Source organism: Myripristis murdjan, chromosome 6, assembly GCF_902150065.1.
Source record: "Myripristis murdjan chromosome 6, fMyrMur1.1, whole genome shotgun sequence".
Lineage (NCBI taxonomy): Eukaryota > Metazoa > Chordata > Actinopteri > Holocentriformes > Holocentridae > Myripristis > Myripristis murdjan.
Genome location: NC_043985.1, coordinates 25,338,401 through 25,466,877, shown reverse-complemented (window position 1 = coordinate 25,466,877; position 128,477 = coordinate 25,338,401). Strand labels below are relative to the sequence as shown.

Here is a 128,477-nt window from a genome sequence, read left to right as displayed (position 1 = left end):
TGATCATCAGCTTCCAGAGACGTAGCAAAGGGGGGGAATTGTGTTCTCGACCAGCCCAGGACATTGCTGTTTACCTTTGGAGACAGTTCAGGTCACTGTGCTTGTGTATTTGTATGTGTGTGTGTGTGTGTATTTCTGTCCATGTGTGAGTGTATGTCTGTGTGAGTCTGTTCGCATTTTGTTTGCACCGTCGTAACATGTACCTCTGGGCGTGGTGAGACTTTAGTCCTAGTGACAGTGCTGCTGTTTACATGCACAGACCCATGACACACACATACACACACACACAGATGCTAGAGCTCCGGGTTATTCTGGAGTCCTTGAACCACATTGTGCTGCCATACTCCCATGGTACCTTGTCGGCTGCTCTGACATAACACATCACAATTACCGTCACTCCTCAAACCGGACCTCCTGAGTATCTGTACCTGTGCATGGAGGTGCACCTGGATAAAGAGGCTCTGTGTGATGTTTGTTCATAATAATCAATACGAATGAGACATAAACTGTTCATGAGCGAGTGAAAAATGAGATGCAGCTTTAGCGGCATGATTCAACACTTTTCGGTTTGTGCTTTTTGTAACGTTAGAGCCTCTCCTGGTTTCAGCGACGCACAGTCCTTTCATCTTAAATCCCCCTGTTCCTCCATGAATAGCAGTCAAGCAAAATTGGGCGCAGTGACAGAGCGCCGAGTCAATATTTGGACTCAGGTAGAGAGGGGTTTGGCTTTCCACCCTCTGTGCTTTTGTTGCCGGCGGTAACAGTTTTTGGCCCGGCCTTCGTAGTGAGAGAACAGGACAGGCGGCTCTTGTCATCTGACTCCCAGGATTAACGGAAGCAAAGAGTGTAATCCTGGCACTTTGAAGTGTTTCAGATCTCAGTGTCTCGCGTCACACACACAACACCAAAAGGGCCTATCGTCGTTATTGATCTAAAGAAACGATCAGCCTGCTTTCAGCTTTGAGCATCACATGACTTTTTTTTTTTTTACTGCTGCTTTTTTCAGTCACTGAGTGGAATGTCATTGATATTTTTGGAGAACTGGTAAGAAAGAAAGGAGGGAGAGAAAGAAAGAGTGAACCACTCTCACTCTAATCATTTCATTTATCCTCCCTATAATGAGCATAAACAGCATAAACAGAAACAGATATTAAAGCTCTTTGGATGATTTGTGTGTGTGTGTGTGTGTGTGTGTGTGTGTGTGTGTGTGTGTGTGTGTTGGGGATTCAGTTCGTCTCTGTGGCATGTGGCAGCAGGTCTGCTGTGCTCGCTATTAATCACAGCTCGTTAGATAACAGCCGTATTCTCTCTCTTTTCTCTTTATGTCCTGGCTGGTACAAGGCACAGGTATAGAGGATCCACTGGTAAACATAGACACACACACACACACACACACACACACGTGCAGAATCAGGACATCAACACGTACACACACACACACACACACACACACACACACACACACACTCACACACATGCATACACAGCCACTTATAGCTGCTTAAGCATTAACCTTGTAATGAATAAATGCACCAGCGCTCACATAATTCTCTGTATCGGTTACACACACACATACACACACACACACACACACACATGCACACCTGCGTTTAGCATGTCTGTGGATTTTAGTTGGAGGGGAAAAATTCCAACATGAGCCCATTTATCAGGGGGGGAGAAGGTGAGCGATTAGATATTGGTGATAAAGATTTTAAGTCAACAAGCCGGCAGGTGTCGAGCGTTTTTTACTGCGCACGAGTGTCTCCACTCCTGGGTCTTTATGGGCCATAAAGACCCCTTCCTGACCCCCCTCCCATTTCCTCCCCACTGAGCAGAGTCCAGGCTCGGGCTGCGCCAGGCGACCATGGAGGCAGCGCACACCAACCTCTGGTCATCTGTGGCTCTCTCAGCCTCTAAACTAGTCACACTCACTTTGTGCTTCCCACAGAACTGACTGAAAATTATGTTGGCACAAGCTATCACTTAGATGGGTAAAATGAGCTTGTCGGTGCCAATTAATTAAAGCAAATCAATGAAACTGTGTATTCAAACAGTAATTCTTCTCGCTGCTACCTTTCCATCTCTATTAAATATCAGAGATCCAATTTGACCTGATTATTCAGCAGAATTGGAAGAAACTAATTACGTTTATACACACTGCTGTAATTGAGTAGCTTTTTGTGTACTTGTACTTTTTAATTTATTCTTTTAAGTCAGTAATTTGACTTTTAGTTAAGTACATTTTTGCACTTCACTACATTTTAAATTATATCCATTGCAGAGAACAAATGAAGCTGCTTCACTGAAAATTGCAGATGGTCGATGGAAGCGAGGCCCATTTAGATTCAACGCGCAAACATGTGGAGTAAGTGTGTGGAAAAAAGGAGAACAATATCAGTGAGTTGGCCTGATGATGAGAGCCATTTAGATTCAACCAGCATATTATGTGCGTATTACACATTTGTCAGTTGAGTCTACACGGTCCTCACTTCAGTCACCCCTTGGGAATTTTATGCAATGCACCTTTAAAAGAATGTAGTTTGAACTCTCATCGCTATATAGCTGCATGGAAAAGCTCACAACTAACACAGTTACTGGTTTGAAAAAGCAACTTGTAACACTTTACAATAAGAGTACAACAATTAACGTTAGTTAACGGTAGTTAATGCCGTAATGGTTAATTACCTGTTAGTTAATGATTATTATGGCATTTACTAATGTTAATAATATCTACAATAACCCTTAAATAACATATAAATTAATACCTTAGCATGAACAACATTAGTACATGATTCTTAGACACATTAGTTAACGGTTAGTTAACTGTTACTTAATGTTTATTACCTGTTACTTAATGTTTATTACAGCATTAACTAACGTTAATAGTTGTACTGTTACTGTAAAGTGTTACCAAGCAACTAAGTCACTTTACCCCAAGTACGTTTTAAATGAGATACTTTTTACTTTTGCTCTGGTAGATTTTTACAGCAGCACTGCTACTTTTACTTAAGTAAAAGATCAGCAAAGTAACAGTACATCTATTTGAGTAACAATTTGTAGCACACTCCCCACCACTGTTATTTAGGGCTGCTAGTCTTTCTCAATTTCTTCTTTTCTGCTCCTCAGCCTGGTTAGCTTGTAAAACTTGTGGAGGCATCGAGTGAGGGGAGAATTTTGACGCCTCTAATAGCCCAGAAGCGTAGAGCGCTCTCTTGCTGCAACCAGCCCTTGTTCACAGATCATAGATCACTCTGCTCTGTTGGCATGACATGTTGCAGGGTTTCAAGCGGTTTCATTACACTGAATGTTGAAATGGGCATGTCTCTGTACTGGGTAGAGTTCTTCTGTGTTGTGAAAGTCTGCATCTTTAAGACAAGCAAATCCAAGTATAGTGTGTCAGTTCAATTAAAGGAGGAGTCCACCCTGAAACACATTAATACTGTTTAAGAACAGAGACCTGTGCCTTACACAAAGTTTATTTTAGGGCATAATTCTGCTCTTTATTGATAAATCAACAGATGCAACGCACACAGAGAACAGCTGCAGCTACAGTGGAGCTTAATGGGAGAAAGCCTTATGCTCTCCCTCCTTTGTGCTGGATTTCTCCATGTATGTTTGTTTAGTGTTGCTCCAAATATGTGAGCCTAAGGAGCGCTTTATTTCTCTTTTATTTTTAGGGGTTGAAACTGAAATCTAACTGCCAGTGTTTCTGTTTCAGATTTGGTGAAATGTTATTTCCTGTTGAATACCACGGTAGGTGTCCTGAAAATATCTCCAAGTGATGTAACTGGATTAACTTTTGCCTAGTTAGTTGCTGAATAACAATAACAATAAGTAACAATCTGCAATCCAATGACTTAAATTAAGTTAATGTGCTTTGGGCTGGAATTTCCCTTTAATGAGAGGGACATCCTACTCCATGGGTTAATACAGATGTGAGTCTATGTGTGTGTATGCAGATTCATGTGGGTGTGCATACATGCATGACCCCGAGGCATCAAGTGTCACTGGAGTGATAAGTAATCTCATTGCAGGAGCAGGAATGTGTGATATGCTTTCACCTCTACTGGGGGGTCCACATTCACTCACCTCAGAGACAGCAGCACAGACCTACAGCAGCAGTAGCGCGTACTGCATGAACCCCCGGTCATTATGACAATCGCCACTGCCACTGAAACAAGCCTCTCCGTCATGGAAACCAGCTGAGTTAGTGATTCAGATGTTAGTGTGTGCAGAAAAAAAGGCAGCAGGGAGAATCTGGACCATTTGTTCCCTGATCCATCACAGTCCAGTCCTAGCCTTCCTTTTGGTTTGGGAAGAGAAAATTAAGTTGACTGTTTCCCTATTGATCTGTTCCTGTGATTGTTACATTACAATAACCAACAAAGAAATGCTAGTAGGTTTTCCTGCAGGGAATCTTTTCAGTACTGGACAAATACAGATGGATGGATGGCATAGGCCAGGAGCTATTGTTATGTGTAGAGGAGGATCTCCTGCATCTGCTCCCCACAGGGACCAGTTGCCCCACTAATAGTACAAAACAGTAACCATTCACTCAGTGGTTATTGATATAATGTAGCAATTTGATGTGTAAATTAATTAATTCATTTCCTATTATGAAATAAACAAGCTGTGAAAGTATTATGGGTGGGATTTACATCTTCCATGTTCCATCACATAACATAATTTTTTAATGTATCAAATCTGCCATTTTAAATTCTTTACCAATTTCAAAAGCAAATTCTTACTATAGTTCTCTCTTTTTTTTGTTAATTACCATGTCTTTCATGTCTTTGCATTGCTTCATTAATATTCTTGCTGTTGATATTTAAGACCAGTTCAGCATACTTTTTCCGCTTTCCAGTGTGTCTGAAGATGCTTCAAACACTTGGGAAATACATCAAAAACAAAAAATATATGGCATCTGATGAAAATGACATGCATTTGACAACATGCCAGATGGATACATGAGGTTAAACATGGGGGATAAAGGGCAGTCCCACTGGATTGACCTTATTTCACTCACCAGGTATTTACCCTGCCTTTCTCCTGCTCTTCCAACTGACCTTGTGTAAGTAAAAGCCCCTCAGCACACATGTCAACGTACTCACACACACACACACACATAAACACTCTCACACGCAAACTGCTCTTGTACATTTGCAAATAAGAAAGATGCATCTTTAATAGCTCCCTGCTAGATAACAGAAGGAAACAAGAGTAAATAGAAATATGATAAAGTAAAGCGGAACCCCTGGCTGGTGGTCTGGTGTGCTGCCACAGTTTGCTCAGCGTTAAACTAATAAGATAGGCCGGGGTGCATGTAGTCTGGACTGTCTCCATTCGCAGATAGAGTTTGAATTGGGCACAAAGCGACGTGTGGTCTTAGCCCCTGTATCAGTGGCTCTGATTTTCAGTTAGATAGTGGGGCCAAGGCGTGTGTGCATTAAGTTGCAGTTGTAAGATAATGTTTACTGCACCCAGTCATCGGCAGGTGTGCTTTAAAGCGGAGAGTGCAGTCCTCTTCTGAACTTTGCTCGACAGAAGGGGTATTTGTACGTACGCTGATATGTGCAGATGAATGTGTGTGGTTATTTGGGGCTTCTAGAGAAAAGTCTGCTTGCATGTCATTTGGGGACAGTTGAGAAACAGTGAAGGGCCATGACTTAGAAATGATGGTGAGAAGGAGGATGAGGAAGAGAGAGATGCACAATTTGAGAACAAGAAAAGTTGAAAGAAAACAAAATTGAGTTTAAAAAAAAAAATGTTGAGAAAGAGAAGGTGGCTACTCTAAAGATTCAAATGCGATTAGCCTGGAGCGGAAGATAAAGTGGAGGGAGATAAGAAGAGAATATTTAAGGGACCAATTCGAAGGGATATTATAATGATTATCATGAAGAATTTAAAATTGACTTCACCTATGCTGCTGGGTGCAAAGTACCCAGATATACAGATAAAAAAAGAGGACATCCAGAGAAAAGTCTTCTTAAATTATTATTTATTTGGGAGGACAGGTGAGAAAAAGTGTCAAGAATATAAATGTTGGTGAGAAGGAGGAAGAGGAAGATGCACAAATGGAAGACAAAGATGATGACAATGAAAAATACAAAGTTTGATAAAATGGTAAGAAAAAGAAGGTGGCCACTTTAAAGATCTAAGCTTAGCCTGGAGCGGGAAGAGAAGCAGAGGAGAATATTTATGGGACCAATTCCACGGGACATTATAATCCATATGGAACTATTTAAAATCGACCTCATCTATGCTGCTAAGTGTAAAACAGGCACACACTGTGCATGTCTGCGTGTGTGTGATGCACACACACACCCTCCTTTTTTTGGGCATGTGAAAAATAGCATAGGGACCAACTAGAAACAATAGCGAGAAAGAGGAGGAAGATAAAATGAGGATATTTAAGGGACAAATTCCAGGGGACATTATAATCCATGCTGAAGAATTTAACATTGACCTCATGCTACTTAGTGCAACATAGACACACACACACACACACACACATATAAAATACTGCACCCAGTCATTGGCAGGTGTGCTTCCCCCCCAAAATGCTTCACTTTTTGGTGGGGGGCAGGTGAAAATAATGCATAGAGCAACAATGATGGTGAGGGGGTGGAAGAGGAAGATTCACAAATGGCAATGACAAAGATGATGAAGATGAAAAGCTAGAAATAAGTTGATTTTGACAAGATGTTGAGAAAGTCTGAGAGGGAGTATGGAGCGGGAGGAGACGCAGAGGACGATGAGATGAGAATATTTAAGGGAGTAATTCCACAGGATATTCTAATCCACATGGGAGAAAAAAATTAAATTGACCTCATCTCTGCTGCTTAGACACACAGATGACACGCGTAAACATAAAGTAACATCCAGTAGGCTATGGAACAGAAATGACGGTGAGGATGAGGAATGAAGGAGGAAGTGGAAGATGCACAAATAGATGACAAAGAGGATGATGACAAAAAGTATAAAGAGACTGAATTTGATAGAGGAGGCTTCTGTAAATATGATGGAGCGGGAGGAGGGGCAGAAGAAGATAAGATGAGAATATTTGAGGGAGAAATTCCACGGGACCTTCTTATCCACATGGAAAATTTTAACACTGACCTCATCTCTGCTGCTCCATGCAGAATAGACACAGACACAAATACAGACATGCAGTTATACATAAAAGAAACATCCATCAGTGTTATGGCTACAGTCTCCCCTGAGGTGGCCCTCCACCGCCCCACCTCCCGACCCTGCTTCCTCACTTCTGCCCACCACCAGCTCCTCCCCTGGGTCCTTGCTCCATTTCTCCTGTGGTCCCTCAACATTAGCTGCACGCTCCAGGGATGCTCCTGTGCGGCTGAGCGAGACGGGACGTGGTAATTTGTGACCCGTGTGGGAGGGATGAGATGATGGTGAGAGTGTGCTGGAGAAAAATGGGGTCACACGCCGGAAGGAGCAGTTAGGGCCGCAGGAGCAGAGAGTTGTTGGGGCACCGGGCCTTCACAAATGTGACACACAGCCTCAGGGTTGGGACTCTGGGGTCCGGAGGCGGTGAACCGAGCCCGGTTTTAACTCAACAACATCCAAGAAGAAGTCTGGTGTGTGAGAATTAACTGATGTCCTTTTCTGCAGAGCGTCAGCTGATCTGTTTGCATCTGATGGCCTTTTGCTGTAGAGAGAAATGCAGTATAAAGTGCAATGCTTGGCACATTTCATATTTGGTTTAGTAATTTTGTTTACATACATAATAAAGAAGAGCACTTGCTCAAACTTTGCATATGTCTGTGTCTGTTTGTCATGCACTGAGCCACCAGTTGAGGTTCATAATAAATGGAATGGTGTGCAACCTACCTCCTCCACAAAGCATTGGTGCAGACACACACACACACACACACACACACACACACGATACACACACTAATTGTTTTCTTCTCAAGCATCTTGGGATTGTGTTTGTGTTATGCTGGCAGGTTAGATTCCCAAATACCAAAACAATTTTCCATTTGGAGGATAGAACACAAGTCTTTGTTTATTCCCCGATTCGTTCAATTACCCCCTCTTTGGTTTGTTTAACATTTCATACTCATGATCTAATTTTTTGTTTGGTTGCTTTTCAGATCTGTAAATTAATGCCTCGGCTGAGGGGAGAAGGTGCTTGTGGTGTAGAATTCATTAAGCCTGCTTGTCCCCTGCGTGTGTGTGTGTACATATCACACAACGACGGCATCCCCAGAAAGCAAGCATATGTGTGTGTGAGAGTGTGTGTGTGTGTGTGCGCGCGCATGTGTGTAGATGTGATGCCACAGTGAAAGGCACCATCTGTTCCATGTGACAGTAATGAAGTGAGGGGCATTGTGGTACAAAGCCTCAGACCCATTCATCACAGCTGTAGGCGGGCCAACCATATTCCCCCTGTCTTATAGGGATACCTCCACACACACACACCCACACCCACACACACACACACACACACACACACATACATGAATCCCTCCTCTCCTTACATACACACACTTAACACTTGCACAATCATTTTGCTGCATTCCAGGTTGCTATTGCTCAAGTGCTGTGAGTAAGTATGCATACATTTGTAGAAGATTTGATCTTGCCATTTTGCAGTCAACAATAATCCATGCAGTACTAGTGGAATTCATATTGTGGTTTTATTTGCATCTTATCTGTCCATATCTGATGCATCATACTGCCTCAACTACCTGACACTGCAGGATCTCTGTTGCCAGTTGTGGTGTGTGCTCCTTTTTTCATTTACAGTTACAACCTCGGGGTCACACTGTACTGAAGACTTGTAAATCCTCACGTTGCAACAACTGTTGAACCTTGATATGCAAAGCTCCCCCTACAGAGGACATGGGGACCCCTTTATTCAAAGGAGGAGGCCGGTGTAAATGTTGCCTCATCCATTATGGTTGCTTCTCTTTAGCGTCTGTGACTCAGATTCTTACACTAACTAGAAGAGCCGTTTGCTGTAATGCGTTAATAACTCCTCGTGTTAGAATTATGACATGAAAACTAACAAACACAACTGATTCATTCTTAAAGTGACACATGCCCATATGTCATTATCATAAGGTATTATCATTCTGCTGTGTTCAGATGTAGCAGGTCCCTAAAGGTGGAAGTAGTGAATTATATTTACTTGTCACTGTGATTTAGCTGCTTTTTTGTGTGGTATACTTTTACATTTTTTAGCACTTTTTCTCAAGTCAGTCTGTTTTAAAGTTAGTTGACGTGTGTGATGTACAAATATTGTAGTTTCTCCATAAGCATTGCAATCAGAAACTGGCCTGGTTGTAACTTGCATCAGACGTGCACAAACATTGTGGAGGCAATGCTAAGTTATTTCACTGTAACATATGCCTCACAACTTTGTTAAATGGATGGATAGCCAAAAAAAAAAAAAAAAAAAAAAAAAAAAAAAAAAAATCCATCTATCTGGCTAAAGAAATGCAGCGATATCAAATCAGTGGTACTGGTTTGCATTTGACTTGAATTTAATCTAAGTTTTAGGTAGATCAACATGGTTTATAAAAAATACGCTTAGCAACAGTGCAGTTAAAAGGTAAACAGTAATTAGAAAGTAAAAGTGAGACAGGTGACATTTATGTTTCAGCTGACCTTGGCATGGTGCAGTACTATTCCTAACACATTCTTTCTTATTGTGTTTTTATGCACTTTGTATTTCACTTCATGTTTCAGCAGGATATTGAGTATTCTATTTGAGCAGGATATTTTTGCACATTTTCCACCCTTGAATCGCCCCCCCTCGGGCAGCTATTCTTTCTCTCCCTGCCTATGCAGGTCATGCCTTAAAGCCTCACACCGCTGCCTGATTTATTTGATAAACCAAGGCAGGCCTCATCTCTGTGCAAATGATTAGAATCACTGTTCAAACATTGACATCAGCTGGAAATGCTTTATTCCCTGCTCTGTTTAACCAGACAGGGCTTTCCTAATGCCACCAACACCAATATTGACTCCTACGCCTTTCCCCTAATCTCCCAACGTCTTGCCTTGTCTTGAAACTGTGAATGTTGACATTAAACAGCCCATTTATCATATTTTCAGGGACTCTCGTGAGGCGTCCCCTCTACGTAACCCTCCTCCCTTTTTGTAAAGCCAACTAATTGTTTTGCCCGTACGCAGTTCAATGCTCATCAACGCAGATTTTTTTTTTTTTTTTAAAGTTTGCGCCAAACCATTCACTCTGTCACGCCGGAAAATCTGTCCTGTATTTGTGAATTGGTGATGGTGAATGAAATTTGTCTATAGTCCCCCTGGCATGCCCCTCCACCCACACACACACACTTAGGCACACACACACACTCGGCATCCCTCAAAGAAGATACAATGAGGTCCATTCTCTCTACTTGTTGCCTGGTCCCTGTATGAGCTGTTTGTGTGTCCCCTGTCTTTACTATAAACACATGCTTTGTACATAACTCCCCTGCCTGACCCCAAAGTGAGGCACCCCTCCATACAAGCCACACACACACACACACACACACACACACACGCACACACACACTTACACTCATGCACACTCACACACACTTACAGACAGTAGTACATGCGTGCATATATGAGTTTAACGCGTATTTGCAAAGGTATGTACCGTGTGTGTACATTGCCTTTGTATTTGTGTTTGTGTGTGCTTAAATTGTGACTTTATTTGTGTGTGTGTGTGTGTGTGTGTGTGTGTGTGTGTGTGTTAGGAGTAGTGATAGTTGACAGTGGTTTGGTTTTCCTGTCTGGACTCAATTCTCTACAAACTCACCGTGAAGTGTTGGTCAACTTGTACCACACAGGTTAACCCCTCCCTTCCCTTTGAAGCTCGTCTTCTGTCTTCTCCTCGAGCATCTGTCCCACAATCCTTTTCTTTTTTCTCCTCTGTGCACAGGGGAGATGAGGGCTTCGGGACACAGGGATTTCGGTGGATCAGCTGCAACTTTTTTTGGAGTTAAGGGGTATGTTAATGGAGTTTTCTAATTCCTTCCTATTATGGGATTCTGTCCTTAATTAGAGCAACTCAATGAATGATTGTATTGATGTAATTACAAAAGGTAATGGTAGTCATTATTTTTCGCATCATTACAAATATGAATATTTGTGGGTCAAATGTGAAAAAAAAAAAACATTAAAGAATGACTATGGCATCCAAAAAGTTTTTTTTTTCTTTTCACATGTGCAAAGCATCATTGTCTCTTGCAAGTTTACAAATTGCTCCCATACATCTTTAACTGGTTGTGTGCCTCTTGGTGTGTTCGGCTGTGAGCGAGTTTAATCCTCCTCTTCTCTCCCTTCATCTCTTACTCCCACCCTCTCTCCTCCCCTCCCTCCACCGCCTCCTCCTCCTTATTTACTGGGTCGCTGGTGTGCCTCATGCTCTGTATAGGGCCCCACTTTGCATTTCCCTGCCTATCAGAGAGCTTGTGTGTGTGTGTGTGTGTGCGTGTGTGTGTGTATGTGTGTGTATGTATAGGAACCCCCCTCTCGCCCTGGCTGAAAGCGTAGAGACAGCGTCCCTCTCCTTCAGCCCCGAGGATAAGTCTACTATCATGCTAATGCCCATGTCCTGAGACTAATAGGTCCTTTTACACTGGAGGTTTTCATTCCCCTTGCCTCACTAAAGGGTTTAGTGCCAAGGCCCTTTCTCTCCTTCCTAAACTTCTAAACAGGATAAATATTTCTGTGATTCCTCCACCGGGACGATGGGTTTGGAGACGGTTTCATGTACAATGGGCGAGAATGGCCTTGTTACACTCTCTGTAAATACACCAGGCGAGATGCAGAAATGCACAATTAAAAAGGCTGGTCCAAAAAAAAAAAAAAAAAAAAAAAAAAAAGAAAGAAAGAAAGAAAGAAAAGAAAAAAAAAAAACCACAGGAGCGTGGTGTATGTTTCTGTGTGTGTCCGTGCATATGGGTGTGAGTGTGTGTGTGTGTGTGTTTATGTTGGAATGATTTAGATGAGGCTCTTAGCTTGCCCATTCTAGTAGTGATGTGGTGGTGAATTAAAAGCTGGGTAAACTTTGACCTCTAGTTGGTGAGCATGATAAAGCAAACAACCACCGCTATAAACTAAAATCAATTATATTTCCATTAATTTAGTACTGGTTTATGCTTTCTGGCCTCTTTAAAGACCCTAGATTTATCTCAGGCTATAATGGAGGGTAAACTCTTCCTCTAATCAAAAAATGTATTTGCCCCTCACTGCATCCCATATAATATAACTGATTCTTTTATAGTAGATGGTAAATTTCTCTGCTGAAATTGACTCCTGCCGTCTAAGGGGCTCAAAACATTAAACCCCATTAAAGTTCACCTGTCACTCAGTCAAACACTACCCAAAAGCTTCCTCCAAACACCACCTGGACAATTTGTACTGCAACGTGTCCGCTTTGCGCAGCATTATAAAGGCATTAAATAACATTCTGTGCAATGTTTACAGGAATAAATCTCATCCACCGCTTTGGAGCAGAAGTTGAGCGGCGCCCCTGTGAAAGCGGTGAACGTTTGAGCGTGTTGAACATTTACTGTGTTTTGGTTTTCGCTTATCTCGCTGTACAGTAAACAAGCAGACAAGGCACCGCTCTGAGCCCCTTGGCAAGCAGACAGGCTCGATGTAGGCCAACCGCTCCATCCCTCCGTGTCTGAGGCTTCCAAAGATACACAAAACACTGCAGACGTAGTGAGAGCCCCTGCCAATGTTTTTATTTACATCAAGCGCCGAGTAGTAGTCCGATACTGGCATGTTGGTGTTGTTGTTGTGACATGTCACTGAGAACGAATCCAGCCTGGTGACTAAACGGGATTTCAGCAACGACTTTATGTGGTTGTATTATTCCATAACTCTCTGTCTGGGAGTGGTTGGGGAATTATCCACGCGCACAGACACATACACACACACAGTAGATCCTGTCAGCCTTTTTTTTTTTTTTTTTAACTCCAGTATTTATAATTCAACAGTTTTTTAAGTATTGGGGCGGCTTTTATGAGATCAGTGCGTCTTTTGAATTCCTGGCCAGGCATTTAATCAAAAGTATTCATGGTCATTGCTATGAGTTATGAATTTTATGTCAGTTTTATGGAAAATGATTGAACTTCCAGCAATATATTCTAATACTTGTTGGGCATGATTTATGAGTCTGGCCCTTTGGCAATAGCAGTCAAAGGGACTCAAACACACTTACGCACTACTTACTGTGGATAATAAGAATGAAAGTCATAAGATGCTATTTATGTATACACTAAAAAGCGCATTACGCCAGCTTTCTCACTTACAGTGCTTATGTTGAACACATACACATATGCATACACGCTCAAATTCATGCAAACACAAACACACACATTTAAAAGTCGGTTGGTGGTTAAGGTTTTTTTTCTCACTATAATGTGGTATGGGCTGTGACAGGCAGGTCTACTCATGTCTGAGTGCATGGCAGAGAATGAAAGTAGCCCGGAGCATGGATGAATTTGACTCTGTGTGTGTGTTTGTGTGTGTGTGTGTGTGTGTGCATGTGTGTGTTAGCAGAAAGTTGAGGGGAGAACTTTAAGTGTAAGCAGTCTTTTCACTGTTATTCATCAGGGTTAGGCTTATTCAGATTCACTCACTATGGTTGCATTAATCTATTGCTATATATGAGAAATAAAGGCATAATTATTCATTTGTTGCACCAATGCATTGAATGATTACATTTATCATAAATTCTGGTTATTCAACTACAACCGTGTAGTAAAGTAAGCAATACAGCATTAATCACTCTGGCTTTGGCCTGAATCAATATGAAAAGCTTTGACTTTCACTACTCTTAAAAAAAAAAAATAACATTGCATTGACCCATCTGTTTCTTTTTTGTTAATAACTAATGTTAAAATAATTCTTCTTTCTAAAAAGAAAAATAGTTTGTTAGGTCCTGTGGGGAGTACACATTTTGTTTGTTTGTTTTTACCTAGCTACTATAGTAATAACTTTTTTTTTTTTTTTTTTTTTTTTTTTTTTTTTTTTTTACGAGGTCCAGTATTCCAGTTAAAGAAAGCGGTGAGAAGTCCAATCATAACGGCCCCATACCTGAGCATCACTCACCATTGTGCTGTGTGTCTGTCAGTCATGCAGCCCAGCAGGCAGCCTCCTGCAGCCCCTCCCCTCCTCACTCAGGCTCATTTGGCAGAGACAGTGTCAGCGGCGTCATTGAAAAAGATAATTGAAAATTAAAATGAAAACAGCAAACGCAGAGGAAAAACAAACAAACATGAAAGCAAAAATATCTTGAGACATCTGCAGCCAAACAAAGACAACTGACTTGTTTGCAACCTTTGCTACCACAGCTTTCCTGCATAAGAGGCTGTGGAGGAGGATTAGCCGACACAACACCAAGCCCCTGCACACAGGTCCAGTTGACCCGCCTCAGCCCACCAGCCCTGCCCCCCTCCACAAGCTGCCAAAAGATTAGTGCAGTCAAGTATATGTGAGACATTTCAATGAGAGAAAGTTAGTTTAGCACACAGCTACAGCTAGCCAAAAGCAAGCAGACACTGAGGTAGTTGCCTTTTCACAATAAAGATCATGATTACGGACAGTTTTGTACATTTAAAGCCATTCTAACCATTTTCATATAGCATTACTTAGCCATGTATATAGTATGTTAATGCAGAAAATGCCCTAAATGTCTTTGTCAGAGAGCAAAAAATAGAATATGAGGGAATTTTTTTTTTAAACATTTTTTTTTGGTCCTGTAGACTAGAGGAATTAGCGACAGCACCACAGCGTCTACCTTCAGATAATACAAAGAAAGATTTTTCATTTTTATGTTTTCTACTGTTATTCCATGGATTAAGAGCTCAGTCAGTCAACTAAAGAATGAAAATATATCTCCATTCATTAATATGGTGGTGGTGGTTGGTTTAACAATTCATTTATTTTTAGACTGGTCTGTTCAAATGAAGTATAAAGGCATATGATGATGATGATGACATATTGATCAGGGGGGAAAACTTTATCTGAATTTGCATCTCTACTATTGCTCCATAAGCTCATGCATTAGAGGACATTTGCTGTGATGCAGACAGGTGGTGGTGTTGGGGGCTGGTGTAGTTCGGTTTGTGGGATCCCAGTGCAATGAGCCGGTCTGGGTCAAAGTCCAGAGCCACTTTTTCTCCGAGTCTGTCCCTGGATGGAATACTGGTGTGAGGACAGTTTGAAATCTCTGAAAGTTTTTTTTTTTTTTTTGGGGGGGGCATTTCTGCTTCATTAGTCACAATGGAGAGAGACAGGAAAGACAGGGCAGAGAGAGGGGATGACATGCAGCAAAGGCTCTGGCCGGATTCAAACTTGCTTAGCCTTAGTATTGTGCAGTACACGCTCAACACGGTGCTCAACAAGACTGTAAATCAGTTTCATATTGTGGTGGAATGAGTTGAATCCCATGTCTAGATAAAAAGTTGGAAAAGTGATATTGGAGTTCTGAAATCCTTTAATGTGTGTATGTCAGATTTGGAAGTCCAAAGCCAGCGCTCTGTCCTGGTGTGTGATGTTGAAGTGTTTTAGCGTGACTAACATGAAGGATGGCTCACAGGGCCTCAGACTGTGTCCCACTCCACTGACTCGTACTGTCAGATTCTGTATGCCCCTCTGTGTCTACAAGTCTGCGTTACCATTCTTCCTGCAAATCTGTCTGTCCCTATGGATAAAGACACCTTCCAGGTCTCATCTTCCCATTCTCTGATGGAGGAATGCATGCCCTCCGCTCCTTAAAGAGAGGGGACGAGGCAATGCATTCTGACAGCTCTGTCAAGCACAGGAAATGGCTGCTGGCTGTCCCTGATACTTGTGGGTAACCCCCCGCCCCCCTGCCCTATTCACAGACTCAGAAGTGTATAGACATTCTCGCATGCATTCATGCACACACATACATGCAAGCACACACATGCGCCATATGATTAGGGTTTTTTGATCATTTATCCAGAATTATTTCTCCTCCCCTGGCCCCTCTCTCTGAAGTGCAGAAAGTATGCATCAGATTTAAGAGCAATAAATTCGGAGTGATTATTTCATACTGATACTGGCAGTTCTGAGTGTGATTATATGTGTGTATGTGTGTGTGTGTGTGTGTGTGTGTGTGTGTGTGTGTAGGTGGTGGTGAGGAGTATGTGCCCTCTGTTTTAGGGTTCATGAAGAGATGTAAAGACAGATACGAGGGAAGAAGGTGCTCTCATTCCTTCTCCCTGTCAACCAAACACACACACACTCACACACACCCCTTATTAGAGCATTAGGAAACATAGCCTGCAGGTTCTTCTGCTGTTGCGCGAGTAAGACTAACACAACTGGTCCTCGTTCACCTTTTCTCACCACACCCCCATTTGCAACTGTGTCTTGTGTTTGAATATTGCAGGACAAATGGTTTCTGCTCAGAGCACAGTAAAGTGGTGATAGTGACACTGAAATGACAACAAAACCAATCATTTATTCAAACATAACATTTTCATTCTTCCTCTTTCTGGCTCCTGCAACAATTTGGGAGCTTGGAGACCTGGGCTATCATCAGAGTGATGCTATTGGAGCTATTTATGAGAGCCGCGCGCTCTCACACACACACAAACACAGAAACACAGGCATTGTAGACTGATCTGGTTTCCTATTTGCTCCTATTTTATACAGTCTCTGATACTAATACATTAAATATATTAAATATGCCATGTTGCATGTAGTGTGTACAGTCTGAGGAGTGTCTCATTATGCATTGAGCACTGGAGTTTCCTAAAGATTCAAATTAGCCTGCAGCATTAATGAACATAGTCAAACTCAACTACTGGCTAAGCCTTTATGAAAATAAGTTGATTTTCCTGGAGCTGGAGCCCTATTGATTTTCACTTTAGCCATCCTATCAGGGGCAGTTTTATGCTTGAGATACCAGGTGAGTGCAATTAACTGCAGTTAATTACCGAGCAGGAGACAGAAGCTGCAAAACTCTGAGCCCAGTAGACCAAAGTTGAGAACCACTGACTATAACAAAGCACCAAACTGCAGCAAACTGCACTGTTTGGGCTGTGTGTATGCTGTGTTCATGCCATGACACTCATTAAAAACAAGCTCTGACCTTTCTAGCTGGAAATCTGATTTTTTTTTAAGAGCTCCAGTGTTTCAGAACTCAATTCAAGCAACATCATGGTAAGCAAAATGGCAGAAAACATTGCATTTGTTCGCTGATAAGAACTAGATCAGTATAAAAATGTTTATTTACCACACATAAAATAAATACTGTTGCACATATTCTTAGTATTCCCTCTGAAAGAGCAGATGGTTTCTTTTTCTCGTGGGCTCCAGGTCTTCACACAGTGAATGCAGTACGTTTGCATGTTGGAAATTTGTTGGAAATTCTGAGCTCGGGCTTGAATTGAACACAACATGAATTCCCAGCGCAGTCACTTATGCTAAAGACACATGTAATCATGGTGCTGCCAGGTGCTTTGGTTCCAAGCCTCTGCCAAATTGCATGTAATATGTTGAGGACTCTTCATGTCTTTCAAGCATGTGCACAGTTACAGTTGTCAAACGAAGATTCCCCTGAATTTATGACCTTGTGGGAGTTGGCTCAAGATGAAGGGAGGCTATTTAGAGAGAAGCCGACCGAGGAAGGTGAGAGATAGGCTAGGGGAAAAGTGAGAAGGCAGTTAAGAGGAAATTAAGTGACCCTCCGGGCAGTTGTTCCCCTGTTTTCCCACCAAACCACACTCAAGGTGAGGTATGCATCCGCGTGGAAATATGACAGATAACAGTGTCGTCTTCCTTACATCTCTGACCTTTTAACTTTTTCTTGTTGGTTAGCTTGGGGCTGTGTATGAACTCTAACTGAAAAATGCAAAAATAGTCCTGAAACTACCACAGTCTGAGTGACCAGTAGATCTTCCATTTGCAATGAAGAGTAACACTTTGATGGTAAAGATAGTGATAGATACTGCAAAAAATGTCCAGCTTGCCATGTCAATTAAATTCCATTTCAGCCTTAAAATTCTGTTCTTAAAGAATATTTTTCTGTTTTATTTGAGAGTGACAGTCGAGAAAGACAGGAAACGCAGGGGAGATGGAGGCGATGACATGCGGTAAGCGGCCCAGGCTGGATTCGAACCCCGGCTGCTGTGGTAAGGATTTATCCTTGATAAACCATGCGGGCTACTGACCTTAAAATTTTATTCTAAAGAAAATAAAAATGGCAGTGAGATTAACTATTTCCATTTGATTCTCACTTGTATTAAGACATTTGTAGCAACACGTTCTACGTTCTACTACTCCTGAAACAAGGCTGATTATTGTCACCGCCACAACGGAGATGACTTAAGAAACTGATAAAAGAAATCGATTTCCTCTGGACTCAATACACAATAATATTTTCTCACTCTTTGTTTTCCGGCTTAATAAGACTGTTGGATCAAATCCTAGATCACACCTGGGCTAGATTCACAGACATAAATGTTTAACTGATATTCTTGACTTGTCGAATTGTTTAGATCGCTACTCTTTATGGTTAATGGGATTAAAGTGAATGGGGTTATTAGTGCTGTGTGAACACTAATCCCTAGTTTGTGCAGCAACGTTCGGGGCGGCCGCTGTGAGCCGTAACATGCCGTGACTGACAGGTAACCTGCGGGGGAGAGGACAAGGTATGCACCCAGCTTTGCCCTCCATCTCCGCATGTGTGAACACCTGATCGCTAGTGACAGGCAAGCACAGCCCCCACTCTGTTCGGTGTGTGTATGTGTTTGTGTTTGCATGTAATGTGAAAATCCCTCAGCAGCCAACAATCAGACTATTTAATTAGTCACATCTCCCCTGTATGAAGGAACAAACTTGGACACACGGTGTCAAGTGTCTTCAGCGTGTTGCCTGCTTGAGCTAATGATTTCTCATCGTGGTGAGAATAGCTGTGGGCCTGGTAATCATGACACCCAGTTACAAGCCATTACCTCTGATATGTCAGTCTCCAAAATGGCGTGAAAAGGTTCACACGTACACATTCGAACATGTCTTATCGCGGGCGCATAAATTGTGTGTGTGGTTGTGTGTGTAATTTACTGATTCCTTCCTTGCCAGTGTCTACGGGGTGTTTGTGCTGACAGATGGATGTCTCCAACTCTGTTTGTATTAAATACACATGCACACATACACACATACACACACACTGCAGCAGCCGTTAACAGCTTCAAGTCTGCGGTTACAGACGCTGGAAGAATGAGACACACACTTGGAGCAGAGGGGAAAGCAACGTAAGGAAGAGACAAGAGGACAGGAATAAAAAAAAAAGTTCAAGCCTTCCTCTTTGTGCAAAAGCGAGTGTCTATGTGAGTGTGTGTGTGTGTGTGTGCATGTATGTGAGATAGACATGAACTTGAATGCAAATGTAAGAGGCAACAGAAGATCCTGCTAGATCCTGCATGATCCTGGTCTTAGAAAAACACGTGACCTGCATCTTATACAGCTGAAAATCAGAATAACAGTTTCTGTCCAGCCTCAGTTTTAAAAACTTAAGATAAAACAAAATTTGTTTTTATTGCTATCAACATGATGCGGCCTCTTACCTGTGATCACATGACATACTTATCTATGAACTGTCTCAGGTATTTAGCCAAGGGCGCTGACTCACAGATTTGTCTGATGAACAGCATGTTGCCTGAAATGTCTCGTTATCAGCACAAAAAAAAAAAAAAAAAAAAGAGAGTCGAAACAGTGTGCTGGTCCTATTGTTGTTTCATGGTACCTTGTTTTTGGTCTAGAATAGGTGTGTGTTTCATCTTATGTAACTGGATTAATCTCTAAAATGTAAAGTAAAGGTATCGTCTTTCTCCTTTATGAATTTCACCCATCCACCGTCACTGTATCATATATATGAAGCAAAAACAGGTGTGTATGTGTGTCTCAGTGCATCTTGCTTTGTGAGGTTAAGTGTCTACATAAAAGTTAAATTCTGGCATAAACGGTTGACATCATCTCTTGTGACCTGAGTGACAGACGGTAGTAGTGAGTCGTTTTCAAAAGGGATCACAGAAATATGAGAATGAGCCCGGGCTGAGCAAAGTTGGGAAGAGTGTCCTTTCTGAACTCCTCCCTGAGGGGGGACTCTGCCACTGAGCTCTATTTTAGTGAGAATGTTAAACCCAGGAGAAAGGGAGGTTTTAATAGTTTTCTGCCTGCCTTGCACTCTGCAAGGTTGGTTACTCCACAAACATTTAGAGCAAAATATGCATTGAAAACAAAGAACTTCCTGAACTTTTTCACTTTGAATCTTTCCTCAGTGTCCTCCACCAATAAACAGCATTATAACTGCTGACTATAACACAATGAACCCAACCGCTGTCATTATGTAACACTGTGATTGCAGAAACTCATCTCTGCTTTGCAACACATTCCTTTTTTCCCCCAGTTTTATAACTCTTGGCTCTTTTCTCTCGTTCTTCAACACATTCACGCTCTCCTATGGCCTTCATGCGTCATTTAGGACCCTGTCATATATTGTGCATTGATGTTATCTCATTTTATCTTGTCACTGTGAGTTACATGAAGTTCCCGTTGTTCTTTTGAATGCATGCCTGTGCCCTCAGGTGTGTCCTACCTACTCACGCTGCTCATTTTTTACAGAAGGGTTCCTCGCCAGACCAGGTTTTTCTGTTCTATATGTTTTGTGCCTGCAACTAATTTGTCCACTATGTGAAAATATAAATCCTATATGTGTGCATTATGCTAATTAAATTGTTTAAGGTGTGTCTGTAAATGCAAACTACAATGCAAACGGCTAAACACAGTTTTGATGGTGTTTCCCCGCAGTTATAAATCCTGTGTATGCATTCAGTGCCTCAGCCGTCCCGTCGGGACATAAGCAAACACATTATAGTGAAACCTCTTGAACCATAAAGATAGCAGATCATCACTGATTTTTTACAATAGCCCACTTAAAGTTAAAGTTTGACATATGGCAAAGGGCTGGCACTGAGTCAAAAACTGGACATCGCCTAACGTAGGCCTGTTCAACTAGCAGCCCACGGGCCTAACGCGGCCCTTTTGATTTTTTTTTTTTTTTTTTTTTTTTTTACAGCCAGAGAGAGAGACTGCAAGTAAATCAGACTGTTTGATAACCTATGGTAAATAAATTAATGTAGGCTACACTCTGATGGATGGTGTTTTACTATATTCCTCCTTTTTTTTCTATCTTTATGGATCTGGCCCTGTCAGAAAAAAAAGATGGGCCCTATTTTTGTGGCAGTGCAAGGACCATCGCAAGCAGCGCTATGACCGATTGGTAGTTTGGTGACCCGGAAAAATGTTTTGCCAGTTCATATCTTTTTTTTGTGTGTGTGCTTTTGCACCAGGCTTGGCACGCGGGTAAAATTGAATAGCCCTGGCCTAATGTGGCGGGAATGTTCTTTGAATTTAATTGATGAAGGGGAAAAAAACTTAATGCAGAACAAACTTTCCTGCCAACTCTGCTGTATAACATAAATTATGAAACTTGACCAGCAGTACAGTGCATTCAATGCGCTGTATTGTTGGTCTCTGGGTGCTCTATTAACCTTTCTCACTGCTTCTTATCTCTGATTTCCGTTGTGTTGCTGAGGCCACAGCGCTCTGGACTCAGGAAAAGCCTTTTTACAGCAGGGATCTTAACTCAAACACCACAATGGCTAACCTCTGGCCACACAACTGTTTACCTTCCTTGTTAAGTGAAGCGTTGTGGTTCAGCTTGGTTTTCCCCGAGTATAGACTTTGATACTGGGCCAACTTCAGTTGGTTTTATTTGGGAAAAACACAGCCACTCCTTAGAGACATAGATTCCACGCCTGGGTGTAGGCAAATGAGACGAAGAGCATGCACCTTTTCATTTGTGTGGAGATGCCCTTTGACTGTTGGTTAGGGGGAGAGATGACTCTGATCCCATCATTAATTAAGGATGATGTGCAACAAACGGGCTGTGACAGATGATTACGCACGTTAAGAGATGTGTTTGATGCATTTGAACCCAGACGGACTGAGAGGAATACAGTTAGGACAGAGACAGGTTACGTAACAGCCGTAACAGAAATTCATCTTACGTGGACAGCCTGTCACACTCAAAGGAGACTGATCACTTGTGTCTGTGTCCTTCATGCACTGGTATGTTGTTGTTACAGGGCTTGACATCAACACCCGCCCACCCGCCAAATGCAGGCAGAGTTTGACAGTGTCGTTTAGCCTCTTTGGTACGTGGCATTTTCTTACAAAATAAAATAAAATAAAAGTAAAATGATAAAAAAAACATGAATAAATAATTTAATTGTAGTTTACCTTGTACCTTGTAGTTACATGCGGTCGCAGTCTCCAGTTATTGCTTATAGTGATCACGTCTGTCCTGGCCAAATAGATCACTTTAAGTGGCGATAAAGTTTTCTTTTTTGCAGATGACCATCTAATTGACATTTGTATATTTATTGCATGAATATAAAGAAATGAATTGGACAGCTTCTTATTTACTGAATGTTATTGGCTTTCAAAATACAGTACAGCTGTTTCAACTGCTTTTCAAATTATAATTTGAATTGAATACAGTATGAAATGTAAAATATACCTTAAAATTCTCAAAGCCTTTTAATTGAGTTTAGCTTTTACTTATTCTGCCTGTACCTATTTCACTTTATTACACGCCTTAGACCCACACTCTAGAAGTGTGTGAAGGCAGTGTTGTGTGTGATCCCACCTGCCTGCTGTCCACTGCAGCGCAGAGCCTGACCCTTCAGAGTAATTACATAATCAGAGCCTGATTGGATTCAGATTGAGAATTATAAACTGTAAAATTACCGGTGCCTTAACGTGTGCTGATTCTGTGCCGGGGCAGTGAGCAGGATGTGACGGGAAACCAAACAGCTGCTGCCCAGAGAAAGGCGAGCTTTTCACTGGCAGGAGACGCTGACCCCTGCTCTGTAGTTTGTCAACAAGTGGTGAGTTAAACAGCCTGACTGCACCACAGACGTTTATAGTTTTGATTTGAACGTTTAATATAACCCGGCTTCTATGGAGACTGGTGTTTATTTGTCCCAACATGTGGCCATACCTGGTCAAAATTAAAATTGGAAATTGGGACTTATTTATATTGGAGTCTTTTCTTTGGAGTCTTAAATTGGAGCTTTTGGTTATTCAAATTATAGGCTCGTTAGGCTACAACATAAAATAGTATTGTGCTGTGCTGTGTACATATACAGTAATGTACTGAGCAACAACCTGCTGATGGTTTAAATGTATTTCTTAAAAAAAAAAAAAAAATCTTTTTTGAAAAGACCCAATATGAACACTGTAGGACTATTTGATTACAGTAAGTGAATCCTATAAGCAGTATACTATCAGCGGTTTCCACTGTATTACTTTTTGATGGGTGGTGGATTTTGGCCGGTGAAAATGAATGCCTTGTGACTTTGGAAAACCACTAGTCACAGTGGCTGGTGAGACAAAAAGCTAATGTCAAGCCCGGGCTGTTAAGATGACATGCAAGGACATCAACAGGGTGTCAACATGTGGCATGTTCGCATATCGTTCCTGTCCAATTCCCCTTCCCCTCTCTCTCTCTCTCTCTCTCTCTCTCTCTCTCTCTCTCTGTGGTTGATGGAGGTGATGTGAAAGTAGACAGATGGGGTTGGCAGCCAGACAACAGACTGTCGTCCTCAGCGTCTGTTACTCGGCTCTCCTCCCTGTCTCCCTTGTGCCCCTTCTCTTCCATCTCCTCCCTTTGCCCTCTTCATCCTATCTCCATTTCCCTTCTCTCACACCTCCATGTCCTTCTCTCACACCTCCATGTCCTTCTCTAACACCTCCATCTCTCCTTTATCTCCCATCTCCATTTTCAACATGTGTCCCCATATCTCTCCCTTTCCCCTATTTCACCCCTTCCCCCTCTCTCCCTTCTTTTACCCAGTGCCATTGCGGCCCCATGCTAAGGGAGGCCTTCATTAAATGTCAATTATACGCAAGAGACCACACAGGGCAAGAAGAGGACACAATGATTTCTGACCCCAAAAGGTCAGCGTGCTTATGGGCATTCAGGTCTTGTTGGAAAACAGACTGTCTACTCATAAGTCTTAGCAGACTTTATCAGCGATCTGGTGCTGGAGTTTGAGTTTGTCTGTCAAAGGACGGAAAAAACCCCTACAACACAAGAAAAAATCCATTTTTAACAAGTCTTTCAGTCTAGGTGTCAGTGTCGAAAACCCTATTTTTCGTAAAACAAGTGAAAACGTGCCAGTTTAAGGAAATAATCCCACTTGTTTCCAATGATAATCGGACTAGAATTTTGTTAAATCAAGCATCATTTTCTTGACACTAATAGGCTGATCTGCCTTATTCTGTCTTGTTTTAGTGTATACTGTATATTAGTAAAACTGAACTGGAAACAAGTGGAGGCGTTTTGCACTTTTTTTTTTTTTTTTTTTAAAAACCAAAAACAAAAACAACAAGACTGATCATGACTAAATGACATTGCAGTGCACTAAGTGTTATGCATGCTAGTTGGCTCCATGAACCCATCTATTCAAGATAGAAATGTCACACAAACCCAGAGAAAAGGAGAAGAGATGAATTTCACAGTGCCAGCTTGAAAAAAATTCACAGTGACTCCATATGTGTACGCGTGCATGGGAATATTTTGATCGCACATCTGTGCACTCCCCAGTGTGTTGCTGTGCGCGGGTCTCATGCCACAGAGAAGCCTGGCCAGATGGCGAGTTTTTTTTTTTTTTTTGGAGGGGTGGGGGGTTGGTTGCCACATGTTGCAAGTCTCCATTTAGACAAGCCGGGCTGTGTGGATGTGCCCCCGGCCCTAAATAAACCTGTGGCAGCACCCAGGGTGGAGGCTATAGCATGGAGAGTTCATGAGCTATAGGGTTAGAGGAGAGAGACAAGGAGGAAAAGAGGGACAGCAGAGGGATTTCACGAGTGAACACACCACAGGGGGCTGGTTTTTGTAGTACACTGTGCACCATTATGTATTTGTCCTCCACTCCATGTCTCTGACCGTGTTGTTTCACCTCATTGTGTTTCACTTTGTTATAATACTAGACTGCTATGATGTTAATTCCTGCATCTCCTCCATCTTCTGACCCCTCTTGCTCACAAATTCTCCTTGTCTATTATTCTTCTTAACTGCATAAGACTTTTTTGGAGATCTAAAGTAGTGCTGGAGTGAATGTGTGTGTGTGTGTGTGTGTGTGTGTGTGTGTGTGTGAGAGAGAGAGAGAGAGAGAGAGAGTGATAGATAGTGAGAGACATTGTGTGACTGAGACAGAGTGAGAAAATAAATGCAGGGGAAACAGTGAGGGAACCATAGAAAAATAGAGAGCCATCTGTCAATATTCAGCCCTCCACTCTGAAAAGAGGAAAGGGGGGAAAAGGGGGATTTGGTGCAAAACCCCAAATGAGTGCAGTAAATTTGTGAAGTAGTATAGAACTAGAGTCTGAAATTCACTTAATTTCTGGCTGAACTGGCTGTATATAGATAAGAATACCTCTATCACGGACAAGATGCACCACTGGGAGGGTGTGGAGAAACTTCCTGGGGCACAGTACAAACCCACCGGCACAGCAGTTTTATCTCTTTCCCTTCTTTCCAGGGAAGTACTCCCAGATTACTAATGCATCTCCCTGTCAGCAAGGGCTGAAAATAGGTGAGCGCTGACCCATTTAATCAGGCTTGTACTGACCCCTAACTAAGGTGAGAGCAAACGTTTGGTCAGGAGCTGCAGGAATGGGCTCAGATCTTACGTGAACTACTAATTGGCTTACGTTCTCTCATGTCAAATAAAAGAGGGGGAGGGTAAAAATTACAGGTTTGTTGACTTTTGGATAATCTAATGTTGCAACACAAAGGTCACCATATCCCTTTGCAGCGTCTCCACCCTTCCTGCTCCTTTAAAGGTAGGGCTGCCGTGGTGTTTGTCCAGCTAACTGGTTTAGTGACCACTGGTCTCTAAATGGTGAAAAAAGTGACAGAGGTTTGCAGAGGGAGGTTCTCATGGGAGACTGATGGTTAAGTTCAGCTGGCTCGTTGACCCACGTCCACCCTCTCTGTCCTGTCAGGTCCTCCTCTGGGGCCCTCGGTCAGCCCCTCTGGCCCTGTGGCCCCTGATGTCCACCCCCAGCGTGCCCCTGTCCACCCACTGTGTCCACTCAAAGAGCCCTGGGGTCAAAGCAGCAGCAGTGAAGGTGAAAATGCATCTTTTCTCTGGCCTGTTTGTTCAAGGTTTCCATTCTCCTGTGTGATCAGGCAACCAAGTTCAGCTCCAAGACAAACCGACACCCCGACACCCCCCCCCCCCCCCCCCGCCTCCTCTCTCTCCCTCTCCCTCTCTGTCCCCAGGGAGACGCACCCCCAGGCCGAGTGTCTTCTCGCTTTCATCGCACCCCATCTCTGGCAAAGGACCTGCTCCCTGTTTATCCTTCTTTTCAACACTCCCTCTTTTGTATCCTCCGTGCTTTTGCGCTAACTCTATCACGCCTGCACTCTACTCTTTCTCATAACCCTTAACCACTTTTTTCTTCCATCTCCCATCTTCCCTCAACATCTCCCTCCCTCCCTCCCCTCTGCCGACTTTTATTTCACTATACCCCTTCATCGGCATCTCATCTTTTCGCTCTCTGTTATCTTTAATCTTCTCTCCTCCTTTCTCCTCTCTGATCTTCTTTCCTCCCTTCATCTCTCTTCCAGTGTGGCCTAGACACCCTGTAGTCTGGAAACTGTCCCATCCTGGCCCTGCCCCTGAGGCCCTCCGCACGGCCCCGTGGGTAATGGGCATTGTGTATTCTCACTGATCCCTGACGGGGCCATATTGTGCCTCGGCGGGACGTCAGAAGCACAAAGCCAACCGGCCTGCCACATTGTCTCACACTCCAAATGAAGAAGTTCCTCCTCTGGCTCCCAACACAGCCTTGAAATGTTAGAGGAGAGGGAGGAGTTGTATAGGGTGGTGGGGTTGTGTGGATTGAGGGTTTTTTTTTTTTTTTTTTTTTTTTTTTAGAGAATAGATGTGTTTGGGGGGGTTATTGTTGGAGATGAGGGTTGTGTGTTACTCATTAATGCACCAACACTCCACTCATTTGGATCCAAATCCCAAAGGCAACTTTGAGACACACACACACACACACACACACACACACACACTTGGGTGCTCATTCTCACTCCTAAAAAGTCTTCATACGCAAAAGCACATAGACACACACACACACACAGATACACACACACACACATAATGGGCTTACATTCCCTTAGGATAAATGTGCAAAGAGGGAGAATTTAGTTTCCCATACTGCTTTATTTTTCCTAACTATCAAAATAACATCAGCACTGAATGAATTATAGAGCTATGATTCGGAGCCGTTTAAAACAAAGAATCATTATCATCTCATCCCATATGAGATAAAGCATTTTTTTTTCTGTGAACTTGAACAAGCCATGTCCTAACATGTTGTTACTTATTGACTAAGAACACAAGTTCACTGGCAATCTGTCTGCTCATGCATGTTGACCCTGTGTGCCGTCCGGCGCTTCACACAGGGAGATCCACCGTGATCATCAATGGTATGATTCACATGTGTTTGATGGGCAGCAAAACAAACAAAGATAAGGAACGTGGCTGACAGGTCTTTAACTCTGCGGCCATCACCAGGCAGGAGTGATTGGGAAGAGACGTGCCGTTTGTACGTCTCACTCTGTCTGTCTGATACAAGTCAATATTAACTGTCTGTCTGCAACTCCAACTTTTCATTTCCTGCTTTTTATGTGTCTGCACTGGTTTGATCTTGAATTGACTGATCTCAAATTGCTTCCTGGCTTTACTTCATCAGCATCTATTATTTTATTATTTTATTTTCACGACGAGCCGGCTCCCCCAGACAGCTTTGCTCCATCGCTGGCCACATTTTCAAGAATTAAAATTCTGTTTCAAACCTGGTGTCTCAAGGTCAACACATGTATTTGTCATAACTTGGTCAGCATAGCTCTGCTAAGTGCATACATTGCTTGTGAGAAACCTGATTTAAATGCCTGGCGTACACAAGTATCATGCCCTATTAGATTTTGCAGTGTTTTTTTTTTTTTTAACATTTTACTGCTCCCTTTCAAAGCCTAAAATGGCCTAATACAATCATGCTGGTACATGTATTTCTGATTTACTAACCTGGTATGTGTCCTCTTGGCCATTAAGGTCCATGAATAGAGCCCTGCTGGTGACTGCCATGTCACTTTTTGTGACTATGGTGATCTTTTTTTTTTTTAGCCTCCACATTATGAAACTCTCTGCCTACTGCATTCAGAAAAAACTAAGTCTCTATCTTCTTTTAAATCTCAAAACGTTTTGTGAAAGCTTTTGGAATCGTGTGATATATGTATTTAATTATACCGTTTTTATTCTTATTTATTTGATCATGTTCACTTTATTGTCTGTACTCTGTGCTCTTGTTCTTTGGCCTTGCATATAAACATCTTTCAGTTTTGCTGTCTACCATCTGTACAAACTCAGACATGCATTGTTTTATGAGTAGATTTTTATGTCAACAAAAACAAGAAACAGATTCAGTGCTACTGTTCCTAATGGTATTATTTATTTCTCCTATAATAGATGCAACCCACTTCTCGGTCCAAGTAGTTTGATGGCTGTTGGGACTTTTTCATGTTTTTATGCTGGTGATCTGTTCTAACAGTGGACACGGCACCACAGGTGGGCAGAAATACTGTGCATGCATGCGTACATAACTGTTTTTCTAAATGTCGACCTTCCTGATCACTTCCTCTGCCACACAGAAGGTGATGTGTTTCTTACATCAAGCAGCAATAGTGGTTTGCCTGGAATCAGCAGAGGAACTGGGTGGTTAGCAGGAGCAATCATTGTCGCCATAGCTAAACAAACGAGTGTTTATAGAACCGAAACTTCAGTGACAGATATACCATGGAACAATAAACATGAATCACTCAGAAGCATCATTGACGAGAAAGTGTTTGTCTTTTTCTTTTGAACTGGTAGGTTTCACAGCTGTTTACTGGCAGTATACGCTGAATGTCTTTATTATTATGCTGGATTAAAGGATACACTGCCCTGTTTGCCAGTTAGGGAGAATTAACACAGCCCGTGTTTGAAAGACTGCTGGCAGTCAAACATGAGGCAGTTTTCACAGGTAAATTGAATAACAGCAAACTTGTGCATTTAATTCACTTTTCCAAGTTTAGTGATTGTTTGGCTGGCAGGTTCAAAGCACAAGTGTTGGTTTAATGCCAACTTTTCTGTAATGTCATTGTGTTTTTCTGATATAAAATTATTAGTCGAGTATTTTCTTGTCGCTGTCAACTATGATACACATGAAATGCATGCTGTGATAACATATAACTAATCATTTATCAGTTGCCACATCAGTCTATTTCTATAATATATATAGATTTATATATCAAGCCAAAAAATAATAAAGATATAGTAAATACATTAGAGACAGTGTCTTTAGATATTCTGCTGTAGTCTCTAAAGACATGGTTGCTGTCTTGCATCAGTTGAAATGATATTGTTAGTTGTTTCAAAACACTCAATAGAGCAGTTCATGTTTACAGTATGTGTCTGAAGTGTCTGTGAAATCCAGAAATTCTCACACGTTTTCACTTTAACTTGAGTATGGCCAATAGCCATGCATGTGAACACAGCCACTGTCTCTGTCTCATTGAGTTACATTACAAATATTTTGATCTCAGTGCAACGATAAGAGCATCAAAGCTGATAATGGCACTGTATTGCCTCACTTTAATCAGCTCTTTGTTCTTGCATGGGGTCGACCTGCAGCATCCTCACTTTAAGGAAGCATAGGACCAGTATAATACAGTACCATTATGCAGAATTCTCAAAAAAGATATAGATCTTGTTGAAAATAAGTATTTCCATTTGCCGGCTGAAATCCATGCAGCCAGCCGTCCGGCCTCACACATGTAGCTACGACTGTTGAAATTCCATCTGCTACTTTTGGAGGAAGACAATTAACCTATGAATGGTGCTTCATTTGGTTTACTCGTGTTAAGTACAAAAACAGCGAGGCGGTTACTTAATCGAATTATCCCTGACTGTTGACATTGCACTTTTCCTCTGCGCTGGAATGTTGATCTCACTCAATAGAGACGTGCTATATAAATAAAGCCTCACTTACTTACATACTTTTGCATACTTGTTGCTGTCGCATTCCAGTTACCAGTAATTACTTAACTGTGATAATGTTTGTGTAGCACTTACATTCATCAGTATGTACGTACTTTCTGTGTTGATGTTTAACAATTCCCAACGGCTGAATGACCACAAGTGCATTATTTTATTTGTGTTGCACTTATACAACAAACCGCTACTATTGCAGTGTTTCAAGAAGCTTAATGAAGTGGTGTTTGTGTCTTTATGTGTGAGTGTGTGTGTGTGTGTGTTTGCTCGCTTCCTGGTGCATCCCGGTCAACAGGACGTCTGAGGCTTAACCTGCAGGTTGAGCAAACAGGGGGTCGAACCCCCCTGTGAGGCCTGTGTGTGAGCCGGTGACACTGAACACAGTTAGATTGGCCATGGCTGTAATGCGGACATGGCTGGGGCTCAGTGGGCTCGGCTTTGGGGTGTAACCTCGCTCTGTCCAGCCGTTCAGACGCCCTGGAGAGAGCCTGTCTGCCTGGACATGATGCAGAGCACTAATCCCTGCAGTGGGCTACTCGTCATGCCAGGCCCCGTTCTCCATAACTTCAATGTTCTTTTTCCCTGTTGTAAAATAATGGTCCATTTTCCCATGTTTTATTTAATTTTTTTTTTTTTTTTTGTTCCTTGGTTTGTCCACTTAATCTGTGCAATTCCATCTACCTGTCGTTCCTGTTAAAATGTCTGTCTTTGCATGTATCTGCCTGTAGTCATCCAATTTTTCTACCTCCCTCCTTCACTTTCCACTTTGCTGTTTCCATTCTCTGCTCGCTGACTCACACACCATTGTTATGCACCCTTGGTCTCTCCGTTTAAAACCTCTTTAGTCAAATTCACACGATTCTCGCTTTTTACATTTCAACTGTCTCTCTACTCCCTCTCTCTCTCTCTCTCTCTCTCTCCCTTCCTATCTCTCCCTTCTCCTTTCTCACTTATCTCTCCATTCTGCAGTAATGAGCGTGCTGTAGCTGCAGGCCTGTCCGTGCTCTGTGTTAATCCCTCCTTTCAGCTGGAGGGCCATTTAGAGCACAAGCACCCAGAGTCTGTTCCAGAATTTAATTAAACATTCTTGGTGTCGCTGTGTTACCTTGCACTCTCACTGTCTTCCTTTCTCCCTCTCTTTCTTTTTCAGACATGAACGCACAGGCGCGCGTACACACACACACACACACACACACACACACCTGCACCTCCTTTTGAAACCAGACTATCCCCACCTGACATCCTCTGAGGCCCTACTGAAGACCTCAAATCTCCCATCTCAGCGCATTCTTCACCTCCAACCTCCATTTGGTGGAATTGATGTGCATTATCTTTATCTTCTGACCTGGCAGTGGCCGTGGCTCATACCTGTGTGCACGGCTGATAAATGCAATAACATTTCACACTGAACTGGAGAATGGCTTCATCAAAATCGTTCGCACACTATTTCAGATTCTTAGGCGCACTATTACGTAATACCACTGCCTTAACAGCGATGCAGATCAGCTCAACCGCGTGCATGTCACTCAGTTCCTCATTCACTCAATTAATCAATTGTTGACTTTGCTGCAATCCCAGTGAGTTACAATGAGATCTCGCAGTTTTTTTTGGAAGAGACACTTACTTCTATGACTCAGTGCAGACAAGATGAGGTATTGCAAAATGGCCATTTTATTCCTCTACTTAGTGATTAGAGGAGTGCATTTTACAATTTATTTGACTACGAGGAATTTGCTTTAGGCTTCTCTGCAACTTTGTTCGGCTGTTAAAGTCTAAACTCCATAAATCTCAGGTGTCTCACCACACCTCACCCCAGTGGTCCATTTATTATGCATGACAAAACACACACACTCACACACTCACACAGACGCTTATGTACATACATGTTTGCGAAAACCACAAACAATTTTCTTAATTAATGCAAAATGCTTTCCGACGAATTGTAATTGTCGTTGCCATAGATTCAGCTTCCGAATATTTGTTGTGTTTGTGGCGGCTTGGCTCCGACTCCTCTGTCTTTCTGCACTCTGTGCAAGTCTGGTACATGTCTGGCAGGTTGTCATGGCTTAATGACCAACCTCTCAGCTCTAAACCTAATCAGGAGGTAGCAGAAGGCCTTTCTTCTCTGCCTCCCTCATCATAGACACTGACACACACACACACACACACACACACACACATTCACTCACATACACACTCACCATTAGAGAATTGTTTGACAGGTGTAAAACATACCCCAATCAGTTACGTTCATCAGCCAATCGGGTAGTCAGTGGGTCAAGATAAACCGTTTCTTGCCAATCAGATGTTGAGGAGGGCCAGAATACACTGTGTTGGTTCCCCCTCGCTGAGAGTGAGTGTGTGTTTGAGTGTGTTATCTTCCCTGGACTAACAGAGGCCCTCATTCATACTCAGGTCTTTATAACTGGCCAAAGAAAGACTAATTTGGGTGGAGGTTTTTGGCAGAGGGGGCTGTATGGGGGAGCTGTATTGTTTGCTTAATCCGCAGTGACTGGGAAGTTGTACGCTGTGCAAATAGTGCATATTTGAGCAGCTCTGCTCGAAAGTAAAGCCCCTTCTGGCCCAAACGTTGAGATAAGGATTGGGCTTGGTTTTATTCAGGGAGTCCTGTCTTAAAGGTCATTTTTTTGCCTGCCTCATTATGTTTTGGTTTCCATCAGAGGTCCACAACACATCAGCATACCTTAAATCACCCTGAATATGTTGGCATTTCCAATGATTTGGAGGCTGCTGCAGAAAGAGCTGTGGACAGTTTCTTGCACAGCAGCAATCTTTTGATTTAGCTCATGATGGCTGTATCTACACAGAGATCCAGGGGGACGATTTATGATGGTTTTCTTTTTTTGTATAGCAGATGGGAGAGAGTGACAAGAAAGACGAAAAGATAGGGAAAAAAACAGGCGGCAAAAGGAGGAGAGCTGGTCTATTAAACTCATACAGATTGAATGTATGGTGCAGCATGCATATGAGTGGCAGGCCTTAACCCTCTCAGTCCTTACATCCTGGGGAGAAGCATTTCTGCTGCTGATTCTGATTATATGATTGACTCAGTTTGCCACCCCCCTGTTTTTGCCTCTCCCCCCCTCCTCCTCCTCTCCTGTCCCACTACCTGAGCTTCAGTCGTACTTTCAGTCTGTCGTCTGTGTGTGCATCAGATCTGATGGCTGTCCCACACACCTACCTTAACACCCGGGGCGGGGATCGAGCTTTCGAGGCTGTGGCTCCTGGTTTGTGGAACGCCCTGCCCACACCCCTGCGGTCTGCTGATTCTGTGGGCTCTTTTAAAGGCAGCGAAAGACACACCTGTTTAGACAGGTGTTTGTGTAATCTGTATACACTAGGTTTGCCTTTACCTATTTATTTTGTATTTTTGTGTGTTTCACCCACTGTTTTTCATATTATTCGTGGTACTTTTTAATGTATTGTGTTCTTCATGTGTACTATGTCGTTGGCTTTTGCACTTTTTATACATGCTTCAAGTGATCATTCACTTTTAAAATATTTTCTCTTTTGTATAATGTACTTGTAAAGCAACTGGCGACCTATGTCTGTGAAAAGTGCTACACAAATGAATTTTATTCACTTAAAACCTCAGAAAAACACACCTTTCATTAATCTTTCTGCCCCAAAATGTTCAGTGTGGTTAGATGGGGTGTGCTTTGATTTACTGCTGAAATGCATTCAGCACAAGTTAAATCAGTGGGTCAGTCCATTGGTTGGTTCTCCTGAAATTGCCACTGAAATAGAAGTATTGTTATTTGCTTATATTTTACTTAAGTAGAGGGAGAATTATTGCTGTAAAAATCAACTTAGTTAACAGTAAAAAAGTAGCGTGGTTACATTGTACTCAGGAGTAAAAGTTAATGAGTTTCTTTTAAGGAAAAAATGGTTTGGGTGATGCAATCTTTCCAATGCAATTCTAAAAAGATGAGACTACAAAGCCCACAAATCAGACTGTTTGGATTAGAAATTTGAAAACTTAAAAAAGTGCATGAATTAAATTAAGATTCCTCTTTTCATCTCTACTGACCGACCTGTTCACTGTGGAAGGCTCAGCAATTGGTCCGTTTATGACGATCCAGATCCTGTTGCATATGGAGGACAAACATAATCCATCCTTTGTAGCGGATGCCATTTAAAATGTAGCTAAGTACAACACTTCAGCAAGAATGTCTTCAAGTAAAAGTAAAATGACTGACTTTAAAAAAATACTTAAGGAAGTACAAGTACACAAAAACGGTACACATTTACCGTAACATGAGTAAATGGAATTGGTTACTTCCACCCTTGGAAACAGGCACCTAAACAGTCAGTCAGCCTGTCAGCCAGTCCGTTACTCAGTCAGTTGAACTGGCGGCGGCCCAGATCCACCAGCCTCGCTCAGGGCAGAAAGGGGCTGGGAGAGACATGAGTGTGGTGTGGTAATGATGCTTTTTCCCTCTTTACTCCGGTCGTTTATAATGATATGCCAGGAAAGGCAGTGGTTCAATCTCTGACAGTAAAAAGAGCACATGGGAGAGAGAGAGGGCTCTGTACTGTGTGTGTGTGTGTGTGTGTATGTGGGTGAGTGTGACAGTTGTGTGTTTGTTTGTGTGACAGTTAGTTGGCAAAGTCAGGCCCTAGCAAAATGTTTCACCTTGTTTGACGTGGAGCAGCCAGGCTTGTAACATGGCCCCGGGCTGCATGCGGAGTGTTTTGACGATGCGTCATTGTAAATCTAAATGTTCTGACGCACTGCCTTCCCGAGAACTTAAACTTTCCTACATATGGCCCAAGGCTGACTTTACAATCTTGCCCACTATTTGGCTTTCAGATCAATCAGTCAATCTATAACATTGCCATAGCTTCGGTTTTCAAACATAGCAGCCATTCAGGCTTGGAGCACAAAAGTCAAACAGAGTGCACTAAAGGGTTTGATAAGGAGAATAGCGTGTTATCAGCAGCTAAATCCGCCGCTGATTCTGTGGGGTTTTGAAGCTCAATAAATTCAGACAGCTGCAGCAGTTAGTGCTATTGTGATACCTTTTGAGTTACTGCGATAGATTCTCTGTATCAGAACTTTAAAGGCATGCTTTTTAGGCCTGTGCAGTCCAGGCCCTTCCTAATCTCCCAGTCATCTGCATAGAACTGCATAAAACTGCCGCTCACAATGGCAGTGCAGATCAACACCAACAAAGCTAACTTGTCTAACAAAGTGCTGCTTTATTTCAGCCACCCTTTAAAACACACAAGCTATAATCTATGGGGGGGTGTTTGGATTTGAGGTCTGAATCTCTCAAAAGCGGAGCTCCCCTTTTTTCCCCTTTTTGCTGTATTGAGGAATTCCCTTATCTTGCCCCACCAGTGGCGTAGCACAGAAAAGAGCAGGCCGCTCCATTGTCAGCCCCTTAGAGTCCCAGTCTTGTTTGATAGTGTTTTCTGCGGGTCACTTGACACCCCTCTCCCTCCTCTTCCAACACCACCTCCTATCCCCTCATTGTTTGCCTGTTCTATTATTCCCTAACCAGATTCAGGGTGTTTTGGGGTGTTTGGAAGCGGGGTAGGGGGGGTGGGTATTGGGAGGTGGATGTAGGGAGGATAGGCAAGTTTGTCATCGGTTTGAAACAGTGAAAGGCCTCAGTCATGGAACCATATGGAGCCTCCAGACAATCAAATTACTTTTTTCTTCTCTCGTCTTCCTCCCCCTTTTCTTCTTTCCCCTTTCTGTTTCTTTGAGAAATCACCGCGGACCTTTGCGTCTTGCCACCCCGAGGCAGGGAGGGCACGAGGGGAAGATGTGACCGAATTCCGCCACTTGTAATTAGTTAATGAAATAATGAGATCATCCTTTGTCCATCTATCGTCCCCTGAAGAATTCTGGGGGAAATGCCTCGCTCTAAAAGGTGAGGACCCTTTAGGGGGGGGGAACAAATATCCCAGAATTCCCCAGGAACACTTGCACTTGTGAGACAATGGATGTACAGCACAAAACAATGGGTCTGAACGCCCAAAAATATTACATGAGAAAATTATGAATAGCTATATCAGTAAATTGTAATTTACATCCTTGTATTTCTTGCACTGATCAGTATGTTTTTTTAATTTGCTGGAGCGTTTGGTTGCTCTCACACATCAACTGAAAAATGGACTTTACAGAGTTACTTTTAGCAGAGCAGGCTGCAGACAGATTTATAGCTGATGTGAGGGAAGATTGTTTTTGCACCTGTGGCGAGCTGAATGTTTTCACCATTTCCTCTAGGATTTGCTTCCATTTGCCATGGTAACAAGCATCCCCAGTCATTTAAATGGCAAGGTGAGTGGAGAATAGCCAGGGGGTGTTGCAGGGGGGAGAGAGAGGGATGTGCACGTGTTCTGGGGTAGAACTCACACCAGAGTCAATGCCTGGGTGGCCAATTAGCAAAAAGGGAAAAAAAGACCCTGTGCCATCAACCAATGACGGCTGGGGGAGCTGAGAAGGGGGAAGTTTTTTTTTTTTTTTTTTTTTGTCTGTTTTCCTCTCCCTTTTTCTCCCTCCCTCTGTCCCTCTTTTACTCTCTAACTCTGTCTGTCAACTTGGTGTCCACAGCAAAACTCTGTCGGAATACGCAATGAGGATTACTAGACTGGAAGCAGTGGGATTTCAGGAGTTCTGTGTGTGTGTGTGTGTGTGTGTGTGTCTGTATGCATATGAGTGGCTGAGTGAATTTGTGTATGTATGTGCGGCTGTGTGCATTTGTGTATGTACGTGTGTGTGTGTGTGTGTGTCTGTGTGTGTGTCACTTGTTTGTGGAACAAAAATGTCCTAGTGTGTCCCTAGACAGACATTTGGCTGTGTCCCATTGGCCATAGAGGATTACAAACCCTCTCTTTGCCTCTTCACACTGGCCCACAGTGCTCCACTCCCCCTGGCTAATGACCCAGTGAGACACATTCATTGCTTCAAATAGACCTCACAGATCTGAGCTCATCCCTTATATTTCCTTAACATAAGACATTTGCACACCAAAAGATGATTATCAGGAAATCATGGAAGCAAGAAAATCAGATCCTTGGATTCTTGAACACCCCCTTTGATATCTAAATGACTCATCAGTAGTTTTATGAACTTAGCCAAGTTTTAGGTGCAGAAAAAGATGTTGTTGGCTTGGTTGAGCAACTGAGGACAATCCCCCATTTTTTTCCTGAGCTATCCTGGAATTGCCCAAAGCACTACGAAGATGAGAATATTTAGTTAATGAATCAGTGTTAAGTGGGAAACCGGGTGCAGTGTATCAGATTCCAGTGACAGCAGATTCAGTGCTACAAGCAACTGTGTGGTATAATGTCTACTTCTCTGACCACTGGTGAGAGTAACAAGTTGCTGGTCAATGCTGTGGTAGCTGTGTTCCTCCCAGGCCTGCTCATTAATGATTATGAAATGGATGGAGTATTAAGGAGGGACCTGTGGGAGCCTGTCTTCCCCTCTCCGCTGCTCTAGCCCTCATCTTCACACTCGAACCCTGCAGGTATGCAACTGAGCTGATCCTACCTGACGCCAAGCCAAGCCCTGAACATATAACTCCCCCTCCAGCCATTCAGCCTATTTATACACACAAGGATTATAGTGAGTGGAACGCCTCAAATGATGTGAGAAACTAGACACTGCAAAAATTAGCTTTGGGGTTGTCCTGCTTAACTCAGTGGCCTAAAGGAGGGGTTTTGTATTTTTTCATGTTTTGAACCCCCAAGTTGACTTTCATGAAACTGCGGACCCCCTGAGATGAAGATATTTTGGTTTGTGCTGAAAAGTGTGACATGAACACAGACAAACACATTTTTGGTGGAGAATTAAAACATAGTGTTATTTTTTGAATCATAACACTTGATTGTGGATTAGAATATAGCAAAATTACACTATTCCTAATTTAGTTTAGGACTGCCTGGAAGCCCCTCAAAAACCCTTGGAGATCCTTGGACCGCATTTTGAAAACCACTTTTTTTTCTTCTTCTTCTTCTTCTTCTTTTTTTTTTTTTTCAAAAATATAACTGTTTGAATGAGCAAGTGGATTGATGATCTGGAAAACCCAGAATGTATATCCAGTGAACCATTTGGATACATTTGGATGTCTCATTCAAATAGTTATGTTTTGAAAATTCAGTGGTTAGTGCACAAAAAAAAGTGACTACCACTTCCTAATGTGATACTTGTGTTTGTAAGTTTCAGTTCATATTTTGACTAAAACTATGTTTTCGGGATTTGAGATTTTTGTGAACACAATGCACATGGACAGGGGGTTATAAACCCTGGTGGAGAGGCTGGCCTGTTTGGCAAACATGAGGCAAACACTAGCTTTCTTGCAGTAGTACTGACTAATTGAAGTGTTGAAAAAACCTAAAAATGTAAACCTATGACAGAGAGTTAAAATGCTTGTGTTTGCATGTGTGTACTGTATACATGCGTGCCTATGTGTGTTTATGTGTTTTTGTGTGAGCAGTCAGTTTTAATGACTTGAGGCCTCACTGTTGAAATGGAGAATAACTAATGAGTGTGTGCTGGTGGGTGTGCGTGCGTTTGTGTGCAAGCATGCACATTTGTGTGAGTGTCTGTGCGTATGAGTGTGTGTAGAGGAGCACAGGCCTGGAGTGGGGTGCTGCTACTGCATTTGGGTCTTTGTGGCTCTCTGTGAAGCGGGGTCGACCTTGTGGGGCTCTCCTCTGGGGCCCAGACAAAGCCAGCGCAGGATTATCCACCCTGGGACAAAGTGTGTGATTACCATGAGAAAACAGCCAGCTCCAGCCCCATAGCCGAGGACTGCCAGGCCTGCTGGAGAGGTGGGCCGCCACTCATTAGCTGCAGGGAGATGCTGAATGCAGGCACACACTCACCGCCTTACACACATACACATGGACCCACAATGACATAAACACACACACACATACTCACTCCGCTCATACTGATGCACATGCATGCCTTCACGGATACAGTTTGCAGCTCTTGCATACACACTCACACTCAGCATAGCAGCCATATCAACAAAGAATGCACTATTTTATTTATTTTCCCTACTATGGGGTCTAATAAGGACAGAAATATTGTCTGGGAACTGTACTACAAGCAAAATCATACACATAGAGAGTCTGCTCTGTATTGTACGGCAAGAGAATTGTAAAGCTCTAGGGATTTAAGGTCATCCTTACGCTGAAATACAGATTTATAGGTTGCTGTTAGGAGGTTGCTCTTGTGTTTTATCGTCCTTATTCCTTTCCTTTTCAATGTTCTATTGTGTTTAAGTATAAAGCATGTTGCATTGCATTTAATTGTGCTACAAAAATAAAGTTTAGTTTTGGTTCGGCATGGAAATTCACTCTACTATGTGTGTGAGTGTATATGCATGTGAATACTTGGCACCATGTAGGCTTCGTTGCTTTGTTCAAGTTTGCTTTGCATAATTTGTATTTCATTTTAAAAAATAGGAATGGTGTGAGGTTTCAGCATGGGTGTGTGCTCCACAATGCCCGGACCGAGATTGGTATCTTATCCTGCTGCGATGACCCTATAAAGAGAAGCTGCAGGTCTATTGTAGGGCTTGCGTCTTAAGCCCCTGATCAGTGGATTTGCCACCTCTTCACTGGAGGGTCTCTCTGCCCGGCCAGGCTGGATTAAAGGGATGAGCTGATACTCCTCTATCTCCTCATCCATCCTTCTGTCTCCTTGGAGGAGGATGAGAAGAAGATGTCTTTTGTTGAGGGGGAGGCAGCCCACTCAAGTTTAGCTGGAGTGGGTCTGAGATGGAGGAATGGGTGGATGGGGGGTTGGGGTATAGATCAACAGGACACCTTAAATTTACAATGAGACAGAGCGGCAGATAACTGCAGTCAAAACAAGCCAGTGCAAACCGTCTTTTCTACCTGCACCGTTTTCAGTCAGCTCTGAGCCTGCTTTTTATGTCTTGGCTTTTATGTTGTGCAGTATCTCTTTATTTCACTTTTATTGCATCAAAAGCTGCTGTACTTTACATTTTATTGTCTTTATTTTATTTTATGTATTCTATACTTCTAAATATTCCCGGTAGATATTCTTTGAAATATTCCTGTACATATCTCAAAGGCTAGGCTGTTATTTGCTCTGGATAATAAAGTTACACTTACCTTGACTTAAATGGTGTATACCAGGAGGTAGAGCAACACACACACACACACACCATGATGGGCGAATTGTTTTAATTGGGTGGCAGCTCTCGGTCAACAGGGAGGTCAAGAGTTCGATGCCCTGCCGCTTTGACCCCTCACATTTACAGCATTTTTTTGTGTGAAGCCACTCTTTTATATTTATTTGGCCTTTACAGCTTTGTTCTACTTTATGACCTCTTTGTTTCCTCATTGTAGGGAGGCTGCCGGAGAAGAGTGATTGAGCTGGTGGGCAAATGGATTGCCGCAGACATATGTGTTGGCGAAATCGAATTTTCATCGTCTTTTTCTGCCACTGTCGTATCTGATCCAGTCTCCTCTCCCCATTTCCTCCACTTTCATCTGTCCTTGTGCAGAGCATCTCCTCCACACCTCTCTCCTTCATTCCAGGATCTTCTTTCATCCATATCTTGTCTTTATCTGGTCTTTTTCCCCTCTCCAGGGTGGGAGACAGGTCACAGCTGTAGGGGGACGGCGAGCCTGTCACGTGTTGCTTTGTCTCGGGCCTTCTCCAAAACATACCGCCACAAGTTACCCTGGCAACTGGCTTTCCTTTTAACCGCCGTACTGTAGTTTGGAGGAAATGGCAGCATTCCTCCTCCGGCCAGTGTTCTCTGGTGACTCCACAAAAGGTCACTATGACTTTTAATTTCTCTCCTCCGGGTATGATTCATGATTTGCTCTCTTATATGGGCCGGTTGATGTTTATATTCGACTTCTGGAAGAGCTAAAATAAATCCCGATCTGATTGGACACCCAGCTATTTATCTACCTAGAGACGGCTGCCAAAAGGCTATTCACTGAAGCAGGAGTTAGTGAGTGTCATGAGAGAGAAATGAATCCTGGTGTGTAGCTCTATAAATATTTGACTCTCCTTTCCCTAGCCCTCACCCTGAGAAGAAGCTCTGCCTATTCCTGCTCTCCTTACCGGAGGGAACTGGGTGGCAAGCCGTCTGATTAATTGACTTAAAGAGAACATAGATCATGTTTTTTGGGAGACCTAGAAAAAGTTTGGGCCTATCCTCTATATCCTGCAGAACATCTTACTCAGCAGTGTATTTGAGCTTGTTATCAGTGAAACATTATGCCGCTAAAGCTTGCCTTCTTTTTTTTCCCCACATTCCTTTGCAGTATCTTCTTTGAAGTGAGCCATGTTTGGCTATATGAACCCATTCTCCCTCAGCACCCAAATATGTCTGTCTGTCTTTCCTTTCTACTAGATTAGTTTAACCTAGGAACAAGACATGAATATTAGCGAATAGGCTGTCAGAGGCATTGAAGATTTGTGTGCTTCTGATGACCCCAGAAGAAGTAAGTATTTTACTCTTATTAGCATGTGGGCCTCTGGAGACGTAAGCATCTACTTATGTGTGTGCATATGTGTGTGTGTGTGTGTGTGTGTGCACACTATGAGATCTACTATGAGTATCACAGATGGCCTGGGGTCCTTGGGCTGACATGACTTCTCATTTATAACCCACAGGGGTGGAAGCTGCACCCCTGCCTCTCTACACCACTCACTCTCTTTTTCTCTTTCTCTCTATCTCTCTCGCTCCCTCGGTCTCTCTCTCTCTCTCACACACACACACACACACACATACACATGCATACACACTATGGGCTGGTGCACTCTACCTAGCAACGCTCAGCTCTGAATGGCATCGCACTGGTCCATGGTCCAACTCTCTATAGTCAGCACAATCAATAGCCTGGCTGAAGCTTGAAGATCTGGCTGGTCTCCACAAGGGGGACTGCTTTTGCTTTTCTGTGCTATCATTACAATTACCACAGCATAATATCATCTTCTGTTCATCAAAGCACACAGATTTAGCTGGAAAATAAAATCCACAAAAATAAAAATAAAAAAAATTCTAAAATCCTGGTTGGATTCGAAAATCCTCTTTTTCATTTGCTCTCTTTTTCCATGCATTGAAAGAAAGCAATTTTTTAAACTAGAACAAAAGTAGATTTTCTTTTGGGAACTCATTTTTCTCCTCTCTTTTTTTCATTCAACAGTTACTATTTTTGAATACTTCCACTGAGGGAATTCAACAAGCCCCCTCCTCTATCCATCCACACAGCAACCAGTGCTCATTGAAGAAAAAGGATCAGCTCCTTCTGGTGTGTTCCCTGGGCCCGTTTTAGCATAGGTCCTCACCCTGGGGCCTTTGGGCACGGCTCCATGCCCTGACACCGGAGTCTGGGGGAATGCACACCCTGCTGAATGCTTTCTAATGGCTTAGAATGGCCTTTAATGGGCTTGAAGATGCAAGGCTCCGTATGGTGCTGTTCACCTGGGAAAATCACAATCTGTGCACCCAAGGACCGGACGCAGGCCTACACATATAACACACACACACAGACACACACAGACACACACACACACACACACACACACACACACACACACAGATAAACAGAAACACAAATTCAGTCAGGCTTTTTGCAGTCTCAGTGCCATTGTTCTGTTTGGTGAATAGAGCCTGGAACGTGGTCAGTCACGGTTCCATTAGGGTGTGCTGTGCGTTTGAGGAGTGATGTGTGTGTGTGTGTGTGTGTGTGTGTGTGTGTATGTATAGGCGTGTGTTTGCGTGTGTGTGTGTGCCTGTCTGGGTTTGTACTCTTTCTCTTCTGTCCTGCGGTCATTGTCTATTCCACCCCCTGATCTGACTTGTGCAAAGATAAATATTGCATTTTATCGATCATTATCAATGATAGAATAGATGGAATATATATAAGAAGGGCTGGCCCCCACCCCTCTTCATGCTGGCTAATGGGTGCATGGTTCTGCTTGGTCCTGATTAACAATAGCGGTGCTACATATTCTCCTGTTCGCTTTCTCCAACACTCCACCCCCCTCCCATCCCACCAGTCTCCTATCTGCCTCACAAGTCTCAAGGGTCTCGTAAAATAGCACACTCCGGCTAACCAACTTGTGCTTTGTTTACCCAGACCAGAGTTTTCTCCCCGTTATTTATTGCAGATGGGAAAACTGGAATGTTGTATGTGTATTTTCTTGATCTTCTTTCATCCATTCTTCCTTTCCATTACAACTTACTACATTATTATTGTCTCTGATTCTGTCTCTGACCCATCTCTCTCTCTCTCTCTCTCTCTCTCTCTCTCACTCCCTCATCACCTCCATTTATGCCCATGCAGCTGCTGGAGACTGTAACAAGCATGACCAGCAGTGAGAGGTGCTCTATCAGTGGGAGGGTGTGAACGTGACCAAGCGGGAACTTCCCTCTCTACAAAGGCACGACGGCCTGCGACTGAACATCAGCATCAACAGAAAGGCACCCGCTTTTGTTTGCACTTAATGGATGCTGCCTATTCACTTATTCACTTCCCTTCTTCAGCCTTAGCTCATCTCTTTATTTTTTGTCTCAAATTCTCCCCTTTTGACTCAGTACAAAGCATTTCTATAAAAGGGTTTTCCTTTTCTTTTATTGTATGGTGAAACCTTTCAAATTCAGCAGCATTACAGTTGAGTTCACATATCACCCGTGCACACAAAAGTCAAATGTGCCTTTGATGTTAACCTATGTAAATCTCCTACTTGATCCATCTTTTCCTTATAGCTGTCTGCAGATGTGCTTTCAATTGCTCTGAACTTTCCCACCTCAGCCTCTTTTCTTCTCCCAAAATTTCTCTCTCCTATAGTCCCCTCTCCTCACCTGAGCTGCACTGTTCCACTTTACTGAACATCACTGCTCAGGTCAGTAGAGCACGATGAGCTTTGGCTTGTGGGGACCTGAGCCAGGGGTTGGGGGCCCCTACTGCCCTCCAGAGGGAGTGCCCATGGACGCAAGGGGAGGGCCAGGGCAGCCCCTTTTGACAGCCCAACACATAGGGTTTGCTGGTGACCAGGGGGCCACAGAGGGGGCCAAACTATACTGCTTTAGATAGCACCACACCCCAGTTCCATCCCCCAAGACCCCGGCCTGTTGTTGCCTTGGAGGGGAGGGTGTGTTTGCAGGAGAGACCAGGCGAGAAGAGGCAGGGCCCGGGACAAAAGCTGGTCCTCAGGCCAGCACTGTTCTGCATGGTAGCGGCCGTATTCTTCTTCCCCTTTTTTTTTTGCCTTTTCTTTTCTTTGGGTTGGCTGCCTTTGTGGCGTTGTGATGGAGGCTGGGGGGCTGATATGATGGATGGAACTGGGGGGCTTGGACAGGCCGGGGGGTGGACGGGGACGGAGGGGCCCAGTGTCGTGCTCCCTGTCTGAGAGGAACGTGTGAGGCATGGGGTGGCCTTGGGTGGTGGGCGGATTGGAGCTTGGGGGGGGTGAAGGTTTATGTATGGTGTGTGTGTTTCAGTTTGAAAGACCGTGGATGGAAAAAAGGGGGGAGGGCGCAAGCGTTGGCGTGAAGGAGTGTGTGCGGGACGGTTGGGTTTGACGAAGCGAGTGTATATGTGTATGCATGAGGAAGTATGTGTGAGGAAGGATGTTGCTGAGGGTGGGGAGTTGTTGGAGAGGAGGGCACGTCCACAGGAGAAGAATCGCCTTTGAGCATCGTGGGGGATCCAGCTCTGATGAATCTGCAAGAAAACCGAAAGAATATAGCAAAAATTTTGTTAAATGATATTGACAAAATCTGCCCATACCTATTTTGAAATAGCTTGTATTTCTACACATTAAAAAACAGTGTCAGTGTCAGTGGTGTATTCATGATGTCAGTTAGTATTAGGACACCTTTGCACAAATTCATACATATTTCCAAAATATCAAAAATATAGTGAACTATTATTAATAGGGAGAGAAAAACCTGAACCGATGTGTGTGCACGTGTATATGCATGTGTATGTATGCTTGTATGTGTGTGTGTGTATAAAGCACATGCATGTTTGGGAATACTGGGTGCTACTATATGTGGGGCTCGGTCCTCTGGGGTTGAAAAGACAGATGAGGGTACAGAGTTGGGATGAGGCTACCATTTTTCATCATAGACAGTATAGAACCAGGGCTGGATAAATTGTTTAAAATAATCATCATATTACTTTTCTACTGCCAACTGACATATGATACCACACACACACTTGGTGAATCTGTCATCAATTCTGTGGCTTCACTCTGCCCCCTCTCCTGTTTCTCATGTTGTCTGCAGCTTCCTGTTTATTCCCTCAAGTCAGAAAAAAATGGAAATACTGCTATTCCCAAGAGATCAACCTCCTCCTCTGCCCTCCTTACTGCACCTTGCACTGTGGAATGCCCTCTCAGCAAATCAATGACAAGCTTCTTCTTGACTTCCTCCTCTCTCTCACTACCCACCTTGCAATGTGGAATGTCCTAATCTGCAGGGATACACTAACAAGTGCTCGTCACCCCAGGAGCACCTTTTCACAATTTCACCCATAAAAAAACAAACCCGATGAGCCACCATTCAGTGTCCTCATGCCATTCAAATTCAAAAATTCTCATTAATGAGCGGTCAATTTAAAAAATGCAATATAGTTATCTGTTTCTATCAGCTGAAAAGGGTTTCACCATTGCAGGCATCATTTGTTACTTAGGCTATATTTTAATCTTGGAAATGAGTCATCTGTTTTGAAGGTTTGCTTGAAAGTAGGGCTGAAAAAATAATCGAAACATTACTGAAATCAAAATATGGCCAGTGCAATATCTAGATTGCAGAACCTACAATTTTCTTCATAAAATAAAATGTGTGACAAAATAGCACTACAAATGAAATGTGGTGGTGCTGCAGAGATACACCGGACTACAAATCATACTCTCAGACACAAGTAAAATAACATTGCCATCAGTGAAAATTATGATGCAAAAATGATCATGCCCACTAAAGTTGGGAATCATACCACAATTGCATTATCTGTCAAAATAACTGGAAGATTATTACTTTTTTATTCCTTCACTGTATCGCTCGGCCCTATTTGAAATGCATCACATTGCTGGTGAGGTCACTGGATGGAGGCTATAAGACAAAGAGTGAAAGTAGCAACCTCATCCCACCTTTACTGTAGTCTATCAGACCAGCTGGAAGGCTTTGTTGACCGACACAGACCACCTGCTGCATGACAGAGCCCCCTGACACCACACTTTCACTTTCCCCTCACAGAGACAGATAGCAAGCCTCTTCCTGGTGCATCATGGACGGGACTAAGAAAAAAATAAATAAATAAAGGAAGTCAGGACAAACGCCAATCTTTTGCCCATCAGATACCCATCAGGTCCTGACAACCTGCTGGCATCCCACTGGAAGACTGAGAACAGTATCTGGCAACCCACTGGTTGTCCAGTAGCAGCCAGGCTGGTGGCTGTCACCCAGTGCCCAGAGAGAGACATCCTCTTAGGGCTGGGACAAAGGTGGCTGGTCCTGGGGGATTACCCATTAGCATGCTAGTCTGTGTGTTTAACACTGGCCTGAATGGAAAGGACAAGAGCCAGCACCCTGGTCTATTCTTAAGCAGGGAAGTGTTACTGTTTCAGCTGCTAATGCTGGTCTGACTTATGCATATGTGCGCATACATGCATATATATGAGAGGAATCTTAGTTTCTATCGGTATGCTGGGTTCTACAATGACGTCTATGTTTTGTGAAGCGTTGCATTTGTTATATTTTGACCAGATGTAATGGGGTACAAGTGACACTGCAAAACACTGGTTTATGGCTTTTCAGCTCATGGCTCAAAAGTTCAATCCTTCTTTCACTTCCCAAAAAATTGGCAGCCTGACCTTTTAAAATTAAGGGTTGGTTCTTTAGTGGTTATCAGACTGTGACACACACTGACTGTGATTTTCCAGAGCAAACATGCCCAGTGCTTTTAGTTGGGACACAGACAGAATTCGGATTAGTTTCCTTAGAATGGCCCAGATGTCACAGATAATAAAAAAATGAATAAAAATGAATGTATTGCAGCCTATCCCATATTGGGATTCATGTCAAACTGAACAGGATCAAAACGTGGATGTTAAGACCAGATGGTTTATGTAATAATGGGTTGTTTACCGGTTATCTGAAACTAGGCAATCTCTGTAAATCTCTGAATTGCTGACAGTGATTTAGCTATCTGGGTGTTCTATCTGCCGCGGCGATCTATAGTATTTCTCTCTCTGTGTGTGAGTCTAATGATGGGTGAACGCGCCTGTATGGAAATGTGTATTTGTGAATGTGTGCGATTGTGTGATGTCAGTTGTTCTCAGTGATTGTGCTTTTTGTGTGTATGTGTGCCTGTGATTGTGTGAAATTTTCGGACTGCGTGCTGCTGTGTGTCTGATTGTGTGCTCAGACTTGCTGGCTGGTGGCTGATAATAACACAAGAGGCTGTGTGTTTGTGGATGTCTTAGCCGTGGAGATTCCCACCGTGCTCAGCGTGTCTGGGCTGTGTGTGTTTTTGGGGTTGCACGCGTGACTCCGCCAGCTGTTCTTTTCTCCTGTTGGCCCCCTCGGTCCTACTCACCCCTTGTCCCTCGCAGACCCCTCCTTCTCTCAGAGGCCTGCTCTTCATCTGATAAGGGCCGCGTTGGCCAAACCCTCAGCAGAGCTCCTCAGAGCCCCTCAGAGCTGCTCCATGCTAACAATACGCCCTCCTTCCCCTCCACACTCACACCATTTACATGTGAAAACGCTGGGTCTTATCTCCAGTTCACTGGAGCTATGGCACAACAGCCAAGTCTAAGTGTGTGTGTGTGTGTTTGAGAGAGTGTGTGCGTGAACGCAAGTGGCCTTGTGAGAGAGCTGCATGACTGACAGTAAAGGATAACAAGTGAATAGTGAGAGTGATCACTTTATGCGGCTATATATAATGAGATAACGTTTTATATCCTTACTTAAGCTTTAATTCTCCACATTTTTCAGCACAGTGATATTACAAGAGGCTGGGTGAGCAAATTAGATATAACCTCAAGAGTCTCATTCTGCACTAGTTGAAGGTATTAAGGCCTCCACTGTCAGTGGGACATAAGCCAACTTCATCACACTTGCACTGTATCCAATAGCTGAGGGCTGCGGTAATGCAAAACAAATGACCCCCAAGAGAGTAAATCCTAGCCTCTTTGCTCTCTTCCCTGCCACCTTGGAAAATTGCCATGGTGTCGGTGTTAACAATAATCCTCATCCAAATCAACATTAACATCACCACAATTTTCACCACTCCCACCACAGCCAACTCAGCTCCTGCTATTACCGCTGTTCATCCTCTTCATCCTCATCATCATTAATTTCATCATCATTGCTGTTCCTGCCATTCTCACTGTCATCGCTCTGTGAGGGTCCATTAAGTCAGAGTTATGGGCTTGGTCTTATTTGGGACATTGGGACGTAGATTAATGAAATCCCACGCATATTGCTTTAATATAATCTGTGGTGCGTAGAGCAATTTACGTCAAAGAAGAATGTGAGGTCTGTGATGATGAATTAACTTTAACTCATATTTAATCTGTGCGTTTGTCAGCGAATATCTCACCATGGAGGGCTTCATCAGTGTCCACCAAACATCAACACTGTCTGACGCCAGGCCACACAAGGTCCCTACATTTGTGATGTACGTATTGTACATGTGCGGCGTGTCTGCACAATACTCCAGTTTTCTCAACAGAAATTCTCTCTTTCTTCCCACTTCGCCAGCTGCCGACCACACATATGATCAAAAAGATTAAGAGCCTCAAACAGTGAGTGACGGGACGGACAGGAATGGAGAAGTGCCTGGTGATGCAAAGCGTGCAGGCTTTTAATTAAAGCTTGTGTAGTTAAGGGCTGGGGCTAAGCAAACAAGGGCCTCCAGCATCAGAGTTTAAGAAGAGGAGAGACGAGGGGGGCGAGAGAAAAGCTGGTAACGTGGAGAAAAGAGGGGTGATGGGAGTGAAAATGAGATGTGTGAGAATAGGAAGATAAAAGATGAGCATATGAGTAGACTGGGATAAAGGAAGAGAAAAAGTGAGGGACAGGTAGAGCGATGGGGAGGCCATAAGAGGGGATGAGTGTGCGCCACTAGAGATGCTATCAAATGGTATCTGGTATATCATAATGTGATGAGGATATTGGGGTGGGGAGGGCAAGATGAGATGCAGGGCTTTTAGGGGAATATTACAATTAAAATGGGGGGCCATGGGTGAGATAACACACACACACACACACACACACACACACACACACATTCATGTATTGACAAAACCAGTTGTGATGTAGGATGTAGATAGTTGCCATGAATGCCAGTTACATGCAGATTTGAGCCTGAATATGTTAACAATTTAAAATGAGTGGATTCTGGGATATCAAATGAGAAAGGGGCTATTTTGCCTAACAGGGTGAGGAATTTAAATTTGACTTCTAATATCAAAGCAATAACACAAGGGATGAAATGAGGAGTCTCAGTTTCCAGTAGTTACTAGTCTGCCTCTGAGTCTCATCCATCATAGGGATGAGGCGACATCTACTGGTGGAAATATGGAAGTACATAAGGGTTCTGTCCACCTGGCAGAAAGATCAGAAAATTGAAGCGTGAAGGGAATATGGGTGCATTATACTAATGGTTTCAAAACATTGTCCAGGTGTTTGGAGCTAAATGATGACTACTTTAATGTCACAAGTTCACATTCACTGGAAGGTAGCACCAGTAGAGGATGCCTAACAATGACTATGCTGCTAAAACGTTGTCTATGCATACAATAAACAGTAAGGCAACATCCTAAAAGCTTGTGTTCCTGTTGTGTGAAGTGTTTGTGATCTAGAGTTTATCAATTTGGGGCAATAGACATGAAAAATTGAGAACCCCTGTCCCACTAGAAGGCTAATCCAAACACCAACTTAGTCTTTTGGAAAGGTGCCAGTACTGTCCCAGTCTTTAGAATAAAATGCATTTGGTTGATACGTTATGTTACAGAGAAAATGTAATATATGTATTGTGTAGATGTTCAAGAAGACCGCGACACCGTTTTGAATCAGAATTTTATATTACTATCAATGTACAGAATACAGAGGGTAAAAAGAGATCAAAATGGGCAATGTCACAAACAGATAAAAACCGACAGACTCATAAAATAGCTGGCCTTATCAGGAACTTATCAGATATAAGAAATGGTGTTTTAAGCAAACCTTTAATCTGTCATCACAAATGAAACCAAAGCTAAAGAAAAACAATGGAATAGACAGACTGATACCAGTTATGTCCTGAGAACCCTTTTCCAGTTTTACAGTAATTAAAGATGAATTCTCTGCCTTTTGTTTTTTTTTTTTTTCCCAAAAAAACCTTTGCACGTTGTACCATGGTATTGGAACAAAATGTTACACAATTGTCAAAGCTTTGGAGGGTAAGAGTACATCCTTGGGAAAAGGTTAATTAATAATGATTATCTTTGGCTTGATTTATTTATTTATTTTTTCTTGTGCAGGCGTTATTACTGCCGGCACGAGGACAAACAAAGAGGTAAGACACAAAGCACTACATTTCACTGTTACACATTCTTTTCTCGGTTTAAGCTCTAAATATTCATAGTTTAGGCTACTTTTAAATAAATTTCTTGACTTTCCCAATCCCCTATGTACAACGTAGCATGAACCACTTTTAAATGAGTGAAATGATAGGACAGAAAAACAGCAAAACAACAACAGCACTTTTATATACACAGATCCTTCAGTTCGAGTTTTCATCCTCACTGAATAAAATTACTATGGATGACAATTATGGAGACAAACTGTTAATCTCTATGACAACATCTGGGCATAATTATGTACCTTACATGTCTCAAGGTGAACTTGAACAGACTGATCTGAGGCAAGATTTTAGGTGACTTGATTATCGATGCCAGATCAGTGCTATGCATTACCCACAGGCTCAGAAGTACATACAAAGGCACTAAGGGGCCAAAACAACACAGAATATGGCCTCCAGATATATCATGTCTTTCATTTCTTTACATGAGAACATTATTGGTCGTAAGCAAGGCAACGATAAACAGCTCGCCAAAAGGGGCGGTTCTCTTACTCACAGGAATGACTTGACTAAAACTCACTGCATAAGGATATGATCTTTAGGAGCTCAGCATTTCTCCATGAAACCTCACCTCAATGGTCCTCTTCACATAATGTAGGGGTTTTAACTGGAACTTCTATGAGATTTTCACTATCCGCTGACAATTTAAACAAGTGACAAGGTATTAAAACTCCATTGTGAACCATACACAAGAACCTCAACTGATCTATTTGAAATACTAAGATTAAATCTGTCTAAGCAACTCATCGAGAACACTTCCCTAAAATGGTTTCAGTTTTAAAGACTACAAAAAGGTTACACAATGTTAATTCTGATTACTAACCACATTAGCATATTTTTTGCTTGAACACTGAAAATAGAAAAATTCTGATTGCTGAGTACCACTGATTGAGCTGCTCTAGTGCATTGTAGTTGTAATGATACTGCATGTGTTGCTATGAAACTATCAGAGGCTCTATGAGACACCTTGCTGTGGTAGAAAGAACTGCCACTGCTGCCCAAGTGCTGTTAAGACACAAAGGGCAGCCTTTGCAGATTGAAGGATGCAGAAAGTTTTAGCTTCATTTAAAAAAAGATAATAAAATAAAAATAAAAAAAATAGAAGTGTTGTGTAGCAGCTTCAATTAGAACAAGGCACCAACATGTGATTGCATGTGCCACTGAATAGGCCAAATGCAGAGGAAAGATTTTTTTCTACAGTTTAAAGTCTGCTCAAGCGAAATTTGTTATGATCCCAATCATGGATTAAAAAAAAAAAAATGCTCTCAATGGGTGAAATTTAAAGACCATAATAGGCAGTAAGAAATGCTGTATAACAAAGACTCAGCTCTCTAAGTGTTTCTGAAGTATGTTCCATAAACTGCACTATTAGGTCTTCACAGCACAGCCTATAGTGTGACGGCCCCTCTGCAATGCACGCAATGACCATTAGGGCACTGCAATGTTGTCGGTAACACAATGATATGTTCAGTAGTGGCAGTTTTAACTCATCATTCCTGCTTCCTGCCTGGAGATGCAGTGTCTAGTCACTGAGTCATACTTTTTTAACAACTGTACACAATATTGGTGCAGGAGGGGGGCCCCGATTCAGATGAAATCCACTGATGATGAATGATAGAATGTGTGATTCTTCAGGGGTTGTGTGGCTGTAACACCAGCAGGGGGAGCCAGCATACAAGGGCAGGATGAGCCTGTCTCAGTCCAGTGCTTCACTGAGCCAATAGTATAGGTAGTGAGTTTAGGACTTCTCAATCCCTGTTGACGTCCCACAGCAGGTCAGCGTTCTGGGCCCTCTCCAGGCAGAGCAGCCTGCTGGATCTCTGGCCTCATGTGGCCCTGCAGCCTGTCCTTCAGTCCAGTGGTCTCTAGGTTCTATCTACAAAGTCTACAACAGAGCTGCTACAGCTGGTCTGACTCTTCTCTGGAGCTCAGACTGGCCCGGATGACGGATGAGGCCACAGTTCTGGGAGTGGGAGGTGCAGAGGTGTGTGCCGTAGGCTGGCTTGAAGTATGAGGGTCTTGCTGAGCCTCGTACTGGGGCAGCTCTCCTTCTGATGGAAGCTCCCCGTCTGGGAGGTATGGAGGGGGAGGGAGATCAAACCAGGGAGGCCGACTAGGGGTAAAAAAGAGCAAAGTACATTGATGTATGGATACATTATTCATGGTCATAACCAATTTCAAAAGACTGTATAAAAGAGATGCACATTTTTTTTTTTTTTTTTTTTTAGCACAGGACCCCCCTCTGACAAAATTTCAGGTCCAGGACCCCTACTTGAGAAAATGGCATCATTTCTAGAAGAGATTTAGCACAGAGTGTTCATATTATTGGCCAAGAGGTGGGGTAATAACAGCAGAGAAAATGATCAGAATCACTTAACTCTACATACAGGGTCTGACTGGTCTTTTTAGCAAATGCTCTCTGCTTCCTTTTTTTTCTTCTTCTTAAAAGTCAGTCCTGATCAGCATCAATCATACACAATCAGCAACATTTAATAACAAATATGTACCCATAAATTTTAGACTTAATCATATTTGCGTAACAAAGAGCAAGCCGAGCTAGACACTGATGAATATTTCATTTAATGTTCTTAACAAGCGACTTCAAATTCAGTCTGGTCTCATACATCCAGTGATATATGAGACCAACTGATCTAACAAGAAAATTAAATTTCAATTCTGCTACATTGTATTATGATGCTATATTAAATTGAATTAAATTGAATGATACTTTTCTGCATTTTGTGGAAGAGCTACCTTTTGTAGTCTCTGTTTTGCTCTAGGTTTCGGTTTAGCCATGGCTTACCCTGCGATTCCAGGTCGGTAACTACAAAGCTTATGAATTATTTACAGCTGTTAAAATTATCACTCTTTCTCTTCTTACCTGACATCCAGAACAGCCTGTGAGTATGATGGAGGTGAATCCATGGAGAGCCCAGAGGGATACAGGGCCCCAGAGAGCAGCTGCAGGCCCGGGGGAGTTGAGCTGTACTGGGCTGCTGCGGTTGGTGAGCTGGGGGAGAGGCCCGGACCTCCGGGATGCACGTGGCCCCGGTCCAGGATCACCAAACGGGACAGGAGCAGGGGCTGGTGGTGGTGGTGGTGGTGATGGGAGCCTCCTCTCACCCCTCGAGGCAGCAGAACACTCCGTTTCCTCTGGTGATGAAGCACCAGGGCCAGCAAAGCCACCACCAGGACAAAGATAACAGCGCTGCCGATGACGGCGTAGGTGATGCTGGGGTAATATCGCAGACGGTAATCCAAAGTCACAAAGTCTTGCCCAGGAGCTTCTGAGGGAGAGAGGGAGGGAGGGAAAGCAGGAGAAGACAAAATTGAGGATGCATGAAGTGGTAACAATGTGGGAGGTTGGAGAAAAGGGAAGATGAATAGTAGGGATAGCGACAGAGAGGAATGGGTGAGAGAAGGGACACGGAGGAGGAGGAAAGGAACAATTTGAGGATGGATGAGGCAATAGAAGGTTGGGGAAAAGGGAGGATGAGTGATTGGGATGGAAAGACCGGAGAAGGGAGTGACGGAGATGGGTATGAATATCAACTAGTACACTGTTTTCAGGTTGGGGTGAATTCTGTGTGCTTCCATTGAGACAGCTGCTGTTGGAGAGGAGAGCGGCTCATAATAAGCATAACAGCAGTCAGAGTCTACCCAAGAGTTCTGCGAGACAAAGAGAACAAAAGGAGCATCATGTAAAGAGTATAGGCTACTGTAGCGCTCTAGATGCACAGTCACTTTGAAAAGTATCCTTCCACAGCCTGGGAGCCGAACTCTTTACTGGAAAGAAATGACAGAAGAAGAGAGAGAGAAAGAGAAGGGGGGTAGAAAGAGACTAAACAGTCCTTTTGGGGGAAAAAGCTGAGAGCAGTTTTAGATGAAAGCGGAGCTGAGATGCTTGCGAGTGAAGATGAGGGAAGGCAAGAGTAACACTCGGGGCCTTCACAGAGCACCATGTTTGATGGACGGTAAGGGGTTCGCTGAGATACATGGGAGTCCAGGAAAGCTAATGTCCTGGATGAGAGCTGCGGCCAGCAGTGAGAAACACAGTGCAACCAAGCCAGCACTCAAAATGAGGAAAGGGAATACTGTAATGCCAGGGAGCGCCGCGACTTATTATTCCAGATGGGATGAGGGAATAGCACTTAAGCATTTCCGCTGACTGATATTACCACGCGAGAATTTCAATCAGGCGTTCGGGTGGAGGCTCAAATAAATGGTGTTTCAGCTACTTACCGGCAGACAGTACTGTCGCACAAGGGGCAGAGAGAGGGAGAATGGAAGGAATCCCATTTACCACGGGGCTGTAGCTTGGCTGCTCCAGTGAGGGACTAAGACCGGGAGCGACATAAAATATTTTACTGTCGCACTTTCAGTTCAAATTACATTAATTCCTGAGGGGCCTGTATACATCAAAACTCCCTGTGCCTCATAAAAACTTCAAAACATTCATTTGGATACCTTGGTGTTGTACCAGGGCAGTGTTAATGCTTAGCACAGCGTGTATTATTATATGCGCCACAGGGCAGCATTAATGCTTAATATACTCTTGAAGGCAATCACAGCTCTGTCCACTGACCATCGCGCAAACACTTAAGAAATTATCCATGAAGCTTGCCAGAAAATGATCATTATGAGGTATCTTGAGGTTAAATCAATAGCTCAAAATGGCTCCATCTGCAAGCAAGGATTAAGTCCCCTGAAACCACAGAGCAGTCAAGCCTTTTTCGGAGCTGTTTGAAGTATTCCAGGCTTATGTAGACTGACACTCTTGGGGGATATTGTGTTTTACTCGGGGTAAATATTCTCTCCACATGTACAAGTCGCAGCTACAAGGCTTCAGAGACTCATAAGAAACATGCAGAGCTCCACATGAAGTCAACCACAGCGCGACCCTGTTACAGTGAGCCATAAGGTCAGATCTACATAAGCACGCCTATTAAAAGAGCTATGAAAGGAAACTCCCATCTTTGAGATTAAGTTAGCTAGATTAAGTGGAATGCAAGTGGAGTGGAATGCAAGTTCTGCACTCATAGAGATCACAACATGGACTTAAGAAAAAGTTGCCGGGGTTAGTGAGACTCAAAGCATGTGCTCAGCATTTGTTACAGATTGCACACACGCAAACACACACACACACACACACACACACATCCAAAGAGATGCACTGAAACACCAGCAAACTATTATTATAAGGAGAGGGGTTGTTGAGGTTGTTTTCTCTCTTGCAGATGCTATTGCTGCACATTTCCTCTCTTTACGTGACCTTGAGGGCCATGGGGGAGTCTTCTGCAATGATTTCAGTTTGTGTGTGTTTGTGTGAGAGTGTGTGTGTGTGTGTGTAGAATGGGGGATTTACACGTGCACACACATACTATTGAATTCCCAACAACAACCACACTGGCATACAGCCCGTTCATGTACCAGTCAGTAGTCAGGGGCCCCATGCCTTAATTAAATCTAATCTAATTCAGATGCTCCACCCGCCCGCTGCCCCAACCGGGCACCAGCCAATAAAACAAGGCCCCTCGACCCCTCCCTTGTGATTTAAATTTGGCCAGTCCTTCACGCTACCAATTAATTATGAGCTGGACTCTCAGTAGAGAAAAAAACACAACAAAGAGGAATTATTTCCATAATTACCTTACTACAAAAACACAAATAAAGAGATCCCACCGCTGCCACCCTATCCTGCCTGTCAGGTTTCAGTGCAGTCTTCAGGGAGTGGGGACAAACACACACAAAAGGAACTCATAATGCTTTAACATTAACAATGGGAGGCTATTTGGTACATTAGTGATAGAGGCCTGAAAGGCTGTTTCAAATCACACAGGAGATGAAAGGAGAGGGGGAGGGAAAGAAAGAGACTGGAGCTGGCTTCTTTTCTATCAGAGGAAAGGTCCTGTTTGTCCCTGGCCCCCTGCTGTGTGTGTGATTGAGCTCTGCTTACTGTGTCTTAGCCTATTTTGCGTTGTCAGTTGTAGTTCTCATACAAAGAAAGGTGTTATCATCCCACACACAGATAGGTATTATTCTCCTATCTGAGGGGTGTCGCACAATACTGCTGCTAGGTGTTACTTCATGAGTACTTTTGATGCCAGCAGGGACAGACTTATTCATATGCTAGTAACGGTGCATGTGCAAACGTATGCTCTTTTTACTGGGTCTTGGAAGATGTTTGGTGCTCTAAGCTCTTGTGCTTCTGTATTTCCATTGCACCCTGAAAAACAGTGAACTGAATGTACTCCTTTTCCATTACATGGTATTGGCTCTACCTTTTTTTTTTTTTTTAATTTAATTTTTATTTTTTGTTTTCCATTAGGCAAAGGTTTGGGATAGTAACTGGTACAGGATACTATTTTTGGAACCACCTCTATTGAAGTTGTGTGTGAGCTAAGTAGATGCTATAAGGTGAAGTGAAATGCTGCAGACCATGGACTGGTTAGAGAGAAATTGAACAGCAAAGCCCCATAAAACTTGTGTCATAACTGCTAATCTATTCATGTAGAAAAAAACTCAGCAGATGTCATAGTCTCACTAATAGTGGTCATGTGATTTTTTTTCTTAAGAAAACATGCTGGGCACAGATAGAAAAGGGAGAAAATACTCCAAATGTGTGGAGGTAATACCTGCACATGGAAAACGAAATCCAGAAAAGCAAAGCGAGTACAGCCTACACTCTGTATTGAGTGTAAACGCCATAAATAAACCCAAACCCAAATCTCGGTGAAGTCTGACCTCTAATGGTGAAAAGTAGGGTTCCTCGCCTTTGGTGGCAGGTGATGTCACCACCTGTTTTTTACATCTGGTGACAGCGTTCATCATTAGAAGTCAGAATTAGAAAATTAGAAATTAGAAAATTAAGAGGTGCCTAGTAATTGTGCATGCGACTGATAACAGCAAAACAATAAACATGACAGATGCCAAAGCCTTTGCTGTGTTTATTATTATGATGATGAATGTGCTGCTGTGATGCTGCATTTAGTTTTGGAGAGGAGATACACAGAGGTCAAAAATGGGATTGAGGATGTTAGAATAGCAAGAACTGAAAAGTGGAAACTGCTTTTATGTAGGGTAATGGAGATCAGCTGGGAGATGGTGTGCAGTCCCAAATGGAGACAAAATGGATGTTTTTCTCTCAATTACTAGCCAAACAATCTCTTGATAGAACCATCTTGCAATAATTTTTGATATTTTCGCATCGTTCGCATGTTCAACTCCATGCTGACGGTCCTTGGGAACTCAGAGAGCACTAACTCAGTTGCAGGAGCGGTTTTGCATCCCAGGGAGGCTGCTGGGGCTCAAAGAGGGACCCGTTTCCTCTGGTTCAAACAGGGGTAAAAGGTTCCTGGTTCCTCAAAGAGTTCCTGTGTTCTGGGGATAGTTTCTAAACTGGAGAGGTAATTCAGTACACAAATCACGCAGGGTCCCCATTAAAAACCTCTCTGTGCAACTTTCCCAATGACACGGGCACCTTTGACAGGGCCTCGGTACTCATAAACCTTCCCCATTTGGGATTTGGGGAAGGCAAGGTGCAGCCTTTCAGCAAGACCACTTTAATTACATCAGAGTGCCTTTTCCACACATCTGCCCGCCTACTCCTCCCTCCGTCCTTTCCTCCCATCTCTTCTCCTTTCTACGACTCCTGATGCTTTCCCCTCCACTCTCCTTTCTTTCCTCCGATGTTAATTCCTCCCTCCACTTCTACCTAATGCTTTCCAGACCCCTCTCCTCTCCTCTCCTCCCTTCATTTTGCTCTCCGGTCCTCTGCTCAGTAATTTAATGCCATGGAGATGACATGTTCATGATATACAACAACTGCACTTAGCCTAGATTATACACTCAAGAGAATGAATATCAGCAGCACAAAAAGCCAGAGCATCACATCTCTTTCTTTTTTTTCTCCTCTCTGCACTTCCTCCTCCACTCCCACTCTCTCTATCTTTCACTTTCTCTCCTCTCCTCAATATTCTCTCTCTTACTCTCTCTTTTTTGCATTTGATTTATCTCATGCCTGCATCCATCTCATTACCTCTGCATGAAAGGAGAGAATTATAGGGACACAGGGAGAGGTCAAAGACAGAGCAGACAGTGGATGGGGGAGAGATCTACCTAAATATAAGAGACAGAGAAAAAAGAGTTAGATGTGGACTTTCAACAGGGAGGGCAGGGAGGATAAGCAAATAGAGCATCTTTTGAAGTATCACGCAGACTTTTAAGGGTGCGTCAACGAACATCTCATCTCCTCCACTGAACCAACCTCAAACAAGTCTCAGAAATTTAAACTTCTCACATGCTGCTCTGACTAGCCTTACATCTCAAACAACCAGAAACAGAGCTACGCAGACCCCCTGCTGCAGCCACTGCTACAAGGAACACACACTTTTTCCCTGGTTCCTTCTCTGTGATGCTTTCCACCACATCTTTATATGTGCCATTCTTTCTAAATCTGGCGCCGAATCCTTCTCAAGTGCTTTGGCAGTTTTTTTTTTTTTTTTTTTAACTTTTGCATGGAATTACAGAAACTAAAACAAGCTCGGGGAGTGTGGGGGAAACAGGCTTGACTCAGTCAAGTCATATCAAGTAAATACATTTTCTGTGGTTTGAACCCCAACGAGAAAATCTAGTAATTTAAAAAGCAAGGCCTTTTTAAGTCTTATGATGGATGTAATTATGATTATAGCAGCCATCCAATTAAAGTGAATCAAGGCAAAACTGATTAAATCATACTTAATATTGTACTGTCTCACTGATTAAAATTCCAAAATGTATGCAACTCTGCTACTAATCTGTTTGCTGATGCAACTTGTGTGTGTTTCTGCCTGTGTCCATATAGATTACTAGTGCAGCAAACACAATTCTCAAAAGAGAAAACCAAAATTTACATTTTAGCAAAGTCCTTGAGACAAAAGTGGGGGAAGATATAGCTTTCTCTGCAAAAATCTTCCTAGTTGAAATGAAATGAAAACAGAAGCCCATAGAGGGATGCTACATAAGTGGCTGAGACAAGAGTAGTTGTGCACGTGCGCGAACACACACTCACACACACTCACACGCACACACACACAAAACTGTAAGCAGTTACTGAAGCAAACTGAGGGCCAGTGTTACTGCACAATGGGCTATTGAGCATGCAGTGGTTAAAACTCACTCTGAACTGCTCCTTTGTCTGTCTTTAATCAAACTATGCAGTAGACAGATCAAATGCAGACATGCTGTTTGGTTGCTTGGATACAAGTTTTTTTTTTTCCTTTTAATGTAGCGTTAGCACATTCCTTTGTTCTGATTGGCTACCTGCCCCTGAATATGCTAACAACTCATGTCAGAATTCACTTATCCCAAGATGAATGAGCAAAATAAAATGAAAACAGCCTAATAAAAGTCTCCACATATCTTAATTGCTACACAACGCCTCTGAACAAAGGGAATGGAGATATTTCTCCCCTCCGGCTCATTCCTGAGGGAAAGATATGGGTTGCACAGATGTGCTGTACTTTCCCTATGCACTGAAGACTCATTCCACATTCAAAAAGTGCCGTCTATAAAAAGGATAGAGAGGCAGAGAGGAAAAAAGTAATCATCCTCTGGCTCCAGCATTCCAGGGGTTGCTGCTACGTGTCGAGTGAGACTGTCTTTAGCTGATAGGGGGGTGATCAGAACGGTGCTTCCCCTCACTGCAGAGCCACTTTGTCTGGTGATAATTACAGGTGTGGGGCTGCTGGCTCATCTGGCAGCTCTGTTGCCGTGGTTACAACCACAACAACCGAGTGATGAAATGTGCTGCAGAATCAGTGACAGGCTTGGCCGCCTCACGACTCAGCACATGAAGTCCAATATGAGCGAATGGACCGTAGCGTGGGGGATGGAGAGAAGAGAAGAGGAGAGAAAAGAAGAGAAGATACGATGAGAGGAGAGTAGAGAAGAGAAGAGAAGAGAAGAGAAGAGAAGAGAAGAGAAGAGAAGAGAAGAGAAGAGAAGAGAAGAGAAGAGAAGAGAAGAGAAGAGAAGAGAAGAGAAGAGAAGAGAAGAGAAGAGAAAATGATGAGACCACTAGGGGGCAGACAGCTCACATATTTACTTGGCCACACACACACACACACACACACACACACACCCACCAGTAACTACAACTTTGCCCTGACATAAAGGCACACCCCCTTACCTCATGCACTGGTATTGGGCACTCCTCCAGAGAACAAGGAGGCAGAGGGAGTGCATAGGAGTCCTAACACTGGGTGGGGGTGTGGTGGATGCACCATCTGGATGACAGGCCTCAAACATGCCCACAAATAGATGCACACCCGTGCAATTAACATAAAAAAACACACAGGGTGCAAACGTTCATGTGCGCGCATGCTGCCGTGCATACCTAAAGTTCATCAGAAATGAAGTTTAAACACATCCATACACCCATGCAAACACACATAATCTATAGGTTCAGACACACACACTCCTGCAAGCAAGCATCAAAAAAAAAAAAAAAAAAAAAAAAAGCGATACAAACAAAATCTAGGAAATCCTTTCATCCTGGTCCAGAGCGGGCTGACTAAACCCACGCCACATGGTGGAGAAATCTATAAAAGATGGGGGAAAAACTACAAACAGCGACTTGGGGCTAGGTTGGTGCACTCAAGCCTTTGCTCTCTTCAGACTCCATTACCAGCAGAGTGGAGTGTGGAGGGTGAAAAACAAACTCTTAAAAATGACTGTGGTGGCTATGTTGTAGTTACTTGGCTGAGCAGGACAGTAAAACTAAAACTATCCCTTTTTCTGTCCTTCTGACCTCATTTATAAATGTTATTAAACTGAGATCCGCATCTGGATAAACCATCCAGTTATTCAGCAATAAATTCTTGCTGTCTGCACTCTGTCCGCAACGTGATTGGATCTCATGTTTGGGTCCCCTATGCAGCCAGGTGAGAAGGGGGGAAGGTGTACTGTCAGCAAAAACAAACAAACAAGCAAACAACAATATGGCAGGTGTAGGGTCACTAGAGGTGAGGATACTGTACTGTACAGCCTGTGCTAACTTTTTCTTTCTCTGGTAGGCAGCAACTGAAACAATGACAAGTTGTTTTCCCCGCAATAGTGTTTTGCAGTTGCTGTAATTTCTGCGACTTTTCTGTTGACTCCAGCGATGAGAATTATTCTGGCAGGCTGGTAGAGAGTAAAGGCTGCAGTGATGATGCTTCTACCCCATGAGTGGATACTTTCTTACTAACGTGAACACACTGTACAGATTTCCTTGACACCTGCAGACTCTACTCTCTACTGACTGATGTTTACACGAGGCAGGCCGACTCTGGAGGTGGTCTGGCAGGTCTGAGTGTGAACTTATACTTTGCATTAACACACACTGTTTCTTATCAAAATAACATATGAATTTAAATTCCAGGTGTGAATGGGATCTCTCCTTCATCCCACCTCCCCTTGTCCTTTCTGCTGTGGTCCAGAAGCATGGTGCTTGCTTTTCTCCTGCGTCCTACAGATGAAACATGTCCACTGAGGCAGCAATGATAAATGGTTGTTGATCCAGACATCCCTGTTTAAAAACAGTGCAACACTGAGGTGTGTTTTATCTTGCAGAGACCTGGAAACACTTGACATAATGTTCTGACCAAAGTCTGCACAGATCAAGCAGCAGTGTCCTGTCATCCATGACAAGAAGCACTTTTCATCCAAGTGCAACTGAGAGATTTTTCATTACATGGTTACATGACACAATGCATTTGTGGCAAATGAAATACTGAATGGCCCTGACCTGCATGCCAAGTGTCAGAAGTTTGAGCAGCTACTTTCAGGCATGACTTTGTTTATTCCAGTGGCTATCAACATCTAGTTCTCATACAGTCTGCAAGTGCTGTATTGCAGAATATAGTAGCATTATTTTTGTTGTAAATTTAGCCTTTTTTGGCACTGGATTTGAATTGTGAAGCACTTTGCACAGTTTGTATATTTTATATGTCATATACATTTTAACCTCCTGCTCTCATGGGATCTTGAACCTTGCATTTTAGTGTGTGATTGTACTTGCGCCATCCTTTGCTATGTGTTGTTACTGTTTGTCCTTTAACCGAGGCCGTGAACCAAATTTCCCCTGGTGTGACATGAAAGATTGATTGATTGGATGCTGTTCTGCAAAGCCACGCTAGGAGCCAAAGCATGTTAACCGCTCTCAGACAGGACTGTTCCAGTTCCCCTCGGCGTCTCGTTATTAATATTCATGTCCCATGCTGTCACCCCATTGCTGTTGCTGTGCCCTGTCATGTAGTATGTGTCAGTTCTTGTTAGGGTGCTCGGAGAAAGAAGGAGGGCAAGGGGCACAGAAAGACAAAGAGAACGACAGAGCAATGTGTGTACAGTATAGGCCCGTCTGTCTTTTCTTGTTTATGTATCTGTGTGTGTGTGTGTGTGCCTGGAAAAGAGCAATAAAATGTGTCTGTGTGTATGCGTGTGTGTGTGAGTGTGCGCCCATCTGTCTGTGCGTCTGTCTGTGTTCCTGTCTGTCTGTGTGTGTGTGTGTGTGTGTGTGTGTGTGTACGGCAGCGCAGCGCTTTGGGGCAGGGAGGTTTTCATGCTCCATCGGGCCTCTATTTGCCTGTCCTGTAATAACTTGTCCGCTCCATTGCTTGCCACTATCAGACCCCCTATAACACTCAGTCACGGCTTACTGTGGGCAGCCAGAGGGAGGGGGGGGAGAGGGCATGGTAATGGATGGTTTCAGCATCTGGTGAACATCTACAGACAGGGAGGAAGAGGTGAGTGAAGGCTTAGGTGGGGAGTGCAGAAAGCTGAAGGGCAGGTGAGAGAAAGGTGGGACACTGATAAAGAAGCAGCCACATGAAAATGTTTGGATACTGCAGAGGAATGTAGAGAGGCTGAGGAAATAGTGGTGGAAATCTGAGAAACACAGTGAGTGCTACTACTATGACTATTACTAGCACTACAACTAGTACAGTAGAACCATGATTATTCAACCCCCTTGGGAATTAAGGTATTTTGGAAACATACATTTTGAAAAATTCATAAAAAAATCACCAAACCTTTTTTTGGGGGAAAAAAAATCTATTTAATTATCTACATTATTAATGTGTTTCCAAACACTTTTGTGGTAAAAACAGCCTTGAAACCACATAACAAATATGTAGGCCTGCCAGAGAAGAAACCACTTGTTGTGGCTGCAGTGAACACACGCATGCATGCCTGAACAAACTGACCAATGAGTAACAGACTCATTAGCTGGAGAACAAATTGTTTTTAAACCGGCACAAATATTACCTCCTGCATACCTGCCAGTAACACAGCAGATTAAGACAGTGTGAAATCACTTGCAGCAGCACACACAAGTTCGCATACAACAACAAACTAAACAATGAATAACAGACTGGTTTCCTGGAGAACAGTACTGTAACAACAACAGCATTAGACCAGTAGGCTACTATACTGTTGGCTAATTGAAAGCAGTATGCAGCTTGTAATGGGGAGGGAAAAAAAAAAGCAAATGGCTGTTTGGTTGACTGGTTATTCCATGTAATCGGGGGTTGGAAAATGAGGTCCTACTGTACTACTTCTTGTCTTCTTCTACCACTTTTAATGTTTTTCTTCTTAAAGCTGCTGTAGACAAATTTAATGCTGTGAGCTACGCTGGTCGAGACTGCACACAGCAAAGGTCGCTGCCCTGTGCATTCACCTGTGAACACATGACACGACTGACTCCAAGGCAGGCACTTCCCCTACATGTGATTGGTTGTTTTCGTTAGGGACGAATGGATTTTTGCAATGGGAACACAATGGGTCCAAAGAGCAGCCAGAGAAACTGGATTTTATGAATAACTAGTGGCATATAATTGAAATTCCACCACATATGATAAAATTGTTGGAAATAAACTTGGCCCTTTTTAAGGATCACTAAGCAATTTTCAGACCATAAAATAGTTTACAAGCAGAATAATGTGTATTTTCTTTAATATGTTTTAAATAATGTACATTTCACATGGGACCAAGATTCAAAGTATTTTGTAGGTGGAGAATGAGCTATTTTAATCCAAGTAGCACAGACATCCTTTGCCATGGACACTGCTATATTTAATGCTACTGCCGCCAAATTGGCTTGGACCACAGAAGAAAAAGAGCTTCACGCTGTTAGAGAACAGCGAATTATAAAGTTTTCTATTGTTGTTAGTAACTTCCTTCCGATTCTTAGATCTCTTAAGCAGCAAAGATGACAACTGACAGGTCCTCTGTCAAAGGATGTGACGGGCCCTACATAACTAGTGAGACTTGTCGTGATATGGGTAGAATGCAACGAAGAAACTTGGCAGGGAAATCACTTCTTGATCCAAGTTATAAAGCACGGTAAAATATAATGAATACAATGCTGCAAAAAACCATCAGCTAAAGAAAAGGAAAAATTCCACTGGCAGCTCCACCAAGGTCCGTCCTGACGAAGAGAGAGGCAGAGGAGCAGCGACCGGAGGAGAAAATTAAAAGGTAAGATTGTTGTATAAAGGAGTGAATAAAGGATTACAGATGCTGGTGAAAAGATGAGTTATGTATATCACTGTGAGTGTGTGTGTGTGTGTCACAGAGAGCCAGACTCAGCAGGAGTGGCTGCAACAAAGGCACGTTGCTCATCTTTCTATTCAGAGAACGTGTTGGGTACTTCAGCTGAGGTGCTCCACCGGGAGTTTGAAAGACGCCGGTTTCTCTTTTTGAATTCTTTTCAATGCAACGGCAGCCTGTCGTGGTAGGCAAGGGGAGACATTTTTCCCCCCCAGAAGAAAAGGAAGAATAGCAAGGGGTGAGAGGTGGCAGAGAGCCGCTGATCGGCTTTGACTACAAGCCCGTCCCACCAAACCTGAGGGGTACTGTCACCATGGAAACTGTTCTGTGGGGCTGAAAGGTGAGGGGGCGGTAGTGGAAGAGAAACAGTGGCCTGAGAATGGACACACACACATACACACACACACACACACACACACACACACACAGATAGCCCCCCAGGCCTTGGTCTAAGGGATATGAGTGATAAGAGTGGGAAGATTAAGAATCCCATTCATGCTTGTGTGTGTGTGTGTGTGTGTGTGTGTGGGGATGAGATCCACAGGCTTAGGCCAGCCTCTCCATGAGGGAAGGGAGCCTATTTTAAACCACAGCCTCCAGCTGGACTGACAAAACAGCAGGCAGGATGACATAGGAGTCACAGAGGAGACGCAGACAGGACGAGAGCAGCTCATCTGACACTGAATCGTAGGCAGCTGATATCAGATAAATGACTGTTAAGGGGAAATTGCTTGTAGTGCCTTATAAAACTTTCATACAGAACAGAAATAGCAATACAGTGCAGTGAGCGTTGAAGAACTGCCCTGACTGACATTCACAGAGAATCAAGGATGTTCATTAAGCTTAAATGCGAAAACCCAGAATGTGAACAGCTTGGAAAAAAAAAGGGCGTGTTTGGGTTCTTCATTGAAATATATTCCTGCTGTGACAGTGACTTAAAACAACACCATAAACTATGTCATAATCTGCTAAAATCAATGGGAACAGAATTATGTAAGCCCAGCTGTGAATTTCAATAAGCTCTTTGCACATTTATCAGCTGAATGTTTGTGTATGAGGGAGTGGAAACAAGACAAATGGAGCAAGCAGAAGATGCATTTAGAGGCCACAAATTTAACATACGACCTTCTACATTTTGCATAAAACTATCAGGGACTGTAAACGGGTTAACCCAGCATTTCAATCCCATGTTCTAAATCCTGCAGCTGTCCCTGCAATTATCGGCTTTGGCTCCAATCTGCAAAGATGTAAATGGGTCACCTGCTAATTTGTGCCACATGTAAGGTGCAATGAAATGGGACATGCTCTACATTTTGGGTGGGCAATCCTCGCCTCGGTGTAACTTTAACATTTGTAAAACGACAGATTTCCAATAAATTGCCATGTTTTGGCTTGGACTGTGGACTTCATAGTGAGAGACAGAAATCGGCAAGGTAAAATGTCACAGAACAGAAAAGTGCGGCATTTCAGTTGGATTGGAAGATTGTGACAGCAGTTAACCTGGAGGTGAAAAACAGCAACAAAAACAAAAACACCCTGTGTAAAACCTGCTTGCTGGGTGTAAAAGTGGTAAAAAAAAAAAAAAAAAAAAGACAGTAACACTTAAAAAAGGGGACTGTGTTTGATGTGTGGGGTTGCCATGCACTTGTACGGAGGTAAATGACACCATTATTTTACAGTGCGGGCATGTGGATAGAGTAAGAGACTGTTTAACCCTGCTGTTACCTTCAAATTAACCACTTTTTATCAGTTGGGGTCAATTTGATCCCAGTAATTTAAACCTCCAGAAAATGATTATAATAAAAATTGTTCATGAGTCAGGCACTTTATGTGTCTTGTTGACGACCTAAATAGCCCTTTAAATAAAACATCCACCCCTTGTTCTTGTCTGTACCTTTGTCTTTGGTTCTCTTTCGGGCCTCTGTTCTTCTTATTCTCTCCTATAGCATTTTTACCCTGACCTAAATTCCCACTGCCATCCGGGACATGAGTTCAGTTTCAGCAGACTAACCCAACATTTCAGTCCTGCGTCCCAAACCCTGTCTCTGGTAATTATCGTCTCTGGCTCCAATCAGTAGAGGTATAACTGGGTCACATGCTAATTTTTGACCTGTGTAACAGTGCAATAATACAGGACATACCCTCCATTTTAGGAGCGCAATCCTAAACTGAGTGTGAATCCATCCTTATTGTTGCTGTCCAGTGAAAACCACTCCAATTTCAGCACTTTTAATGTTTTCACTTAATTTGAGAATTTACCGTCTCCTCTGTGGGTTTAGAAAGTTCTGTAACCTTTGGGTTTATTTAAGTTTTCCAAAACTAATTAGATAAACTGAAAAGTGCACAGCTGGCCAGCTAAAAACAAGGCTGTTTTTTTAAGATACTGAAATGATGACATTTTGAAGATAAGTGCTTTTTCACTGGACAGTGACGCTATGTAATGTGGTAAATTACCAATAAATCACCATCTTTTGGTATGGGGTCTGACTTTTGTTTTTATAATTAAAGACTGCTGGGTCGGAACGTTGGAGAGATAAAACCATTTTTTTGGCTGACTGTCAGTCAAGAACTTTGTTTCTTACTTTGATTTAGTTACTATATCTTCAGGGTATTCAAAGGTCTACATGTAATCAAGGTCTTTAATTCAAGAGATTTCCTCTAAGTAATCTGGAAAGAGTTTTCACCGTCCTAAACCAACAAATCCCAGGCGCTAACCTTGCCCCAAGCTCTGTGGTCATGGTCATATTCTTAAATTCTGTTCCTTCAAGGCAGAATTTAATCATGTGCTCCCCTTCAATGGTACATAGCTTCTATACAATCCTATTATAAAAGCCTAGAGTTAGACACTGCTAGGTGTTTATCCAGCTTAATAACTTTCCTGAGCAGTTGTTTGTGTTCCTGTCAGTTTTATCGATCAGGTTAGAGGTAGTTGAGCCATCAGTCATTCTCAGGCTGTCATTCATTCAGGTTTACCCTGTATGTTTGTCCCAAGGTGTCCTGATGTTGACACTTCTTTGCTGGGCTTTATCCAACTGAATGGGTTTGCTGTAGGGGAGAGTTTTATATTGGCACCGGGGTTGTGATGCTACAGAGCTGTATTTCTTGTTTTCTTGTAGCTTACATCAATACAGTCACTTGTCTTTGTCCTCTGAGAAAACAAATCCATTTGTGAGAATTATGTAATTTCCATACATGCTTTTTTTTTTTTTTTTTTGCTTTTGTAGAGACTTAAAATACTTTGAACTGGGAACTTCAGAGCTAAGCTAAAATCCAGTTATCTTCATATTGTTTAAATATAGTAAATGAATCACATTCCAGGATTCTTCGAGAATTGAACACGTAATGCTGCCTTTACAAATCCCTCAATGTGTACTGTGAACTATCTACACAGAGGCAGAAGAAGCACAGAAACTTCAGACAAAGTGTTACTATAACAAAGTGTCTGTGGTATTTTCCAAAAACTGAAAGCAAATTGTGCAAAAGCAGAACAATAAGCAAGTTAAGCTGTGACAAACCCTGTATTTTGCACTCATTAAAACAACACACATACACACAAACATACACAAAGAAGAAAGATGCATGAGCATAAAGGCAATACATTCCTCCTGGTAACCACATCAACTGAGAAGCGGTGGCAAGAGGTGGGCGTTTTTTGTATTTTAAGTTCAAGTTGTAGGCATTTGATTTAGTTCTCAGAGCAGAAAGATCATCTGCACACAGCCAGGGTTAATTAAAGTGTGCGGAGGTCCCTTTCTTAATTACGCTATTGAAAAGAGCCACTTACAATTGCATAATTGCATGTAAACACACCACACAATTGAACACATGCATATGGATAGTTGAGCACGCATGCACACATGGCCATGTTCAAACTGCCAGCCTAAATCCACTTTTTGTCATATCCAGATAGTATCCAGATTGAATTTAGAAAGTCTAGGCAACCAAAAACCTCATGAAATGCAAGTTTTGCAAATGAGATCCAACCCGTCCACTTGGGGGTGCATTTAAATGTGATTCCAACTGAATTTCGACAGATGCTTCTCAGTCTGGACACTCTGGCCGCTTTCGTGTCACTTGCAACGCGGCACACAGCGGCGATGTCAAATCCAGAGTGACAGACGTGCATCAGAGCGGCTGAGCAGAATCCACGCTGCTGTTAGCAGAGCAGTATGGAGGACAACACAGAGGAGAACAGTCTGTGGACAGACCCTGAAATACACTGTCTGCTGGCACTTTGGGACGAGCCTTCTGTACATTTCTCACGCTTCCACATTGGGAAGCCGCGTCACCAGCGTACGTAGTTACTGACGCCTATGTTGTTACCACAGCAACCCATGCAGATAGACTGGTGATGTCTGGACGCACAAATCCAATCTGTTCACTTGCAACTAACTGTGCCGACAGTCTGTCTTAAAGATCTGATTTGAGAAACAAATCTGATTTGTCTGCAGTCTGAACAAGGCCTATATGTGTCTGTGTTTCTGTGCATGTGTAAAAGTATGCACAAGAACCAGTGACGGCTGGACACGGACATAAGCTGGCATGGGGAGCCTGGTCGAGGCTTAACTGTTGTAGGTGCAGAGACCAGTAGCTTTCCTTCCCAGACCCACTTTATCCTGGCAGGACACGCTACGATAAGTTTGAGCTCCCAGCTGACTGGGATACAGGGAAGTCAGCCCAGGATCTGGCTTCAGATGAAGAGGGCTAAACCCTGCAAGCACACACACACACTCACACCGATCCACACAAACACACACACTTGTCCATATGCTGACCCAGAAGGCTGTCGGCAGAGAGCACAGATGTGTTTTGCACATATGACATGCGCACACGCACGCACGCACGCACGCACGCACGCACGCACGCACGCACGCACGCACGCACGCACGCACGCACGCACGCATGCACGCACGCACACACACACACAATGCCAGCCTTCCCTTGGCTTCAGTCCTGCCCTATTCTTCTCCTGGTTAAGAAACAGAGCAAGACCCCTGATGCCCGTTCCTCAATCTAATCCCTTCTCCTTCAACAATAGGCCTGGTCAAGCCAGTGGAGGCGTGAGCAGCCCATGTGTCTTTTATCAAAGTCAAACAACACAGCAACACAGCCCACTGCAGAGGGTCTATGGCTCCTGCTCATGTATCGCGGCTCAGCTGGGCCGGAATCAGTGGGTTCTGTTTGAGTGATAAGGCGAACAGCATGACCATCAGTTGCGTGTTGCTTGTGTGTTTGTGTTTGCTCTGATTGTGACAGACAGGATTGAGGAAGCGTGGGCAGATTGGGGATCAGTGCCTATTGGAGAGGCTGGTACCTGGAGGTCATAGATAAGGCTGGTCGTGGAGCATCAAGTGAGATAAGTGTTCTGAGTCATGACCTCTTATGTATGGGAGGGCAAGGTGGGGAGAATCCCTGAGGAGAGGTGATGCACAATGTTCTGCATGAGCCATGCTGATGAAATCAAGGAGGGGATGAGGGAAAATGTTGCATCTTTCATGGGGGGAAGCATGTCTTTCTGCATAAAAAAGTATGCTAAGTATATCACGGTCTGTGTGTGTGTGTGCTTTTGCGAACTCCCTTGCTATTGCATCTCACTTTCCCCATTTGTCTCTTACCGTCTTTCTCCATCTCTGTGCACATTTGCATCTGCTTGCACATCAACTGAAGCGCACAGCTGGAAATAGCTGAGCGCTGTCTTCCTGAAAGCCAAAAAGCCTCAGCGCCCATGTTCAATAGATTGTAAAAGACGAGGCGAAAACTTATTTAGCGCGCCACACCTCTTCTCCCTGTGATTTACAACGCCAGGAAGAAAATAATTAAATAAATAGCATGAATAAATGAAAGAAACTTCCCTTGTTGCTGAAGGGAAAGCTTTAACATAACAGGCTATTAAGATCAACGCCTGTGTAGTCAATTATGCATGTATGCATGCAGGAGAGCCCTGTGGCTTAAGAGGCTGGACTGAGGTAGGGTGCTCAGTGTGTGTTTGACCTCTAAAAATGGTAAGAGCAGCTTTCTTTTACCGTCTAACATTTTAGTTATGGCCCTCTCTTGCTTAACATGTAATTTTCTATCCCTACTTATTTCTTTCTCTTGCCCTCTCATCTCTCCAATGCCTTGTTTTTTTTTTTTTTTTGTCCACCTCAATCGACAGCATTCTTTCTTTCCTTTGATCACTAAAAGCTCATTGAATGCTTAGTTTTGCTTTTTTCTCCCCCCCATGACCATTTGTCTGCTGATATCAAACAGTCTAGTCTCCTCATCTGTTTATTCTGCCTGTCGATCCCACTGAGCGGGAGCTTCTTTTAATGGGTTACAGAGTCAAATTAATGGGTTGCGCCCAATCACTAACACAGCCAGCCCAGTAAAACACACACACACACACACAGGGTTGCATCATTTCCAATGTAATTGATTCCCTTACAACTATCTTCCCCAGACACACACGCACAGAAACTTCATTGTTTCCCCATGATTAATGCTTTATCCGCGAACTTATTGACGAAGCTGCTCGTCAGCAAAAGGCTCACACGCGCACTCTTTCTGTCACACAGAAACTCAATCCCTCGTCTGCAGACCCAGACGAGACAGGCCGCACACTATCAAGCTGTGGCACAATGTGCTAGTGAGTCCCTTTTTGCCCATCTAATTAATAATGCAGCATCCAGCTAAGCATCACCCATAGCCTGAGGGAGTTGTATGATACCATGCTAGTGAGGGTGGTAAATTTGGCACACTGTAGAGGGTATGAGTGTTGATGCACCAGTTTCACGGGTTGAATCATGGGCACAATAAAGCAGAAAAGAGTGGAGGGGAAAAAAACTGTCATCAGAAATGAATGTGAGTTGAAAAATTGGGAGAACACCAAGAATAAGAAAAAAAAATAATAAAAAAAATAAAACGAAAATCACATCCCTGAGGTTTGGTGATAATTCCATGAATATCAACACAGTAGGATGAATACACAGACTGCTTTAAGGTTTCCCAGTGGATTGGCAAGAGCTTGGAGATGCCACTGCGGGAAACTAGGCTAGAATCAGTAATACACCGCTGGAAAGCCATCCGTGAGGAATAAACCTGGGTGGTCAAAGCATCCACATCTAGCATAGTATGCATAGTCTATGAGCCAACCGCCTGTAGCTAACAGCAGACGAAGCCAAAGTCATTATCTTATGTATAAGGAAAATTAGTCGTTTGTCCCACATGAAAGAATGCCGCACTTTGAGGGATGCTATTCTCTCCCGTTTCTTGTTGTCTTTCTGGAGCCCACGCATCTGGATGGCTGTTATGTAAGAATTTCTCACAAACGGCAGAAATTTCACTCTACTTTGCTATTCACTTACAAATGCAGCCTCTTACAAGTTCTTTTTTTTTTCTCTCTTTTACCATACAGTATATAGCGTGAAAATGAATTACTCCAGTCTCACTACTCTACTAACTATAAGAGGGTAAAAAATAAATAAATTAAAAAAAAGTAAACTGGGTACTACTTTAAAAATATGCATGTATTTAGAAAAAAAAATATTATTACTGTTATTATTATTTTTCACATAAGGATAAAGTATGTACCTAGGCATGCAGGGCTGTATAATAATACTGTTATGCTAAACTGATTATTGATTAGATTATGATCATAATCAATCATAATAAACATGCCTTCAAGAAATTATATCTTATTGACTTTTTGTGGACTTGTGTGGTACTATTAAATCCTAGAGGAATGGTTTTCACACACACACATACATACACATACACACACACAAATTCCCTTTAGAAAGAAAGACAGAAAGACAGAAAGAAAGAAAACAAGTAAAAAGGGAGAGAGAATTGAAGAAGGCTGGTGAAACACTGTCCTCAGGGGTCACATTTCAAAATATATTTCGGCTCTGCCTCCACCGCCCACCATCGGCACCGAGGAGCAGTCCACCACATTTATTGTATGGGTGATTAAAGTGTTGTCTGATTCTGACGTTGAAGGCTCAGGGATCTCATTATCAGCTCTGTTCTACTTTTCAGTGCTTGAAAAGCAAGACGTAATTCTAATGATTAAAATGAAGGAAACTTTAGGATTTTCTGATCTGCGCACAGTGTATCCCAGCACAAAGAGTTTGTAGAGTGTCAAAGTTGATTCAGACGTCACTTATGATGCAGGGAGCCACATTATATGAACCTCTTTCCTTTGAGTGTGGATCAAACTGAAAACCCCGCGGCTCAGTCAGAAGGACTGATATGATAATTGGCTCACCATGGCTGCCTGAAGAAGTCATGCATTAATGTGTCATGTCTTGAATCTCATGCAAAACATACCATTTGCTCCCATTTTGTCAGAAACAATAAAATCAGGGGAGGGACGATGGACTGTTTCCGGTGCGTCTGTGTCTTCATCTGAGACACCGCGGCACACAGACATAGTTTATTAAACTTTAAAGCTGAATCTGTAATGCGCTTGGTTCATGGTGGAATAGGGTATGAAACTCTAAGCGATGCACTGTCATGGCTAGAGACCCTTTCCACTGTGCATATGCTTCCCATCAGCATGTTGGGTCCCTGTCTTGGTTGACAAAGCAATGAAGTGTGTTCAAAACAGAGCTCTTACTCTATAAACCAGATTTATTAAGCACAGATACACCAGCTGCATCTCGTACACACACAGATCCAGATGGATTAGCGAGCACTGCATGGAAAATAATCTTTGGACAACCTGAGTGAAATCCACACTGCTAGTTACTGTGAAGTGTTTTCATCATTCAGTGCTAGTTTACTTTCAAATATGAACAATTCAGTAGGTAATATATTTGTATTTGTGTTGACTGGATGCTTAATGACATTTTCTGACATCTGTTAGACTTGAGATTTTCCTCCATTTTTGCTCTAGGATGGCATCATGGAGCATTTAGTGTGACAGACTGCACTTTTAAATAAATTAAAGGGGAAGAGGCGTCTCATTGCTCCATTCTGGCATTTTAAAACTCGCTGGTTAGCCTATGGAGGGCAAGACAAAATTCCTTTCCTTGTTGGTAATAGTAATATCTTCACTAATCTATGTGCCGCACATGGTATCTCTACCAGCCAGTGACACCAGTTTTGACCAAACCTGAAAATATGCGCCTCACTGGTGAATTCCAGCATTCAAAAATACACTGATTGACTCAAGGGGAACTTACAATGTCATCTCAGAACAAAGCAACTGATTGGCCCACACAAGAACCTCATCATCTGTGGTAAATGTAATGTTTATTGTGACTTTGTTACAAAAAAAAAAAAAAAAAAACATTTTCAATACTTGTTTTGAGATTCAGGTTAGTAATAGTATTCAGAAAAAAAAAAAAAAAAACTTGTAATATATTTTTCATGAGGCAGATTCCACAAATTAGATTTTTTTCACTTCTTGAGGCCTAATGTGGTACAACAACATTGTGCTACGACACACACCTGTGCTTGGCTACAAGTGAAACCCAGTGAGAGGATATGAGTCACAGCCGATAACTGTAATAATACAGCTCATAATATGGACTACTCAAACATAATATCTGAGGCACTCATAGCAAAGATGAAAACATTTCTGCAGTGCCACAAAGTTTTACTGGGTAGCCACTGATCCCTCGCTCCTATTAGCTGCTAGGCAACAGTCACATCTCTCTTCATGAGACGGGAAACAATGAAAATTTTCTCCTTCCATTGCGACACAGTTATTGCAGCCTGGCACGACATGTGACAAGCATGACAGCCAAGCAGCCAACTGTGATGGCAACAGCCAGTCCCAAGCACTAAACACACACAAGTGGGTCCATTTTGAAGATTTGGAAAGAGACCTAAAAAAAAAAAAAAAAAAAAAAAAAAAAAAGCTAAATGCTGTAGATACAGCACCATTTATTCACGAGTAAAGGAAACTGCCAAAAATTAAAGTGAATTGTGCCTCCAAAATGAAGTCAGTGAACGCTGTCCATTAAAGACACAGCAACTCTCCACCGAAAAGCATCATTACCCCGCCTCAAAAAAAAAAACAAAAAACTGCATAACCAATTCAGGAAAGCTGCAGGACAGATGCACAATGACAGACTTCCACATTGGCTATCAATGGACTATTTCACATTTGCATAAGTTTTTTATTGCAGTCTATCAACTAACAAAAACCTCCATCTGATGCTGTTTATTTTAGTCGAAGTCAAAACAGGACTTTTCTCCAGTAAAAGGGAATCTTGGTTTTTCTTGGTGTGTTCTGTTTTGGTGTGTACTAAATACTCTCCTCTCAGTTTCTCTTTCTCTCTGCTGTATTATTCTCAGCGCCCTGCAGCCCACATACACCGCAGTTCTGTATACCCATTTGTCCTGCAGGCACACTTGTCCTTGCTTTCTGCACATCTTCCTGCCCAAACAAAGCTGCTTTAGGGAAGGACCAGAGGTGAAACACATGATGAAAATGTCTTTCTATAATTCCCTTTCCCCCCCCCCTTGCTCGCTCATGCTTCTTTTTCTTCCCCATCCTCATGTTCACTTCTCCAGCATATTTATAACCTCCCTCTGGCATGTATGTGTCCATATTACTGTACTATACAATGGGAACAACATAAAGAGAGACGATGGGTACGAGAGAGAGATGGGGAGAGAAAAAAAAGAAGAAAGCGGGTGTTAGCAGGGAGGATAAAAGTACAAAAAAAAAAAAAAAAAAAAACAGCACCATAGGAGCTGAGCAGAATTATCATTTCAAGTGTTGCATTTAAGCCTCGCCCCTCTGAACAAAGCGACCACAGGACTGCCGGAGGAGACGAGAGCAGAGAACAGAGGCGAGAGGAGGCAAAGTGATGATGAGAGGAGACAAGACAGTGGGGTATGAGGAGGTGATACGGTAAGAAGCGAGGAAGAAAGGGTGGAGATTGGAGCGAAACGCCAAAATTGAGAGACGCTGATGGAAAGTTGATGTTACGTGAGCTGAGAGAAGAAGACAGAAAGAGAGAGAGAGAGAGAGAGAGAGGGAAAAAAATAGACAGCAGCAGAGAAAGACGGTGCAGAGTCCAGTAATTACCACAAACGAGAGCAGTGTTGCATGCAGGGACTAATCCAGGCCCCCGATTCAGTCTGAGCCTCAAGAATGACCCCCCCACCGCCTCCAAAATCTCATATCCTGTCCTTTATCTCCTCTAGCTCCTCCTATCACACCCCACCCTCCCATCCCGTTCTCCATTTTGTTTCCTGTTTTCACCCTCTCATACTTTTCTCCTGTTGTCTCGGTGCTTCTTTTGTTTGTTTCGCTCCCACCTCACCGCTCTGCCTCGACTTCAATCTGCTCATCCTGATCGCTCACTCTGTTCTTCCATTCCCTGTTCCCCTGCGCTCCCCCCCTCCTCCCCTCCTCTTACCTTTGCAAACTGTCTCTCTCAGGTCTCTGCCTGCTTATTCCCATCTCTCTAGACATCGTCCTTCCTGCTTACCTTCTCATCTTTTTCTCCCCTCAGTTCCTCTGCTTACACCCCTCAGTGATTTCCCTCTCTCCGCCTTCACCCGTGACCCCTTCCTCAACTACTGCTTCCATCTGTCTCCCTCCTCTCCTCTCCTCTCCTCTCCTCTCTCCTTCCCTTCGATTCCCCCTGTCTGTCTCTACACAATGAATCCAGAGGGTTTTATCTTTTTTCTCAATGGCTTTGCCACTCTCCCTAATCCCTCGTCTCCATCAGCCTTCCTTTCTCTCTCTATTGCTCTCTCCCTCGCGCTTTCCCTCCCTCTTCCGCTCCATCGTTTTCATCACACTCACATTTTGCTCTTTTTCATCCCGTATTCTATCTCCTTACCCCCGTCCTCTCACATTTCTCTCTCTCGCACTCTCTGACATGCAATCCCTCTTTTCTCTCTCCAGGGCACTCTTCTCCCTTCGTTCCACTTAAGCCTTCCTTCTTTTTGGATTTCCCTGATGGATACACACACACACACACACACACACACACATACATGCTCACGAGTAGCCCGAGTACACACACACACACACTCTTGTGACACCACTGTCAGCACACAAACAAGCACATCTGCATTCCATCACACACACATATAATTGCCATGGCCTTTTGTCTGTCTCGCAATACCTTCAGCTGCACTTTATGATGGGTGAATGCACCCACTTGGCATTGTCAGAAAACACATTTTGGAAAATAACCTGGCCCATTATACGATGGGCTGACAGACACCTCATGCATCACTCATACTGTTTACTCTCAATAGCTGCACACCACATTAGTGCATGTATACGCCTGGATAACACTGTCTCCTAATAATGAGTAGTGCTGGCATTTTTACTGTGGGACTATATATAAATGCACATCATGAGGAAATCATGCATGTAATAATATTGCAGTATTTGGCAGCGGGGAAAGATGCTGCCCTGCAGGAAGGTGTGCTTTGTGATCTTGAATAGATTAAAATACAACCACCACAGCCAGGCCCTAGCAACCTGACCAGCTAGTGGTTTAGAGGGGTTTAGTAACGAATAGCAGTGCTGTTTATTGGGATCAATGCTGAAAGTATGCCCTTTGGCAAGATGCAATTCATTATCTGATGGCAGAGGTGTTTGTTCACACACTGTGCAGCTGCTGTAAAACACGGCTCCTCCAACCCTATATGATGTGCATATAACACTGTAAAACCAGGTCTTTAGAGATTAGACTTAAGTGACTCTGCTACTTATGGATGGGTGCATTAGACATGCCTGAAGAAACGATGATATAGAAGAAAAAAAAATGTGTGAGGAAATTAAATTGAGTTCTGGGCACATAACCATCTCTGAAAGTATCTCAATTCCTCCAACATTCATCAAAGCTATCCAAGAGAATGAATTCATATCCAGCTCACCTCTTAACTCTGGCTCCATAATTTTCTTCATTTTTAACTTGCTGTGATTTAAAAGTGCGAAAACAGCATTTTCAGATCGTCTTGGGCAATGAAGAGCCAACAGAGATAAAAAAAAAAGTCTGTAAATCAAACTTATGGGGACATTCTAAAAAAAAATCAAAAACTAGTTAGTGTAATTCAATTTGTCTTATATTAAGTTAACTTTATTGCACACTAAACATATTAAGCCTAATTATCTCTCAGCTTTTGCAAAGCAGCCCAAGTATCTGCTACCGCTTTGCAGTGATTGGCAACTGTAGCTGGGATGATTAGCAAGTAGTGTTGACCTTGTTTTTTTTTTGCTTTTTAATGTGATGTTCAACAGAATTATGACCCTGTCAGCCTCATTGGAGTTTGCACAATGCAGACTCGGCAGGCACACCCTTCCAAAACAGCTACGGTATTGTGAGCAGAGTGGGGGTAAAAGGACCGGCATAATTTAGATGCAGAGTGGCTGAAATGGAAAGAGAGGCACTGAGAGAGAGAGAGAGAGAGAGAGAGAGAGAGAGAGAGAGAGAGAGCACTCCAAAGCTCTATTTAAGCACACACTTCACATGGTGATCTCACCTCCTCTCTGCCGCCAACCAACGAATTGAGTGTGTACCAGGGGGCCAGGAAGGGGCGCTTCTTTCAAGCCAAGTGTCGACGAAGCAGGGAAATGTTGCAGTCGAGGCCAGACCCAGCACACTCTAATGCAAATCTAATGCTTGTAACAGCACACATCAGTAAGCTAATAACCTTCTTCCTTAGCCTATAGGGTTTAACATTTTATGGCATCAATTAAATAATCTAATCGTTCAAAATCAGACTGGAGACCATAATTCAATGTTTTTGTGCTGGCACTCTGCCATTACCGAGCAAGCCGACTAAACCAGGATTGATGCTCATGTTATATTATGTCTAAATGCTAGACTTTCTTGGGATTCACCAAGCTAAAAAGCTATCAAAGTGGCAGGGACAAGCTTAAGAAGAGTGGCGAGTATATAGAAGTCTAGAAGTCATAGAAGTCTATCTATGCATCTCTCAGTGTCTACGCTCACAAAAACATCACACATAAACATGCACAAATGCACACCTAATGCAAGTACAACACAATCCAATAGGAACAGCGGAGCTTTTGTCCTGAGTGAAATTCCTGTTCAAGTGTGTGGGTGCGGGTTGTCACTTGACCACCATCACCATGGCGACTGAATGAGGATGGTCATAGGAGAGAAATGCTCTTAATTTCCGGGAGCTTGGACAGCGAGGGCTGGCTGGTTCTGATGCAAGGACGGTGGTAACTCATGCAGACTCAGGTCCCGAGAGGGCCCCACTCTGTGGGCATAGCCAATGGAAATGAGGCCCCTGTTCAACAGGAGCTCCATAAGAACTGACAAGCAGCCTTGGTGAGTGGAGGAAGGTGAGGCATGAGAGGGCAATTAAATAAATAGATAATTATTCTCCAATAAAACTGACAACAAAACACTCACAAGAAGACTTGGAAAGCACACAACACGTGGGTGCGCAAACACATAAATTTGAATAATCTTTTCATCTTTGCACGATCACAAGTACAATGGTAATATAATCAGTGAAGTTGCACTCAAATACTGAATGCTATTACCGGACTTGGCAATAAAAAATACTCCACCGGAGAGGACAATACATGAACCTGCAAATTTTACATCAAGGACACAGAAAGCTATGCCCTCCCCTTCCCCCTCCCCCTCCCAAAACACACATGCTGGAATGCTGCCAACAGCAGCTATAAGAATACAACATTTCGCCAACTGCCTGGCCCTTTTCTCTGGCAGGCCAATCAGATGAGGGCCCCTCAACACTGGGTTGTGAACATGCCTTAGGCTGACAAAAGCAAAAAAAACTGAAACTTTTCCTGAGTTCAAATCCATGGGCGGTGACATGTGCAACCTCCCCTATTTGCGCCTGTCAAGTGTGCGTTGGCTCTGATAAACTGGCACTATTACATTCCACTCCCACATCTCAGTCTACTGCCATTATATCCCCCTCCACAATTTTACGCTCCCTCCCACACCTTTCTCTCTCTGCCAGCTCTCTGAGTGCTAATGACGAGGGGCATGAACAGACCAACACCTCAGCTCTGCACACACCTCCACCATGAAAAATTCACATGGATTAACTTGTCATTTTAATCTATAGCACCTGTATTATTTGGCCCCAAACCCTGACAGGAATCAATGGAGAGGACGTGGCTGTTTGAAAATCTATTAGTGAGCTAAAAGGATACCAACTGTGAGCACCGACTGGGGGACTTTTAATCACTCTGGCATTCTTTGTTCTGTCTATATATCAGACTGACGCTATATACTAATGTCTAGTTTACTAGGGACACTAATGGTGAGGGAGGAATTACTGCTAGATGTCAACGAACCGTCACTGTATATACAGGCCTGGCTAAATTACTGCAGTTTATTAGCCCTTTAAATGGAAGGGCTGTAAGGACAGGTTGCCGCATACATACTGTAGTGCTTATGCAAAACAGCAGATGCAGTGCAAGTGGATCTATCCAGTAGTTCTTACACAGCCTTAGGAGGATATAACAAATAGAAAGCTGCAGATTACTCCCTGTGGGAGGGGAGCATCCCCGGAGTTTAACACGATGGATTTGACTTCTCAGGGAGAGAATGCTCCAGACACAAACCAGAGGGTTAAACCTCCTCATTGTCATGTGTCATGCTGAATGCATCTTAGGAATGCACATTATCCGAGGGGGAAACAGAGAGAAGCTAATGGGCACCTTTGTGTTTTTACTTGGACTGGCATTGCTGTGCTACCTCTGATTCCCTTGACAGGAACCCTGGAAGCAAGTTATTCTCGTTAAGAAGCTTATCAAAATGTACAAAATGGTTTGGCAAGTTTCCATAATTACACACGGTGATGTTGTGCAGAAAAAGTTTGAGCACCACTAATTTAGCTGATGGTGGACCATGTGTATTGAGGTAGCCTCATCTTTACCAATCAGAGCAGTGGCTGATGCCTGCTGCCAATGTGTTGACAGTGCAGTCATGTAGCAGCCTAATGTAAATTGTCAGCCCGCTGCCCAACCTCTCGCTCTGTGGTTCTCTCAGCTCTAATTGGCTGAATGACAGTTCTCCGAGGACCTGTAGGCCAATGATTACACTGATGGGGTCACTGGCAGACCCATAATGTGACAAAAAATGTGTTGTGACAGTCCTGTTTCCTGAGCCACACAGGATGTGGTCTGCATGAGTGGTCTTTAGACAGCTGTGAGACGGTCTGGACATTACAAATTGGCTGGACATAACAAATTGCACATAATATAAGGTATGTAATGAGACATGCGGTAAACAAAGGATTAACCGTGAGAATGATATGTGATACCCTTGAGCAGAAAGCGTGGCTGGGTTTTAAATCACACGTTAAATGCTTACCCTGACAGCATAAATACTGTATGTTCAAAGATGTGAGCTGAACATCAACATTTCCGAACATACTAGGCCTGTGGAATTGAAGCACTTTGATTCAAGGCGAGAACCTAGTGGAAGTTGTTTCAGTGTGTTTGCAAACCGCATGCTGTGCACTCCTCACTGTTTTCAAGGATTTTTTTTAGCTTTTATTTGGACAAGTATATCACTGAGATTAAAATAAATGGAGGAAAAAGGGAGATGTTGTAGGGAGGGCAGACGTCTTTCTTGCGATACAGCAAGCTATCACAAGCTGATGATACAGCACAACTCAGGACTTCCTGCAGATGTCCGGACAGAACTGGGGGGAAAAAAGCTTTTAAGCACGCTGACCCCTCCACTTGGCACTCCCTACAGGGTGGCTAATTAAATTTCATTATTCTGTTTTATTCTAGGGAACAAAAAAGTTGCATGACAGAGTCAAGGATTTTATATCCTATGGTCATTTTTTTTTTTCAATTTTAAAGGACCTGGGTCTTTGTTTGTGACTGATTTATTCTTTAAACATTATGAGGTTTTAAATCAAGTGTATTTTAGGTGTATTAGGCACATTTCAGTTGTTTTTTAAGCTTTACATGAATGTTCATGTATAACTGATGAACTGCTTGTTGTCCTTTCTTTGTTGTCCTTGTTTGTAATTTTGATGTATTCTTCTTTTATACTGCCTTCTCAGCCAGGTTTCTCTTGGAGATGAAATTTGAGGATTTTACCTGGTTAAAAATAAATAAACATGTTTTTTTCTCCTTTACATGTTACTGCGACTAGTACCTCAGGGGATTTCAAAGTATTTGTGTGTCTGTTGTCCTCTGAGAGAACTCAAATGCAAATGTTTGCACACCACACCACACCACACCACACACCACACACACACACACACACACAAACACACACACACACACACACGCGCTCACACAGTCACATGCATTTGCCAGATCAAAAGCCTTTGATGCTTGTGATCATACAAAGTATGCCTTATCTTTAAAAATACACAAAGCCAGTTGAGAGCTTTCAAAGCCCTAAAACCATCATCGGGCCCTCTGTTCTTACCTACACATCACTACAACTCACCCTCGCTCTCTGCCTCTCTCCCTCTCTCCCTGTCCCCCTCTCTCTCTCTCTCTCTCTGTCTCTCTCTCAGAACAACTTCAGTGGAGAAAAGGCCAAGAGGGAGCCACTTTGAGATAGAGGAGACGTGAGAATTAATCGCTATCTCTCCCACAGTCACCATGCCATCTGACACTCTTTGTCTCGCAATGTTAATTAATGGGTAATGAGAGACGTTGATGTGTACATTTTAAATCAATTACTTATCTTAAATTATTCTGCTGGGACTCTTAACCACTTTTTAAAAGCATCCACTGCTGCGCTCATCACTTTAGCATCGGCGCCTAAAACCTAGTCATGTCAGCGACCTTGATAAAGTTTCTTCTGGAGGTTATGGAGTTATGTTTTGCAATTAAATATGCAGAGCAATCCCCATGAGCTGCAGTGTGTGGGTATGTTTTGTTTTTGTGTGTGTGTGTGTGTAGATCCTTGAATATGCAGAGCGGATCTACTGTTCTCAGTGAGGGTTCCCTCAGCATCTGGCCGAGTCTTGTGTGCCCTCAGGCTGTGTTTCGACAACAATTCTTTTGTAGGGGGCAAACACGCACTCCATCACTGCACCCTGTGTCCCCTGCCATAAGCATACATGCAGACCGGGGAGAGGAAAGGGAAGTTGAGCTTTTGCTACACTAGCTTTCATGTCATTTCTGTTTCCAGAGCTACAATACATGGCCTCGGGGCTCGACTTGAGATGGATGCTGCTCTCATCGTCTCTGGCTTATCTCACCCCTCTCTCAGGTCTATCCAAATCCCTGCCTCTCTCTGTCAAATCACCTGTCTCTCGCTGCTTACCCCCATCTTCCTGCCCATTGCTATTCATTGCTCCATGCCACTCCCTCTCTAGTTCACTATATTATGCTTACATGTTGCACTTTCTGTTTCTTTATCTCCCCTATCCCTTACAAGCTCCCTATCCCACTCCCTCTATCTCTCTGTGCAATGATTGCACCACTGCATTTATAGATGATCGTGTATTGCGGCATTACACTGCTTGCCACTTTGCCACCTCTCCGCTCATCCAAAAATCCATTACCCATCAAATAAAACAATAAACAATAAAAGCAGCCCTGTCTGGCTCTGTTTATGTCTAACTGCGCGAAATTGTTTAAAATCACACTGAGAGGAAATAAAACATTGGAGGGATAAAAAAGCAAGAGCAGGCGACTGGAGATCTAATTGTCTGACACCTCTAGGGCAGGATAACCAAGCGCTATTCTACAAATGCCGTGATGATCTCTGCGCTGATAGGCTGTGTGGGCTGGTCTAACAGAAGAAGCAAACGTGGAGATGGTGAAAACAAGAAATAATGGGCACGAGGGAAGAGGGGTTGTGCCAAAAAGGAGAGGTAGGGAGAAAGTGAGGGAGGAGAGGCTGTGCTCAGGTGGCTTAGAGCGGATATTGTATGCCTTATCTGTCACCTGCAGGTCTGGGCTTATTATAGAAAGAGGCAAAGTCAGTGTGAAATGTAAGGTGAGTGTACTTGTGTGCACGTGTGTATATGTGTGTGTGTGTGTGGGTGGGTGAGTGTAGGTGTATGTGTGTGTTCATATGGGAGAGACACGCAGAGATTCAATCCGAAGCAATGCCTTGCACAGAGAAAGCACGGGGGAAGATGATAAAAAAAACCTAAAAAAAAAAAACAAAAACGTGAGCTTCTCTTCCTTGATCTGTTCTGAAGGCCACCACAATACTGAGCTTGCAACTTCCAAACACTTGTACTTTATACTGTGCTGCACAGGGCTTTAGCTGCAAAATAAGCGGACACTAGGGTGACATTTGTCACGCGTGCACCAAGAAAGCAGCAATATTCCCCAAACAGCTAGGAAACCAGGGTTGGCAGGCTGTCACTTGGGATTTAACGACGCATCCAAACAGTCTCAGGTTACATGTGGTTGTGCTAACACATGCCTGTGTAAGCTGAATTTGTTTACACGTGTGGACTATGGCTGTGTACCTGCTACACAAGCATGTGGCAGCAAAATATAGCTATCCTAAGCTTTAACGTACCTACATTTGCTCGTGTCTATCTGTATCATGCTGTGTCAGCTCTTGGCATCACTAGCATCTCATAGCGCGTAACTCCCACCTGCTGTTCACTAATGTATCCTATTTAGAGTTGGTCCACCAAGCATACCCTTTAAATTTTGCCCTAAGTAGGTTCGTATTCCATATTGTATGACAGTGTCGCATACATATCCTGTACATGCTGGTTGCAGCGCTTCAGTGAAATATTAAAATCCAAGATGTTTCTGCATGATGGCTGCACTATTACATCACACAGAAAATATCTAGATGATCATTTTATACACATTTCCCTGTAATTAAGCGGGACATATGTAGTATCTTTGAAAACCCTGTGATCTCCACTAGGAATTTAGAATAAAATTCTGTGGGTTTGAGGAAATATTGGCTGTGTAGTAATGACAAACCCACTGCAGGGACAGTCAGGGCTGAAAAGGCTAGTGTAGGCTTTGTGAAGTCAGGCAAAAACACATACCTAAAAATAAAGTGTAATTAATAACAAGTTTCAAAGAATCAAGGTTCATGAAACTCCCGACTCATAATTACGCATGACAACGATAATAAAGTGAACAGTCCCCGGTGGTCCAATTTGTGGCAACAGTGTTTAGTGGTTTTTGAATTAGAAAACAGGCTTGTGTGGAAATTTACAGCTAAGGTGTGAAGATTTGTAGTTTGGTAGCTTACAGTGTCATAATAATACAACTTTTAGTGTTTCTTATTAATCAAATACTTCTCAATGTAGAGGAAACATGGAAAAATATTCCTTGTAGGTGCTGCATAATGTATTGGGGATGTACTTTAATGTGCTGTCAGTGTATGGAAAAATAAAATCATTATTTCTCTGTGGAATAAAGCTCCATTCATGGCTTGGCCGTGTCCTCTTATAGCAATGCCTGCAGAGTACGTTTTGATGAATTATGTCTCTAGAAGTATCAGCCGCTGTGATGACATGTTGAGTGACAGACTCCTTCAACTCCTCTGTCATCATATTATCCATTTTAGCAACAAAGCAAAATACCTGCGAGCTACCATCAGCTCTGAAATCTGTCAACAGTTTCAATTCATCAAAGCTCATCGCTCATCAAATGTTTTGCATTTGTGGGGTTAGTCTGGATAAACTCCATCAGTCCAGTTATAGACTTGACTTTTACAAACCTGATTTCTATGGGAGAGAACAGACAAACACTTTCAGAGGCTCGATCAGTCAACGTGTCTCTAGAAATATTCCTGTTGACTTGTATTGTAATTGCTTAAACATGTTAAAACTTCAACATGCTGGTTGTCAGTGTTTTTTTTCCTAATCACAACCTAGGATCCACAATTCTCCATACACGGTATTTATAATTAGATTTGCATGACCTTTCTTGGTTTTGTGGTGTGGCATACATTTGAAAGGAGCAGCTAATTTTTTTTTTTCTCCTTATCAAGCCGTTGCCATGTGGTTGAGCACTTCTGAACATTTTGCATGCAAGGCAACAATGCGCTCTGTTTGCTTTATCATTTCATTAACCAGACATGTTCAATGGCCCAATAGATGGTAAACAAGAACATTGTAAGCCACGGAAACTAATTCATGTCACATACAGTGCAGACGTTACACTGCACATTATGTATGGTATGTCGGGACAATCTCTGCATATGGATCTGCACAAAATTTCTGGACACATTTTTTGCTGAATGTATGCTACCTCCCTCCACAATATGCTCTGTTTACAATAGGAATCATGAAAACAGACACCAGTTCACACATTTTCCTTTTTTTTTTCTACACTGTTGTACCTCCATCTGGAGTTTTTGATGAGTTCCAGTTAACCATATGCCCACATCTACACATTTTGTGTCTTGTGCTTATGTTATATAGAGTACAATTGTCTGGCTGTATTGATATTTGCTCTACTCTTTTTCTCTGCTGCATCCTTTTACCATTTACCGATGACAATAGTCCAACTTTTCCCCGGGGGTCATGAAAGTTTAATGCTACCATTTTATAATATCGACTGTTTTTGTTGTTGTTGTTGTTGTTCTTCTTCTTTCCTGGGATGTGACTTCAACGTCAAATGTCATCTGCTGAAATGAGTCATTTATTTCAGTGAGGGGAGACTAGTCTGATGGCTCAGAGGGATCAGGAGCGTCTCTGTTCTCATCTGCTGTCCTTAATAGCTAAGTCACTTTGTTTCTTTGTTCCTCCTCCTTCCCAGTCTCTGTTATTTGTGTCGAACATCTGTCAGTGTTCCCACGGGTCATGGAATTTTGGGAAAGTCATGGAATTCTGAAACGTCTATTCCAGTCGTTCTTTGGGAAGAGACATAGTATATAATGAAATTGAATTAGCTTCTATTTAAAAAAAAAAAAATCTTTATCTTCCTTCACATTATCGTCCATATTCATGTTTTATCTGCACCGCTTCTTGCCGACCATATAACAGACACACATATTTGCAATTTCAACATAAACTTGTGTGTATTCAAAAGATGCTTTTTTTTTATATATATGCTTTTGGCACCCTTGTGATTTCTGCAGAGCCATGTGTCAAGTCTCTCCCCTGACACACTGACCCTTGTAGTAGTAGCACTGAAGGCAAGACCCGCCCTATACGTGTGTCTTCTACATGCATGACCATGTCGTGTGTGTGATTTTCTTGCATACCTGCTGTGGTCAGGCAGTGCTCCTCATCACTGTTATCCTGGCAGTTGTCCTGTCCATTACACAGGAAGCTGCGGTCCACACAGCGGCCATTTCTGCACTTGAAGCGAGCCTCCGAGCACACCAAAGGGTTACCTGCTGTGGTTGGGTCAGAACACAGAATAGGGGTCACAGGAGAGAGCAAATGAGGTTACACAGGGTTTGTTTCAAAGTTTCATGGGGAAAAAAAGAGCACCTATGTGGGTTCTTTCCCAGAAGATCTAGACAAGACATTTTACTTCGAGTACAGACGCCAACTTCACAAAACTAACATTCTGTCACAGTAGTTTGCACAATTTGTTAGAACTTAGTTTTGTATCATTTTATGGTCCCACCCCAACTCCAAGACTTTGATACGACCCAATTTAAAAGAAAAACATGGATATTACCACTTTCAGAGGGATTCTCAGAGAAGCAATGAAAAATTAAATACAGTACATCACTGTGCAAGTTAGCAGAGCATTTGATCTGGGGATTCTGATAAAAATCAAACTGAAAATCAACAGAAGAAGAGGCATCAAAAAATCCTGCCGAGTGCCACTATTCCTTTTTAACACACGTTCTGGTTTTCCTTTGTTCTAGCTTGTGCAAAATGAGGCAGAATTATCTTGTGAGAAGATCCAGACAATTACACAGCAGTGACGCAGTATGTGCTGGGAGCACAGACCAAAGCTCCATTTAAATGACTAGATTAGATTTGTGAGCATGGGGGCCTGCAGGCTAGGAACACTGCCTCTGACGATGGAGAGTGATTGGTTTGTTGCAAGTTGCCCCACTGCAATACAAAGAGCAGGGAAAGAGGTCATGTGAGGACAAACAACAGCCCTGATAATATCGACTACACCTGGATCCCCGTGCCCCATGTGATCTTCTTTTCATTAAAATATAGGCTACATCTTTTGCTGCTGTATAGATGTTTCAAGCACTGCTAGGCTCTGCATGTCTGCTGCAAGATGATTTACCGTAATTTAGATTGCTACAATTAGGAGACAGAATCTCTTGATATACACAGTGACTGAATCTGGTGACCATGGGATGAGTCAGATAGTTATTATCGGATTTGGCTGGCACGGGAGACTTACTGCAGTTTTCCTCGTCACTCCCGTCAGGACAGTCGCTGAAGCCATTACAGCGGAAGCGTCCGATGATGCAGTGGATGCCATTAGCGCAGGCGAAGAATGTAGGAGCGCACTTCGACTTGACCTTAGCTATGGAGATAAAGAGTGAGATAGAGGGAGGGGGAAGTGGAGAAAAAAAATTACAACAATGGATCAGTCCATGGGGGAGGTGGAGATGATGCAGCAATTTTCAATGTGCTACATCATGTTTTATGACAGAATGAGCCTTGGCCTTGATGCAACAAGGGCGGGAGGTATCTATCATTGCAGCAAAAACTCTAAAATTCTGAGTTTGCAGTAAGTTTCTATACTCAAGGTAACTGTACAATAAACACGACCATGAGCCATGTTGCAGTTCTTAATATTACCAACAGCAAACCATTCAACCATTAACACTTGTGTTTATAAAAGATGGCATTCTTCGATGCAAGTCATTCAAGTGGCTCCTGTGCTTTAGACCGGCGACTTTTTCAGTTAATTTTGCTCTCTAATACTTATCTTCACTTTCTCCAAAGTTTGACAAGGAAAGGACAAGAAACCAAATACGAAGGAGGTGTGGGAAACCAAAACAAAGTAAATGACAAAGACAAAGGGAGCAAATAGTGTAGGAGAGTGTTTGTATAGATCCTGCCATCGATCAGCTTAAGCAGGCCATAGGACTTATCTCCCAGGACAGGACTGAGACTGACTGACGAGCCTGCCGAACATCAATGCCTCGCGTCCTCCGTTTAACACTAACCCTACAGTTTTAACTCAAACACATTGATCTTTGCTGACAAAGGGAGAAAAACAAGATGGTAAGTCGATGCAAACAAAGACATCGGTGAAGAAAGACCCTTACTTAGTTGGTTCAGGGTGAACCTGGAATGTCAAAGCCTGGCTGCCACAGGGATAGAAACACAAAGGAACCTGCTGTGGAGCCAATGCTATTTAAAGGCTGTAGTAAAAAGCAACGTTTGTATGAAATACTATGTCGTCTCTCGGAGTTGTCTGTTTCTCTGCTCTAACTTTTATTCCGCTGCTCATGGATTCCTCCCTCGGGGCGCTTTGCATTACAATACAAAAGCTTAAACGTGTAAATTTGGCTTTGTGTGAGAGCAGCCCCTCTGCCTAAATAGCACTACTTATTGGAGACAGAGCAAGGAAAAGCTACCAATTACAGCTATGGCGTCGTTACACCGTTTCAATTTAAGACTAGAGTTAGCACCAGTGTGGGCATAGCATTGTAAACATTTAAAACCCAGTGTAACAACCAAAGAATGAACCAACCCACACACCCAAACAAACAGGGAGGGGAAAGAGTGAGTGGGCACTCTCAACGTCTCAGAGCCAACCACCAAGCAATCTTTCTGTGTTTTCCCCATACTGAATACAAAGGGTCGAATTGGGTGTCTTATAGGTTGGCATTGTGCCGTCTCAAATGCCAGGGGCACACATTTTTCCCCCTACAATATATTGTGGTAGGCTGATTTATGGGCTCTTTCAAGCTGCGGCGATTATGTGTGGCGAGGGGGGGGAGGGGTAGGCATAACAACCGGCGAGGTTTTGAAGCGGCCGTCTCCAGGATGAAATGTAATCCGCTGAACGCATGAGGAGCTGGACCGGTGCCTGGTCCATGTGTGTGTGTGTGTGTGTGTGGACAGCCTCTGAAGCCTTTGTTTACCTGGACGGCAGAGGCCTCAACCGCCTAAAGTCCGTTTTACATGGTATATCACATTCATTAGCCTCAAGGGGAGAGAAAAGACATAACTCTGAGCTGTAGCAACACATAAAAGAAACAAAAATGCACGCTGCCTGCAGAGAAGTAAATTGAAATTCTCCTGACCACAAACAATGGCAACGTTTCCCAAATTTTTTTGTGTGTTTGTTTGTTTTTTTCCCCACACTATTTTTATGTATTTTACATCGCCCACACATTTTTTTCCCCTACTCCTAGGCCTTTTGTTTTGCACTTGTTGTAGGAAACAATGAAAACATGTTCCAGTCTTTTGGACACGTATCGCGTTTCATCTTGTAAAATGCAGCTTTCTTGCTCCGTGGATGAATGTGGCTCTCGACATGAGCTGTTTATTTGCTTAGTAGCTTTGGCCAGAAGGGGAGCCCTGACCGTGGCTCTGAAATCTGTCATTTCCTGGCTTCCTCATCTGAATCCTCATTACAGCCACTATTGCAGGCAGGGGTTGTCTAGCGGTGTTACAGGAATTAGCTCAAACATATCGAGTGGCAACTTCGTGACGGGGAATACATGGATGGGAGGGACAACACTCGTCAGAAGGACAGACTAATGTGCTTAGCTGCATTTGGGTCATGTTGCCCTTCACAAACCAATCAAAATTTGTCAGGGAGAACCATTTTATAGTGGAAAAAAAAAGCAAGAGACTATAAAACACACAAATTTAGACCAGAATTATTAAATCTCCCTTGTTAATCCTTTGGTGTTGGTGTCCTCCCATCCCCCCCTTTCCCCACCTTCCAGTCCAAATTTAAGTACTGGTGTTGATCCAAGACATGCAAATTAATTTCCACTCCTCCGTCATCAACTTCAACCTCCCATCCCTTCATCCTGCTGTCACACTCCCTGTCTCTTCATTTGAACCTCTTTAGTTCCACACCAAATTTTCTTTCTCCTCTCTAAGCCCAAATAGAAGTTGTTTACAAAAAGCAGGCAGGGTGTTGAACGGCTTCCAAACACAGTTCCAGTCTTCAGCTGAGCAGTGCAAATGAAAACGAATGAGCTCGCAAGCCAAGCTGATTCCTTGAGGTAACACTATCACCGGCGGAAAAACATGGCCAGATCACACTGGAACACACGGCGGGGGGACGCACGCAGACACAAACACCCACATGCATGCAGCGAGACACACACCCAACCACACAGTGTGTATTTAATGTACTGTACTTACAGGCACTATAGATATGAACTCTGCATGCACTATAGTTCCACCTTCATTTGCAAAAAAAAAAACTTTTCCACAGGAAGTTGGAGATATATTTTTCTTAAAACTTTCAAGCATCTAGGCATTTCATTTTTTTTTTTTTAACAATCATGTATTTTCAGCATTCAAACCACAAGGCCAAGAACTCCAGCACCTCAGAGTATCTTAGGTTTTGGACTGAATCCTTTGATACCCTGACACAAAGTTGAAATATAATACTGTTGTTTGTCTCCTGTTCCCTGTCTTTAGCTCCCCAGTGGCTTCAGCATTCGTGTCGGGCTGAATCCAACAGCACGACTCCTGTTGCGAATACTATACCTTGGTTTCCCCACCAATATCCACCTCTATGCCCTTCTCCTCACTTCTCCCCTTTTCTCCCTCTGCCCAATTCCCCAGAGGAGAGAATATCTTGTTCAGCACAGGTAGGCTGGGTCGTGACGGGCATGCATGAGCGAGCGAGGGAGGAGGAGAGGGACTAGAAGGAAGAGACTAACAAGAAAGAAAACAGGGGAGAGAGGGCAGGACAGGAGAGGGAGAGAAAGAATACAGACAGTTGAGGACTTGAAAGGATTCTCTGACCTTGCTGAGCATTTCTGAAGGAAGGAAATCAATAGCTAATGGAGTCAGGGTGAAAGCAAGAAGGGCAGGGGTAGTCGTTGGCCAGTCTGGAGGAAGGCTGCTGGATCAAACTAATCAATCTGGACGTTTCAACATCCAAGCCCAGTCTGCTGCCTGCACAATACAATAACCTTCTACGTGCAGAAAAAAGGCATGGCCACATTTATAAAGCTGCCTTTCTTTCCGTGGCCAAGCATTCACAGACCACTGGCATTGCACGAGGCCAGCAGCCGTCACTCTCAAAAAGAGGGGGGGGGGTGTGTGGCTCATGCATAACACACCAGGTCCAAAATATCAATTATGAAAACCCGAAATCTGGATGCACCATGACAGCCATTTTTTTAACAATCTGCGTGACAGAGAAAGAGGCAGGGACATGCACTAAAAAGGCGGCAAGTGAGAGATCGCTCAGATAATAGCCCTGCTGCAAAATTCATCACAGGACGTAACACGCCTTTTAAATGGCCTCGTTTGAACTGACTGTATCCGACGCTGTATTGTAAAACGACAAGATAGCGCTTCGCATGCCTTTGTAGATTTCAGAGCAATCATTTTGCCTAATTTGCGTCTGCTGATGGGACGAGGGTGGCATTCAATCTAAGAGAAAAGAGAAAACTAGAAAGAGGGAGGGGGGAGAGAGATTGAGGAAGATAGAGCAAGAGACAGAGAAAGAAAGAAAAGACAGAGACACAGAGAGACTGTGTGTGTGTGTGCGCGTGTGTGTGTGTATAAGACCCTAATCAATATTTCATCCTTATCCTTGGTATTAATTACACCAGCTCATTGATCACTCAACCATTAACCATGTGGGATACACCCGACTCGGTCCCATTAAACCTTGAGCTGCTTTCCGTGCTTACTCTTCCCCAATATTCACGCTCCATGGTTTTCTACTCTTTTCTTTTCTACTCTTTTCTTTTCTTATTTTTTTTCTTCTCCTCAGCCCCCTTCTCTTCTTCTTCGGTGGATCTGGAAATAGCTTTTCTTCGAGCTAAGCTGAAACAACAGTGTTAAACCAAGACACGCTCCTTTCTAAGTCTCCAAAACTCCTACAATCCCACCTTTTTTTTTTTTTTTTTTTTTTTTTTGTTTTTGTCCATGACACAGCACACACACACTTCCTTAACTCAACCCCCTCCCTCCCACACACACACACCCACACCCACACATACATGCAGAGACACAGACACAAACCTGATCTCATAGCAAAGCACACCCACACAGAGCAAAAAAAAAAACAAAACAAAACAAAAAAACAGCACGACAGAAGAGAACAGAAAAAAAACAACATATCTGTCTGCAGTGTGTGCCTCTTTGCGTTTGTGTCAGTGCATTGGTCACTGTTCTTATCACACACACACACACACACACACACACACACACACACGCACACGCACTCCTAATCTTAGCCACCCCTCTGTGTCCTCATGGTGGGAGTGGTGAACGACTGGAAGTGTCTGGGTCTCGATATCTAAATCATAACCAATCTGTCTCTGCGTTTGCTAGCCATTTCCACCCCTGCTGTGTAGGAGTACTTTGTTGTCGATAAGCGTTTTACAATTCTTTTGAACTCAGATACCTCATGGGTATATCTGGGAGGTCAGTGCACACATTGAGGAAAAAAAAAAAAAAAAAAAAAAAAAAAAACAGCATTGAACTTGCTCCAGGCTCTGGCGGCTATGTTCTGATTGCAGTGAGCAATAACACAATAATATTACCGTAATGCAACGGAGTGAATTTTCATTCTGTCCCTGCATATTGTGGGGAGCCAACAGAATCAATAAACACAGTATTAAGTGATGAATACACCAATGGACACACACCTCATTGTGGCTGTATAATAAAAAAAGACTTGCAAACAAAGTGACACACAAACATCAGCCCCTGTTTGAGCCTCCACGCTCCACCCCTCTGTTTGCCCTTGCCGTGTCCTTTCCTGCTTAAATAAAGGGGTATGTGTGTGTGTGTGTGTGTGTGTGTGTGTGTGTAGTCACAGGGGAGCGCAGTGCTTGAGCAGATCATGGCCATACACTAATACACACACTGAGCTGAATTTGCTATTCTAGCTGATGTTCTGGGATGGTGGAGACCTGCTGCTGCATTCGAATATAAATTGGAACTCAGGATTTCTGACTTCCTCTTGGGAGAAATTGAACAGCAAATCCTTTCAAGTTTGGAGGTCGACTTGAGTTTTCTCAAACCGCACCCGACGACCTCACATAGCAACATGACTGCCCCGCAACATCGGCGATTTCGTTTGATTTCCAGAACGGCATGTTTTTAGATGAACCAACATTCGGATCCAGTTGTTGATTAAACCTAAAAAAAGCTGTTATTAACATTAATTGTTAAAGGCCCACAGCAGTGATTTTGCATGTTTATCCTAATATCTACAAAATGTGTACACTTCAATTTTGTGCTCATCTTTTTCCTGAAGTAAGTAATCACATCATAGAGCGTCAATATAATTTTTGATACCTTTTATCCGGCCATTAGATTCCATTTATTCCACTAAGATTTGAAATTAACTTTCAGAGACTTCTAACTTTCTTCACACCAGTATTCCACCAATGTAATGTAAGTCCTCCACATCAGTTTTCCTTAAAGCAGCAGCATTGTTGTGTTTTGATGACTTGAAACTGGGAGGAGTGAAACAGTCTCTCCATCATAAAAAAGTCCCCTAAACACGGTGAATTATGGGTTATGAATGGAAACTACTTTGTTAGCCAGAAATGGAAATTCAAATTTTAAAATCAAGGCACTTGGATTATATGTTTGTTGCGATGTAAAATGTGTGTTAATTGTGGTAAATGGGCCAAACATTCAGAATCATTGGTGTAGCGGCTACATTCTTGACCACCAGAAGCCGCGAGGGGCTAAGCACGGAGATTGTTTGTGACGCGCAAAACGCTGGAAAAACTCAGATCCACTGAAGTACGTGCGATTGCTTGTTTATTCTTGTCGTACACATTACAAACAAAAAAAAACCGCAAGGACCAGGCGATCACAAGAAGAGCAGAGTGAAGCGGTCAACAAAGGATATGCTCTCCCTACTCACCCCCTCTCCATACTGACACACCGGTGCACAGGTGTAGATAATGCTAAAACACCGAGACTGCTATGCCCACGTGATGTGCCAATTACCGTAAATGACATGATAAATGTGCAACATAAACAATACTCACATACCATGGCTCCAACAATTGGTATGATCCTTTAACATTTGCAAGATTATTGGCGAGCATCCATTTTTTTTGCACCTTGTAGCTTGAACACACATACTGTATGTATCCTGGCACATCCAAATGCAGTATACAATATGTCCAGTGGGGCTCAGGTAAGGAGCATGCATAGTGTGGGATTAAAGGTGCTACTTTTGATATTTTAACATCAGTAAAACATTACCACAGTTTTGTGATATTAATATAAATACTGGAAGCAAAGATTGGCAGATTCTACCAGCCTCTAAAACGTGCACTTGCACAATCTCCTGTGCGCTGTGTGCTCCCACGGTCAGATATGCAACTCATACACAAACTCTGATGCAGGTTCACGCCGAGTGCACACGAGCTTCAGCTTCATGTGAGCTTACTTGGTTTGGACTGTATATTGTCTGATATCAAGGGCTGTTATCAGGCTCTTATCTTGCTCTTCAAACAAATGCATTTGGGAAAATGAAATAGAGGGGGAGGGTGGACCACAGGCAACATCCTGTTTGTGACCAGAAGCAATGGGATTTATGGGAAATGAGATTTTAACTTTAAGAAACACAGAGTGCTACACATTTAGCATCTTTAAGTCAGTTAAGTCAGTTGTCTTTATATTAGATATTCAGCATGGAGGGGGACAGCAACTATAGCTTTCTTGATAGACAAATGTTGAAAGTTCATGATGATCGGCGGTCACATCGTAAGACATGCATACTACTTGATTTTGAGCAGAATAAAGGCTTTTGAAAGCCAGCCTTTGCTGGCTGATGTGCTCTGATCTTCTCTGTTAGCCTCTGTTAAAGCCACTGGCTCTGCTCTCGGCTCGTCTATTTCAGAGCAGAGTAAAAGTTAAACTTGCACAGAAGTTTATAAGCCTAGGATTGCAAATACATGAATTCCTCCAGAGAGAGAGGCCGCGGTCTTAGCCTCCAGGACAGCTAGTTCAGAACAGTCATTTCTTTGAAATATGTTTCTCTTTCTTTTCTCTTCCTCCCAACCACATTTCTGTCCCACTTCTATGATTCGCCTCTATTTTACACAACATGGTGGCTCACACTTTCTCCTCTCTCTTGGCCTTTCTATGTATCTCTCCTCACTCCTGCACTCCTGCCCTGCCGAGACAAGGGCACAGAGGCTAATCCTGGCTCTGAGGCCCAGTGAGCTCAGTCAGCTCTCCTCCTCCTCTCCCCTGTCGGCATTCCATTTTTTTTAACGCTGTCATCATGTACGGCAGGGAGCAGGGTGGTGACATTTGACCTCTTCATGTGAGGAAAGTTTCAGCAGCTCTCTGAATTATTCTTTGAAGACTCCTCAGGCACGCTGGCACAGCACGCATGTACACTTACACACAGACACAAGTCCAGGGCAGGCATTAGATATCGCAGATACTGCACAATTCATTTCATCCAACATGTACTTGAAATCATGTGAAGCCAGGCGGAGGTTACACTTCATAAAAAGTTGGACTTGATAAAAACAATTTGTAGCGAGGCCTGGCCTAACACGGCAGGACAGTAATACAATAAGCTACATCTTAAATGCAATAAGGCTCAGGCTGTAGATATTACCTTGCTCCTCTCAGCCCAGACTGCTATTTAAGAGCCAGCAAAAGTATTTACATGACTCAAGTTGACCCTTATGCTAGGGGGGAGGCAGGGAAACAAACAAACGGAGAAGAGCAGCAGGGTTCGGGAGGCATGGAGAAGCCTGTCTTTTCTAGGTGAATAAACATTCCCTGACCGGCGGAGAGACATCCTGGCCTATCAGGCAGAACAGGCTGGGACGCAGTTACAACAAATAAATAAATAAAATGCAGAGCAAAGGAAATCTAGAATAGATTTGCATGAGTCTCCCTTTTGAGCTTTTTACCGCAGAAATAGATTATAGCCAGGTCAACAAGAGGAGGGAGACGGGATTGTGAGGCAGAGGAACTGCTGATAAAAGAGATCCAACCCTATCAAAATGAGCCCGCCTGTGAGGTCATGAGTGGGTGGTTTTGTCTTGAAAATACCTTTGTACCAACTTGAACTGATACACAACAACAATAACGTGCTTGTCAGTGTGCATGCTGGTGAGCGCATCTCGGCGAGTTTGTGTTGCCCATCGCCTACAAAACACGGATCCTTTGTGTGTACAAATGAGTAGTTTGCAAGTCCAAATTGGCTTATTCTCAGTCCACTTCCCCTTTGGCTACATGGCTTCCAAAAAACAAAATTCTCATTAATGAGACACCAGGGAGATGTCACTGAACATGACCTTTACCTCAAGCTCTGCATGAATACTTCTTGGATCAGAGACACCCACATCAGCACAATCTACTGGCTAACTAGCCCGGCCTTACAAGAGGAGATACTACAGCTGTCTTCTGGGGGGACATGTACACGGCAAAAATAGCCGCTCATCCTGGAGCTAAACCATGCACCAGATGAATTGATATGGTCACACATACATATAAATGCTTTGTGCACACTCGCACACGCGGCTCTTCTCTACGCCTGGCAGAAGCAGAGTCAGAGACAGGGGATTCGCAAAAACAGTAAGGCAATAATGATCTACTTGCTTTGACATGGAAAAAAATAACAGAAAAGTGGTCCAAAATTAGTCAAAGTGGTCTGTAATGGACTGGCAGAACAAGGTTGCTGGCAAAAAAAAGTATCCTGACTGAAGCCATCAGCTCATATTACAGATGGGAGGAAATTTAATATCCTGTAGTGGTCAGCACTGCTCTGCCTCCATGGTAATGACTGTGATTGCAAGGGATGAACGGCATGCAACATTAGATAGCATGTGTTACTTCCCACTTGGTTATGTGAAAGTTCGGGAAGTCAGTCCATTAGCAATTTTTCATCATAGATAGAAGCGATTAGAGTATGTGCTGGAGAGACTGCATTAAAACATGCTATTCATGTAGCTCTATGACACAGGGAGATTACATCTGCATCAGCACTTTCAGCCTGTCAAATTAGCAAATTTGCCTTCCCCCTCGTCTGAAGAAACCGTGCAGCTACAAAGTGGAACAAGTAGAAGAGTAGGAGTGTGTGTGTGTGTGTGTGTGTGTGTGTGTGTGTGTGGGGTGGGGGGCTGGGGTAATTACGATTCTACCTGCAGAGAATCTAGTGATGTACCCTCAAAGTTTGTAGACATTGTGTTCTCCTCAGATAATAGACATCCAGGCAGAGCTCTCGTCTCGCCACTATAATGAGTCTCCTTACCGCCTTTTCTTTCCCTTCCTTACCCTCTCTCCATCTGTCTGTCTGTCCCTGCAGAGCCCTAATAGAACAGGGAGCTTGTGTGGGGGTTTTGTGAAGCAGTCGCAGGAGATATCGAATGACACCTAGCCATCTATTTGGGGATAATAAGGCCCACTTATGCCACAGCAGAGAACGTAGACGACAACAAACAAAGATAGTCCTCTGACGACCACGGAGGCAGGCTGCGTGTGATGCTTTATGATAACTTGCCTTTATCTTTAGCTGTATAACATGCTGTGTCAGACCAAAAAAAATCATCTTTACAGCTAAAACGGGTTGAGGTGCACTTAACTGAGCTTGAGAAATAAGTAGTATAAGCATGATACCCAAGGTTTTGATTTCTGCTCCAATTATTTCAAATGGATTTGAATACTATTTTTTCCTCCCGTCTGACAGGTGCTCACGGTTCAGGGTTGTTTAAGTGAGAAGATTAACGGGCAGAGAACCTATCAGGAATGCATAGCTCCATCTAACTTATGTACAAGGGGAATTGATTTTCTTTTGCTGAGGGGGATTTAAGTATCTCAAGTCCAAGTAGATTGAAGAAAACATGCCGGGATGGTCTTTTAAAAGTTTGAAAAACCTAATTGTTGTGACCAAAATGGAACAAACTGAGAAAACTAACAACTGAAAAGTTCGGCTATGGGGCGGTGTATGTGTGTGTGTATGTGTGTGTGTGTGTTTGCAAACTTGTCAAGAGTGTCTGCTGATTCCCTGAGCTGCCAGCCAGAGGGAGCAGTGACAAAACTTAGTGCTGGGAGAGGAGGAAGAGGAGGAGCAGTGACAGAAAGGAGGACAAACTGTGTGTGATTCTCGCTGGAGGCGCCGATAAATCTCCGGAACGGCGGCCCGGACAGAAGTGAGGTGGTGGGACGGGGTGGGTGGTTGGGGGTGTTGTAAGGGTGTGCAGAGAGGTGGTAAGTTTTAGGGAAGGAAAGAGACTTGGCAAGGACTTGAAAGCCTCCCGCAGCATCAGCAAGATGAGTGATATGTTTTTTTTTTGTTTTGTTTTGTTTTTTTTTATATAATTGGAGCCGACAAGCCAAAAGCTAAAAATCATCAGGTGAGACAGAGTGAAAACGTGGAGAGAAGTGAAAAGGGGAGAGGGTGAGAGAGCAAGAGAGAGAGAGAGAGTGATGAATTTGCCAAGGGAAGGGGGTTTCCACTCAGTATGGCAAGGCCTCAAAGTCAGTCTTCATCAGCATTCCCAACTTTAAGTGGAGTTCAGGCTGAGTGGGAGGGGAAAGGGAGGGAAGCACAAAGAGAGGGGAGGAGGAGCAGGAGACCAAAAAGATCAAAGCCAACTAACAGTGAGGATCAAAACTGAAATATAACTGTAGCCTTACTGTAGAATTATGCATGCACTACTATTCCTGCACACAGAAGTAATCGGCCTGGGCTTTGATGGTATTAGGTTTTGCCCTGGTGCTAAACGGAGGCCCGGGGTTTGGCAGGGGGGAGGAAGGGTGAGGGGCTGTGAGGTGTAAGGAGGGAAGTGAGGATTGGGGAGGGAGGTTCACTTTGGTTGGCAGAGAATTACGTTTAAACGGCCCTTATGGCTCTATGACTAGGAGAAGGCAGGAGAACTAGAACTACACTGCTAGATCAGACGAGTGGTTTCCTGGACTTTGAGAAGACCTGACGTGACTCTAAATAGGCTCTGTGGCGTAGGCGCCCGAAGGCACAGCTAAGGGCAAAAATGGTGCGATAACAAACTCTAAAGTGGACTTACGGCAGCCTTTCTCGTCACTCTTGTCGAAGCAGTCGGGCAATCCGTCGCACTGCCACCCGCCTGGGACGCACCTCCCATCTCCACACATGAAGTTTCCTGGGATGTTGCACTCCGTGGTGAAGTTATTCCCTGGGAGCAGCTGGCTCTCTGTTTGACAGATAAATGAATAGACAAATCCACAGATAGATGCACAGAAGAAGAGAAGGAGAGATTTATAGAGAGAGAGAGACAAGAAGGAGAGAAAGGAGGAGAACAGACTATTACTATCTTAGGCCATACTGAAATCAAACAGGTAGAAGGATATTGAATTGAAGTGATAATCATCGCCACAGTCAAAATGGAAGGCCATTATTATCTCCACGTTCCAAAGATAGAAAATATTAAAGGCTGTGGCTCTATTTCAAAGACCATATCAATCTAAGGGCAAATAAACAGAGGACAATCTCATGAATATAAATGCAGTGGGGGTCATTCAGTGATAACGGTATTGTGGGCGTAAGAGTCCATTTAGAGCTGGGAAATGTCAAAAAAGGGAAGATAAGGACGCAGACACTAAACAACACACATGCAAGCAAACAAACACACACTTAAGCCATGGACACAGATGCAGAGGTACACACACACACACACACACACACTGACAACAGAAATAAACACATTCATTGGAATGCATGTGCCCTGAACTAGTTTGGGGCATTTCAAGTAGATGCAGCAGCCACAATATAATGGGCTGGAATGTGAGACATGGCCTTTTGGCTGAGATTTGACACTACGCGGTGAGCAGCTTAGCTCGTAAACAAAGATATAGGGCTCTAATGAGGAGTCTTGCACAGCCCAGAAAATGCTTTCATGCTGTTATGCTGAAACCGGACTCAGCTGGTCGGGCAGCTGCACCTGCTGCCAAGAGGTTTGGACCTTTATGCCCTAAATGACGATGCGGTCACACAGAAAAGTGAGTCTTTTGAGGCCCACTACAGCCATCCTCTCTTTAAATCACTACAATTGCAAAGGATAATGTTTTTTTAGCCCTTGAAATGTGCTACATGCACCATTTTTAACATCAATATCCATATCGGGTTTGAAATTAACTGTGACTACTTGGTATAGAAACGCAGATAAATGAGACTAATTGCTTTCTGTCTCACACCAGCAGTATTGTTAATGGCAGCGTTCCCCGTAAGTGAGTCAAAGATCACATTTACTGTACCATAAAACCTGTTGCCTCCTGTTGCAAAACTACAACAAAAATCTAACTTCAGTTGTTTAACAGTCTTTTATTCAGTGTTAAAACCTGAAATGGAAAAATCTGCCAGTGGAACGAGATAAGCTCACTTTTTCCAAACATCAACTTGATTCCCGAATTGTCTTGTTTTAAATCAAGTGTCAACTACCTTGTTTAAATATATTTATACTTATTGTTTGTGTTGGGTGAACAGCGGCCCTCCTTTGTGCTGCAAAGAAATTTCCCTTATCGCCGCAAAGGAATTCAACAGATTTACAGCAAAAATCCGGGGCACAATTTAAAAATGCAGTGGAGGAGTTCAGCACACAAAAATACACCTCAAAAGGAACAGAGTAATGATTTCTTGATGTTAAAATGCTACACACGGCACCTTTAAAGTGTCCATGTAAGAATTTAATTGTTTCGCTGGCAATGAGGATGTGATATAGAGATTAGAGAGCCCTGTTTTATTGCTGTTTAAAATGAAAACACTGCTCCTGACCCAATATCTCACACCACACCAGATTAATTACCTCACTTGGTGAAGAAGAAATGGGTTTTGTTTTCTCCCTTGCATCACGGCGGAGAAACAGAAGAATTAATCAACAAGCACATTTTCAATAAGGTAATTTCCATCATCAAGGGGTGCGGGTGGAGGGGCTTCCATTGTACTTGCGCACAACCAGAAATCTTTGACCTTTGAAGAATTATGAATTCATAACCAGAGCTCGTGGGTCCCGTCCAATTATCTAACATTCACTTCTGATCTAGTCAATCCCCAGACTCCATTTTCAGTAACTGATACATAGTTTCATCTGCTCTTACATCATCTTTCTCCTGCCGCCCTTTCACCGGAGCAGATTCTGGAAACCATCTAGATCTTTTTTTAAATGAGAACGTACGGCCCCTCTGATCCTCTGCGGGGATGATGCAAACCCCTCTTTTGTCTCTTGCAATAAAGAATAGAGTGGATGAGAGATAAAGAGCAAAGACCCTGGCAATTTAGGAGTGGCGGGTGGCATTCCAATTATTCTCTCTCTCACTGGTGGGAGAGTTTGCCAGATGCAGCTTCTGGATCGTGTTGAGGAATGTGCACAATTGTATACTGTGCACATTCAAATACTAAAGACCGGCGCGTACATGGCATCGAGATCCATAGATTACGCCAAACTGACACACAGGCCGACAAAACACAAGTGTCAGAGAGAGCCATGTAAAGACACTTCAAAGAGCCGGGCTGCCAAAGAGGTTAATTAAGAAGCTGCTTCGAGAGCATGGGGTGGGGAGGTCTGTAAGTGTTGTGTTTTTGTGTTTGTATGTGTTGGGAAGGTGGAGAGAGGCCTTGAGAGGGAGAGAAAGAAAGTGGGTTGAAAGATAGCTTGCATCTTATCCCATGGGTGTGTAACACTGCCAATAGCAAACCTCAGAAGCAGCCCTCACAATCAGGCTGTGTGTATATGTTGGGGTGTGTATCCGAGTCTCTCTTTTTGGCAAGCTCCACACACCTTGTTCCTGCAGCCTTGCCATATTGATTCAGTATTGAGATAGAAAGCTTACGGTGGTTTAGCAGCTGAGGTAAACCAACAAGCTCACCTCATTACCACAGTTATGTCACTGTGGCTGCACAGTTCATTACAGACTGGTTTATTAGCATGTTAACAGAGTCATAACTCACTACAGTCGTCTCTGGTTACTGTACCACTTCCCTCGGTGACCTGAGGAAAACTCTAATGGTCTCGGTGATGTGTCTATCCATGCACACAGGCTCACTCACTCAACCCCTATGCTTTTACAATTATGCTCCGGATATCTCAGGGTCTTATTCGTTTATGTGTTGCCGCGCTACACTGCTGTGTCCTCCTGTGGTGACACAGTGTGTTAGCAATCCTATGTGTGTATGTGCGCGAATTGGCGGCGATAAGGCAGGGATGACGGCGGACTCCTGCGTATCTCGCTGGGGGGAGTGTGGGCCAATTACTCAGGGTAAATATTGACTGCACTATCCTTGCTTCTGCACACCCATCCTCTGCTTCCCACCTCCTTCCCATCCTCCACCATCCCTGTGTCCACCAAGGGCCTATTTAGACTGTTAAATCATAGAGCGCAGCATCTATCGAGCGCCAGCTGGATACTTTTTTTTTTTTTTAATTAGCATTTCCATTTTCTGTTTGCACTACTTCTGAGAACTTTTGCGGGTTCACCCAAGGTGAAAGCCTCCCTTCTCCATCTTTCAGCTCTGTTACTGTTATATGCAGTGCACCTCTCCTACCTCAATTATAATTTGAAATAAAAATTAACTTACAGCATACACAAGTTTAATTTCCCAGTGGTTTGAATAATGCTGAAATTAAATCTGCCATATCTTCTGAGGGCAAGACCATCAGCAATGCAACCTTTCCCTTTCTTAGATTGTGCCATAAGAGATGTACAGTGCAAGGTTTTTACTTGGCAGTGAGTGGAGTACTGTATGTGTTCATATGTTCAACATGACTGTCATGCAATTTCTGTGGAGCCTCAGTAAATGTCGAATATGTTCAGAGCACACTGGAGCAACTGGTAGTAACCCTTTCCTACATTAAACACCCTGGAATTATGGTTCTGTCTGTGCTCGGAGTGGGTTTGAGATGTTACACTTCAATGTTTTTGCATCCCATAAAGCAAAACTGATATGCAGGGTAATTCCCTCTGAATAAAAAGTCCAAACACTCATAAAATTTTAAATAACACTACACATAATGTTAAATCCCCATTTCTGCTATTTATTAAACCCTTAAAAACTCATCTCTGTTTAACAAAATTACACATTAATACATTTTTCCATGAAAAAAAAAAATCTGTCATGCTTTAAAATGGCTAAGATGTACCTCTACATTGAGTATGCACGGATCTATGAATATACAAATAGACAGTGGCAAACCGAGGCTATGATTGGTTATCGGTCCGTAACATCACAGATCAGTAAACTTACATGGCCTGCATCAGTCTTGATTTCTGTGAGCGCAACCAGGAAGAAGCGTTGTGACTGCCATGAAGCAAAAACAACGTACTGTGATAAGGGGAGCACATAGAAGAAAAATAAAATTTAAAAAAAGAAAGAAAAAACAGACTTCTGAGCAGTCACTTTTTAATAAATTGTCACAGAATGACAGTATGTGAATAACTCCATTTTGACAAAATTATAATTCCAAGGTGATGTTACATCAGCCTTCTCTCTTCTGGGCTTTGTGTAATTATAGGAATGTCACAGACAGAAAAAAAAAAAAAAAAAAAAAAAAAAAAAAAAAAAAAAAAATATATATATATATATATATATATATATATATATATATATATATATATATATATATATATATACCCATGTGCAATACAGCCATGAATTAACATGTTGGAGGTTATTAGCGGGATCATGTTGGGATGGATCTGGGCCTTGAGCTCTGTGACAAGAACCTTACCTATAACATTTTTTTTCAAGAGGTGATCACTGTCATTTTTGAATGATTTTTGCATATTTCACACAAATTTATTCTCCAGGCTCTCCTGAAAGCCTCAAGAATTATTATCATATCTTTGACCACTGTTGCCCACTTGAAATTTTCCATGGTTACACCTCATGCATAATGATGCTGGAAAATGGGAACCTAGAGACATGCACCCTGAGCAATTCTCAAAAATATGCAAAGATAGGCCACGCATGGGAGCCTATTGTTCAGCCACCCAAATCTGCTGCTGTCTTCCAGCTCTTCTGAATATTTTCATACCAAATATGAGTGTGATGTTCCTACACTGGCTCCTGGCAGGTCCTCTGGTCATAAAAGTCATATTACTCTCAGCAGAAGCTATTGAAAGAAATGAATAAATCTCAGAGCATATATATATTAAATCCGCTGCCACGCCCCTCTAAGTATGCCCGGATCTTGGTTTGTGTAAGTGGAAGCGCCACGGCAACTATTCCTACAATACTCAACAAGGAGAGAGAAGAAAGCAAGGCAGGAGTAGGAGGAGACGTACCACAAAAGTGCTCTGTGTAGTCAAGGCCACAGTAAGAGAGATCAAGAGATGACTATAAGCTACAGCTCCCTGAGGAATAAGTGAAAGAAAGAGGGCTGGATGAAGTAGAAGAGATGGGAGACAAGGCTGGGCCAGGATATGAGTCGACAAGGGGCTACATGGAGCGGCTATGGAGCAGGTAGTGGTGCAATAACAAGAGATAGAAAGGTATGACAGTAACATCGTTTTCTGTCCTCAAATTCCCAGTAACAGCAGCCCTAAGCAAGTTCTATTCCCTGTGCTCTGAGCATGAAAGGTCAGCGATATAAATCTATATCTGAGATGACTATTGGCTCTGCTGTTAGTGCTTTGACCCTATCATCTTGAGAAGGCTTAGAAATCCAACCTGCATTGATTAGCCCAGGGTGAAAGGTTGAGCCATGGATTGAGATGACAACAAAAAATTGATTGGGCTCTCTTCAAATGCTTCGTAACCTACAGTAGAAGTGAAAGTAGTGTCGACACTGTGGCAGAGGCATCGCTACGAAATGTCTGGAGGACAGCTGTTGAGCTCTCTGTCGAGAGAGAATGTTTTTGTGCCGACAAATAATTTTGTATTCTCATCAACAATCTCCTCAACAATCCATCTTTGTCCTCAATAATGCCCCATACTGTGCAAATGAGGTTTGATTGAATTATGTAAAAGTCTGTTCGAATCAGTGAAAGGCCGAGCCTGTTACATTGCAGCCTGCCAATTTTAATACAAACATGGAAGGCATGGTCTATGTGGGAGAAAATAAGAAAAAAAAGGGCGAAGTGGATCAATGTGGCTCAGCTTTGAATAAAACCTTGCCTTTTTTTATGGCTTGAGAAAGAAAACTATTTTCCAATTATAAACCACTCTTAAAGGGCTGGCTGTATCAGGGGGTTCTAAGGCACAGCGGGAGGTAAGGATAATTTGTCTGTCTCTTTCATTGTGCGTATCTGCGTGAAAGAGCTTCCTAGAGAGAGGAAAAGATTCTCATTCCTGTTCCTCAGACTCATTGAAGCGTCCCGTATAAATAAGCACAAGTGTAAAGGCCCCGGTCTGCATCAATTAAAGACACCCTACAGACAGACACACAGAAGCAGGGCAGCAGCAGCATAAGGCAAGCAAGCCCTTAATGGGTAGAAATACAGAGAGCGCACTCATGCATAGAGACTGACAGCAAACTCCCAATACTGAGATACTATCTATCTGATTTCCTGTGTGGAAAAGCCTCAGATGTTGAAGCCCTGGGGTTGAACAGGGAATTCAAAGGTATTGCTCATTTACGAGGTGCCTTTTGGCCTCCGCCCCTTTCAACGGTTTGCCAATGTGAGCCATAAATGGTATATAACTTCATATTTAACAGAAATCAGAGGGTAAAAAGGGTTGTAGTATTAGTAGTTGCAGAGAAGGTAACTGAAAGCGCTGAGAATCTGTTTCTGGGCTTGAGTCATTTGCTTAACCACATCATAACGGTTTTAATCAGTCAATCAGTAATGTGCAATGGATTCAATTTTCTGCATTATTCCTCTCCTGGCAGAAATTAAGATTCCTATACAGATGCAAATCGAGGAGCGTTTTGGAAACGGAAATGCAGCGGGAAATAGCGAGTGGAGAATGAACGGACGACAAAAGCACCAAACTAGGGGAAGCAAGCCAATAACATTTGATGGTATTTTAGTTTGTGTGGAGAGTGGGTATAAGCTTTAACAAGAAGCTAGAGTGAAATTAGCGGACTGCCTCTTCATCATGGTTAAAAATACTTATTGCCTCCTAAAACTAAACAGCTATTTTCCTCCAAGACAGATTTTATACTTCTCATATTGCCTTACACATGCTGGATAATCAGTCCCCATGGAGAAAGAAGGAAAGAAAGAAAGAAAGAAAAAAACAATGGTAGAAAAAAGAGCGTGCACATTTAGGATAATAATCCCCAGTACAATAATAGGTATTGTGTTGATGAGCCTGGACATGATATTCAAGGTCTCAGCACAAAGATATAAATATCTGTGGGAGCCTCCTCTTCTCTACTCCCCACCTCAGAATAATTCCAGACAATCCCTGTCTCTCCTTCCTGTATTACTAAAGAATAAGCCATTGTACAGTGATTTGGCCTTGGCTAATCTGGGGCCGTGTTAATAAACACAGCCAGCTTCAAGCCAATGCTGGGATTGGCGGCATACATAATACATTCATTTTCTCCAAATTTATGAACTATATCAAAAGGGTTTTTCTATCATTAGGAAATTATCAACAGGAAATAATATAATTTTTATAAACTCTTTTTTCATCATTAAGGTCCCAGTGACTGTAAGACAATTGCTTGGATAATTCACAGTTGTTTTTAAGTCATAATTGCTTTCATTATGTGTGTACAGTATTTTTTTTTTTAAACTGAGAAGACTCTCTGCTTGCATTCCCCTGTTAAATGCCATGTAGTGTATGTTTACTTTAAGGTGTGACTGTGATACTTGATATGTAGGTCATGTCTTTTACTTCAGCTTTTCTAATGTGTAGCACACTCCAAAAATAACATTTCCCCACAAGGGAAAACTAGCAAAGTTCAGGAAGTACAGACAGATCTGGATGGCAAGCGAGGGAAGATGGCAGTGGACTGAAAAAAAAGAAGGACAGATGTAAGGTTGGAAGAGATGGAACGACAAGAGATGCTGATGCGAGTCAGTCTTCCTCTGACAGCCCATGTCGTACCCGGAGCGGAGGAACTCAGGTGTGAAAGGCCAGGACAGGAAACATCCTCCCTGATCCCCAGGCTCCTGACATCTACATCATAACAGATCCCCAGCACTAAACTTACTGATACTTTAATAATCCATGCGCTCTTGCATTTCTTCTCCTTCTCCATTTGAAGTTTAATTGAATTTTTGAGGAAATAAGCTTTGGCAACTTGGATGACTCCATACACACTCGCTCTGCAATCACAATCCCTTTACAACTCTGACTCTAACACATCTGCTTGCGATCAATCTGCCACACGCAGCGCATAAGCAGCAACTATCTCGCTTCCCCATCTCAGCTGCTGTTAGCAACCCCCCCCATTACTCATCTCTCCCCCGTGTTTTTGTATTGCTTTTATAAGAACAGAAAGAGCTCCAGTGCACGACTCCATACCAGCCCGTCTCAATGCAGCCTGTGCCCAATTTAATGACCGCGTCTCTGCTATTGACTAGCACCTTCTTTTGCACATTCTCTGTCACAGCTGTCTCAAGGCTTTTAATCCCCATCATTCCTTTCATCTACATCTCACTCCATGTGTAAAGAAAATTTAATGGATGGAGATGAATTACACATCACAGCTTTCACATGGGTTCATATGGTCGGAGTATTTCATGGAAGGAGACAGAGGTCTTAGAACGACTATGCTGACTTTTTGTGAGTTAGGCCGATATTAAACAATGCACAGCCCTGATGGGGAGGATTAATGACAAAATCAACTGTGTGTCTCTGGTCGATAGCTCTGTCTAGTGCACATACTAACACATTAGTATGGCTGGGTGGTATGGACAAAATCACATATCACAATATCTTTGACCAAATAATTATTGGTGCTTTCATATGATATTTACACACGAGTTTTTTGATAAACAGTCATTAGTAGTACAGATGTGATGACCATGCAGGTACAGGCAGATAATATAACAGCGGCATCAGTCTATTAAGTCCAGATGATTGCACCCTTTTACTGTAATACTGCCCTTAAAACAAGGAAAAGACTACATATCCACAATCCCAGGTGATATCTAGTCTTAGTATCACAGTATCAATAGAGTGTGATTGTATTGTCAATGCTGGGCGTCCATTGGGCCAAGCTTTCAAGAAGTCACTGTTGTCACTGTAACACATTTTGCACACCCTGCATGTGCTTTCCCGTTGTAAAGCATATTCATTGTCTCTCTCAGTCTTTCACACTTGGTTACATGCTAAACTGTTTTCTCTCTGCTGTAACTGAACAGGCTATGCTGCTCGGTCTCTAGGCAGCAGACAGAGAAGACGCATGAGCTCAGGAAAAGAACAAAAAGGTACACAAAGATGTAGATCGGCCTAATCATATCTCCAGTCAGTAAGTGACGGTAAATTCCTCAAGGAGGGAACACGGAATACAAAGCTTCTGATGTGCAAAACAAACTCCCATATAGCATTGTGCTATAGAGGAGTTCATTTTTCACTGTGATCAAATTTTTATCTTAACAGCAGGGAGGCTGTAGAGGGGAGCAGACATGTTGTATGTGCTCAGATATTGCATACAAATCAGACTGAAAGGGTGGCCTGGCTCTCTTCATTTTTTAATGCAATAAAATCAGACATAATGCAGATGACTTCTGACTTCCATATGTCAAATGAAAAGAGATTAGGTTTTCGTGGTCTGGCACAATTTCTCTACAGCCCTGTTGCAATTACCACAAAAGATGGCATTCACTGTTTGGGCTTTCGTTCCTTTTTACTTAATGCTTTCCTGAAAACCGGGATAATTATTTGGCCACAAACCGGAGCAAACGACAATCCGTCTCCAAGAGCGCACCATTTATACAGATACTATTTAACTTGTCTGTGTTGGATTCAGTGTCTTGGACACACATCAAACACATTACTGTTTTCAGTTAACGTGCCTGAATAAAATGAAGTTTTCAACCCCCCTATTGCTTACGGCATTATCGGGGTGTTGAGGGATAACAATGTGATTTCAGAGAGCATTACTCAGAAAACAAACAGCTCCTCTCTCCTCCAGACGCCCTCCTAAGTAATCTGAACAGACTCTCTCAATCTCTCTCTCTTTCTCTCTCTCTCTCTCTCACACACACACACACACACACACTCTCACACAATTAAGCAGGCTGCACCACATGGGTTTTGCCTCACAAAGGATAGTTTGCTGACAGTACAGCATGGGGTTGTCTGGGGCTTGCAATGCCGTGGTTGCTCTCTGTTGTTTGTGCATTCAAAATATGTTTAATGAATATAAATTGAATATATTCTTTATACAGTGATAGTGCGGTTGGTATTTCCCTCTTGCCTTAGCTGGCATACTGTTCTTGCCGGGAGCTATGCAATCAATGCCCACTTCTTTCCATACTTGGTGAGAGACACTGACTTCTTGAACTCCCAGCATTAAGTGCTTTTCTGACAGTGCCAAGGTTCAGCAGAAGAACGCTGATGAAGATATAAATAAAGTCTAAAGTGAGTTTACTTCTGGTTTCAGTATAAAATCAAAGTGTTTTCTGCCAGGATCTGGACACCCAGAGACTAGCAGGCTGTTATAAGGAGGGGCCCCGGCAAAACCTCTTAAAAGATTTAGCCTTGTTTAGGAGGCTGCATTATTGATGGTTCATCTGTGTCCTGAGAGAAAGAGAGAGAGAGAGAGAGAGAGAGAGAGAGAGAGAGAGAGAGAGACAGAGAGAGAGAGAGAGAGGAAGAGAAAGAGAAAGAGAGAGGGAGAGAGAGAAAGAGAGAGAGGGAGAGAGAGAAGGGGAGGGATGGGGGGTAGTGAGAAAGAGAGAGAGAGAGAGAGAGAGACAAAGAACAAGATTCTACACAAAGACCAGCTGATAGTTGATATACACACCTCATACATATGCACAAAAAAAAACAAAGTAAAAAAGATAATAGTGTAAACTAAAGTTAAAAATGGCTATGATAATCAAAGCACAGCTGTGCTGTCTTCTAAAGCACAGAGTAATTTATACTCAGGCTTCAGATAACAACATTACCAACTCATCTATTTTTTTTTTTTTATTGTTTATCATAGTAACTCCACTGATAATAGATAACAGTTACACTTAGAGTGGTAGACTTTCACATGCCTGCATGTGCACACAAGGACACACACACACCCACACACACACACACAGGGAGAGGTTGCAGATTGAATACAACAAGGCACTCAGTAGACCGCAGACCTCCGTCAAGGTCGCAGCTGGAAGTTAGACCCCTGTTTGTGTTAATCCACGTCCCCTTTCAGCTATGCTGTTGTCACAGGACACGCCCCTTTTGGCCAGCAGAGTGGGATAGTTAGTCAGTGCCACCGTGACAGATGACCGACCTCCCCGCCCGGCTCTATGATGTTATGTGGATGCCTTTGGAAACTAGCGCTTGCCCTCTTTAGGCAATGCTGCTGCCATGGGACTCACCTTTGACCCATGACCAAATTCCCAGGTGAGTTGCATAATGTCACACGGATGCACATTGGAAACCTGTTTGTGCAAATCCCTGCACATCGACACACTCCATTGACGCCAACTGCCGTGAACATTTAATCACTTCTTTGGTGGCCCAAGACCAACTCAATACTTTTTGAGTTATCCTGCTGACAGAGGCAGAAAGACAGAAAGACGGACAGGACGCTCACATAACCCCCTGTGACATGTCTCACCTCCTTGTTGTAGGTAATGAGAAAAGTGGGTTTATAAGTGAAAGGCTGTTTGTTCAAAAATTGAGAAAGGCTGGGCAAATATGGGTGGTGGAGCTGAATAAGAGTGTGAGAGAGGAGGTGACAGGTGTGTGTTAAAGCAACTCTGCCCTACTCCTGCAACAAATTCCTCTGAGCCATTTCTGCTCAGCAAGAATGTGTTGTTAGGCATCCTGTCTGGATAAAAAAAGGTTAACACAGACACAGAGATGCACATGTTGCACACAAACACACAGTTGTGGCTCTTTGTCACCATGAATGCAACGCTGATTGTTTCATTAGCCCCCGCCTTATTATTATGTATTCACTTAGCAGCCTCCCTTTTGTTAAACAGGCCTTGCAATGACTGCATTTGGATCTGCTGAACAATGACTGGCCAAATTAGCCTGGCTTGGGTAAACAAGGCCCCATTAATCACACACTGGTCCTCCATTAATCTGGGATCACAGATCACAATGGGCCTATAATCCCATAGCATCCGTTTATTTTGGCTGTTTTTGAGCCCATCTGTGATTAAATTAGACTGCAGATCAGAACATAAGATGCAATACATTTCAAACTCAGTATTACAGATGTAAAATCCGGCACTGTAACATTAAGGCAGAAAAAGTACAACCCTGCACACTGGCAGCAGTAGTTTTGGAAAAAAAAAAAAAAAAGTTGTTTTGTTGCAGTTTCCTCTTAAACACTTGGCTTGGGTTTCTGTGGAGCAATTGTCCGTCTAATCCTCTAAAAGATGACAGTGGCATTTTCAACAGCATCCCAGCCTATTAACATCACCTTGGGATTACCTTCATAGAAAGGAGGAGTTGATGGAGGTGGTGGTGGGGGGGTGGAGGGGACAGGATGAGGAGGAGGATGATGACTAAAATGAGATTAAGGTGTAGGCACTGGGAGCAATCGACACACCACTCAAATTTACACAAAGAAGTACCATTCTTTGACGCACAGAGGCACAAAAATAGACTGATGTGCACTGAATTAAAATGCACAAGCACGGTATGGCCACAGAGACATGCTCACACGCGCGTATATGGGAGGCAAACTAGACAAATGACCTCTTTATGGGTTTGCATTCCCCATCAGTCCCAAGGAGGAAGCCTCCCCTGTCAAACACATCCATCCTATTAATTCTGATTCCTCACCTTGGCCTGTAACTGACACAAAACTAAATGTCACCACTCCCCCATGTCTCCTCCATCACACGGTCGTCTGCCCCAGAACGCATCGGTAAACAGCACGCAACCCTTCAACCAACCGCTGTGCCATGAAACCCCTGGCATTTCGACAGCACCAGCAAAAATAGTCAGGAAAGATTAAAGTTGTGGCACAGTGGGATGGCTGCCGGTGTGGACCTAACACGACACCTGCAACAGTTTGCATTCGCCCATACAGCCCGGGCTCTGAACATGACGGGCACAAGTTATGGCTTCATCTCTGCTGCCAATGAGGGAATGGAAGTCTTAAAAAAGAAAAGAAGTTTGTAGTTACACACAAGGTGGGGGACAGGCTTTGCAATGCAGGTAAGCTCTCTGGCTGCTAAATGAGCTGGAAAATGACATGCAGACATTTAAATGCCATGGACACATCTTAACACCACAGGCGCTGAAAGTAAATTTACCTTCATAAAAACAATGCTTAAGAGATGGAAACGGAGCTATTACTACTCCTTAGCACACGCAGACTCATTATGCACCATGGAGAAGATGTACTGTGGCAGAGGCTATGATGAGAGGAGCGAGGAGGAGGAGGAAGAGAAATTGCACCCTTTTTTGCTTAAAAAGTGCCTGGGGAGAGACAGAGAGAAAGGGGAAGTGGAGAGCAGACAACAAAAAAGGCACCAGCTCTCTTTGTCTATCTTCTTGTCTGTGTATTAGTGGTTAATGAGCTCCTAATTGTGTAGCCGGGCCATGGAGTCACTGCAGGAGCTGAAAAGAAGTGGAAATGAACTATATCTGCCAAACACACCGGGGCAAAGGCAGAGATAGAGGAAGAGAAAAAGAGAGCACAAGGTGAGAGGAAGAGGAAACAAAGCGAGGTGAGATAGAGACACTACATTAAGGAGAGCGGGGGTAAAGGCGAAATGGAGGGGGCATTACAATGGAAATGTGTATTTCAACAGAATGCAGATGAGGGGAAATGTGCCAGCAGTCCTTGTCTATTCTCTGTCTCTTTTGCTACGTCTCTCTCCTCACTCTATCTCGCTGCATAATATAATATCTACTCAACCGAATGGTAATGAGTCAAAATGGTAATAAGTCAAATGGAGGGCCTTTGTTTAAAAGGTAGACTATGTATGAAATAGCGCCTAATGTTGTAACTAAAGGTCATTCCAATAAGATTCCAGTCTATGTGCTATCTGCAGAAAGACCAACTAAGACAAAGAAGCAGTGTGACAGGCACAGACATGAACTATAATGAGAAAGGTCATGGGTCTACTAGATGACCAATTTTCCCTCACCAGTAATTACCGCCAGGGCGCTGAATTTGCAGCGTGGGAAAATCTAAAAATTCTCTCTCTCACTCTTTTTTGTTCAACTCTCCAGTCAAGCAGGTGCAGGTGTTAATATGGTAGAAATTGGATGCATGGGAGATGTTAATTTGTTGGCACTTTGGGTGTGTTTGTTTATATGAGTGAGTGAATGTGTGTGTGCATGCTCATTATTCCCAGCGTGTGCGCTCATATTTGTGCGCGCTGAAATACATCTCGACATGCTCAGAGAGTTGACGGCTCCCCTTGTGTCTCCTCACTGCCACTTAATTCTCCTCTGCCTGGTGAGGCTGCTTCATCAGGTTTCACCTTCCCTTTGAGAGATCAGCTACATTACCCCTCGATACTATAGTCTCTCATACACACGCTTACACCTTTTTGTTGTCATGGTAATGGCTAAAAAGGAAACTCTTCCTGCACTGAGAGAGATTATCATACTCTCACAGGGCACGTGTTATGAAAGACCACTCAACCCATTTGCCTCTCTCCTCATGCACTCACTGCATTATCAAAACATGTCAAGGCTCCCGTCTCTCCACCTCATACCAAACTGAGCCTCAGTACATAATACATAATGCTGTGATAATGCCGTATGGCTCCGAGTGGCGATACAGCTTATGTTTCTATGCAGACTCATGTCCACAGTCCACTGCCCTGCAACCTCTACCTCTATCCCGCTTCTGCCACTCAGTCCAATCTCACCATCGATCCTTACATCCGTCCATTTGAGCCACTGTTTCTGGCGGCCTGTCACGTTCGGATGCAGGAAAAAGCGGAGACTGGCGCGTTGGCCGGGTGAGTGAACGTGCATCAGTCTGCGCCAGTGAGCAACACCGTCCACCTCATTTCTCTTCACTACCGCAACACCAGTACCATCTGTGGTAATGGAACAAGGGTGGGAGGGTGTGTGTGTGTGTGCATGTGTGTGTGTGTGTGCCTGGAGGGGGGGACGCCGGTACAGACACCGGTAAAGACACCAGACCAAATGAAAACAAATGGGCCGCTCTGAAAACAGCTCCCATTTTGGGCCCTGTTTTAGAGCATTAGCTTATTTTTTTTCCACCTCTTTTTTTTTTTCCTGAGTGGGTTTATTTGTTCTCATGTGACTTTGGAGCTGGTTAATTAGGTTTGGTTCAAGATGTTCTCTCTGGTACGGAGCTGAGCAAACCTGCAAATACAACAGTGAGAGGGGACACAGCAGTAGTTGCCCTGCATGGTCTTGTGCTGCTGTTTTTGTGTGTGCATGTGACATATGTGTACCTGGGATGCCATGGGAATTCATACTCAGGTACCAAATCAATACCAAAATTTTGAAAACGATACCAACACTCATTTTTAGTATTTCTACATGCAACTCCATATTTCACTCATAGTTTTTATTCTTTATTCTGTAGCCTTACAAGCCGGTGTGGATCTGGACTTAAAGCTGGTCATCTGGTAATCAGATGGCTCCTGGTTCGATCCCCAGAGTGTGTCACAGTGTCCTTGAGCAAGACACTGAACCCCTAACCGCTACTGATGGGCAGATTGCCACCTTGCAGGGCAGCTATGCCATCAGTGTGTGAATGTGAGGCGAAGTGCTTTGAGTGGTCAGTAGACTAGAAAAGAACTGTATAAAAGCAGAAGGACATTTCATACAGTTCTTGTGTTTTGATATTAGTATTTTGTTGGGCTACAGGCCAATGTTGCACTTGTAACTTTGTTTTTATTCTAATGTAACCTATATGTTTAAATCCTTAAACCATTTCTGTTCACTTGTTAATGTTCAGTGTGTCCTAATGGGATTTATCTTCTTCTATTGAATCAGGTGTCGATACTCATCAAGTTTGACAGGTATTGGTATCATAAGATCCCTAGTGTGTCTGGTTGTACAGTATGTCTGACCACGAGTTTACATAAATTTGTGTGTGTGTGTGGGTGTGTGTGTGCGCTTGCGTACATTATGAAGGTGTGTCTAAGTGTGGGTGTGGGTGTGATTGTGTGTACGAGTGCAGTGAAGAGTGTGTGAACGGCTGCAGAGGTCAGTCAAGGAGGAATCTATCATAATCCATCATAATCAGCTGCTGTGCCGTTCCTTCAGGACAGATGAGCTCCTGACCCATAGCGGACACGATGGAGATGAAAATCACATGAGGGTGAAATGTGATGTTTACCAGCTTGACTAGTTTCTGTACAAGACATTTTCAAACCTATCTGGCGCTGCCTGGACCAAGCCACCTCGTCAAAGGATCTGCAGTTCCACATATTCATCCATCAAGCATATGGCCCAATCATTAAAATAAATGTGTGCTCATTTTCCAGAAAAAGTGTTTATAATTCAACTCAGAAATGTCACTTTCAGCTGCGCCATTAAGATTAATCTCAGTGTAGTCTGAAGATGCGACACTGCTACACAGATGAACATGGCGACCGGGCAAATAAGCATATCTGCATTACTTTTACATAATTATTTTACATACTGAAGCCTGCCACTTTGGTTTCTATAACAGCTTCATCCTAGAATAGTCCAAGTATGATGAATAATTAGCCACAGTAATTAAGCTAAATAGGTTTATTTAATATTTAATTACTCCAAACAAGCAATTTCATTTCAAACAGTTTGTTGTGAGTTGAAAGATAGATTATGGTTAGTGCATTCCTTGTTGCATATGCATGAGAAATACTAGATCTTTTTTTAGCTGATCTCTCATAAACAGCAGCGACTGTCTGTCAACCTAATTGTCTTGCAACCCTTTATCCATTTAATTGGAAATCTACATGGCAAGAGTAGATTATTTCAACCATGTGACAGCAAAACACAAGCCAAAATCTCTTCTAGAGCCTATTTTTTTAAAGAACGCATTAAACAAGCCTACACAGAAAATGCATGGGCAAAACAATATAAATAAAACACACCACTACTTGCTGCCTCTGAGCGCTCAAACAGTGTGGTGTCAAGACAATAGAAGCCTTTGAATGTCACTACACAGGTCTCCAGAGTGCCCTAACCCTTGCAGTATATTAATACAAAGCTCTAACCAAGTTGGAAATCCCACCAATCCTTCATTAAGTATCTGGAGTCATTAGGCGGAGGACAGCGAGGCTGACACATCATCCTGGGCATAAGAAATGAGTCAAATCTTAGGCCTGCAGCTTCTCATTAGAGCACGCTGCACAGAGACGAACTCAATTACCATCTCTGACACACTAGCCCCCTGCAAGACTAATAGTTCTGCCCCAGTAATGACCAAAGCCGGGCCTGAACTTCCTGCCCTCTCTCCCCGACCACAGTCAACCCACCTCCACTTCCACTTGCCCTCCTATTGCTCTGTTCTGCTCTCCCTGATTCAAAATACCAAAGGGTAAAAAGGGGCTTCTGCTCCTCAAGGAAATCACTGAACGAGTGAAAAGAATTAATTTTGTGGCCTAGTGCTGGGGACTGATGCCAAGCCATGGTTGACAGGGAAGCAGCATTAAGGCAATTAACATGGGCTTTGCATTTGATTTGGGCTGGCGAGGCTGCCTCTGTAAACAGCAGGCGGGATTGGGTGATTAGTTCCTGTGAAGATGAACGCCTCGCCTCTCCTGGTCCCTGTCCAAGCAAGGATTACCCTTTACACATATTACGCACACACACACACTGCACCTTACACATACACAAACACACACATGCACTCATTCAGGCGCATCGTCTCCGCTGGAGAAGAAAGAGAACAAGAGGGGGGGAAACAAAGAGATAGGGAGAAGGCATAAAGTGTTGCATTGGTGCATGTTGGGGTAGGGGCACAGCTTAAGGGGTTAAGCCATATCTAGAATACTACAGGAGTGGAACAACGTCTCCTTCACCACACATTTTCCTCTAGCCTTGGATCAATTCACCTCTCCTCCCTCAAACAGACAGAGAAATTATCCGTGGCTGCCTTGACACTTTTTCATCATCTATTATGGAGAAAGAAAAAGAGCAATTCTTTGAATTCAACTGCATTTAATGAGCAGGTTTTCAGGTATGGAATAATGGGAAATTCAATATCAATATCATGGGGTCTTAAGTCAAAGCACTGAGATTAATTGTGACAAATAGGCAATTATTTCTAGTCAGCTGAATTGAGATTGATCTTATTTGTTCATTTATGCACTCGCCTAGAGGAGTAACATCAAGTGCATAATAGCTTTTTTCGTCCCTAGATTGGAATTTCACCCGAGAGGTTGCTAAATCAAAAGCGAACCCGTTCAAGTGAGCACATAATAATAGGTGAAGAGAATTCCTTTGGCACCATCAACTAAATGTCAGCGTAGTACAAAAAGAGAGTAGGATCACATCTCTCCCTATTTTCTTTTCCCAAATGGGGAGAGGTACACATCAGATCACCTGATGTTTCAGCTGGCTTGCTCTCTCATTTAGCCATGCCAGGCCATTCACATTCACTTACACAGGATTAAGCTCTTGCAATAAGGGAGCTTGTGTTATGCAAACATTCCCATGGCACGAATGGGACATGCGATACTCATATTCTAGCCAATAAAAGAAGGCGTCAGATCATCATCAATAACACACACTTTCTGATATATGATAACGGAAGGGGAAACTCAATGCAGTTTAACTGAAGCAAATCAGCGCTGAAATTTCACACTCCAGGACACCTACATTATAATTGCAAGTTTTATTTCAGCAAATGCCTTGTTTCCTAAATGTGAGTCTCACACTTAAAATTCACCCATGACCCATTAAATAACCTTATGCCATTGTGATATCGGGACGAAAACTTTGTATCCATGTCCCTGGAGCCTCATCAATTACCACAGATGAACTGTATTAGCAATGCCACTGCAGTTTATGTACAATGCTATTCAGACCATCTGCACATTTATCAATTTCTCACACATGGCCCAGAAGGCTCATGTAAGCACACATGGCAGTCAAGCAAATAAATAAATAAAGCAAATATTTTGCATGATTGCAATCAAGAAACTGTGTCTAGTTTAAAAAAAAAAAAAAAAAAAAAAAAAAACACTAGTTATGATTAGACGTTTGGAAAATTGAAGCATCCAAAGCTGGTGGATGGAGCCGAGCTATTCACTGGAACGATGAAACTGCCAGAGTTGCATGACAACAAACGATTATGCATGTAGCCAAAGGAATGTCCACAACAAAGTTTAGTGCAGCAATCACCACAGCAGACGTTTTGGCAGCTGATGTATTGAACCTCCTAATGCATTTGCTTAGCCATGAAATGGAAACCAAACAGCAAAAAAACAATAGTTCAAAATTCACTGAATGTATAAAATATGAGAACCTTTTCCTGATATTGAGTTGCAGCTCCTATTTCACAATCCACAACTGTCTAAAACCTTCAAAATCCCTCTTTAGCTCATCTGCTTCTTTTTATCTATATCTCCTCCTTTGTGATGGCTCTAGATTTAATGAGAGAAATCTACAATGGATGACGGCTTTTACCTGGATTCAACCTCATCAGTATACTTCACGCAAAAAAGTAAATGTCCTGAATATTTTGTGCACCCGGTGTACTTTGAGTAGTTGAATCGAATTCTCTTGAGTGCTTGATTTTTCTTCAACGTGGAGCAACCTTTTTCAAGGATGTATATATATTTTAGGATCTTGAGGGATGCATTGAGCACAACACGCAAACCACATATATTTTCACTCAGGTCTGCAAACAAACAGAGGCTCAATTGCCCTGTTCTCTCCGTTTCTCTCTGGGTTTTTGTTGACCTTTAAGGTGGAGTGTTTGTTTGGACTGACAGAGGGATGCTGGAATTGCAGTCCAAAATAGCCTGTCGGTGTCCACACTGGCTGCCACGGTGGCTGTGTGACACAGCACTGCAAATGACTCCTGATCACAGGGGACAACAGAGGAGCCAGCTGTCTGGCAGCCAGGGCCCATTCCCTCTCTGACAGCGGGCAAAGCAGCACAGGGGATTCATACAGTAGGTTGTTCTCTTCGCACAGAGGGAAATGGACCAAGGATGAGGACAGAAGTGGGGAAAACAAGGTGATGGGTAGGGCAAAGCTGAGTAAATGAGCTATGTAAGCACTCGAGTTGGTATGTCTGTATTAAAGTTGCACTGCCCCTCCCTTTATACTGCAGCTTAAAAGGGAGTAGGATGTAAGTGCCCTGGACTTCCTGTTATTTTTCCTGAATGGGCAAATGGGTTATGGGACACCACTTCTTGCAGAAAAACTGCACGGCTCCCCTTACAGTCTTGCCAATTGCTTGCCAGGATGTGGCCCTCGTGAATTGTCACTCCAACATTTTTTAATTATGTGGCAATTCCTGAGGTCTGGAACTGCTCTCGCTCCTTGGGTTTAATTTGACTGGAATCATGCACAATGCCTGATTGGCTGGTCAATAAATGATTTGATAATGCCTTCAAGTCAGAGAAGCAAACAAAGATGACAGCGGCGATGAAGAGATGCGATGTTACTGACAGCAAGCTAGATTCAGCAATTTCTTCTGTTCTCGAGAAATGCTATGGCATTGTTAAATTAAAAGATGAACCATTAGCCAGTCTAAAAGTTCCTGTTGTTGCAGCGTTGCCTGCTTATGCAATCCATTAACTTACTCTGATTGCCTGATGTGGCACAGGCACTGACTTGGGTAAATCATCTCATGATGAGAATGACCAGACCCCGGTAAATTACAGGGTGATTCATGAGGTCTGGAGACCACGCTAGCCAATTTCAAGATTCAATATGAAAAGCTGCTGTAGGTAAATCTGATTTCTTCACTGCATTGCTCCTAAGGCTTGGCTCACAACTATGCGTGCAGTGTGTGTTTGAGTATTGCAACAAAAATATGAAAAGACTGCAGCATTCTGTGTCAAAACAAAGAATGATTCACCGCTTGGGCCTCAGTTTGCAACTAAGCCCCTCACCCCATATCTCAACTTACTATTTCAAGAGACTGTAGACAGTTGAAATCAGTCTAGCACTAACTGTCCGAGAGATTAACACCACTGGGAGTAACAACACATGGTGTACAGTGGGCTAGCGAAAAACATTGGGCAAGAAATCTGCAATTTGATAGACAGCAAGACTGTTGTACATTTGTATGCCGGCAAATCACTGAAATACAACTTGTAAAATCTGGTGGTTAGTATTTTAACAACAACCCCTCTTCAATAAACTATCACATTCATCCGAGAGACGTTTTGATCTTGGCATCTGAAGACATGGTGGATCAATATAAGGCAACAGCCAAGGATTAACACAGCCTTGGCTTCACTGCATGGCAAATTAGGTAAGATCAATCCCAAATCAATATGTAATGAGCTGTCTAACTAACTCTTTGTTCAAACTTTTTTTCCAGTACATTTTACTCCTCTGTTTCTCTCTATCTCCTTCCACGTGCATATCCCAGGTCCATGAAACATTCAGCAGCATGACTTATAGATCAGAGATACTCAAGGAGGATGGACACAAAACCTACGTCTGAGGTAGAGAGAGAAAAACAACTACAGTTTACACTCAGTGGACAACTTTCCAACTGGAAAAAATGTACACGCAATTTTGCCAAAACGCTGAAAACTAAATGTGACGTACATGCAGTCTTCACCGATGGGAGACGGGATCCACTCGGGCTGTACATAACTCACAATTTCCACAGTCGACTCAGAATCAGCCTTTCAATTTGACAAGTTGACTATTCCCCTCACGCCCCGACATAAAAACGTAAAGGAATACTCCAATGTTTTGGGCAAAATACACTTTTCCCGACTGACCCAGACTGAGAAAAGATATTTGATACTATTTTCACCACAGTACGTCCGGTGGTTCGGTTCCTATGGGTAGCATTTTGTGTTAGCTTAGCAAAAAGACTTGAAGTCTATGGGAGTCACTCGCCTAGCTCCGTCAAAGTGAAAAAATAAACCTAAGAAAATGTTTAAGTTGTCTTATTTACACAGTCTATCATGTGTATCTGAAATGCACGTCTTAGAAAGGTTTTTTTTTTTTTTTTTAAATCAAGAGGCGTTTTAGGAGACATTAGATGGTAGAACTATAAGTCTGAACACCTTTATCCCTCTTTCTATTGCAGTGATCTGTGCACCACTGAAGGTATAGAGTGATCCAGCACAAATGAATTTCTCCTAGAGAATTTTTTTTTTTTTTTTTTTTTTAAATAAAAAGACATGCATTTTAAATACATGACACACTGTGTAAATAAGTTGATGTAAGGTTACTTTTTTCACTTTGACTAGGTTAGGCTACTGACTCCCATAGACTTCAAGTCTTTATGCTAAGCTAACATGAACAGCTACTCATAGGAACCAAACCACTGGACGTACAGAGGTGAAAATGATATTCTTGTCTGAGTCTGGGTAAGTCAGAAAACTGTTGCAGTATTCCTTTAATATTTTTCCATTCCCTATAGCAATACATTCCCAGTACATTTTTAGGAGAATGTGGCTTGTTTTATCGTCATATTACAATGCTAAGTAACTATCAAACAAATAATTTAAAAAATCATGACTCTTCATCTCCACTTTCTGAGTCGACTGTGGAGGCCTATGACTGACGGTTTGACGGTCCACTTTCGGGGCAGCACTAAGAAACCACACAAAATGTGCTCAGTTCCTGCCGTGCTGTTACCAAAGTCTGAAACATGACTCTGGTCATGTGGCTTTGTTTAACAACTCTGGGAACTGGAGCTGCCTCGCAGAGACACACTGGCCCTTCCTAATCCCCGGCAGTCTCACAGTAAGACTATGATTGGAAGCATATCATCAATATTCGCCAGGGCAAAAAAACACAACATCTCACTCGCTCTCTTCGTCTCTCTCTCTCTCTCTCTCTCGCCAAAGACACTCAAAGATAGCAGCCTATTGAGTGGCCTGGCCCTTTGAAGCTACAGTACAGAAATACATAGCACAATATACGCAGGGGACAATGTGATTCTGCTTCCCAATTCAGTGTGAGAAATGACCCCCGCAGTCTGTCGGCGGTTATGAATGAAAATATCCTACCACCTGTCCTATGTGCGGCTTGGTAGCACGCAGCGGGTAATGGAACACATTAATCTTGATTGAGGAGATATTGGAGCATGGCTATGTCAGTTTGCTAACTGAGCCACTGCGGAGGCGACAGTATGCATGGTACGACCGCTTTACATACATGACGTGATGTAGAGGTTCTCTAAATTGTCTGCTACCCGTTTTAGCTTTCATAGTTTTTTTTTTTTTTTTTTTTTTGCTGCAGATAATATGGTGGTATATGGGAAAACGAACTCCTGTTTCGCTCCACTAGGTGAGCGTAGCAGCCGCATATAAAGCACCAGGGTTTCATTCAAAATTCTTCAGTGAAGCAAGACATGGGCTTCGGGAGCTCTGTGACCTTACTTATTTATGAATGGTAGAAAATAGTAATGGGAGGCTATTAATACAAGTGTTTAAAGTAAATATCAGTAATTTGCTGACACTTATTCAGCGGCTGCCCCCCCCTGCCAACACCACTGAGAGAACTGTTTCCCCTAACTGCTACAGAAAATGAAAAGAACATTTATTATTTTGCCTTATTGCTTACCCCAAAACAAACAAATACAGAGCAGTTACAGGTCATTTAATTTAGTAAGCATTTGTCATTATATAATTGCTCCAATAAAATGATAATGTTGAGCTTTAACACAGGGAAACAAGCTAAATGTACCCCTGCCTTTTAGTACAAGTAAATACACAGAAACTGTTTCCATTACCATTCTGTGCATTCAAACAGAAACACATATAAGCACAGACATATAAAGACGTATATCTGCACATAACAATATGATTATATTACAGACAAACAACATCCTACAGATATCTGTAAAAGAGCTGGGTTGTTTGACCAGAGTTTTCCTCAAGGCCCAAAGTTTTAGAAATGTATTATTTAAGTATTTTGAAATGTATGCTGCACATGTTCAGCTATCCACAACATACTGTGCCAAATCAAACTGTGATCTGTATATACTGTATACCCTGTACATTCTACACTGGTGTATAGAATATACAGAATATTGAGCTGTGCCGGTGTAGCTGCACTAGGATAATATTGGCTGCCCTGTATGCAAGGTGCATACACATACAGACATGCAAATACAGGAGCACAGCTACGGTATACAGCAAGGTGCATTACAATGAGATCAGTGTACTGACCGAGCCAACAGACAACAGCAGCACCAGAGACACAGGCCAGGTCAAGAAGTAACTTAGAGACTTTTAATGGTCTCTGTAGACTGACACACATGAATACAATCTATAGCGACCATTTGAAACAGACAGATTTACTATTAGAGACGTGTTTGACTTTCCCTGTAGGACTATGCAATCAATATCTGACTGTCTGCGAGTGTTAAGGAGGTCTGGACTCTATCATATGGCATCACTGTGACCTTGATCAGGCTATAATTCAACACTGAAGGTGCCATTTGTTTATTCAAAACTACAGCCAAGCTGGCAGCTTGGTAGCAATGAGATACAAAACAAACCACAGTAGCATTATGGGAGAAATCTAGTGACATCAATCACAGGTCCACCTTTGTTCCACTACAGGACATCCGGTAGAGGAACTCAAACGACGCTGGGGCACAGAGGTGTTTACGCTATCAGCCTTCAGTAAACCTCTTTTATCAGGCGCATAAAATGATATTCACATTTGTACTTTCACTCCCAGTTTGTGACAAAATGTAATCATAAGCCAGGCAGGCCCAAACTACATTTTTTTAGTATTCAGTCTGAAATTTGACATGTATTTGAGATGTCTTGTATTTGGTGAGACACGAGTAAAAGAGCCTTTTGAGGCACATTCCAAAATAAAAGGGTATGGCAGCAGCAGCAGTGCACAGCTTCGTAGCTTTGTGATACACCTGCAAAACTCTGTTGTTAAGCACATTACAATGCACGTCAATACATGTGACTCTGGGCTGGAGCATGAAAATTGGTATCTCTGAGTGCTTTGATGGTAAATTTTGATATTCCCAGGTTCCAGGATAAACATAACAGTCTTTTTTCCCCTCACTGAATCATAACAAATATGCATTACATAACTGTGTTAGAGAATCCTACACAGTATGAACCTGTGCAGTAGATTTATTGGAGGGTCACCCCTGTTAAAAGCACTTTACCATATTTGCAGTGTAGAGTTTAGTGTCCACATTTGCAGGATGAAAATCTTCACTCATATAAGTGTAGAGGCTTAAAGTTATGTGAGAAATCGCTCTTTAAAAAGCATACGTCAGAACTTTTCTGGGCTGACTTTTCTTTAAATTGGTGTTTTCTTTTCCCACATTATGTTCATGACAGAGTCATTGTTTATACAACTTTTTATCTGCCACTATATCACAGATTGTGGGCGCACATGAATGCAAATTTCACTATAAAGCCACCACTGAAATGTAGCCTAGAGGGTAAAAATGGCAGTATATCAGCCTGCTGTAATAACCAGCGGATAGATGTCAAAGATTAGAATACCATGCTCAGTACTACAGTGACGGCTAACACCAAGTATGTGCCAACTGCCTGTCCTAAGTGTAAACTGAGGCAGAGCTCCTGCAGCATGTGGCCCCTTACACTGGGCCCCAGCTGCCATGGAGGAGCACGGGGGGACAGATTGACTTGTCAACGCTGCCCTGTCAACAACCTCTTGGTCATAACCCAGCCTGGCAGAGAGTGACCCCCATCTCAGGAAAACACCATCTTGCAGTGCATGCCTGTGATGTAGCGAGTGTCTGTGTTATTGCCAAAATGTAGCAGCAAAAAAAAATGTATTCACGCTCAGAAGTGCAGGGTACACCCAGTTCAATGCTTTCGACATGGACGAAAAACTCTGAAACGGGAGCCCGCTGCCGCTGAGCTGAATTTGCAGACAAGGAAAAAAACAAACAAACAAACATTCCTGCTCCGATGGAAATGGACGTTGGATAACTTTTTCTTTCCCGTCTACGTTGCCCTAGTTGAGTTGGGACAGCATGCACATCGACAACAGGATTTGAACGGGGTACCGACACAGCGCACACTTCAAAAGATTTTACATTGTTTCCCCCCAAAAGCGTGTCTGCGCCGTGGCGGATACATTAGTTTTCGTGAGGTTTAAAAAAAAAAAGAAGCCCAGAAACTTACCAACCGTGCTTGAGCCTGACCCCGAACCAAGCAAGAGGTACCAGATCCACATCATACGGTCTCCTTTCCCCCCCGGCCTGCCCTTTATATCTTGCCCCGCCGCGGGGCCAAAAACTGGGGGGAGAGAAGAAAAACTTCTCCGATATAACTCCTGTCTACACTTCTTTTCAAGTTAGCACAGTTCTTTTTGTTTTCGTCCGGCAAAATTAGGAGGGAATTTGGCTTGGGAACGGTGGGTTCTCGTTGGGACAGCAGTATGGAGTCCGGCTAGGGGAGGGGGAAGGACAGGCTGGAGCTGGAAGGGGCTTTGGGGTGGTGGCAGGCAGGCAAGGGAGTCGGTCGGGTGTTGGTGCTGAGAGAGGCGGAGCCGGAGACCGAGCTGCCGGAGAGAGGAGACTCGAGGTCGGTCAGGACAGCGGTTCCCAAACTGCGGCCCAGGGACCTCCACTGGACACCCACCCCTCTTTAAACGAGGATTAGTTAAATTTCACTGTAAACTCCAGTCACTAGAAATAGGGGAACGTGTGTGTTGATCAGTGGTTTTACTCTCTGCACCTCACCCACCTACAGTACACATCAAATAGGATATAGATAGATAGACAGATAGATAGATAAATGGATAGATAGACAGATAGATAGATAGATAGATAGATAGATAGATAGATAGATAGATAGATAGATGGGTCCTAAGCTGGGGCAAAACTTCCCCTGGGGGAGCATGATTTACTCAGTGATTTGATATAAAAAAAAAGAAAAAAAAAAAAAAAGAAAAAAGGAAAGAAAAGAAGCCAGCTGGGGTAGAACTATGCTCATATTCATTTCTCTAGAGCTACATTTTCCAGAGTTTGCATGGTTTGTTTTGTTTATTCAGAAAAAACAAAATAGTAGAATGCGGAAGATGGGTCTAATAAGGCAACAGATAATTCCCCTAACAAACAAGAACTTATAGAAACCCCATTATACATGTCAAGGATGCAACACAACTATACAGCAATAGCAAAACTGTAAGGTCCTCTTACTGTAAGAATATATAGTGAAACTATAAGAAATATTACTATAAAACGCCACGTAATAGCATAAAGGACAAGTAAGGTCGCCATAATTTATTCTGAATAACACAGACACTCTATAAGTCTGTAGGCTATAGGAATTAATACAGAATTTTCACTAGGGAAAAGAGAATACATTTTGAAACCCTGAAAAGAGATATGAAAACAGCAGATGGCACAAGGGAAATCTTTATGGAGCATTTTCTTAACAGATGGTCTGCCTTCATGAAAGTGAAAACAGATAAAATATTTTTCAAAAATCAAAGCATGAAAAGATTTTTGTCACATGTTGATGGCGATAGAGTGACAAAGAGAGATATTCCTTCTTCCCCATTTTATCTTAGCAACTTCAGCATAGACTACTCAGGCGCAGGCCAGCACGTGCAGACACACACACACACACACACACACACACACACACACTGAAGCACACAGATATAATGGAAAAAGTAAAAGTGCAGTGTAATAATGTTGATTTTCTATCTTGATGCTTTGGCAGGATTGTTCTATCCATGCCAATAAAGCTCATTTAAGTTGAACTGAATACAGAGAGACACAGAGTGAGAGAGAGCAATGCAGAGGGAGAAGTGAGAATTGGAGGCTTCACCCATCACACTTCACCTTTTTATCATAGAGCCACAGCTGTGTGCAGACAGACAACCTCGCTTCAAACAAACCCCTCTTTTTGATAGCATGCTAACCTGGAGGCATGTGATCAGGATGGGTCCCAATATCAACCTCCTCCAGCTCACTCTAAATCCATCCACATTGAGCCTTATCAAGCCAAAGCCTCGTGCAGACTCTACCTCTGTGG

At 42.9% G+C, this 128,477-nt stretch overlaps 1 protein-coding gene and 1 long non-coding RNA gene across 3 annotated transcripts; one reads left to right on the top strand and one right to left on the bottom strand.

Annotated features, from left to right (window-relative positions):
• The first annotated feature begins 17,073 nt into the window (after positions 1 to 17,073).
• Positions 17,074 to 18,669, top strand: LOC115361121 (uncharacterized). Its single transcript, XR_003928382.1, has 3 exons — positions 17,074 to 17,190; positions 18,071 to 18,161; positions 18,609 to 18,669. It is a non-coding gene; the product is annotated as an uncharacterized LOC115361121 (long non-coding RNA).
• Positions 18,670 to 50,515: 31,846 nt separating this feature from the next.
• On the bottom strand, positions 50,516 to 127,035 carry ldlrad3 (low density lipoprotein receptor class A domain containing 3). 2 transcript variants are annotated; one of them, XM_030054610.1, is made up of 6 exons: positions 126,615 to 127,035; positions 100,379 to 100,525; positions 88,597 to 88,722; positions 87,479 to 87,613; positions 53,701 to 54,106; positions 50,516 to 52,932 (listed from the first exon to the last, which is right to left on the bottom strand). In XM_030054610.1, exons 1-6 carry the CDS (start codon positions 126,667 to 126,669, stop codon positions 52,719 to 52,721), a joined length of 1,083 nt encoding a protein of 360 aa, XP_029910470.1. In that variant the 5' UTR covers positions 126,670 to 127,035; the 3' UTR covers positions 50,516 to 52,718. The 2 variants fall into 2 exon arrangements, with proteins under 2 accessions (XP_029910470.1, XP_029910471.1); XM_030054611.1 differs by having other exon boundaries at positions 53,701 to 54,103.
• Between the last annotated feature and the right edge of the window lie 1,442 nt (positions 127,036 to 128,477).

Coding starts and splice junctions, on each gene's coding strand:
- ldlrad3 (XM_030054610.1), bottom strand. CDS start 126,669: ATGATGTGGATCTGGTACCTCTTGCTTGGTTCGGGGTCAGGCTCAAGC. Junction 88,723..100,378: donor GAGTGACGAGAAAGGCTGCC/GTAAGTCCACTT, acceptor TTATCTCCATAG/CTAAGGTCAAGTCGAAGTGC. Junction 54,107..87,478: donor GCACTGCCTGACCACAGCAG/GTATGCAAGAAA, acceptor TCTCTCCCTCAG/AAGCTCCTGGGCAAGACTTT.